At 40.1% G+C, this 126,738-nt stretch overlaps 1 protein-coding gene across 1 annotated transcript; it reads right to left on the bottom strand.

Moving 5' to 3' along the window:
* Positions 1 to 17,450: 17,450 nt before the first annotated feature.
* On the bottom strand, positions 17,451 to 117,181 carry LOC121390745 (cysteine-rich venom protein-like). Its single transcript, XM_041522648.1, has 13 exons — positions 117,015 to 117,181; positions 69,123 to 69,271; positions 65,520 to 65,693; positions 56,359 to 56,449; positions 50,410 to 50,570; positions 48,956 to 49,050; positions 28,441 to 28,520; positions 24,734 to 24,832; positions 23,695 to 23,805; positions 23,220 to 23,327; positions 21,876 to 22,016; positions 19,478 to 19,579; positions 17,451 to 18,967 (listed from the first exon to the last, which is right to left on the bottom strand). The coding sequence occupies exons 1-13, from the start codon at positions 117,121 to 117,123 to the stop codon at positions 18,858 to 18,860; spliced, it is 1,530 nt and encodes a 509-aa protein (XP_041378582.1). The 5' UTR covers positions 117,124 to 117,181; the 3' UTR covers positions 17,451 to 18,857.
* Positions 117,182 to 126,738: the final 9,557 nt, after the last annotated feature.

The raw sequence follows: 126,738 nt of genomic DNA on the forward strand, positions 1-126,738 counted from the left end.
ATATAAAATACTTATCATTCTGTTCCTTTTTCAATGTTTTATGTACACACACACACACACACACACACACACAGGAGGGGAGGGAGGGGGGAGGGAGAGGGGGAGGGAGGGGGAGGGGGAGGGAGAGGGGGAGAGGGAGGTCATACCTATAAAATGCTCCGAATGGTTGACAGTCTTATGAATATAGTGATTTGGACTATCCTTCAGTGAGTTGTATGCTTTCCAACAGTCTGTGATTATTGTTGTACCAGGAAGAACATAACTTTCTATAATAGGAATTAATGTTTCTCTGTTTCTGTTTTCGACAGGGACAAGAAAAACTTGTCTGGTTTCCCTACATATGCCCCCTAATACCCACTATCCTTCAACCAATCTTCCACAATGAAATTTTCTCTTTCCGAATTTAGCTTCATCCACTTCAACTGTGGTTCCTTCTCCTCCGATTTTTTTTACTCCTTCTTTTTCAACAATAAAGGAGCAGACCTCTCTACAATAATTGTAATAGTCTGCTACCGTTCTACTTGATGTCTGTATAACACCATTTACGTGTATCATCGGAACTTTGTGTGTCGCTATTTTCTCCAGATGTTATAGAAGTTTCTCGGATAGCACTACCATAGTCCTGTCTATATATACTACTCAAAAGAATTTAGGGTCAGACGATATTTTCGACATTATTTTCTGAATGTCAATTATATTAGCTAGACCATAATGTCACGCATGGTATTGTTCCATTTTGACGAAAGTGGGTCTAAGCAACCCATAAATGAATTAAAATCCACTGTCATTGACACTGTCGACTAGTTCTAATGGCGAAAACATGCTTACATTTGCACGTAAATTAGGGCGAAAGCGAAAGGTCTGCTAAGTGCCCATAACTTGCTTTTTCACAAAGCGCTTCATTTGTATTCCATGTTCCCAATGCTGAATTTCCGTATAATTGGAGCTTGCGTTCGTGTACGGCGCACACTCCAAATTCGACAATGGTACGACTTCAACTGACTATCGAAGATCGAGGAAGGGCTATTGCTTGGCTTCAGGATGGCAATACGCAAAGAAATGTTGCTCTGAGACTTGGTGTCAGTCAGTGTCGTTGGCCGACTGTGGCAACGGTACCAAGCAACGAATTCTGTTCGAAATCGTCCACGTTCGGGAAGACCCCGAAGCACTACAAATAGAGAGGACCGCTACATCACCAATATGGCTCTACGTCAACGCACAACCACTACACGCCGATTACGTGACAATCTGCGGACTGCGACTGGAACTCGAGTGTCTGATCAAACCATACGCAATCGTCTGAGAGCCAATAATCTACGCTGCCGTCGCCAGGCTGTTCGACCACCACTCCTACCACGTCACAGAACGGCCAGACGTCACTGGTGCACGCTTCATCTGCGGTGGCAACGTGTTCAGTGGGGTCGAGTGATGTTCACCGATGAGTCCAGGTTTAGTCTCCAGTTCAACGACGGTCGAGTTCGTGTCTACAGACGTCCTGGGGAGAGCTTCGCTGACGTTAACGTTAGACAACGTCACCGGTTCGGTGGTGGCAGCGTCATGGTGTGGGGTGGCATCTCTATCCACCACAGGACCCCCTCTATGTGGTGGATGGCAATCTGAATGGAATCCGCTATCTGAATGAGATTATCCGGCCGTTGGTTCTCCCAGGCCTTCAGCAGATTGGCGGCGAGGCAGTTCTGCAGGATGTCAATGCCAGACCCCACCGCGCCAGGGTGGTAACGGACTTTCTCAGACAACAAGGTATCGCCAGGATGGATTGCCCAGCATATTCGCCTGACTTGGCCCCAATAGAGAACGCCTGGGACGAATTAGGCAGGAGAGTTCGGGAAACCATGCCCCTCCGGCCAACCTTCATGATCTGGGTCAACTTCTTATGGCAGAGTGGCAGGCCATTCCCCAAGAGTTCTTCAGACGTCTGATCAACAGCATGAGGCAACGATGTGTCGAGTGTATTCGCGCCAGGGGTGGATTCACACACTATTAAACGAATGTTCTAATGTGTAAAATCCATGTTTGACAACCTTCAACTTTGACAGCATGTCATGTGACTTTCTTGTATACAGTGACGTTTATTTGTGGTTTTTTGTAAATATGGAACAATAAATACAAAATTTGGTGTAGTTTACATCATCAATCTAATACACTCTGAAACTTATTTGGTTATACATTTTTGACCCTTAAATTCTTTTGAGTAGTACAAAACAACACACCAAAAGCAGACTTTTCCTCAGTGACACGTTCGATGAAGCAAACCAAGTGTTTGATCTGATTGAAATTTGATTCCCTTTATTTCTACATTCTCTTTTATTGCATTGAAATTTATAAGTTACTCTTTCACGATATTTACTTTTGACTGTAAATATTTTATCTAATGTTTCTTTGCAGTTTTTACATTGTGATGATTTAGGTAACAAATTAAATTTTTGACAAAATTCTATTGTTTGTTGTTCATCTTCTACAATTTTTAATCTATGAAAATTTAAATATTTCAATACACCTCTTTTTTTTACTACTTTTACTATCCTCATAAGTTTGTAATTTCCTTTTCTCACAACTACTTTCACCTTCCAGCATAATGATCTCAATTGACAAATAATGCATTTTTGTGTTTTATACCTTTATTTCAGCAACATTCATGCACTCGGTGACAAATGCGTGCAATGTATGACATGATAACAAATTGATTTACGAATATCACGATCATATCGATTTTTTTAAACTGACGGTGTCAGTTCGGGCAATCAATGCCTATCAAGATAATATTATATTACTGTGTCCGTAATAATTCGTATAATTTCGTCAATTTTCGTTAATTTCCGTCAACTTCCTGTTTAAGATTCAGGAAGTTCATAAGGATAAAACATTGGTAGTCTTTCAATAATAACTCATTGGTCGAGTGGATACATAGGTAACAAGTGAAGTTGGTCTGAAGGTTATGGGATCTAATCCAGGTAAATGGTAAATGTTTATAAGTTAAATATCATAAATATAATATGTGAATAACAGAGTTGGTTGAAAATAGAAGAAAGGAAGGTAACAGAGGAGTAAGTAGATGTAAGGAAGGTAAAATATATTTAGACGGTGTTTCGTAAAATTGTGCCCTATAAAATTTATTCTACTCTAGATGTCGATCGGGAGACGGTGAAAAAGATAAGTGCGCCCCATAAAATGTATTCCCCTCTTTACATCGATCGAGTGACAGTGCCAAAGGAAAGTCCTTCCAATAGTAAAATACAGTAATGAAATAAATACATAAATAAAAACATACTCATAAATTAAGGTTGTCTGTTCTATGTGTGGTAGCAGTTATCAAGTATTTACAGTTTAATTAACTCTTGAGTTATCGGTGGACAGTAGTTGTGTTAATTTCAGAGTTGATGGTTTATTATAATAATAAGTTTTAATATATTTATCTCTTATAGTATAGTAGAACGGACAAACTAGAACAAAGTGATATTCGTCTTTTAGTACATTCATGTTGAAGAGATTACATATCCTATTGCTTCTATCGATATGATGGTATCTGCCCGTTTCTATGGAGAGAATATGTGCAGAAAGTCTAAATTTATACAAAATACGTTTATATTTCAGGGCGATAGGTTTCTGAAGGTAAGGTTGTAGACAAAAATTATTAACAATGAATTTGTATAGGAGATACTTTAGAGAATTATTAAATACAGCAAACATAGCCTGAATAAATTGATCTGTCATTCTCTGCTTGAATAATGATAAAAATGTTCTGCTATTTTCTACATTTTGATTGTACCATATATGGCCAAAACCATTTGTGAGAAGGAGGTCTCGTACTTGACTAACCCAGTTGATGGTACGTGGTTTTCTTATGCACTCGTCATAGAGTGCGGTATAACACTATTTTAAAATAGTTATCTGTATTCAACAACTTTATCCAATATTTTACAATTCGTATATTCCTACTTATATACAGAGGTGATCGGCCTAATTCATAATACACCATCATATTAGTAGTGCTCCGTTTCACGCCTAAAATACGTTTACAAAATTGCAAATGTAGAATCTCGTGGCTGTTTGCTTTGTTAAAACCCCACACTTCACACCCATAAGTTAAAATACTACTAATATATGTATCAAACAATGATAGTAAGGTTTCTGCATTTAAAAAATAGTTACTAGTTTTAGTAAATAAAGCAGCCATAACTTTTCTACCTTGGTTGCATATTACCTTCTGAGAGGTGTTAAATGTTCCATTATAATGAAGACAGACCCCCAGGTAGTTAAAACTATCGACAATTTCTAAAGTTTATTCGTGATAGGTCCACTTTTCTTCAGGTTTCACATTTCCACCTTTACTGAATACTATGATTTTACTTTTATTAATATTTACTTTTAAATTCCACTCAATTGTGTATATATACAAAGTGTCTAACATACTCTGCAATTCATGTACACTTTCAGAGAACAATACTGTATCATCGGCGTACATTAGAAGACAGAGGTGAAGCATATTTAACTGGTATACAGTCCGTGGTATTTAACAGTTCCATTTCTAAATCATTGACAAATAAAGAAAATAAAAATGGCTAGAGGGCTTCCCTGAATTAGACCAGATTTGTACCAGAACGATTCAGATAGTTTCCCCTGATATTTAACACATGATTTGATCTGACCATACATTGATTTTACAACATTTACAAGCTTGCTATTTAATCCTAATTTATAATTTTTTAGCCATAATGCCTTATGTTCAACAGTATCAAATGCTGTCAAATAACGCACGGAATGCCACGACCACGAGCCAGTGATAGTAACGACATAGAAGTTGAGCATGAAACATTAACACGTGGTTATTTTGAATATGAACAAGACATGGCTGAAATTATAGTGAAAGATAGGCTCAAACAAAGTGTGCAATTTTGGCGTGATATAGGGGCCATTGATTTTGTTGTTGACATTATCGAGAATGGATATAAGATACCTTTTTATTCTACACCACCAAATATGGAGCTTAGGAATAACATATCAAGTAAACAACACAGTGTGTTCGTTATGCAAACAATTACAGATTTACTTAAAAGAGGTCTAGTTGTGGAATGTCTACAAAAACCTGTAGTTAGTTCGTTATCTGATGCTGTTCAGGTTTCTGGTAAACAAAACCCGGCTCAATTTGGATTTGAGTTTGGTTAATAAGTATATTTGGAAATTATCCGTTAAATATGAAGACTGGAGGACTGCTCTTACGTACATACACAAGGGTGATTGGTTAGTTAAGTTTGATATTCACTCTGCTTATCACCATATAGATATTTATGAAAGCCATACTCAATTTCTAGGTTTTGCGTGGGGAGAAAATACTTCGAAAAAGTATTATAAATTTCTTGTTTTGCCTTTTGGTTTGAGCACGGCCCCATATGTGTTTACTAAAGTTACTAGACAGTTGGATAAGTTGTGGAGGTCAAAAGGAATAAAATTGTTACTTATTTGGATGATGGTATTATTTCTGGAGCTTCCGAGAAAGAAACTATCGAGTGTGGTGAGACTGTCAAACAGGATTTGATTCAATCCGGCTTTGTACCAAAAGTAGAAAAATCATTATGGAAGCCTCAACAATGTCTTGAATGGTTAGGGTTTATCATAAATACTTCGGTTATGGAAATGTGTATTCCGAATAGGAAGATAGTCAAATTACAAAGAGCAATTTCAGATATTTTATTAGATCGTGATGTTGTACCGGCTAGATGTTTGGCTTCGGTGGTCAGTCAGGTGATATCAATGAGTATGGTGACAGGGTCAGTTTCTCAGCTTATGACGAGGTATTTATCCACACATCGCTTATATAAAGTTGTGCTCAACTTGTCTTTTGGAAAGATGAGATTCAGAAGTATACTACTAGAATACTTTCAACAGAGTCCGTTGTTCAAAAAGTAGTGTATAGTGATGCCAGCGGTACTGGATTTGGAGGATAATAGTGTTGAGTGTCATGATGTTCAAATTCATGGGTTGTGGACTTCAGAAGAAAGTAGAGAAAGTTCTACTTGGAGAGAGATGGCTGCCGTTAATTTGGTATTGAAGAGTTTGTGTTCTGTTCTTAAGGGTAAACGAGTTAAATGGTTTACTGATAATCAAAATGTGGTAGCTATTATTACGAAAGGAAGTACGAAACCTACGAAAGTTATTGCAATAAAAATATTTAGAGTTTGTCTTCAAAACCAAATACAATTAGAAATGCAATGGATTCCAAGAGATAGTAATGAGCAAGCTGATTATCTGAGTAGGATAGTCGATTATGATGATTGGGGAATAGCTCCTTTTGTGTTTACACATTTAAATAATTTATGGGGTCCTTTTGAGGTTGACAGATTTGCATCTTACTACAATAACAAATTGTCTAGATTTAATTCTAGATTTTGGAATCCAGGTAGTGAAGGTGTAGATTCTTTCACTTTACATTGGGGTATTAGTTATAATTGGATTGTTCCTCCTGTATTTTTGGTTTCACGTTAGACATATAGCAAGATGTAATGCCAAGGGTACTTTGGTGGTTCCCATGTGGTATTCGGCCAGTTTTTGGCCTTTGCTGTGTCCAAGTGGTACTTCCATACCTCAGGTGAAGGATTGGATGTATTAACCTAGGCATAAAGACGCGTATACACCCAGCAGACTTAAAGGTGGTTTATTCGGGGAATATGATTTGCATTTTCATATGTTAGCTGTTAATATACAATTTTGATGAGTTTTGTCATGTTTTCCAGGTATTTTTAATCACGTTTTTCGTGATGACTTAGTGAATCTTCCTGGACATCCGAGGGATATGGCGAGTCGGATTCCAGAGATTTTGTCTTATTCAAGAGCGGAATCTACTACCAGGAAGTATGAACATGGTTTTAAGGTCTGGTCTAAATGGGCGATGGTTAATGAAATTTGTTCTAGTTTACCAATATCACCTTTACATTGTGCGTTGTATTTGTTATCAGTGATTCAAAGTAGTGAATCGATTTCTGCAGTAGATGCTGCCTTTTACAGTATTAGACATTGTCATGTGGTGGTGGAGTTGTCTTCACCTACAGATAATTCTTTAGTTATTAATATACGAGAAGCAGCCAAGAGGAAATTGGCTCGCTTTGTAAATAAGAAAGAACCTGTTACTTTATACATGTTGAATAGTTTGGTTGAATCCAAGTTACCTAATCCCAATTTATATGATTTGAGAACGTTATGTCTGTGTTTGGTAGCTTTTGCTGGTTTTATGCGATCGGCAGAACTTCTTAACATTAGATGCAGTGATGTTATTTTTTCACAAGCTTATATGACTATTTTCATTGAAAAATCTAAAACGGATGTGTATCATGATAGGGCATGGCTAGTTATAGGTAGAACTGGCTCTGTGACGTGTCCAGTTAATTGGTTAGATAAGTATTTTCAGGCAGCTCAACTCAAAGCTTATTCGAATGAATTTGTTTTCAGAAGTCGTAAAACAAATGATGGTTTTGTTTTGAGAGGTAAAAATATCCCACTTTCTTATACCCGAGCAAGGGAGTTGTTTTTTAGAAGCATTTCAGCCTTTTGTTAGTGACACAACCAAGTATGGCTTACATAGTCTGAGATCTGGGGGAGCAACAGCAGCAGCTAATAATGGTATTCCAGACAGGATGTTTAAACGTCATGGGCGTTGGAAGAGTGAGAATGCCAAGGACGGTTATGTTAAAGATAGTATGGAGAGTAGATTGGCAGTATCACTGTCTTTGGGGCTTTAATTTACATGCCCGTTCTTCGAATCTCAGTATGTGCGCCACACAGTATGCCATTTACTTGTCGTTTTGTTTTATGTACAGAGTGGGGTGAAGGAGAAATATTGTTTCTTTCGTTTGAGGAACGAATTAGAAAGTAACTATTTTCTCCTTGGTCGAAGTACATAAAGGTTAGTAATTTGCATAAGTGTTAGGTAGGGGGCGCTGTTAGTGCACTATATAAGGAGGTGGCAATGTGTTTTTTATCATCTCGGTTGTGGTGCACGCAATTTACACTGTTTTGAAAGTATCTCACATTAATTGTGTGTTGTCTTTTTATAGGTTGGCGAACCGTGAGAATACGTTTTGAAGGTGAACAGCCACTGGAGGGGTAATGGCCCATTATAATTCGTTTAGAGGTTTACGTTGTAAGTGTTTTTCAGACTATTGAGGTTTATTATGGAATAAATTGTGGTACGTCCGTATGTGCGCCACACAGTATGCCATTTACTTGTCGTTTTGTTTTATGTACAGAGGGGGGTGAAGGAGAAATACAGACAGACATACCGTCAAAGAGTCAACACATAAGCGGACAGTAATACAGACGCAGACTTACCGTCACAGAGTCCACACATAACCGGACACTAATACAGACAGTCAGACTTACCGTCAAAGAGTCCACACACAACCGGGCAGTAATGCAGACAGACAAACTTACCGTAACAGATTCCAGACACAGTTAAACAAAACAAAATTTAATTCTCCTCTCTCTCTCTCTCTCTCTCTCTCTCTCTCTCTCTCTCTCTCTCTCTCTCTCTCTCTCTCTCTCTCTCTCTCTCTCTCTCTCTCTCTCTCTCTCTCTGTCTGTCTGTCTGTCTCTCTCTCCCTCTCTCTCTCTCTCTCGCTTGCGACTGGTATACCTGCTTAAAGTAAATGGCCATGACACGGAAATGTATAGTGCAAATGGGGTATATGACTGGAAGGTTATATAGTTCATGTTATTCTGTGTTATTCTATCTGTGGGACGGTGCATACAATCGATCCTTTGCTACTAATGGAAACATGTAGCGGATTATATGGCAATATTATCAAATGTTGAACATCGAATAGCCGATGATTCATAAATCAGTGGTGCTCTAGTGGTGTCGGTAAATAAAACTAACTCATAAGCCAACTGGAGATGGCTTTAACTCGGTGTTTATGTCAGAAGATCAAAATTCATTGTGAGAGAAGCCTAGGGGTAGGAGGGGACACTGTCTCTTACAAGAATCATTGTTAGTTCTATGTCTGTAGGAGGATTGCCACTCCCAGGACGATACAACCCACTTATATTCTTAGGATGACTGCCACTCATGTGTCGATACAACAAACTTGTCCTCGTAAGACGACTGACACTCGCTGACGATACAACCCACTTCTGTTTGTAGAACTGACACTAATATGACGATACAACCCACTTCTGTTTGTAGAACTGACACTAATATGACGATACAACCCACTTCTGCTTGTAGAACTGACATCTATATGACAATACAACCCACTTTTGCTCGTAGGACAGACACCTATTTGACGATACAACCCACTTATGCTCGTAGAAGGACAACCACTCCTAAGGCAGATATAACCTATTTCTTTTAGGACAGTCACTGCCAAGAAAATACAACAAACTTCTTTTCCTTGGGGGATTGCCACTTGCCAGGAAAATATAACCTACTTCTGTTCGTAGGACGACTAACTCCAAAGGACGATATACTCTATTTCTGTTAGTAGGAGGACTGCCACTTCCCACGGCGATACAACCTACTCTCGGTAAGATACAACCTCCTGTTTTATGATGCCTGCCTCTTTCCATGACGATACATCCTCTACCAAAGATAACACCAAACGTCTGTAAGATATTAGTATGACTGCCACACTGGGAAATACAATCTACGTCTGTTAATATGATGACTGTACTATATTGGGAAAATACAACCTACTTCTGTTAGTATGATGACTGCCACTCTGGCAAAAATACAACCTACTTCTGTTAGTATGATGACTGCCACTCTATGACGAAAATACAACCTACTTCTGTTAGTATGATGACTGCCACTCTGGCGAAAATACAACCTACTTCTGTTAGTATGATGACTGTACTATATTGGGAAAATACAACCTACTTCTGTTAGTATGATGACTGCCACTGGCAAAAATACAACCTACTTCTGTTAGTATGATGACTGCCACTCTATGACGAAAATACAACCTACTTCTGTTAGTATGACGACTGCCACTCTATGGGGTAAATACAACCTACTTCTGTTAGTATGATGACTGCCACTCTGACGAAAATACAACCTACTTCTGTTAGTATGATGACTGCCACTCTGACGAAAATACAACCTACTTCTGTTAGTATGATGACTGCCACTCTATGACGAAAATACAACCTACTTCTGTTAGTATGATGACTGCCACTCTATGGCGAAAATACAACCTACTTCTGTTAGTATGACGACTGCCACGCTATGGGGTAAATACAACCTACTTCTGTTAGTATGATGACTGCCACTCTATGACGAAAATACAACCTACTTCTGTTAGTATGATGACTGCCACTCTATGGCGAAAATACAACCTACTTCTGTTAGTATGATGACTGCCACTCTATGACGAAAATACAACCTACTTCTGTTAGTATGATGACTGCCACTCTATGACGAAAATACAACCTACTTCTGTTAGTATGATGACTGCCACTGGCGAAAATACAACCTACTTCTGTTAGTATGATGACTGCTACTCTGTGACGAAAATACAACCTACTTATGTTAGTATGATGACTGCCACTCTGGCGAAAATACAACCTACTTCTGTTAGTATGATGACTGCCACTCTGGCGAAAATACAACCTACTTCTGTTAGTATGATGACTGCCACTCTGGCGAAAATACAACCTACTTCTGTTAGTATGATGACTGCCACTGGCAAAAATACAACCTACTTCTGTTAGTATGATGACTGCCACTCTATGGCGAAAATACAACCTACTTCTGTTAGTATGATGACTGCCACTCTATGGCGAAAATACAACCTACTTCTGTTAGTATGATGACTGCCACTCTATGGCGAAAATACAACCTACTTCTGTTAGTATGATGACTGCCACTGGCAAAAATACAACCTACTTCTGTTAGTATGATGACTGCCACTCTATGGGGTAAATACAACCTACTTCTGTTAGTATGACGACTGCCACTCTATGGGGTAAATACAACCTACTTCTGTTAGTATGACGACTGCCACTCTATGGGGTAAATACAACCTACTTCTGTTAGTATGACGACTGCCACTCTATGGGGTAAATACAACCTACTTCTCTTGGTATGATGACTGCCACTCTATGGGGAAAATATAACCTACTTCTGTTAGTAAGATGACTGCCACTCTGTCGAAAATACAACCTACTTCTGTTAGTATGACGACTGCCACTCTATGGGGAAAATACAACCTACTTCTGTTAGTATGACGACTGCCACTCTATGGGGAAAATATAACCTACTTCTCTTGGTATGATGACTGCCACTCTATGGGGAATATACAACCTACTTCTGTTAGTATGATGACTGCCACTATATAGGGAAGATACAACCTACGTATGTTTGAAGGAGGCCAACTTATGCAGTAGGAAGACTGCCACTCAAACATCACGTTATTCCTATAAAGTGACAGACGGCCAAGTGAATGAGAATACATTATCCACATAATGTGAACACACTTTAATTAAATAAACAATGTTCTGTTTAACCCGATATGACCTTTAATACAGAATAAAACTTTTATTAAACAACACATTAAAAATATTTTAATTACTGATATATGGCGTCGGACATATGGATATGGATCACACAAATAATGAAAACAAAAAACCCGCTGCTGGCACCCATCGATTAGTTTTTCTCGTTTCAACCAGTGCACCACAGCAGGTCAAAGGCCGTGGTATATGCTTTCGATTTCCTCTGGTGATTACATATCAAAATAACCAAATGTTTGACCTCCAATAGCCGATGATTAATTAATCAATGTGCTGTAGTGGTGTCGTTAAACAAAGCAAACTTTAACCAGTATTTCCATTGGATGTTTGATATAATATAAAGCATACCACAAGGTGTTCGTGTATATCTGGAAAAACATTGTACATTAGGGACCGAAATTACGAAGCCTGTTTTTCTTAAACGCAGGTGTTTAAGCATTGTAAATATATGTAGTTACATGTATGTGAGATATAAACAGGTGTTTAAGCATTGTAAATGTATGTAGTTACATGTGTGTGAGATATAAACAGGTGTTTAAGCATTGTAAATGTATGTAGTTACATGTATGTTAGATATAAACAGGTGTTTAAGTATTGCAAATGTATGTAGTTACATGTGTGTGAGATATAAACAGGTGTTTAAGCATAATAAATGTATGTAGTTACATCTGTGTGAGATATAAACAGGTGTTTAAGCATTGTAAATGTATGTAGTTACACGCGTGTATGACATAAATAGGTGTTGAAGCATTGTAAATGTATGTAGTTACACGCGTGTATGACAAACAGGTGTTGAAGCATTGTAAATGTATGTAGTTACACGTGTGTAAGACATAAACAGGAGTTTAAGCATTGTAAATGTTCTGTAGTTACACACGTGTAAGACATAAACAGGTGTTTAAGCATTGTAAAATGTATGTAGTTACACGCGCGTAAGACCTAAACAGGCTTTGCAAATTCGACCCTATGCGGTGATTATCAGTGTGGATTGTACAAACTACATATGATGTCTGGTTCCGCCATACCTGTATGTCGTGGTATAAATACTTAGTTAAATAGATAATTTGATGGCCATGTTGTCTCACATCTTTGCTTAAGCTTTGCCACACACTATAGTCCTTCTCACAGGGAATGCCTGTTTTCATACTATGGAATTTACTATAACTTAATTATGTTTAAGCAGATTGTTTTCTGAGTTGCTATTGATATTTCCAAAAACACTTTTACTTTTCTTCTTACGTCAAACCAAACGTAAAATTTATTTTCAATATATATTCTCTGTCCAAAAAGAAACGCATAGGCGAAATATTCATGGAATTATCTCTTTAATACAAAGTGGCAAAATTTCGTTATTTATGATCGTATCACAGTCAAATTTGACATGAGTATGTAACAGTGTTCTTGCTATGGACTGACGGCAGTGGAGACGTTTTCAACACCAAACAGCGTCGTACGAGGGCGCTGAAATCAGTACCTTGTGTGGCTACCAGCAGCAGCAAACATTGCGCGACATCTCCTTGGCATAGACTGACTGAGTCTCTGAATCCGGGCACGTGGAATCCTAGCCCATTCTTCCTGCAGTGCATATGACAGTTGCGGAAGCGTCTGACGCTCCGGATCACGCTGGCGTGCACGTCTGTCCAGTTCGTCCCATAGATGTTAAATAGTGTTGAGATCTGGTGACCTTGATGGCCATGGCAGCACATTACTGTTCTCATTCTGTAGGAAATCCATTGTTACACGTGCCGTATGCGGCCTGGCATTGTCCTGCTGAAAGAGTTCTCTTTGTCGATCCAAAATGGGAAGCATTTGACGGCGAAGAATTTCATCTCGGTAGCCTAGGTTGCCTTGTACGAACACAAGTTCACTTCTGCCGGTGTACGAGAAGGCTCCCAACATCATGACACTCTACCGAATCTGTCAACTTGGGCGACGCAGTTGTTGGCAAAACGTTCATTGCTGTTGTGAAATGAATTGTTTCAATGAGCATGATCCTTTAAAATTAAATTTCAATGTTTCACCGTGGTCAACTACGTCTAAACTTGACGTTTACCTTTTTTATTTCTTCCATGATTTGAAGTAATTAACGTGTAGATGGACGGACCAATGTCCGAGATTAAATGGTATGTCATTATAGTTCAGTAAATACTTAAATGAATATTACTATTGGAGTTATTTCATAAAACACTTGAGTATTTCTCGATAATGTCGTCTGCTTTGCGAGCGGAAATGCATGAGACAAACTATTTCCGGTTTGCTGTAAAGCAATGTTGGTCAATAGACCGGAACCGTGTCGTTATCGCTTAACCTGCGAAAACGATGTTATTGCTTTACTTAATGTTATGAATAATAAATAACATTGATATTAGGAATACATGCTCAGATATTTGTTGATTTGTGTATCCGTTGTTTATTGTAAAACCTTATTGTGTTTTTCTTGAGATTATATTTGACGTCATACTAGAGATTAAAAAAAGACTAAACTTCGCAATTATAATATTTTATTGACTATTTTGTTCTGATCTTGGACAGCACTGAGAGGTAAATGGGCGACTGCCTTTAGCTTCCTTTGTGGTTCTTTGAAATTAATAGGTTATCCAATTAAATTTACTTTAAAGTAAGGTTTTGGGATCCAACTCAATAATTGCACCTTCTTGTTTATTAAATTTAGGATAGATAATTAATTAACTGGTCATTGAGAGCATCTTGAGATAATGGCCGATTGTCTAGTCTCCTGGTGTTGTTAGTCACTGAGAACACTCAATTGATAATGGGCGATTGCCTAGTTGTTTTGGTTGTTTAAATAAATATCTGTAACTGTATCTAACTGAATATAATATTAACTCTAGTTAAATATTGAAGTTCTTGGGTGTATAACTCTTAACTAAATGTTCATTGAGAGCATCTTGAGATAATGGGCGACTGTCTAGTCTTCTGGTGTTGTTAGACGGTCACTGAGACCTTCAGTGGATAATGGGCGATTGCCTAGTCTTTTGGTTGTTTAAATAAATATCCGTAAGGGTACCTAACTATATGTAATATTAACGGTAGTTAAATATTATAGTTCTTTGGTGTATAACTCTTAACTAACTGTTCATTGAGAGCATCTTGAGATAATGGCCGATTGTCTAGTCTCCTGGTGTTGTTAGTCACTGAGAACACTCAATTGATAATGGGCGATTGCCTAGTCTTTTGGTTGTTTAAATAAATATCCGTAAGGGTACCTAACTATATGTAATATAAACGGTAGTTAAATATTATAGTTCTTTGGTGTATAACTCTTAACTAACTGTTCATTGAGAGCATCTTGAGATAATGAGCGATGGTCTAGTCTCCTGGTGTTGTTAGTCAGTCACTGAGAACACTCAATGGATAATGGACGATTGCCTAGTCTTTTGGTTGTTTAAATAAATATTGACTTTTAACTGTGATACTTGTAATTGACATCACTGGATAACTAGCTGTTTTCATATTTTTCATAGTCTAGTGTTAACAGTATTCTTAGTTCATAACTTTGGTTGATATCAGCATAATAGTTCATGTATAAAATTCTGTGGTTTTCAATGCAATAACAACCCGTCTTTAAAGTGACATCTTGTTGTCTTGTTTATTTTAACTATTATTTATGTGGTAATTGCCTTCATGGTCACGCGTGCGTTCGAGCGTGCAGTACGCACCCCTCGTCGCTCACTCATCACGTAGGTCCAGAGTAGTTGCACACGTGCTAGCACGACACTCAGGCAGGCAACGCACGAAATAATACCACGATTGCGGCGTCTGTAAACACGTTATCGTCCATCACGTCGCTGTAGAAGGAAACGTGACTCGTCGCTGAACCTAACTCGCCGCCAGTTTCCCAAGTTCCACCCCTGTGCATTCGTGCACCAGCGAACACGTAAATGCCAATGATGATGTATGGGGCCAACATACGGTCTCCTAGTTCGTAAATCAGCTTCTCGAAGTCGGTTCCGAATGGTTTGTGCAGACATCCTTCTCAAACCAGGTGTGCGTCCAGCAGTGTTCGTTGCTGTGGCAGTTCCGTGACGTAAGTGCAGAACCCGGATGTAGCGATCTTGTGCCGCAGTTGTTATGCGAGGTCTTCCACTTCTGGGCCGGTCTTCTGCTGATACTGATGGACGTTCACGTCGCGTGCGACTGGAGGCGGCCTGTTGCAATGTTTCGATTCGGCAGGCCTAGTCTTGGCATCTTGTAACTCGTCTACGTCGAAATGGAAATGAGGCATCATTGGGAGCATTGCAGTTTTAAATACCCATCACTACCCCAATATTTTACCCGAGTTTCACGTGCATTCGCCAAAATCGTACCATTTCACGCCGATTTCCTGCAACGTGCCACAACGTGCGTTAAATTTGTTTTAGGGTGCATTTGAGCATGCTGTCCCATTTCAGGCACATTAACAAACACGGTCATTCAGCAACATTGTACAAAAAAATATTTTGTAAAATCAAACACTTTCCTACACCTATGCCTTTCTTTTTTGACAGAGTATATATATGCCCTACAACTGGTGTTTGAAGGGTTGTGGTGTGTGCTGTCGGTTTCCACCATGTATTTCTATTGCTCTACCCACAATAATAGTTATGAAAATGTGTAGTGCATATACAAATGTGTAGTGATTCGTTTGCAACCCTATACAGCTGTTTGAAAGTGATGCTAATATGAATAAATATTGTTATCCAGACGCGGGCAGTTTCCTTTAATTCTGGCATACATCAACCTGTCAGTGCCCTCCCTCCACCACCCCCACCCCCCACCCCCAACCCCTCCACACACAAAACTAGGAGCCCGAACGTCCATGCTAGCGCTTGGTAATAATACTAATCTGATGGTTAATTAATCAATGACCTCAAATGATGCGATCGAACAAAAACTTTAATATGAAGGAAAAAAAAAGGAAATGTTTTATATAACGACACACTAAGCATATTTTATTTACGGTTATATGGAAAGAAATGTTTTATTTAATGACGCACTGAACACATTTTATTTACGGTTATATGGCGTCGGACATATAGTTAAGGACCACACAGATATTGAGAGAGGAAACCCGCTGTCGCCACTTCATGGGCTACTCTTTTCGATTAGCAGCATGGGATCTCTTATATGCACCACCCCACAGACAGGATAACACATATCCCGGTCTTTGATATACCAGTCGTGGTGTGCTGACTGAGACGAGAAATAGCCCAATGGGCCGACCGACGGGGATCGATCCCAGACCGACCGCGCATCAAGCGAACGCTGTACCACTGAGCTACGTCCCGCCCCCACTTTGACATGACTGCCATGGATATTTGATACTAAAAAAAAGTAAAGTTTGTTTTATTTAACGACGCCACTAGAGCACATAGATTTTTTATTTGATGTTATGACATGACTCAAGGAAGGAAACCCAGGGCTTTCTAGAAGTACGTGAAAAATATCTGGACTCTCACAAAGAGACTGGAAACGGAAATCGCAAAACATATGCCAGTCGTGGTGCACTGGCTGGAACGATAAATGGACTTCTGGAATAAGGACTCTTAAAATGACGCCGCTAGAAACAAGAAAATCTAAAACATATGCCAAAATGGCTGATGTTTAAAATGTTTATTCTTAAAGATGCTGCGAAAAGTTAAACATTTTAAAACATGATATAATGAGAATGTTGCATGTCAAACATAAACATAAACCACCACGAATAAACTACAATCAGCCCTTATAACACAAGGTCAAACAGTGACCGGAGAATAACGGGATTCTAACCGAAAAATCCATAAGCGTACGACACGGGGTGGGGAAGGCAATGGAGGTGTGGGGGGGGAGGGGGGGGGCTACCCTCCCTAGTGTTTGAGCAAATCCTCAAATTCGGGCAAAAACGATAGAGATTTTTGGGCAAATTGTGCTAACCTGAGACCTTTTTACAGTACATTTTCATCATTCTACCGCAAAATTAGTTGTTATCCGTGTAAAAATGCGTAGTGATTGGTTTGCACCCATATATAACTGTTTGGCAGTAATGCCACGATGAATTATTGTTGTTATCCAGATTCGTGCATATCCGTTTAATTCGGGCGAAAACCAGCGTCTCCCCTCCCCCTTCCCTTACAAAATTGGGAGCCCGTACGCTTATGGAAATATCTGTCATTTGGTAATGCTTTATTGTATACCAATGTACTTGGAATTTTTTTTCTTCTGATAACGCAATACAGTATAAATACGCTATTCATCAAGTGACGTAATAAAATGTTACAACTACCGTTGTCATTCAAAAGTCTGTTATTCTCGGGTCTCAGACAATAAAAGACACATTTAAACACACTTAAAACAATAATTGCATGGTTTATAATTAAGATGAAGTCGTATTTTACGGTCACACAGTGCAGCGTTTGTCAAGCAGCCACTGAAGGAATTATATCTAAAATCGGATCTCTTAAGTCACGTGGCTGCTTAATATAGGTCAATGTTTATTAAGATACTTTAGGACCATCAGCGTAGCCATATGGGGGACGGGGGACGGGGGACGGGGACCAGTGCCGGGTTTATAAGAGGGCAAAGAGAGCAATTGCCCCTGGCTCCCCTGCCAGAGGGGCCCCCCAGACTAAGTACTGCCTTTATTAAAAAAAAATTATAATTATAAAATTAGTTCGACCTGAAGTGCCCTGGGTCCCTGCCCCGCCCCCCCCCCCCCAAGGTCTAAATCCGGCCCCTTCAATCACGCCTCCCACCCCAATACCTTTTTAATAATACTGTTGCCCAATATCACAACTCCTAGACAGTGTGGTTGCCCCTGCCTCTACCCCCAACAAAGTGCGTGCCCCTCAATATAAAATGCTGACTACGCAAATGTTTAGGAGAATGTCAAAGGTTCTTTTAAAATTGTCCGCATTTTAGGAGCGTACAAAGTGAGTCGTTTTAGCACTACCCTCCCTATTCCTTAAAGTTTCCATTGAATAACTTACCATTGTATTTTTTTTTTTTTTTTTTTTTTTTTTTTTTTTTTAAAGTGTATTCTGTATATTAACACCTTATCTGCACTCCCAATTACCCATCTCTAGAGAATACGAAGTGTGCCCCACACCTGCGACCTTTTAAAAATAGCGTAAAAATTTTCTTGTTCAAATGATTTAATATGCTAAACAAAAAACAAACGAAAAATGAGTCCTGTGCATTTCTAAATTTTAAGTTCTCTCCTCTTGGATATTATGTCCTATCTCAGCACGTGAGTTGTCCTACTCCTGCAGAATTGTCCTAGAACCGACGCCTTAGTCCGTCTGCTTCTTGATGACGCGCGTGCACGTGACCCGTGACGTCAGCCGGTGGTTTTTTGGCGCGTTTCAGCAGATTCCACAGAGATAGGGACACAATCCTGGCACGTTGACGTAGTCTCTGCAGTGATTCAGGGAGTACAGTGCACAGTTGTAGGGGTCGGCGGGAGGGCACTCAGCTATGGGGGAAAGAAGAAGACATTTTAAAATATTGAATAGTAATCACAGGATTTTTTTTTGGGTGGGCAACTGAGTAGTTAATAGTCTAAAACTCCTTTTCTTTAAGTTTCTATAATGCTTTCCGAATTTTTTTCGGGGGGAGGGGGGGGGGGGCAACTGCCCCCATGCTAGCTACGGCCCTGGTCTTGGTCAAGAGACAAAGGTCACTATTGCCACACAGATTAAAGTTTGTTTTGTTTAACGACACTACTAGAGCACATTCATTTATTAATCATCAGCAATTGGTATATCAAACGCCGAGGTATGTGCTGTCTTGTCTGTGGGATGGTGAATATAACTGATCCCTTCCTAAAAATGTAGCGTGTTTTCCCTCTAAGACTATTGGTACCACCGGGGGAGGGGGGGGGGTGAATTCTCATAGTGACATCCAATATCCAATAGCCGATGATGAATAAATCATTGTGCTCTGGTGGTGTCGTTAAACAAAACGTTTAACTTTAAAATCTCACCTGTCTCACAGTTGTCTCCTACGTATGGTTTGGTGCACGTGCACGCACACGAGTTCGTGTCAAGATGGCCGCCATTCAGGCACCGCTTACCGTTACACGGAGCTGAAATGTAAACAACGGAAACAATAGACATCTGGAGAGACGGAGAAAATTCATTAAAGTCAAATTGTCACAAACCACTGGCCTATTTAATGGTCTAACAAAGTATTACCTGAACAAAAATAATTTGATTTGTCTCTAAATGTACTTTATTCAACCATCTTTATAACCACCATACTCCATTTATTAATGATATTTTATAAAAATAATGGTCCATAATTCAAAAACTAAAATTGCCGAGAGGGTTGACATGGATTTCACTCCATCATGGTTCAGTTAAGGTGATGCAATAGCTAGATTTGGTTTCCAACAATTAATGTAATTTTTTAGTGTACTATAAAGCATATGAAATGTCTTATGACGTTGTAAACAAAATAAAGTTAAAGTTTGTTTTGTTTAACGACACCACTAGAGCACATTGATTTATTAATCATTGTCTATTAGATGTCAAACGTTTGGTAATTTTGACGTGGTAGCAAGGAATCTTTTATATGCATCAGCCCACAGGCAAGATAGCATCGTAAGCCGAGCGCGGTTCAAGCGAGCCCTTTACCACTGGGCTATGTCCCTTGTAAGAAATAAAAACAGGTTTCAGATATTAAAAGCGCAAGGTTACTGTTTTTAACATTAAAAGACATAAACTTGTTTTGTAAATCGGGTAACACAACATTTTTAAAACGTGATTGTGCATGTTGATACAAACTAAAACAGGAGATCGTAGAATTGTCTAAAGAAGGGGTGCAGTGTTTAAACAGAGCAGCCACGGGGCTTAGTGAGGGCATGCCCATCACACCCGGGCCCCCCTCCTCCTTACCCCCAAACCCCCACTACGTGATCGATGTCTAAGAGCAGCTGATTAAACAATATACGAAGGGACTTTTAAAAAAAAAAAAGAAAAAAAAAAAGTATTTTTATGGAGACTCAGTCTTATGTGATTTCTTAAAAATAAATATTGTTGAAATGTATATGTTACTGGATTGGTAAAATTGATTACTTAGGGCACATAGCTTTGGGTAATTATAAAAATTACCACTAGTTATGATATTAATGTTGTCAGTAACATTTAGGACCAAAGCCGTTTTGATGAATATTCTTTGCTGGGGTGTCGTTAAACATTCATTTGTTTGCTGGGGTGTTTTTTTCTTCTTTTTTCTGTCTTTCTTTCTTTGTTTCGTTCTCTTCCTGCTGCTTTGTATGTGTGATATATTGCGGATCAGAGGCGTACGGACTCTCATTGTTGTTGCGCTTATATTGTGGATTCAGCGACATCGGCTGTTTTCACACGGCCAGTGACATTCAAATGCTGAAATATTATATAAACTAGGGTACGTAGCCTGAGAAATTACCAGTTACTAAAAAAACCTGTCGTCTGTAAGTAGGGATATGGCCATGTTTGATACGGAATAATGGGCGACAACAGTGGATCGTATTTTTATATATGGTAGAAAATATCGATAATAAATAACAACAACAATAACAACAATATAATTACCAGTTTTGCATTATTGTAATCCTAAATGACACACAGAAGAAGCATTTTCTTGTTCACAAAATTATGAATTCCTTCAGAGCAAGATATATTAGGACCTGTTGTCAGAGTAGGTATATAAAGGACAACTCCCGAAGAACCTATATGTTAACAGGCTTACCTCCCTTTATATGCTTAGAAGGAAGGAAACATTTTATTTAGCGATGCACTCAAGACATTTTATATGCTTGAAGGAAATGGGGGTTTTAATGAATGAATGAATGAATGAATAAAATTACAGACAGACAGACTTACAATCACAGTCATTAGGTGCAGTAATACAGACTTATCATTACAGTCCGCACATAACCAGACAGTAATACAGACAGACAGTCAGACTTACCGTCACAGAGTCCACATATAACCGGACAGTAATACAGACAGACAGACTTACCGTCATAGAGTCCACACATAACCGGACAGTAATACAGACAGACAGTCAGAATTACCGTCACAGAGTCCACATATAACCGGACAGTAATACAGACAGACAGACTTACCGTCATAGAGTCCACACATAACCGGACAGTAATACAGACAGACAGTCAGACTTACCGTCACAGAGTCCACACATAACCGGACAGTAATACAGACAGACAGACTTACCGTCACAGAGTCCACACATAACCGGACAGTAATACAGACACACAGTCAGACTTACCGTCACAGAGTCCACACATAACCGGACAGTAATACAGACAGACAGTCAGACTTACCGTCACAGAGTCCACACATAACCGGACAGTAATACAGACAGACAGACAGACTTACCGTCACAGAGTCCACACATAACCGGACAGTAATCTTTCTTGACGTTGTAAAACTGCTCGCAGTCCCCACAGTCCATCTCTCCTCCCAGACTGGCGCAGAACGACAGGTCGTTGCCATGGTCACCGAACGCCTTGCACTCCTCTGTTTTATGATAAAAAGTGAGCCTATCATTAAACATGTAGACGTATTATGGACAACTATGATTTGAGCTCTATTTGAGACCAAAGTCACGCAACAAAACGTTACTTGGCTGTGGCGCGACAAGAAGCAACGCGTGCGGAATGGAATAGAACAAGTTCTATATCGTGTGACACGTAGGGGGTGACTATTGCGGTCAGTTTTACTATTACTAAAAGTATTGCGATAGTTAAAATACTATTGTGATAGTGTTGCAACAGTGATAGTACTATTGTGATAGTATTGCAATACTATTGCGAGTTCTTAAATTGCTTGATAACAATAATATGAATAGATATTTCGCAAAATCTCAGTCTTCAAATGTGTGTGTGTGTGTGTGAGAGAGAGAGAGAGAGAGAGAGAGAGAGAGAGACATAGAGAGAGAGACATAGAGAGAGAGAGAGAGAGAGAGAGAGAGAGAGAGAGAGAGAGAGAGAGAGAGAGAGAGAGAGAGAGATAGATGGAGAGAGAGAGAGAGAGAGAGAGAGAGAGAGAGAGAGAGAGAGAGAGAGAGAGAGAGAGAGAGATGGAGAGAGAGAGAGAGAGAGAGAGAGAGAGAGAGAGAGAGAGAGAGAGACAGGACACATAGATGGAGAGAGAGAGAGAGAGAGAGAGAGAGAGAGAGAGAGAGAGAGAGTGTGCGTGTGTATGTACGTATGTCTGTGTTTGTGCTTAATTATTTGTAATAATATCGCTAGGTAGTGAAATCATGTGCTGGTTGTAGACTATATTATTTGTCTATGCATACTATCGAAACTATTCATAGTCGAGTAAACAATTGCGATAGTCATCGATAATTGAATTACCTATCGATGCATTACTATCGAGGCACTGACTATCGCAACAGATCAATAGCTCGATGTATTGTTACATCACTAGTTACACTTAGTGCTGTTGCAACCAATCAAATCATGGGAACAGGTTCAAGGTCACTAAACGCATAGAATGGCGGTTCTCTCAGGCGAAGATATAGCTAAACAGATTGAGTTGTACCAACATTAACAAAAATTTAAGTCTTTGCAAAAATCACGATTGAGACAAACAAAGTTAGTCGCACATTTATTATTTATACAGATATTCTTATAATATTGTCCACAACCAAAAAACAAATGATATGGACTTCTTTACTTTTATCAAGAGAAATGCCCTCAGCCGAACTTGACTTACCTAACGTTGACCGTTCCCCGCTATACTCGCACCCAAAGTCTGATCGAAACGGCTGCAGCTGTCCCATGACGCTGTTCCAACTAGACGGCTGCACACTGTTTTGCTTTTCTGAATAAAAGTAGAAACCTTACGTCAAGAGAATGTCTATTTTCACGGCAGGCAGCAGCAGAAAATGTTATATTTTAAAACCATAAAGCTACACTTATAGCGTCCATTTTCGCGCGTTGAGACTAGGATGTGCGATTTTAAACGGGCCTTACTGCAGATGCCGCACATAATTGGGCTGAGAGAGAGAGAGAGAGAGAGAGAGAGAGAGAGAGAGAGAGAGAGAGAGAGAGAGAGAGAGGGAGGGAGGGAGGGAGGGAGGGAGGGAGGGGTGGGGGTGGGGGAGGGAGGGACACCCAACAGCCGATGTTTGATAAATCAGTGTGCTCTAGTGGTGTGGTTAAATACAACAGACTCAAGCAGGACTTACTGCAGATGCCGCACATGAACGGGCAGAGAGAGGGCACGTTGGCGTACTTGGTGCAGTCCGGCTTGAGGATGTCTCGTCCACAGTAAAACGGCTCAGCGTTCGGACAGTTCACTAAAACAAGACACATACCTATTAGGAAGAGGATGGTGTTAATGCTGGTGATGATTGCCGTGACTGTGATGTTTGTGATTATGATGGTTATAAACAAGATGATTAGTATGCGTGTGATGGTAATACTGATGACCAGTTTTATGATTGTATTGATGACTATGATGGATATAAAGATGATTATGTAGTGTAGTGTAGTGTAGTGTAGTGTTTTGTAGTGTAGTGTAGTGTAGTGTAGGCCTAGTGTAGTGTAGTGTAGTGTAGTGTAGTGTAGTGTAGTGTAGTGTAGTGTAGTGTAGTGTAGTGTAGTGTAGTGTAGTGTAGTGCAGTGCAGTGCAGCGCAGTGTATTGTGTTGTTGTGTTGTGTTGTTATACCGTGCCTTGTGTCGTGCAGTGACGCAGGCCTAGTATAGTGTAGTGTAGTGTAGCGTAGCGTAGTGTAGTTTTTTTGTAGTGTAGTGTAGTGTAATGTAGGTGTAGTGTAGTGTAGTTTAGTGTAGTGTAATGTAGAGTGTAGTGTAGTGTAGTGTAGTGTAGTGTAGTGTAATGTAGAGTGTAGAGTAGTGTATTGCAGCGTAGCGCAATGTATTGTAGTATGTTGTGTTGTGTTGTGTTATACCGTGCCTTGTCGTGTCATGCAGTGTCGTGCTCTGTTGTGTTGTGCTGTGTTGTTATTCATTAATATATTATTACTATTTGTTTCGGTTCTTGGTAATGGTGTCTTTTAGAAATTGATAAGAAATTCGCGATATTTAAGATATTGGAATTTACAACCTGGGCCCCGTTCCACGAAGCGATCTTAGCACTACGATCACCTTAGTGCATAAGGTAGCTATGCACTTAAGGTGATCTTAGGACTAAGATCGCTTTGTGGAACGGAGCCCAGCAGTCTACCCTGTAGTATAGTCAATACATATTTAATCGTACACACATTCTGCACAGACTGGGCCCTTGTATATCGGTGGACAGATGCACGTGCAGGTTTCTGGGTCGAGAGTTCCACCGTTTAGGCAAAGAGCACCACCGCAATCTGTGAAAACAAAACAATGCCTACTTTGTCATGTAAAACACGTTTATTTATATATCTTAAACTTTGTTTCATAATACACAGCCACACGTGTTAACAGTACGTCGTGTAGAAATACACCTATACATATTCATATATCTTAAACTTTGTTTCATGATACACAGCCACACGTGTTAACAGTACGTCGTGTAGAAATACACCTATACATATTCATATATCTTAAACTTTGTTTCATGATACACAGCCACACGTGTTAACAGTACGTCGTGTAGAAATACACCTATACATATTCATATATCTTAAACTTTGTTTCATGATACACAGCCACACGTGTTAACAGTACGTCGTGTAGAAATACACCTATATATATTTATATATCTTAAACTTTGTTTCATGATACACAGCCACACGTGTTAACAGTACGTCGTGTAGAAATACACCTATACATATTCATATATCTTAAACTTTGTTTCATGATACACAGCCACACGTGTTAACAGTACGTCGTGTAGAAATACACCTATACATATTCATATATCTTAAACTGTGTTTCATGATACATAGCCACACGTGTTAACAGTACGTCGTGTAGAAATACACCTATACATATTCATATAGCTTAAGACTTTATTTCATGATACACAGCCACACGTGTTAACAGTACGTCGTGTAGAAATACACCTATACATATTCATATATCTTAAACTTTGTTTCATGATACACAGCCACACGTGTTAACAGTACGTCGTGTAGAAATACACCTATATATATTTATATATCTTAAACTTTGTTTCATGATACACAGCCACACGTGTTAACAGTACGTCGTGTAGAAATACACCTATACATATTCATATATCTTAAACTTTGTTTCATGATACACAGCCACACGTGTTAACAGTACGTCGTGTAGAAATACACCTATACATATTCATATATCTTAAACTTTGTTTCATGATACACAGCCACACGTGTTAACAGTACGTCGTGTAGAAATACACCTATACATATTCATATATCTTAAACTTTGTTTCATGATACACAGCCACACGTGTTAACAGTACGTCGTGTAGAAATACACCTATACATATTCATATATCTTAAGACTTTATTTCATGATACACAGCCACACGTGTTAAGAGTACGTCGTGTAGAAATACACCTATACATATTCATATATCTTAAGACTTTATTTCATGATACACAGCCATACGTGTTAACAGTACGTCGTGTAGAAATACACCTATATATATTTATATATCTTAAACTTTGTTTCATGATACACAGCCACACGTGTTAACAGTACGTCGTGTAGAAATACACCTATATATATTTATATATCTTAAACTTTGTTTCATGATACACAGCCACACGTGTTAACAGTACGTCGTGTAGAAATACACCTATATATATTTATATATCTTAAACTTTGTTTCATGATACACAGCCATACGTGTTAACAGTACGTCGTGTAGAAATACACCTATATATATTTATATATCTTAAACTTTGTTTCATGATACACAGCCACACGTGTTAACAGTACGTCGTGTAGAAATACACCTATATATATTTATATATCTTAAACTTTGTTTCATGATACACAGCCACACGTGTTAACAGTACGTCGTGTAGAAATACACCTATATATATTTATATATCTTAAGACTTTATTTCATGATACACAGCCATTCGTGTTAACAGTACGTCGTGTAGAAATACACCTATAGATTTTTATATATCTTAAGACTTTATTTCATGATACACAGCCACACGTGTTAACAGTACGTCGTGTAGAAATACACCTATATATATTTATATATCTTAAACTTTGTTTCATGATACACAGCCACACGTGTTAACAGTACGTCGTGTAGAAATACACCTATATATATTTATATATCTTAAACTTTGTTTCATGATACACAGCCACACGTGTTAACAGTACGTCGTGTAGAAATACACCTATATATATTTATATATCTTAAACTTTGTTTCATGATACACAGCCATACGTGTTAACAGTACGTCGTGTAGAAATACACCTATATATATTTATATATCTTAAACTTTGTTTCATGATACACAGCCACACGTGTTAACAGTACGTCGTGTAGAAATACACCTATATATATTTATATATCTTAAACTTTGTTTCATGATACACAGCCACACGTGTTAACAGTACGTCGTGTAGAAATACACCTATATATATTTATATATCTTAAGACTTTATTTCATGATACACAGCCATTCGTGTTAACAGTACGTCGTGTAGAAATACACCTATAGATTTTTATATATCTTAAGACTTTATTTCATGATACACAGCCACACGTGTTAACAGTACGTCGTGTAGAAATACACCTATAGATTGTTTACCACTAAATCTCGTAAAGAAATACCCATTGAACCATTCATAATACACAATGCATTTTCAAAACATAATAATGCAAATTATGTAATGTTTAACCATCCAAGCTTGTAAACTATATGAATACAGTTTGTAAACCACATCTGTATAATATTTAACCATCCATATCGTAAAACACATAGGTACACAAACGAACGCGCGCACACACACACACACAGACAGACACACAACACACACACACACACACACACACACACACACACACACACACACACACACACACACACACACACACACACACATTAACATATTATATTGCCTTGAACAAGTATACATGTTTTAACACACCTTGTAAACAAACGATGTTTGGGTTTAAAAAAAATTTTTTTTTAAATGTATCAATCGATCTTGTAAAATAAACCTATAGATGTTTTAAGGCATTATTGTTTAAAGGAACCAGTAGATGTTTTAACGATTTATCTTTTACAAATACACCAATATAACATTTTAGCAGCTGTATATTTTCACAACATAACAACACATGCTTTTACAATATATAATTATAGCAGTTACTCATCTTTATAGTAAAATATATTAGTACTGTTTTAACATTCTGTCTTGTAAAATATTAAAAAACACAAAGTGTCAATTGACAGGATTCGAACCTACTTTACCAGTTTGCATGACCTATGACATCCCGCGAGCTTAACCGCTCGGGCATTGGGTCTCTCTCCCCCCCCCCCCAATCCCCCCCCCCCCCCCCCCCCCCAAAAAAAAAAACCGGAAGCCCAATTAACCGTAATTAACGAAGTGCGCTGGCAAATACTCGGTTCGAAACCAATGTAACAGTAATGAAAGAAAGGAACAAATGTTTTATTTAATAACGCACTCATCACATTTTATTTATGGTTACATGGCGTAAAACATATGGTTAAGGACCATACAGATAATGAGAGAGGAAACCCGCTGTCGCCACTTCATGGGTTACTCTTTTCGATTAGCAGCAAGGGATCTTTTATATGCACCATCCCACAGACAGAGTAGTACATACCACGGCATTGGATATACCAGTCGTGGTGCACTGGCTGGAACGAGAAATAGTCCAATGGGCCCACCGACGAGGATCGATTCCGGACCGACCGCGCATCAAGCGAGCGCTGTACCACTGGGCTACGTCCCGCCCCGTAACAGTAACGTAACACGCGTACGCGTTTGTTGTATAACACAGGAATCTTACCACAGAGTCCGTCTTTACACGTGTCCAGACAGGCGCCGCACCTCGGACCTTCGGTGTATGGCTCGGCCAAGTTAGTCTGACTGGAATACGAATTGTTAAACAGTTAATATCAAACTCTTTACTGGAATACGAATTGCTAAAACAGTAAATATCAAACTCTTGACTGGAATACGAATTGCTAAAACAGTTAATATCAAACTCTTGACTGGAATACGAATTGTTAAACAATTAATATCAAACTCTTGACTGGAATACGAATTGTTAAACAGTTAACATCAAACGCTTGACTGGAATACGAATTGTTAAACAGTTAACATCAAACTCTTGACTGCAATACGAATTGTTAAACAGTTAATATCAAACTCTTGACTGGAATACGAACTGTTAAACAGTTAATATTAAACTCATGACTGGAATACGAATTGTTAAACAGTTAACATCAAACTCTTGACTGGAATACGAATTGTTAAACATTTAAAATCAAACTCTTGACTGGAATACGAATTGTTAAACAGTTAATATCACTGGAATACGAATTGCTAAACAGTTAATATCAAACTCTTGACTGGAATAGGAATTATTAAACAGTTAATATCAGACTCTTGACTGGAATACGAATTGTTAAACAGTTAATATCAGACTCTTGGCTGGAATAAGAATTGTTAAACAGTTAGTATCAAACTCTTGACTGGAATACAAATTGTTAAACAGTTAGTATCACTGGAATACGAATTGTTAAACAGTTAATATCAAACTCTTGACTGGAATAGGAATTATTAAACAGTTAATATCAGACTCTTGACTGGAATACGAACTGTTAAACAGTTAATATCAGACTCTTGGCTGGAATAAGAATTGTTAAACATTTAGTATCAAACTCTTGACTGGAATACGAATTGTTAAACAGTTAATATCACTGAATACGAATTGTTAAACAGTTAATATCAAACTCTTGACTGGAATACGAATTGCTAAACAGTTATTATACCCCACTTCCGTTCTCGTTGTCATGGTTTCTTTTGTTAAAAGTGTAGGTGTATTACACATCAGAGGAAACCCGCTACATGTTTTTCCTATGGCTGCCACTTCCAGGCTAATTGACTAAATAAAAGCCAGCACTGGACAGGTCTTTGGACTAAACACGCCTGAGGTGACCTGCACTCGTCCATCACTGTGCGAACTGTGGTGATATCAGGTGTTCGTTATTTCTATGCCGTTATTTCATATATATATATATATATATATATATATATATATATATATATATATATATATATATATATATATATATATATATATATATATAATATCTTACATTTTCAGTGCAATCAAAGTATGTGATATTTTTCAGATCACATACTTTAAGAATTTGATAACTTTGCAAATTAGATGTAAATTAGTCGAGGTCTCGGCACTAGGTTTATTGACATTTAAGCAAACGTACTTGGGTGACACTTCAATGGCAATTTGACACTGAAAGCTGTCCAGCGTTCAGAAAACAAAAAAAACAAAAAAACGTTAGGCATAACTTTATTTTGATGTAAGGACATCCAAAATGACGTCATTCGAGTTTGACGTCATTTCCATTCAAAAATACACCGCGCCACATATTCTTACGTCATTTGAATATCTAGTAATGGCGGACTGGAATTAAAGTTGCGTGTACAGTTTACAAAAACACGTTGTATTAAGCTTGAGCTTATATGATAAAGAGATTATTACCCGCGTGTATTTCGGTATCGTCAATATCATATATTAGGAATAAAAATAATGTATTATGCTCGCATAATAAAAAAGTTATTCCTAATATATGATATTGACGATACCGAAAAACACTCTGGTAATAACATATTCTGTGCTCGCCTAACACATCTGAAAATAAACTTGCGATGAACACCCTTTAGTAAATTCCTCCTATATAGTTGGAGAGCTCAATTAGTTCTCGTTTGTTCTGGACTGCGCTTTGTTTGTAACAGATATTGGATCATTGTCCACACCAAGCAAGCCCATTATCCATTAGGTAGCTAATTAAATTCAGGAGCGGATCCAGGTGTGTAAGGGACTTCAAAGTGATGGACGAACTAGTGTGATACTAGGTTACAACTCATCAAAATTACTTTTACAAAGTGATGGTCATCTAGCAAATATTAACCCAACAACCCATCCAGCGACATCATACGCAAACACGTACTCGCACATACACTCACTGTTATATCTGTCCATCTATCTATCTATCTATCTATCTATCTATCTATATATATATATATATATATATATATATACATAGTTAGACATCGTTACAACGACCACGTTTGTCTCCTGTGTCGCTTTTTCGTTATATCGAAATTGTCGTTATATCGAAACTGCCGTTATAAAAAAATGTGTTTTATTTAATGACACCACTAGAGAACATCGATTTTTTTTTTTATTATCGGCTATTGGGTGTCAATAGTAGTAAGGGATATTTTATATGACCATACCACCATACCACATCATGTAATATACCAGTCGTGGTGCACTGGCTGAAATGAGAAATGGCTCGAATGAGAAATAATCCAATGGGCCCAACGACGGGGATGAATCATAGGCCATTATTAAATACTAAGTAAATTATTATTAATCAAGGCACACTGACTGTCAGTCTAGTCGATTGGCACCTACTTCGTTATAAAATTAGTAGACTTGATTGTTTGAAGTTAATCCTTTAACTGAATGAGACTAAAGACTAATTTTTAAAAGCAACAGATTTAGCCCACATCGGTAACTCGGACATCATGTGACACTATCGGCTCGCGACGAAATCAAGGATGACAAACGGTTGTGTGTACTGCCAACGGAATAGGGGTAACTTCGGACTTTGGTAACTTCGGCTTGGTAACTTCGGACCCGAGTAATCTCGGCCCCAGGTAATCTCGGACGCCATCGGCTTAGTTAAGAGGAATTCCGATGACATTTTTCTACTGGTCTCGACGGCACAGTGCCTAAGCAAACGTCGGTCTTACAAGGATGACAGGTACAGGGTTCGCATCCTGGTACCGACTCCAGCCCAGAGTGAGTTCTTAAGGGCACAACGGGTAGATGTAAGGCCACTACACCCTCCTTTTTTCTCATTAATACTCTCAATAACATATATCTACTAACAATTAACCACTGAGGTGTGTGCCATAACAAGTGTGCTTGAACCTTATTTGAATATAAGCACGAAAATAGTTGAAATGAAATATGTTTTTTCATTTTATGGCATATGCAGTTCAAACGTTCATTTCAATACGCATATTTCTCCAAAAGTATGGGACATATACCCAGTTGCACATATATTTTATTTCTAGTAAATAAAACAAGAATTTCAATTTCATACATATCTTTATTTTCTAAACATTTTAAAATATTTTGTTAAGACAGGTTTTACCAGTTGTGTTTAAAATCCAGTTTAATAGTACATACTCTAGATATATCTGATGGACAATTATCACCATTCTTCACGCGTCGTGAATACAAAATATATATTAACCAACTATATATATATATATATATATATATATATATATATATATATATATATATATATATATATATATATACGTATACGTATATGTATATATATGTGTGTGTGGTGTGTGTGTGTATGTATGTATGTATGTATGTATGTATATACATCTATATATATATATATATATATATATATATATATATATATATATATATATATATATATATATATATACACACACATATACACAATGGCTAAATTGGGATTGTTTGATAGGTATTAAAATGCTTATATGCCGAGGATTCAAACATGCTTAATGTGGGCATAACATCTGATTAAAATCAGGAACACCTACCAAATGAAACCATATTAAGAAGGGGACGGGGTATGAGCAGAATAAATGTTTAAAAGTTAATAAACAAAATATAGACAACAAAATGTACAATGAATATATAATAATGTTTAATTAAATAACAAACTCATCTTGAAATAATAATATCAGGTTGTTTCACAACAAACTTTCGTTTGCGTATAACCCAGATATAAGTTGCTTTCATTAATACAGAGGCCGAGATTACCGGTCCGAAATTACCAGGGGCCGAGATTACTCGGGTCCGAAGTTACCAGGCCGAAGTTACCAAAGTCCGAAGTTACCACGTTCCCTGCCAACGTGCTACGGCATCTGTGGTTATGTAATGTCGCAGTAAAGAGGTGTGTTCAGATGTCGGACGCACGTTTGTTCTCGGTTTGCTCTGTCGGTGTCGCAAGGTGTGATTTCCGGTGTAATGAACAGAATAACATTGATATACATATATACCAAAAGGCAAAGTTATTGTAACATGGATTGTTTGGAGTAATAAATTAGTGAATGGATTTATGGATGTAAACCAGAGAAAATGTGCATGAAACAGCTCGCAGAAATGCAACCAAGCAGTTGTTGCAGCGATTGCATGCTTTGTGCACGAAACATGGAATATTCGGGAGAAATCCTGTCCAGGGTTCACCATAAAAGGCCAGACATTCAATTGCAAATCATTGCCACTCTGTGCAGCCTTCAGAAGTCCAGAAGTCAGAAAACCTCCATTAGTGAACTCTTTGGTGCAATTTCGTCATGCCATTTGAAGTTGAATAGTGTAAAACGAATACAAGGCACACTATTGATATCTTTCATATTTAAACAGTTTATTGTATGTACTGGTGGTGAAATTTTCACTTTGATACATGGTTTCTTTTAAAATGGCGCGTCATGCTAAAAAAAAATACAATGTTAGAAAATATAATAAACATTTAAAATGTGTATTAACTGAATAATAATAATAATAATAATAATAATAAACAGGCTGCATACTGTATCTGAATGACAAATCCATTATCCGTTTTCGAAACCATATCTCTGCACAATGCGGAGTCGAATGGACAGTTTGGTAAACTAGTGGTTGATTCCATGAATCTCTGTCTAGTGCCTTGTCTATAGGAGGACAGCCACTCCCGAAGATATCCTCTACTGAACAATGCATACTTTTAACTGCCACAAAGAAGACTGCCTCTCCCAGACTAGTTTACTAAATCAAAACTAGCACATGGCTTCGCTCTTTGGAATAAATACGGCAGTGATTAGATGCACTCATGAACCACAGTCGAAATACTGATGATGACAGTTGAGCATAACCTGCCTCATCGGTGGCATCTGTCAAGTCCGTCACTTCAAACAAAGGGGATCCACATTGTACTCCAGCATACGCGTACGAGACAGGGGGACAACTGACCCGCTAGTGCTCGAACAAAACCTCAAATTCGGGCAAAAATTATAGAGATATTCGAGCGAAATGTGCTAACTAGACATTAGTAGTTGTAATCCATGTACAAATGCATAGTGATTCGTTCGCAACGCTATATAGCTGTTTGGTAGTAAAAGAAAGAAAGAAAGAAATGTTTTATTTAACGATGCACTCAAAATATTTTATTCACGGTTATATGGCTTCAGACAAATGGTGAAGGACCACACAGATATTGAGATAGGAAAACAGCTGTCGCCACTTCATGGGCTACTCATTTCGATTAGCAGCAAGGGATCTTTTATATGCACCATCCCACAGACGGGGTAGTACATACCACGGCCTTTGATATACCAGTCGTGGTGCACTGGATGGAGCCAGAAATAGTGCAATGGGCCCACTGACGGGGATCGATCCCAAACCGACCGCGCATCAAGCGAGCGCTGTACCACTGGGCTGCGCCTCACCCGTTTGGTAGTAATGCTAATAGGAATAAATGTTGTTCTCAAGATTCCGGCATTTTCGTGTAACTCGGGGGAAAAACCAACCTGCCCCCCCCCCCCACTCGGGGAAAAGCCAGCCTCCCCCCCCCCACTCGGGGAAAAAGCCAGCCTGCCCCCCCCCCACTCGGGGAAAAAGCCAGCCTCCCCCCCCTCGGGGAAAAAGCCAGCCTGCCCCCCCCCCCACTCGGGGAAAAAGCCAGCCTGCCCCCCCCACTCGGGGAAAAAGCCAGCCTGCCTCCCCCCACTCGGGGAAAAAGCCAGCCTGCCCCCCCCCCCACTTCCCCTTACAAAAATGGCAGCCCGTACGCCTTGTATTCAAGGATGCATCACCTCACTCCCTTGCCCGACAAACCCCCTTAGAAAATTCAAAGCTACGGACCTGTCTGTTGTGTGCATGGTGTCGTGTTTGTTGTCGAAGATATGCGGATGGTGTGTAAACTAATTAGGGTTGAAACGGTGCGCGGTTCAACACAGCTGTGATTTCGAAAAGAAATCAAAGACGAATCGATGACAGCTGATTAGTGGGATAATGGAACTGACAGGTAAGAAACGCACCAATCTGCACCTCATTAGCAATGTATGAAGACGTAAATATACAGAGGAAAGAAATGTGTGTTTAACATAGCCTGCCCTGACACATGATTTAATCAGTGGCTGTTAGGAAAGACAAGGAATGTTTGATTAATATACCGCAGAAAATTGTTTAATCTGTGCATATTAGGAAAGTGCGGGACCGATTGAAAAATATTTTATTGCATATAATATAATATTATATATATACAAAAGGATCGGGCACTAGATATCCAGCTTACGAGGCCCTCTCTTTGTGGCATTCTGTCCCGGGTCAACGCCTTGGCTATCCAGAGACAAGGCCTGGGATGGACATGCCTGAAACCTGGTATAGGTAGTACTATACCAAATAACTTCCGGCTGGGTCAAAGTTCGAGGTGCACCGAACTTTTGATAGAGAAGTGAACACCACAAGTCCTGTGATTGGTTATAAATGTGAGTGTGTTGGTTGTAAAAAATAATAGTTTCATCTGGGTAAAATAAATGTGCAATTTTATTTCATCTAGTACCAATGTGTCAAGTAGCCTTGTGCTTGAAACATGTATGGGGTACCTGTGAAAAAAAGTACTCGAATTTTGTGCGAAACTAGGGTAGTCATAGACGCTACCCGTTATCTCAGAAACGAGCAGCTTGACCCCCATTTTTTTCTGATTCACTTTAAGTGTAAGGGGTGGTAGTATTTATATCCGTGGCGTTTATGTCGGTTGATACGTTGCAGGTAGGAGTTTTAGCCGCATATGTTACTATTGTCGTCTATGGGATTTGATTTGGTAGTATACACCCTATAGGGGCATGTTAACAAAGTTCAAGTCAAGTCTTTGTGGCGGAACTGGATACAGTACCACTGTGTGGAACCGACACCGGATATTAGGACCTGTCTTAGCTATAATCTTGCTACATATCTTGGCGCCACGATTAAAGAATGGTAATAAACATTGTTGTATCATATAACTTAACGTCATGACTGATAATAAAGCAATTTTATACCTTTATTTAAGACTTTTAATACACAAATGACTCGTCAGTTAAGTATAAGTAATACTAGTCGTAATAGGAGTATAGTAATACTAGTGGTAATAGGAGTATAGTAATACATTTAAACGTTCGTAAACGTAGCAATTCGCCGCACAGTCGCAATTTAATTGTTCAATCAACGAAATGCGTTATTATGCGTAATGTGTTCTGCAATGTTGAAGTTATTTGAACTTATACGAACTTGAATTATAATAGTACCCGACATGCAACAGTACGAAATTAATAAGACAAAATAATTATTTTCTCTACTTGTGCTAACAAGCTTTGTCATTACGACAGTACCAATATCTGTTGTCGGTCCCACACAGTAGGTAGATTTCTTGGGAAGCGATGAAATTTAACTAAAATAACATTCACGGTGTTCCATAGTACACTAATACGTATAAATATATGAGTGCTTAAAGTCACAACGGCGGGGAGGGGGGGGGGGGGGGGGTTGGAGGGGTATATAATGCAATGCAATGTATCGACATTTTGCACAAACCGGTTATTAAACGTTTGTTTTGTTTAACGACATCACTAGAGCACATTGATTTATTAATCATCGGCTATTGGATGTCAAACATATGATCATTATGACACAGTAATAGAGAGTAAACCCGCTACATTGTTCCATTAGTAGCAAGGGATTTTTTTTATATGCAACACCCCACAGACATGATAGCACATACCATGGCTTTGATATACCAGTCGTGGTGCACCTGCTGGAACGAGAAATAGCCCAATGGGCCCACTGACGGATATAAAGATCCTAGACCGACTACGCATCAGTGTCACTTCTAAGGTAGGTAGGTAGGTAGGTAGGTAGGTAGGTAGGTAGGTAAGTAGGTAGATAGGTAAGTACGTACCTAGGTAGGTAGGTAAGTAGGTAGGTAGGTAGGTAGGTAGGTAGGTAAGTAGGTAGGTAGGTAGGTAAGTAGGTAGGTAGGAAAGTAGGTAGGTAAGTAGGTAGGTACGTAGGAAGGTAAGTAGGTAAGTAGGTAGGTAGGTAAGGAGGTAGGTACGTAGGTAGGTAAGTAGGTAAGTAGGTAGGTAGATAGGTAACTAGGTAAGTAGGTAGGTAGGTAAGTAGGTAGGTAGGTAAGTAGGTAAGTAGGTAGGTAGGTAGGTAGGTAGGTAAGTAGGTAGGTAGGTAGGTAGGTAGGTAGGTAGGTAAGTAAGTATGTAAGAAGGTAGTAGGTAAGTAGGTAGGTAGGTAGGTAAGTAGGTAGGTAGGTAAGTAGGTAGGTAGGTAGGTAGGAGGTAGGTAAATAGGTAGGTAGGTAAATAGATAGGTAGGTAGGTAAGTAGGTAGGTAGGTAGGTAGGTAAGTAAGTAGGTAGGTAGGTAGGTAAGTAGGTTAGTAGGTAAGTAGGTAGGTAGGTAGGTAGGTAAGTAGGTAGGTAGGTAAGTAGGTAGGTACGTAGGTAGGTAGGTAAGTAGGTAGGTAGGTAGGTAAGTAGGTCGGTAAGTAGGTAGGTAAGTAGGTAGGTAGGTAAGTAAGTAGGTAGGTATGTAGGTAGGTAGGTAAGTAGGTAGATATGTAAATAAGTAGGTAGGTAGGTAGGTAGGTAAGTAAGTAGGTAGGTAGGGAGATAGGTAGGTAAGTAGGTAGGTACGTAGGTAAGTAGGTAGGTAGGTAAGTAGGTAGGTAGGTAGGTAAGTAGGTCGGTAAGTAGGTAGGTAAGTAGGTAGGTAGGTAAGTAAGTAGGTAGGTATGTAGGTAGGTAGGTAAGTAGGTAGATATGTAAATAAGTAGGTAGGTAGGTAGGTAGGTAAGTAAGTAGGTAGGTAGGTAGATAGGTAGGTAAGTAGGTAGGTAAGTAGGTAGGTAGGTAAGTAGGTAGGTAGGTAGGTAGGTAAGTAGGTCGGTAAATAAGTAGGTCAGTAGGTATGTAGGTAGGTCAGTAGGTCGGTAAGTAGGTAGGTAAGTAGGTATGTAGGTAGGTAGGTAGGTAGGTAAGTAGGTAGGTAGGTAGGTAAGTAAGTAGGTAGGTAGGTAGGTAGGTAGGTAGGTAGGTAGGTAGGTAAGTAGGTAGGTAGGTAGGTAAGTAGGTCGGTAAGTAGGTAGGTCAGTAGGTATGTAGGTAGGTAAGTAGGTAGGTAAGTAGGTAGGTAGGTAGGTAAGTAAGTAGGTAGGTAGGTAAGTAAGTAGGTAGGTAGGTAGGTAAGTAGGTAAGTAGGTAGGTAGGTAGGTAGGTAGGTAAGTAGGTAGGTAGGTAGGTAAGTAGGAAGGTAGGTAAGTAAGAAGGTAGGTAGGTAAGTAAGTAGGTAGGTAAGTGGGTAGGTAAGTAGGTAGGTAGGTAAGTAGGTAGGTAAGTAAGTAGGTAGGTAGGTAAGTAGGTAGGTACGTAGGTAGGTAGGTAAGTAGGTAGGTAGGTAGGTAAGTAGGTCGGTAAGTAGGTAGGTAGATAGGTAGGTAGGTAAGTAGGTAGGTAGGTAAGTAGGTAGGTAGGTAGGTAAGTAGGTAAGTGGGTAGGTAAGTAGGTAGGTAGGTAGGTAGGTAGGTAAGTAGGTAGGTAGGTAAGTAGGTAGGTACGTAGGTAGGTAGGTAAGTAGGTAGGTAGGTAGGTAAGTAGGTAGGTAGGTAGGTAAGTAGGTCGGTAAGTAGGTAGGTAAGTAGGTAGGTAGGTAAGTAAGTAGGTAGGTATGTAGGTAGGTAGGTAAGTAGGTAGATATGTAAATAAGTAGGTAGGTAGGTAGGTAGGTAAGTAGGTAAGTAGGTAAGTAAGTAAGTAGGTAGGTAGGTAGGTAGATAGGTAGGTAAGTAGGTAAGTAGGTAGGTACGTAGGTAAGTAGGTAGGTAGGTAAGTAGGTAGGTAGGTAGGTAGGTAAGTAGGTCGGTAAGTAAGTAGGTCAGTAGGTATGTAGGTAGGTAAGTAGGTAGGTAGGTAAGTAGGTCGGTAAGTAGGTAGGTCAGTAGGTATGTAGGTAGGTAGGTAGGTAAGTAGGTAGGTAGGTAGGTAAGTAAGTAGGTAGGTAGGTAGGTAGGTAGGTAGGTAAGTAGGTTAGTAGGTAAGTAGGTAGGTAGGTAGGTAGGTAAGTAGGTAGGTAAGTAGGTAGGTATGTAGGTAGGTAGGTACGTAGGTAGGTAGGTAGGTAAGTAGGTAAGTAAGTAGGTAGGTAGGTAAGTAGGTAGGTAGGTAGGTAAGTGGGTAGGTACGTAGGTAGGTAGGTAAATAGATAGGTAGGTATGTAAGTAGGTAAGTAGGTAGGTAAGTAGGTAGGTAGGTAGGTAACTAGTTTTACCTGCTCCTATACCACAGGGGTTTCGAACACGCCCTCACTTCTAAAAAGACGCATAATAGAAAACGTAGTTGTTTTTGTTTTTTTAAATGCTATATCAATGAGACCTGCTCAGTAGCGAAATGTAATAATGTTCTTCTTCTTCTATCTTGGCCTTAATATGGGAGGGCGTGTGTCATATAATAATTCTGCAATGAGGTCGAGCACTGCATGCCCCTCACCCCCACCCCGCCCCCTCGGGTTCGCGCCTGCTAATTGCTGAGACGCAGAACGATCAATGATCATGGATGTTTTTAATCATTGCATGTTGGCTGGGTTGGGATCATAACCTGGAACGAAGTTGAACTACTAATATCCACAAACACTCGCTTTAGTGTCGTGCAATTAGGGGTGGGTGTGTATTCACTGACGTAGTTTTAATCAGCGGACAGTCAGAGGTCAGGGGTCAGAAATAGACATACACGCACAACAACAAAAACCAATGGACACTAATCTAACCATTAATTCTAATACAAACAATTGTTTCCATGCCAGATAGTTCAGTCTTTTTACGGTCGTGTTTAATTATCGAAGCATAGTCAGGGGTCGAAATACTACCATCCCGACTGGTTTTGTTCGCACTTCTTTAAGGTAATAAAATAGTAGATTTTCTACCCTTACCAATAGTCACAAACGTGAATGACTTCTGTTTTAACGTACTGAACGTTGACACAACTCCACACCACTTTATTGTGCAGAAGCTGTCATTCCTGTTATTCGTAATACTTCACAAGAATATTTTAGTAAAATTTGTTATTAGTCCAAAAGATATGAATTTAAAAGTATTATTTGAAATGTGGAAACTGGTACAGCAAAGTTTACTGTTCATGGAAACTACCCAGCAAGTGTATCAGTACTGGTAATAGTTAATTATTCACTGTTGTCTAACACATTCCCTTAGGTAACCAGTGAGAAGACAGAGAATGATACATTTCACATTAGCCCGTGTTCGTGTACAGGCTCGCGAACCTTAGCTTATCTTGCATCGATAGTACTTGAACATCTTGCAGTGATCAGACTCCTTCAGCATCACTGTTGCCATATGCTCGCCAGGGTGAACATTTCTGTCAAAGTCTCTGGCTTTAATGTGTGATAGCAATTAGATATGAAACTTTTTAAAACTACTAATTGCAAACGTTGGTGCACATCTCATTAAAATACAGTCTCGGCAGAAGAAGGCAAAGCACATTTTCCTTGGTGATAAAATAATACATTGAGGTTGTTATCCGTCATCTCGTCCATAGAGACACTTGAACAGGTGTCTTTTAGCCAAGAACCATTTCATCACACGAGATTAATGGTAGATTGCCAGTGCTTGCAACTATAGCCTTAAACGCCACATTATTTCCTTACCTTTAGAAAGAAGGAAGGACATGTTTTATTTAGCGACACACTTTATTTACGGTTATATGGCGTCAGACATATGGTTAAGGACCACACAGATATTGAGAGAGGAAACCTGATGTCGCCACTTCATGGGCTACACTTTTCGATTAGCAGCAATGCATCTTTTATATGCATCATCCCACAGACAGAATAACACATACCACGGCGTTTGATATACCAGTCGTGGTGCACTGGCGGCTGGAGAAAGAACTAGCCTAATGGGCCCACCGACGCTGTAGAACCAGATCATAGTATCACACCAGTTAGGATGTATTGAGAAGATATGGCATACTTGTTATTATAACACAATCGGCAGAATATTTGACATTCCATAGCCAATAATAAATCAATGTGTTCCAATGGTGTCGTTAAATAAAACAAAGTATAAGTGAACTGGCTAGCGGCTCGATGTGTAGACATGAGTACCAGCTAGCATCGCAGGACGAGAGAGGGTCTGCATTGTAGAAAGGCCAGCCACTGGTAGTGGTACAACTGGCTAGCGGCTCCATGTGTAGACACGGGTGTCAGCTAGCATCGCAGGGCGAGAGAGGGTCTGCATTGTAGAAAGGCCAGCCACTGGTAGTGGTACAACTGGCTAGCGGCTCGATGTGTAGACACGAGTGTCAGCTAGCATCGCAGGACGAGAGAGGGTCTGCATTGTAGAAAGGCCAGCCACTGGTAGTGGTACAACTGGCTAGCGGCTCGATGTGTAGACATGAGTACCAGCTAGCATCACAGGACGAGAGAGGGCCTGCATTGTAGAAAGGCCAGCCACTGGTAGTGGTACAACTGGCTAGCGGCTCCATGTGTAGACACGGGTGTCAGCTAGCATCGCAGGGCGAGAGAGGGTCTGCATTGTAGAAAGGCCAGCCACTGGTAGTGGTACAACTGGCTAGCGGCTCCATGTGTAGACATGAGTACCAGCTAGCATCACAGGACGAGAGAGGGACTGCATTGTAGAAAGGCCAGCCACTGGTAGTGGTACAACTGGCTAGCGGCTCCATGTGTAGACACGGGTGTCAGCTAGCATCGCAGGACGAGAGGGCCTGCATTGTAGAAAGGCCATCCACTGGTAGTGGTACAACTGGCTAGCGGCTCCATGTGTAGACACGGGTGTCAGCTAGCATCGCAGGGCGAGAGAGGGTCTGCATTGTAGAAAGGCCATCCACTGGTAGTGGTACAACTGGCTAGCGGCTCCATGTGTAGACACGAGTGTCAGCTAGCATCGCAGGGCGAGAGAGGGTCTGCATTGTAGAAAGGCCATCCACTGGTAGTGGTACAACTGGCTAGCGGCTCCATGTGTAGACACGAGTGTCAGCTAGCATCGCAGGGCGAGAGAGGGTCTGCATTGTAGAAAGGCCAGCCACTGGTAGTGGTACAACTGGCTAGCGGCTCCATGTGTAGACACGAGTGTCAGCTAGCATCGCAGGGCGAGAGAGGGTCTGCATTGTAGAAAGGCCAGCCACTGGTAGTGGTACAACTGGCTAGCGGCTCCATGTGTAGACATGAGTGTCAGCTAGCATCGCAGGGCGAGAGAGGGTCTGCATTGTAGAAAGGCCAGCCACTGGTAGTGGTACAACTGGCTAGCGGCTCCATGTGTAGACACGAGTGTCAGCTAGCATCACAGGACGAGAGAGGGTCTGCATTGTAGAAAGGCCAGCCACTGGTAGTGGTACAACTGGCTAGCGGCTCCATGTGTAGACACGGGTGTCAGCTAGCATCGCAGGGCGAGAGAGGGTCTGCATTGTAGAAAGGCCAGCCACTGGTAGTGGTACAACTGGCTAGCGGCTCGATGTGTAGACACGAGTACCAGCTAGCATCACAGGACGAGAGAGGGTCTGCATTGTAGAAAGGCCAGCCACTGGTAGTGGTACAACTGGCTAGCGGCTCCATGTGTAGACACGGGTGTCAGCTAGCATCGCAGGGCGAGAGAGGGTCTGCATTGTAGAAAGGCCAGCCACTGGTAGTGGTACAACTGGCTAGCGGCTCCATGTGTAGACACGGGTGTCAGCTAGCATCGCAGGGCGAGAGAGGGTCTGCATTGTAGAAAGGCCAGCCACTGGTAGTGGTACAACTGGCTAGCGGCTCGATGTGTAGACACGGGTGTCAGCCAGCATCGCAGGGCGAGAGAGGGTCTGCATTGTAGAAAGGCCAGCCACTGGTAGTGGTACAACTGGCTAGCGGCTCCATGTGTAGACACGAGTGTCAGCTAGCATCGCAGGGCGAGAGAGGGTCTGCATTGTAGAAAGGCCAGCCACTGGTAGTGGTACAACTGGCTAGCGGCTCCATGTGTAGACACGAGTGTCAGCTAGCATCGCAGGGCGAGAGAGGGTCTGCATTGTAGAAAGGCCAGCCACTGGTAGTGGTACAACTGGCTAGCGGCTCCATGTGTAGACACGAGTGTCAGCTAGCATCGCAGGGCGAGAGAGGGCCTGCATTGTAGAAAGGCCAGCCACTGGTAGTGGTACAACTGGCTAGCGGCTCCATGTGTAGACACGGGTGTCAGCTAGCATCGCAGGGCGAGAGAGGGTCTGCATTGTAGAAAGGCCAGCCACTGGTAGTGGTACAACTGGCTAGCGGCTCCATGTGTAGACACGGGTGTCAGCTAGCATCGCAGGGCGAGAGAGGGCCTGCATTGTAGAAAGGCCATCCACTGGTAGTGGTACAACTGGCTAGCGGCTCCATGTGTAGACACGGGTGTCAGCTAGCATCGCAGGACGAGAGGGCCTGCATTGTAGAAAGGCCATCCACTGGTAGTGGTACAACTGGCTAGCGGCTCCATGTGTAGACACGGGTGTCAGCTAGCATCGCAGGACGAGAGGGCCTGCATTGTAGAAAGGCCATCCACTGGTAGTGGTACAACTGGCTAGCGGCTCCATGTGTAGACACGGGTGTCAGCTAGCATCGCAGGACGAGAGGGCCTGCATTGTAGAAAGGCCATCCACTGGTAGTGGTACAACTGGCTAGCGGCTCCATGTGTAGACACGGGTGTCAGCTAGCATCGCAGGACGAGAGGGCCTGCATTGTAGAAAGGCCAGCCACTGGTAGTGGTACAACTGGCTAGCGGCTCCATGTGTAGACACGGGTGTCAGCTAGCATCGCGGGGCGAGAGAGGGTCTGCATTGTAGAAAGACCAGCCACTGGTAGTGGTACAACTGGCTAGCGGCTCGATGTGTAGACACGGGTACTAGCTAGCATCTCAGGACGAGAGAGGGTCTGCATTGTAGAAAGGCCAGCCACTGGTAGTGGTACAACTGGCTAGCGGCTCGATGTGTAGACACGAGTGTCAGCTAGCATCGCAGGGCGAGAGAGGGTCTGCATTGTAGAAAGGCCAGCCACTGGTAGTGGTACAACTGGCTAGCGGCTCCATGTGTAGACACGAGTGTCAGCTAGCATCGCAGGGCGAGAGAGGGTCTGCATTGTAGAAAGGCCAGCCACTGGTAGTGGTACAACTGGCTAGCGGCTCCATGTGTAGACACGAGTGTCAGCTAGCATCGCAGGGCGAGAGAGGGTCTGCATTGTAGAAAGGCCAGCCACTGGTAGTGGTACAACTGGCTAGCGGCTCGATGTGTAGACACGGGTGTCAGCTAGCATCGCAGGGCGAGAGGGCCTGCATTGTAGAAAGGCCAGCCACTGGTAGTGGTACAACTGGCTAGCGGCTCGATGTGTAGACACGGGTGTCAGCCAGCATCGCAGGGCGAGAGAGGGTCTGCATTGTAGAAAGGCCAGCCACTGGTAGTGGTACAACTGGCTAGCGGCTCCATGTGTAGACACGAGTGTCAGCTAGCATCGCAGGGCGAGAGAGGGTCTGCATTGTAGAAAGGCCAGCCACTGGTAGTGGTACAACTGGCTAGCGGCTCCATGTGTAGACACGAGTGTCAGCTAGCATCGCAGGGCGAGAGAGGGTCTGCATTGTAGAAAGGCCAGCCACTGGTAGTGGTACAACTGGCTAGCGGCTCCATGTGTAGACACGAGTGTCAGCTAGCATCGCAGGGCGAGAGAGGGTCTGCATTGTAGAAAGGCCATCCACTGGTAGTGGTACAACTGGCTAGCGGCTCCATGTGTAGACACGGGTGTCAGCTAGCATCGCAGGGCGAGAGAGGGTCTGCATTGTAGAAAGGCCAGCCACTGGTAGTGGTACAACTGGCTAGCGGCTCCATGTGTAGACACGGGTGTCAGCTAGCATCGCAGGGCGAGAGAGGGTCTGCATTGTAGAAAGGCCAGCCACTGGTGCAACTGGTTGTTGTCTCCCTGTGCTGATCCTGGTTACCTCTTCCTCCTAGGGCATCTCCTCTTTGGCTGTGGACTGTCTCCATAAACTAAACAAATACTGTGGCTGTGGATTCAGTTTGAATGACACAAAACATCTTATTAAATGAGTATTAACCTCCCTAAGGCCCACATTGTAGTTTAGTTTACTCGAAGAATGAATTCCTCACTTGTATTTTCCTTTTGGATTATGGTTTGATGCCTGCACTCCTGGTTGCGTAAAGTAATATATTTAAAGACAATTGTTTTATTGTGGACATTTAATGTATGTATACTGATTTTGGATTCAGTTTAGGCTGCTGCTGCTGACAATGCTAGACAGGTAGCAGGTTAATAAGGATCAATTATCAATCAAGAATTCTGAGAAATTAAATGTCTACCATAAACTTGTTCAGTATTCAATATCACTGATAGTTGCATTCATAAATTTGTTTCTGAATGTATGTTAAAAAACCCACAAAAAACCCCACCTCATCAATTAATATTTTATTTAATATATTTATTTTTGTCAACATGCACCGAGATGGAATTTTATAGAAACTATAAACCAAGTGTCAATGACGTAGGACTTAGCTAAATGTAAAAGATAAAGTTGTTACCACCGAGGCCGCTGCCGTCGTAAAAGTAACACCTATAGCTCGTATATGTACTTCGTAAAGGCGAGACAAATCATCCAGGGGAAACCAAACAATCAACTAAGACAGGTGGCTGTTGACTATGGATGGCGACATGTGTAGGTTTGACTATACTTCCATTTCGCATTGCATAGCCATTGTTTCTTCTACCAGGTGCTTGAACATTACTTTCTTCTTCGTAGATCCCAGTAGAAGGAGAAGCTAGAATATTAATGCTGGTCAAAAGATCCACACACATTATTATATACTCATACCAATACAGATTTGTGTTTAGTTGAGTAAGGAAGTGATCATTCAGGCGTAGATAATGTCATTTGGTATAGAATTGGTCAACATCATAAATAACAGTTTAACACGGGTAGGTGGGTGTAGATTGACAATGGGCGGGCCACATGGTTGTTCACAATCTTCCTGGTACTTGCATTTCTAACACCTCTATGAATCCATGCATGAAATTTGATGAACTGAAGTTTTGTTTCTTTTCTTTTTAATTTAATTTTCTTGTATATGTCCAATTAATGTTCAAGCACGCTATCCTGAGCAATTACGTCAGTTATCTGGGCTGTCTGTCCAGGTCAGTGGGTTAATGGTTAGTTGTTTGCCGTTATTAAGATAAATTGAATGAGTTACATTAATAAGTGGTTATGTATGGAAGAAAATAATCAAATTTGGGGGGGGGGGGGGGGGGGGGTAGTTGGGGTTTTTGTACAAAAATATTGCATAATATATGTATGACTGCAGCCATACTTTTTGTTTGCAAAGTTTTTGGCAAAGCAAACCACCCAATTCTATCACAAGAAGGCTTATTGAAACAAATAAAACACAAAATAAAAGTGTGTTAGGTGAAGTGAGGTTCAAGCTATTTTTGAGGGCTTTGAGACCTGTGGATCCCGGACTAGCGGGACCGGCAATTGTTTTGCATTTATGGTCGCACGTTAGTTTCAGAAAAAAATATGAATCTACACATCAACATATTTGTAAAACTGATCCCAACACAGACGTATTGACTATAAACCACGACCATTATTAGAACACTGTTTCTTTTAGTTACTTTTAACAAAACACATTAGTTACAATAGGCGATCAGTAGTTACTTCTGGCATTGTTACGAGGCACTTGTAGCCACCTGCAATACTGCCCTACAACCGGCGGTCGTTAGTTAGTGCCGTGGGTCAGACCAGCTTTATTAGCGACAGAGGTCCGGTAGTTTGTTTGTTTTTTATTAAAGGGACATTCCTGAGTTTGCTGCAAATTTTAAGATGTTATCAACTAACAGAGACTTTTTAACGATTGTAATTGCATATCAAAGATATTTTTCTGCATAAAATATTAGTGGCTGTATATTAAATGTGTTTTGGAAGTTAAATTTAATTTTATTTCGTAAAATATATCTTTTTCGTACGTACGAAATTATTTGAAGAAAAAATCCAGTTTGGGCTTCTTACAAATATTAAGACGACCAGAACCACATTGAATATACAGACACTAATATTCTAAACAAGGAAATATATTTAAGATGTAAGTTTAATCGTATAAATATTTTAATAGTCGAAAACATCTTACAATGCAGCAAACTCAGGAATGTCCCTTTAAGGCCGGTAATATTTTTTAGCTTTTTCGGGCCGAATTTCCGACAGGAATTTCAGCCAATTTCGATCCCTGATAGTAATACAGACATGGGTAACAACGTAGTGAGGGAAAGTGCGTTTACTGAACCCAGTTCTGTGAGGAGCAGATTTCTTTTGTCACTGGTGTAGTCAATTACTGTAATTATGTTTAACACTTATTGCTTTCTGATGAAGCTGGGTGTTGGGAAGTAATTAAACACATGCACTTTGGGTTATCATCCACAAACACATGTATTAATGGAGGTATTTGTTCCATAGTAACTGTCGTCTAGTAGCTGAGACTTAACAAAAAAAGAAGACTGAAGACCGTAATGCTAGGCTTAGCATGTCAACTGTCACGACGAAGTTGACCAACTAGACACTTGCGCTGTAATTTTTCAGTTATTAATGGATATATTTATTCCATAGTTGTCTAGCAACTGAGATCTGACAAAGAAAGAAGACTGAAGCATAAGGTGTAAATTTCATTTTTCCATAATGCTCGAACTCAGACTGTCAACTGTCACGACGAAGTTGGCCAACGACGTTTGCGTTGTAATTTCTTCCGATTTACGACGGGTGCGCTCAGATTAACCACTCATAGGTCGAAGGAGTTATATACGACGAGAATCGAGTTGTAAGAGCGCTCAGACTAGCAACTTGACAGTCGTAGAAGTCGCGACAGCAGAATGTTGGCCAACTTTATGCTGGCATTTGGTAGTGTAATCCGTGGGCGTATACGTATACGTAATCTGCAATGTGTGATCTGTAACAATCACTTGCGATGCAGATAGATTGAGTAGATTCCAATTATGTGTCTCCGTACTCGATAAATTAGGTATTATGAATACACAAGTGCATACGATTACGGACAAGTGGAATTTGCGTCTAAATCTTTGGTCCACTAGTTTTAGTTATGAATGTGCTACAATTAAAACACAGTAATGCGCATGTGTCTGCCCACCCCAACCCCCCAACCCCGCCCCACACTCACCCCCTCTTTATCTCTCTCTCTCTCTCTCTCTCTCTCTCTCTCTCTCTCTCTCTCTCTCTCTCTCTCTCTGTCACTCTCTCTCTTTGTCTGTCTGTCTGTCTGTCTGTCTGTCTCTCTCTCTCTCTGTCTGTCTGTCTCTCTCTCTCTCTCTCTCTCTCTCTCTCTCTCTCTCTCTCTCTCTCTCTCTCTCTCTCTCTCTCTCTCTCTCTGTCTCACACTCTCTCTCTCTCACTGTCTGTCTCTGTCTCTCTCTCTCTCTCTCTCTCTGTCTCTCTCTCTCTCTCTCTCTCTCTCTCTCTCTCTCTCTCTCTCTCTCTCTCTCTCTCTCTCTCTCTCTCTCTCTTACTCTCATTTTCTTTTTGACTCTATACATACACGAATGAATGAATGTATGTTTAACGACACCCCAGGACATCGGCTGCTAGGTGACAAACGCAAGGTAAGTACATCAATAGGGAACAATCATGGCTAGCTGTCTTGACAGACCATCTTTGCCTTCTAACGTGGGTGGGTGGTCTGTTACGTCAATCTGTATCCTATCCGGACGCGAGCGAAGCGATCGATTATTTTAGAAATAATTTATTTCAATCGCAGTATCTTAACCGCACGCATACGGTGCGACGGATAAGTCTGCCGCGTCGAACGCGTGCGGTTAGAATACGACAATTGAAATAAATTATTTCTAAAATAATCGCTCGCATAGCTTGCATCGCTCGCGTAAGGTTAGGATACAGCTTTAGGATACAGCTTCAGGGACAGCAAGGGATCTTTTATATGCACCATCACACAGACAGGATAGTACATACCACGGCCTTTGTTACACCAGTTGTGGAGCTCTGGATGGAACGAGAAATAGTCCAATTGGTCCACCGACGGGAATCGATCCTAGACCGATTACGCATCAGGCGAGCGCTGTACCACTGAGCTACGTCCCGCCTATGTTTATTGTGGGGAAAACAAACCACCCAACTATCGACGGTTACTTACGCTGTTGCGTAGTTGCACACGAAATAGTATCCATACTGTGTATTCCTGCATTCAGCATAGCCGCAGCCAACCCGTGACGTCGAATTCTGTATTATCTGCAAGAGATAAAGTTAAAGATTTTTTTTTTTTTTTAACGACACCGCTATAGCACACTGATTTATTAATCATCGGCTGTTGGACGTCAAACATTGGATCATTTTATCATATAGTCTTAAACAGAGGAAACCCGCTACATTTTCCGTTAGTAGCAAGGGATATTTTATATGCACCATCTCACAGACAGGATAGCACATACCACGGTCTTTGATATACCCGTTGTGGTGCACTGGTTGGAACGAGAAATAGCCCTGAAATAGTACTGAAACACAGAATTGTTAGTTTATATTTTAAAGCTGCGGACTCTAGTTTTAACCCGTGGAAATAGATGCTAAGTTTAGTTAATCTACAAACCTGCAACACATCTAAATTAAAGTTATAACAGAGAGAAGCTAAAGTCTTTGATGTTTAAGAGGGGAATAGACTAGAGCTTGCCTCAATAACCATTACTTCTCAGACGTACGTGCGTTTTTTTATAAAACAAAAATGCATTTCTGGGCATTACAAAAACCTGGATGACGAGAACCATTTCAGGTGTATGAAGATTAATATGATATAAATAATAAAATGTATGTACTTCTATTTTAAATTATTAAAAAACGTCTTTAATACTGAAACAAAAATACGTTGTAGTCTTTAAAAACTAGGGTCTGTGACTTTAAAGAAAATAATTACTTACTCTGTGTTACGGAAACTACAATCACTTGTTACGGAAACTACAATCACTTGTTACGGAAACTACAATCACTTGTTACGGAAACTACAATCAGGTGTACAGGAAGGTTTCAAATAAACAAAACCGTTGGTTTATGGAAAGTAACGCAAATAAATTAATTGTTAGAAGACTGTAACAGAATCAAATCAGTTTGTTTAAAGTGAGTTACAGAATTACGAAGACAAATTTATTGGTTTATTTATTGGTTTATTGGTTTATATCATTAGTTTACGAATGGTAACAAAACAAAGCCAATACAGATTCTTTTTAAATTTTTAAGAAAAACTTGAATGTGATTTTTTTCAAATCGTTTTTGTTTGTTTCTTAACACCGCCAGAGAACATTGATTACTTAATCATCGGCTATTGGATGTCAAACATTTGGCAATTCTGACTAGTAGTCATCAGTGGAAACCTGCTACATTTTTTCATTAACAGCAAGGGATCTTTTATATGTACTTTCCCACAGAACGGACAAAACATATCACGGCCTTTGTCACCATATATAAAATAATAATTATTATTATGGGGGTAAAAGATACAGCAAAGCCAACACTAAAAAAAATTAAACTAATTAGTATCGTGCCTTCCGCCCACACCCCCATGCTATCAATTCTGGACCCGTCCTAAGAACAGAAACGTACCTGTGTGTAGTGCCCAATTTTTTTCCAGCCAGTATACCCCAGATATATCTTGGGATCCTCACCATACCGGAACATGCGCACTTCGTTATACCAGGCCTTTAGACACTGGCTCCAAGTTCGGTAACCACCGGCTACGTTCTGGCCGATCTTCAAACCGTACTCTAAAACGAAAGGAATATTTGTTTAATTATGGCTATTTGCTATTTAACATAGTATTATTTTAAAAGATTAAAACGTAAAAAGAAATAAAGAAAAAAAAAAAAAAAAAAAAAAAAAAAAAGGAAGGAAGGAAATGATTTATTTAACGACGCACTCAACACATTTTATTTACGGTTATATGGCGTCTGACATTATGGTTGAGGACCACACAGATATTGAGAGAGGAAACCCGTTGTGGCCACTTCATGGGCTACTCATTTCGATTAGCAGCAAGGGATCTTTTATAGGTACCATCCCATAGACAGGATAGCACATGCCACGGCCTTTGATGTACCAGTCGTGGTATTCTGGCTGGAGCGAGAAATAGCCCAACGGGCCCACCAACGAGGATTGATCCCAAACCGAACGCGCATCAAGCGAGCGCTTTAACATTGGGCTACGTCTCGCCCCAAATAAATAAATAAAAAAGGAATGAAGGAAAGAAACAAAGAAACGAATAAAAAGAAACAAAGAAAAAAAATAACGCCCCAAATAAATTTAAGAAAAAGGAATGAAGAAAGAAACAAAGAAACGAATAAATAGAAACAAAGAAAAACCGAAATAACGAAAGAAAAGACTTATCAGTCTATTGCATGGAACCAATTTCACAAAATATGGTGGGCCGATTTATGACGTCTGTTCTTATCTGAGACGTGTAACTATGTTACATAGACTTTCGACCAGGAGAATTAAGTTTATTATTGACGAAACCAGGAAATAAATCGTACTAAGCTAATTTGTCGTGCTTAAACACCTGCGTTTAAGAAACACGGGCTTCGTAAACTCGGCCTCGTTAGGTTACGATTACGCCTAGCAGTTATATCTGCCGTACTTCTACTTCACGCCAAAAACAATTAACTTACATCATTACAAAATATGACGTATTGTTAGGGCGAAAGAAAATGAACTATGAATACGTCAAACTATGTTAGTTGTACCGTTCGTTATTAGTAATACGAATCGTGGTGGAGCTATAAATTTACGTTTACACGGAAAGAAAGGTTTACAAGACAACAAGACAAGACTTTATTTACTCTCTGGCCGTTGCACAACGGCGTAGGAGGAATATATACATAATATTTCTATAAACACGTGACAAGATGAAAGAGAAATACAAAAGTTAAATTACAATGATTGTGAATTAATTCCTATGAACATTTGCATACAACATAAAGCTGTGAATATTCATAAAAATACAAATATATAAACTGTTTAGCCGGTAGAACTAGTTAAAATTGTTATTGGTAAATTAATGTTCAATATATATGTAAAATGTACTTCTGGGGGTTGGGGATGTGAAATATCAAGGATGTTTAAATGCATTCATAATTACTTTTATAAACTTTGCTAAATTCTTTAGTGTACTGATTCGTTTGTTTTGCATTAGCTCTTTGAATTTATAAGTACTTGGTCTAGTATAGTAATAGGGATGTAAAAATCGAGTCCTAGAATTACTAAAAAAGTGGCAAATGAAAAGATAGTGAAACTCATCACGATGTGTGTTTTTTTAATTGGTTCCTGGTCCATAACAGTGTTAAGCGGCGTCCTCATTATGAGATTAGTCGCACAGATTTGTCGCTTGCGATTTGTCGTAGCGACTCTAACGGTATGTGTTCTTGTATAATGCTAGGTTCAGACTGTCAACTGTTAGGACGAAGTTGGCCAACTCGACGGTTGCGTTGTAATTTCACCAACTACTGACTTACGACCGGTGAGCTCAGATTAACAACTAATGGGTTATACGACGAGAATCGAGTTGTAAGAGCGCTCAGACTAGCAACTGGGCAGTCGTAGAAGTCGTGAGAGCAGACATTAGGCCAACTTTGTTGTGGCAGTTGACAGTCTGACACTAGCATAATCCTCACGTCGTTCCGATTGAGGAGTTCTCACAGTACAATTCGCCCGCATGCGACAAGTCGGTGCGACTAATCACATAATAAGAACACACCTATGGGGATGGGTAGTTCTGTACACATTGCAGTACACTGCCTATGAACATTTGCATCTCCATTGTCGTTGTTGTGGTTGTTTTTCGATTTACGTTTGGTTGTTTAGTACGGTTTGGTAAGGGGCCGTCCATAATTTTTAACATTTTCACGAGTGTACAAACCGTACGCAGGGGGGATGGGGTTAAGGGGCCAGCGTACACTTTGTTTGAAAATGAAAAATGTCGATCAACATTTTTCATTTGGAGATGTACACTTTTAGGGGGGGGGGGGGGGGGGGGGGGTCAAAAGTGTACGGTTTGTACGCTCATGAAAATGTTGAAAAGTATGGACGGCCCCTAAGGTTTTGTTGTTGTTGTTGATGTTGTTGTTGGTGGTGGTGGTGTTGTTTCGATGTGTTTTTTTGTGATATTTAGGGGGGGGGCCTGTTGGGTTTTTTTTGGGGGGGTGTTGTGTTTTTTTTGGTGTGTCTTGCTTTTTTGTGGGGGGGGATGTCTTTCTTCCTGTTTCTTCTTTTTTTAAATTTGCGGATTTTTTTCCGGTTGTTTGCTTCTTGTTTTGTTTTGTTTTTTGTCTGGTGTGTTGGGTGGGGTTTTTTTGTGTTTTTTTGTTGTTTTTTTGTTTGTTTTTTTCGGGGTTTTTTTTTTTTTTTTTTTTTTTTTTTGGTGGGGGAGTGTTCTAATGCATAAAAATATACCTTCAACTACATAGACCTTTAATTACAACTTAGTTTGCTATTACAAATCAATTCTTTATAATAGAAAATATAGATAACCAAAAAGGTTAACGCAAGACGTCACAGGTTTACGCGTACGCGTCACATTTACAACCGCAGGACAATGTCGAGTGACAGGTTAATCCGAATTCAAGTCAGATGGCTTATAAAAGATAATTGAAACATATATTTAATAAAACATTGCATTCATCTCTAGTGCCATTCCCTTACACCCGTATCACAATAAGATCACCTACTTAGACACAGACGTAACCGTTCACCATCAAAGAGTCGGCTATCATTACGAATATCATAAAACAATGCATATCAAACAATCATTAGCAAATGTCAATAGCCTTCTCATGAAATGTAAACCTAATTCGTCGATATCTGCTGGATGCAAAGGCTTAATTTCATCTTGTAGATTTAATCTGACGCGTCGAAAAGCGTTGTATTGACAAAACGACACGGCGCGGACTTTCCGCATCAAGCGATGTATTTATATGGAAATACGGCAACACTTTGAACGTTGGTAAAATCACGCGAATAATCCGCAAGTGCGGGGGTTGTGTGGATTTTGACGGGAAGGATAAAAGAATATATGAATGTATATGCATTAATATATGTGGAGTGTCACCGTTTTCGCCGTGATTGTATTAGCTTATGGTTTAATGGCCTTATGGAAATATTACTTAGACAGCATTGTTTATATATAACAAAATGGTCTATTCTTCTCTAATCTAAACCTTTCTCTTTCCTATTCATGTTGTTTATCTACTCTCTACACTCACTCGCTCCTCGTCGTCTTTCTCTTTTTCTGTCTTTGGCTCTGTTTCTCTGTTTGTATTTCTCTATGTGCGTCTGTCTTTCTTATTTTGTCTCTCTCTGTGCCCGTCTGTCTACCTGTCTGGCTCTGGGGGTTTTTTTGTCTCTGTCTTTCTCCTCCATTATATCTATCTCTGTCTCTTTGTGTGTGTGTGTGTGTGTGTGTGTGTGTGTGTGTGTGTGTGTGTGTGTGTGTGTCTCTCTCTCTCTCTCTCTCTCTCTCTCTCTCTCTCTCTCTCTCTCTCTCTCTCTCTCTCTCTCACACACACACACACTCTCTCTCCTCTATCTCTCCCTCACTCTCTCTGTCTATCTATCCGTATCTTTGTCACTCTCTTTCTGTCTCTCTGTCTTATTCTTTAGCTCTCACAGTTTCTCTCTGTCAGTCCCTCCCATCTCTCTCTCTCTCTCTCTCTCTCTCTCTCTCTCTCTCTCTCTCTCTCTCTCTCTCTCTCTCTCTCTCTCTCTCTCTCTCTCTCTCTCCCTTTATCTCTTTCCCTCCCTCCTTTTTTCACTGTCTATCTTTCTCTATCTTTTTGTCTGTCTGTCTGTCTGACTTTCTGTCTCTCTCTCTCTCTCTCTCTCTCTCTCTCTCTCTCTCTCTCTCTCTCTCTCTCTCTCTCTCTCTCTCTCTCCCTCCCCCTATCTCTCTCCCTCTCTCTCTTTCTTCCTCCCCCGCGTCTTCCCACGCAGTGTGTCGTTAATCTGTCAGTTTACGCACAACGCGTAATACTCGGCCAACCATACCTCAGAACACATATGCAACAAGCGTACCATAATACCTCTAATTAGATTGTAGAGGAATAACCGAATGTCGCGGTACAAATTATTCAATTAAGCGACGTGGTCATCATTTTGCGTGAAGGAGTTGCCCTTCAGTGTGAGAATGGATGAATCAGGAGGCGCACGTGTTTATTAGAACTGAATATTAACAAAGATACTTTGACCGCAAAACTCAAACCTTTTTTTCGAGAATAGTGTCAAAATACGTGTTAATCTCTTTATTAGTAGTGGACGGACGGACGGACAGACAGAGAAATAAAATTATTTATTTAATACAGATAGATAACAAATAGATAGTTAGTTATATAGATAGATCGACAGATAGACAGATGTATAGATAGATAGACAGACAGACAGATATACGAATAGATAGACATATAGATAGACTGATTGATTGACTGATTGATTGATTGATTGATATGTGGACGGACGGATGAAGAGACAGACAGATAGACAGAGACAGACAGACAGAGAGACAGAGAGCCAGGCAGAGAAACAGACAAAGAGGGGCAAACAGACAGAGACAAACAGACCAAGATGGACATACAAACAGGTAGAAATGGACTGACAGACACACAGAGACAGATATACAAAGAAAGACAGACAGACATACATACAGATAGACAGACACACAGACACACACACACACAGCCAGATATACAAAGACAGACAGACAGACTGGCAGACTGACAGACATACAGAGACAGATATACAAAGACAGACAGACAGATTATCTGGAATAGCTCTGTTTGTGCTCTTGTCGTGAGACATACAGACAGACACACAGACAGACTGACTGATTACCTGGAATAGCTCTGTGTGTGCTCTTGTTTTGAGACATCTTACACTGGTCACACAGACAGACAGACACACACACAGACAGACAGACAGACAGACAGATTACCTGGAATAACTCTGTGTGCAGACAGACACACCGACAAACAGACAGACACACAGACAGACATACAGACACACAGACACACAGACAGACAGACACACAGACACACAGACAGACAGATTACCTGGAATAACTCTGTGTGCGCTCTTGTCATGAGACATCTTACACTGGTCACACAGACAGACAGACAGACAGACAGACAGACAGACACACAGACAGACATACAGACAGACAGACACACAGGCAGACAGACATACACACAGACAGACAGACAGACACACAGACACACAGACAGACAGATTACCTGGAATAACTCTGTGTGCGCTCTTGTCATGAGACATCTTACACTGGTCACACAGACAGACAGACACACAGACAGACAGACATACAGACAGACAGACATACATACAGACAGACAGACAGACAGATTACTTGGAATAACTCTGTGTGCGCTCTTGTCATGAGACATCTTACACTGGTCACACAGACAGACAGACAGACACACAGACACACAGACACACAGACAGACAGACAGACAGACACACAGACATACATACAGACAGACAGACATACATACAGATTACCTGGAATAACTCTGTGTGCGCTCTTGTCATGAGACATCTTACACTGGTCTGCCCATTTCTGAGCCACAGCCGCCAGCTTCTTATCCCATTTCTGAGAAAATTTAAAATAAAAACACTTGTCATAAAAATAAAATTCAGCGAAACTTTCAATAAAAATATACAAATCATCTGTAAGAAAAACTAAATTCTATAAAGCACGTCTAATAAAAATTTAAAGGACCACTTGATATAAAAACTAAATTCACAAATTATGTATAGCAAAAAGCAAAATCAGAAATCGTATGTTATATAAAATAAAAAGTAATTTCCATGAACCAATGAACTGAAAACAAATATTTATAGTTTTAAAAAGATGAACAAATAGTGAAATAATTGTAGTGGTGTCGTTAAACAAACTAAACGTTTATCGTTTAGCAAGATAAATGCAATTATACATCCCTTAAAATCGCACACCCTAGATTGAGTTCGTGAATATGAACACTAAATTTGCTTAATCTACAAACCTCTAACATGTAATTTGAATAAAGTTACAATTCAATTAAACAACAGTCTGTCACTTTACAATGGGAAACATACCCTTAAAAAGTGGACTAGGCCTCGCCTCCATAAACGTTACTTCTCAAAGGTACATACGTTATCAAAATTATGAAGAAAAAAAATCTATTTTGTGATATTACAAACACCGGAATGACTAGAAACACTTCGAATGTTTCAAAATGGATAATCTAAACAATAAATTCTATTTAATGTCTGATTTCAATTATCAAAAACGTCTCTAATAGTGAAACATACGCCGTATTGTTTATAAACTAGGGCCTGTCACTTTAAACGTATTGCATGTCGGTCGCTGCACACGTAATGCAATCTCCCTATCGTCCCAAACCAATTTGGCTGCAAACAATGCTGTACAGAGTTAAATCATACCGCTAAAGGCAAACATTACTTTGTTTTGATTTTGTGAAGTGAAGCGACAGGTCGCAATAATATTGGAAGTCTTGTTGTAAACACGGGCTGTATTTAGCGTCCAGGAAACACCGTGTGTATAATCCTGATGAAATTAGTCGTGTCCCGGGATTAAAGGTCGCTGCCCGACATCAACATTTACTCCGGGGGTTGCACAGCATCATATATGTTTCCATTTATTGTAGAGCAACTTTTGTGTTGAAATACATTTTGCTTAAATTATCGGAACTAAAATGAACTGAACTTGACTTACGCTTAGGACGTATACCTTCGACGGAATTTGAGGTTCAACAATTGCAATGAACAGTATTGGACAGTATAATTGTTTACCAAGATGGTAATGATATAAAAACTGATATAAGCACATAAATACATACATATTATATACAGACATACAACATACATACATACATACATCATACATACATACATAGATAGATACAAACATACATACATACATACATACATACATACATACACACACAACCTCGACATACATACAATATATAGATATTCATACATCAATACATACTAGCCAGTGCCAGGTAGATTGTAGGCCCCATGCATATGGTTGAGTTAAAGAGCTTCCTTTTTATGGAAGCTTCGATAGCTCAGAGCGTATTGTGGTTAGTCTTGCAATTTGCGGGCGATTCGGTGCTACAGGTTCGAGTCCCAGCAACGGCATGGGACAATTTGTGAGGCCAGAAAGGATTTAATTATCCCCTGCGCCAGTGCGTTAATATCTATGTATGTAACAGTCAACCTCGACATACATACAATATATAGATATTCATACATCAATACATACTAGCCAGTGCCAGGTCTGCCCACTGTTTCATGCACGTAAGCAGGATCGACCGCGTAGATTGTAGGCCCCATGCATAAGGTTGAGTTAAAGAACTTCCTTTTTATGGAAGCTTCGATAGTTCAGAGCGAATCGTGGTTAGTCTTGCAATTTGCGGGCGATTCGGTGCCACAGGTTCGAGTCCCAGCAACGGCATGGGACAATTTGTGAGGCCAGAAAGGATTTAATTATCCCCTGCGCCAGTGCGTTAATATCTATGTATGTAACAGTCAACCTCGACATACATACAATATATAGATATTCATACATCAATACATACTAGCCAGTGCCAGGTCTGCCCACTGTTTCATGCACGTAAGCGGGATCGACCGCGTAGATTGTAGGCCCCATGCATAAGGTTGAGTTAAAGAACTTCCTTTTTATGGAAGCTTCGATAGCTCAGAGCGAATCGTGGTTAGTCTTGCAATTTGCGGGCGATTCGGTGCCACAGGTTCGAGTCCCAGCAACGGCATGGGACAATTTGTGAGGCCAGAAAGGATTTAATTATCCCCTGCGCCAGTGCGTTAATATCTATGTATGTAACAGTCAACCTCGACATATATACACTATATAGATATTCATACATCAATACATTCATACATACATACTACAGGAAGAAACCCGACAGCACCCCTTTCACGGATGTTCTGGTTAAATACGTAGGTGCAGTTTATGCCTGTGGTGTGTGTATTAATGATTAAGATGTCAGATATTTGTTTAAAGCCGCACACCCTAGTTCCATCCAGCGAAAATAAATTATAATTTGGTTAATCTACAAACCTGTAACACAATTAGATCACGTTTTTATCAAATGGAGTGAAAAAGCAGGTTTTATATCGATAAATACCATGGGAATCCCCATGTTCCAATTGCTTGAAATAATTTTGAAAGTTAGTATTCTGATGTCACCGGTAGATGTCGCTCGAAGCACAACAATGCCTAAGTCACGACAAATTTCACAGAGTGCGCACAGACTTGGGGTGCATTCTTTTCACCTCTCCTGGACATGTTCCAACTGTTCTGTCCTGGTTGTATCCCCTGTCCAGATATCGTAAGACTTAGCAAAATTATTGGTTTTAAGGGTTTGTAACGTTTTGTATTGAGACATTTACTTGTCTGAACTTTATTGTTACTGAAAATGTTCACGAACTGTGAAGAAAAATCTTACAAATGAACAACAACAAATCGGATGTTGATTGCGCGAACCGTGCACAAGAAAACAAACCGAACCAAAATGATAACGGTCACGTGGTATACCAACGTCTGTGACATTGAAATGGAAATATCCCGTCTAAAAATAGATTAGACCTTGTCTGCTCAACGGTTTTTTCTCAAACGTGCGTCCGTTTTTAAGAAATACGAAAAATGCATTTTGTGGTATTACAAAAACCAGGATTACCAGGATTACCAAAAAACACTTCAGGTGAATGGAAATGTATATTCTAAATAATAAACGGTAAGTAAAGTGCAATTTTATTTGTGAAAAAATGGGTTTAATAGCGAAAAACAACGCCGTAATGGTTAACAACTAACCGTAACTAGGGTGTGTCCCTTTAATATCAGTGAACTGGAAAATGATCAATGTACTGGTAGTTAGCATCAGACATAGGGTTAGTGTTGTATCAGAGCGGGGATCTTTGCCTACACGGTGCTACATCTCGTAACTTCCGGTTGGACATCACTGTCTTGTATTAAGTAATTGTTAGCTATAATTTGTTTATATTTTGTGCCAGTTTTGCTAAATACATCTGTGAAAAATTAATAGCCGTTTGTTGACACTTTGATAGTAAAACAGCTGACATCAAAATCTTCCACTGTCAGTGTTTCTGCCAGAGGGTAAAACAGGTATGGCGCCATACCCAAATTATTTTTTGCAAGTTAACATTTAGACAAAATTAATGACTCTTATCATTATTGTATGATTATCTTAACCCTAACCCTAAACCTAACCCATTTTCTTTCTGGGGGAGCCCCACCCCCTGTTGACTGTGTTTGCATTAAATTCCATAGAGCCATACCCAAAAATATCTTTCTGGCAAAAACACTGACTGTGCGTCACATCACACACTGTCCGCACCGTCATCGAAACAGGCTCCCAACTAAACCGAGCGGTTAAAGGGACACACCTGAGTTTGCTGCAATTTTTAAGATGTTATCGACTAACAGAGACATTTCAACGATTGTAATTACATATCAAATATATTTTTCTGCATAAAATATTAGTGGATGTACATTAAACGTGTTTCTGATCGTTGTAATTGTATTTCCTAAAATATATTTTTTCGTACATACAAAATTATTTGAAGACAAAATCTAGTTTGGGTTTCTTACAAATATTAAGATGACCAAAAACCTATTGAATATTATTATAGACACTGATATTCTAAACAAGAAAATATATTTAATATGTAAGTTTAATCGTAGAAATATTTTATTAGTCAGAAACATCTTACATTGCAGCAAACTCAGGAATGTCAGTTTAACAATACAACTTATAAACAGTTGAACAAAACAACACTGTAATAGAATTTACTTAGTTACATTGTGTTACAATTTATTGCCAGTTGGCAGTGGCGGATCCAGAAAATCCATTTAGGGTGGGTGCCAGTGACATGAGGTGGAATGCCAAGGGAACTTTGAGGGAGGTTTGTAGGGGGATCGTAAAGAAATGAAAATTAATATATAATAAAATTATAACTATCGCAAAATTTAAATACGCCTCTTGATGGTTAACTTATTTTTCGCCGTAAAACGTTTGTTACAAGTTTGTTTTGTTTAACGACACCACTGGAGCACATTGATTAATTAATCATCGGTTATTGGATGTTAAAGTAATGCTGATACATAGTCATCAGAGGAAAGCCGCTACATTGTTTCTAATACAGAAAGATATCTTTTATATGCACTTTCTCACAGACAGGAAAGCACATACAATGGCCTTTGACCAGTTGTGGTGCACTGGTAGGAACGAGAAAAAATCAGTTGAATGGATCCACCGAGGTGGTTTCGATCCTGCGACGCAAGCACCTCAAGCGAGCACTCAACCGACTGAGCTAAATCCCGCCCCTTTTCGCCGTAAAGTATTTCAATAAGTATATTAGTTTACTATGTTTAGACTTAAATATGTCTACACCTATTGTATGACTACACATTAATGTGTGACGATCCCAGCTTAACACTACAAGAAAATAGACTCATTTTCAAAGCAGTCCAACATTTCATTGGTGAAAAAGCAAACGCTTAGACTGATAAAACCGTTCACGTTTCTCCTTTATTATTCTTGTTTCTCAGGTTCCAGTGGCGTAGGAAGGTGTCAAAAAAGTGGGGGACACACTTTTATATTTACACACTTTTACACTATTATAAAGCAAATATAAAGCAAAATATCTGAAAAGTGGGGGGCACATGACCCACTTGGCCCCCTCCCGCTTCCTACGCCAGTGGGTTCTAATTTATATACAAATATTTATATTTTGACAGGTTAAAAATTCAATAGTTTTACTTTTCTCAACACTAAGTTCACTTCTTACATTTTTCTCAACTCGTCCATTATTAGTTCAATTGTATAAGGTATGGAAAGGAAAGGTATTTACATAAGCGATGTCCGTTGACCAATCACATCTGTTAATATATAAACAGAAATAAATAACGTTTAAATCAAATACTTTGCTTATAAATAATTCCGCCATTTTTAATACAATGCTATCTTAACTTGTATCGTGAAAAATTAAAGTTTGTTTTGTTTAACGACACCACTAGAGCACATTCATTTAATAATCATAAGCTATTGGATGTCAAACATTTGGTAATTGACATTTTTCCATTAGTAGCAAGGGATATTTTATATGCAGTATCCCACAGACAGGATAGCGCATACCACGGACTTTGATATATCAGTCGTGGTGCACTGGCTGGAACGAAAAATAGGCCAACGGGTCAACCGAGGGGGATCGATCCAAGACCGACCAAGCATCAAGCGAGCGCATTACCAGTGGGCTACGTCTCGCCCTTGACCAGTTATTAATTACTTCAGTTGTATAATGCAGGAAAACGTCTTTATACAGACTATGCCTGTTGACCAATTCCATATGCTAATATATAAACAGAAATAAATAGTGTTTAAACCAAATACTTGGCTTATAAATAATTCCGCCATTTTGAATATGACGTCATCTGAACTCGTATCGTAAAAAGCTTTTCCTTCTCAAGTTCACCAGTAGTAAACACGACTTCCGACGTCATTAGACCGCTATTGACAACAGGAGAAGTACACGGTTTAATGGCAGAATATTTTCCAGTGTATCTCGAACTTCGACATACCAGTATCCATCGGAAAAGCTGTAGGTGAAATGTCATTGTTTCTCTGCGACAATTGAAAATTAACCCAGTTTTCGGAGGAAGTGAAACACTGGGGGTTATGCTCCTAGTTTCAGAGATAACGGAAGGCGTCTTTTACTATCCCATTTCCGCACACAATTTGTCATCCTGTTTGTAGTAGGATCTGACCGCGGTGTATGCTCGTAAATCTGTGTGTAGGAGGATCTGACCGCGGTGTATGCTCGTAAATCCGTGTGGAGGACTGCCACTTTAGAGCGCACACTAGTACATGCGCCGAAAACCTTTTTATAGCGTTCGTATATAAAGGGATATCTGAATGCGTACAATGAAGGTAATGCGTGCAGTTTACAGAAATATTGTACAGATTATTTTGAGTAAATTGCCCTTAGATTACTGAATGTATTTTAAAGAAATATTATGCAGATTATTTTGAATAAATTACCCTTTGATTACTGCGTGCATTTTATAGAAATAGTGCGCAGATTATTTCAGAGTTTGATTGAAAACATATTTTATTGCATATAATCTAGACATGTATATACAAAAGGATTGGGCACAAGTTATCCAACTTACGAGGCTCTCTCCTAATTACAAACATTAAATTGTACAATTTTCAATAAATAAATAAATAAATAAATTAAAGTAAACGTTTGTGAAAAAACGATTGAATAAATTGAAAGGACAGAAAAGAAAAAGAAAGAAATAGAAATAATCGACGGTTGAATGATATTCATTAACATTTTATCTTCTCGGACCAATCTAATTAAAATTAGCTCCACTATTACATGTGGATCTAACAGCATTCCGTTGGAGCTCATGTCCAGTTGGCCTTTCATTCGACCAATCAAAACCTTACTTGCAGTGATTTGAAAAGAATTTGAAAACATTCGCGATTATGCCGAGGGTATACGAAATGATTCGGGTGAGTTACGAAATATGCCGGAAACTAATTGCAATATAAAATTGTATATAAAATTCGTTTCAAGACGAAAAAAACCCGTGATGGATAGCATAACATCTGTTTATACTAGTATACAATCCAGAGTTTATTATTGCATTCCCCCCCCTGTTTTTTCAATGTAGAAATAGACCAACAAGTTCGCCTATTGCATAAACAGTCTCGCCCTGTATTTTTTGAATATGCATGCTCCTGAATAACGCTATAAAAGGCGTAATTGGTCGATATTTAAATTGTTATTTATAGACGAAATGTCACCTGCTGTTAGATTTACTGGTGAGACCAGTAGAGCTAATTTTAATCAGATTGTTCTCAGACAGACCAGCTGGTAAGTAATAAAAATATAATAGTAAAAAGTGACAACAAATAAATAAATAATTCAGCACCATGATATAACGGTTTCTTAGTCAAATCGTCGTGTCTGTTTTATGTATTTGTGAACATGCTCTAATATGTGTTTATTGGTATCATCATTAAACGTGTCTCGACCATTGTGACGGAACATGCTCTTATCTTTTCGCCTGTGGCGATGTTAATTGTTTTAGAGGGCCGTGTGCAGCTTGGATACGTAATACCTCCGCGCGACCGTACCCCCTAATACACACCCAGACCAGGTGTGGAGGCCATGTGGCCAGTAGTTACGTAATAACTCAGGTAGTGCGGTTTTACGACCGTGGTTTCTGGCGAACTAGGCGACAGTAAGTCTGGCCATCTAAGAGAAAATACCGTCTCTGGGAATTGTGGCAATATCACATGACAGGTGAGGTACCGCGTTGTGCCCCCAGGCGATATTCGCCGTCTCTCAGATTTTTGAATAAATAGATAGGATTTTAGATATATCGGGGAGAAACACTGGAATGCTCCCGGGGAACGTATGTCCGTATGGACTGGTAAATATATATTTCTGCTCTGTTGTATAACCTTGATGTGATTGATGTGACTTTAAATATTTTAATACTGTATTATACCAATATTATTTAGACAGTGTTTCCGGTAATCTGACGAAGTAAATTGTAGGCTTCACTGCTCTAAAATATTAAAGCTAGCCGGTCCTCCTAGAGGACCTAGGTACACTGTAGGTTATTGTCTTTATGGTGATATGTACCAGTATTAATTCTGTATTATAAGGTTACTGAATGAGCAGTTAAAGGTTAATTAAAAATTAACCAGTTAGGAATAGAGTTGTAATTCCTTTATTAATTAAGTTCCCCTGGCAGCGTTTCTCAATTATAACACGTGTGGGTGTTGTGTCACGGTGAAGTGATTAGAATATTGTGTAAACTAGACACCTAGAGATTAACTAATTAAGTGTTTAGCTCTGGGTTGTTATTATATTGTTGTTGCTAATTAACTACTGCGGCAAGAACATTTGTCAGCGTAGTGTTAATACAGATTCCAAAGAGTATTGTGTTTTGTTGTGTTTTCTAGTGAACTAAACGTGCTATATATATATATATATATATATATATATATATATATATATATATATATAAGATCTTATCTCTGATATACATAGAGCCGAGCCACTCGGGTATTAGACTGCCCGATACAGAGAGATCTAATAGATATACAGTTAGAAGAGATATTTGGATAATCGTGTTTTATTCAGTTACGGGTATTATAGATCCCCGTGACAACCATTTAATATCAACTGAAGATTAATTGGTTCAAAACTGTTTAGAGATGTTAAGAGAATTGGTCTTTTGCTGGATATAAAATTGACATTCAAAGAAAGCACCGTTGAGTTTACTATAGGTATTTTACAGCAATGTGGCTCAAATTATTGTACGTGCGAAGTACCTATACGGTTAAAGTGTGTTTGGTTCTTATCTGAATGATCAAACCGTATTCCGTGAATAACATTTCTGCACAAAGATGTCAAACATTTTGGTAATTTTTGACAAGCCGTCTTCGAGAAAACTGGCAAAATTTTCATTAATAGCAAGATATCTTTGGTATGCACAATCTCACACAGGACATCACATACCACGACCTTTAATATAACAGGTGAAGCTATTGAATAGCATGGGGTAGGTAGACAATAAATAAGAATGTTACCATGGAAACCATGTCTGCAGCTGGTGGTTTCACGGACGCTCTGAAGTCGTTATGTAGTTTTTCTATGACGTCAGCTGTTGCCTTGTCAACGCCTCGTGCCTCAATGCCCGGATGACTGCCAAGGCACATGGTGTGTCCCGGTATTTCCTGATATTCTGGCGTGCACGTGCTTTTCTGAAATACAAATTAGGTACCGTGCTACAAACGACGTGAAATAAGTTCTGTTTTAACTTCTTAATTGGCCGTTACATACCATGTATCTTAAAAACGAAAGTTAGTTAGATAAGCTTTTCAGATGAGATAAAAGATATTTAACGTTCACGAGAGTATTTCATACATATTACTAATTACCAAGATTAAAGGCGCAGTGCATAGTTTGAACCCGTGCAAACACGACAGGACGTTTGGTTAATCTATAAGGAAGGAAATAAATGTTTTATTTAACGACGCACTCAACACATTTTATTTACGGTTATATGGCGTCAGACATATGGTTAAGGACTATACAGATATTGTGAGAGGAAACCCGCTGTCGCCACTTCGATTAGCAACAATGGATCTTTTACATGCACCATCTCACAGACAGGATAGTACATACCACGGCCTTTGATATACCAGTCGTGGAGTACTGGCTGGAACAAGAAACAACACACTGGATCTGAATAAACATGAAATAGGGTGAAACAAGAGTCCATGATGTTGAAACGGGGGAACATCCTCTCTTAAAAATACACAACCGTTACTTGTCAGACGCACGTGCGTTTTTAGAATTAAACAAAAATGCATTTCTTGGCATTACAAACACCAGGATGACTATAAACACTTCAGTTGTACGGATATGGATTATCTAAACAATGAAATGCAAGTAATGTTTGATATCAATTATCAAAGGCGGCTTTACTAACGAAACATACGCCGAAGTGTTTAAAAACTAGGGTCTGTCACTTTAATAGTGAAAAATACGCCGTAGTGTTTAAAAACTAGCCGGAAAATAAATTGAAACGAAATGAAATTAAACTACCATTAAAAAGGACGGTTTCGGGTTATTCTCCCAAAGTTGTGAAATTCCACGTAATCATATTAAAACGACTGCCCATCGGTGGTTTATCACATTTCACAGCTCTACATTATACACATTGTATATTCAAAATGGCGGCCACCACGTGTTAGGTTTTGTTCTGTGACCCGTTCTTAAATTGACCTGACTGTGCCTTAGAACACCTGTGCCAAATTCCATGCTTTCCTGAAAGAAGTGAACGATTATTCTGCTTCGCCGCTGAGCTATATGGACCACACTCTCGGTAATAAGGTGACAATAGGGGGGGCCTACAGTTGTTTCATGATCAATGTTTTATTTTCACCCCAATTTAACATGATTACTGATCCAAACATTCCAAAAAGTGAACGTAATGAACCAAACATCATGGATATAAAATAAGAGAAAAAAAAGTCATTAAACAACTTTTTTTTCCCCATTGTTCGCGTGCTGGTGTTATGGAGTATATCCTGTAGTTAAAAACTCCTACTTGCCATTTCCATTGAACCACGTAAATGTTGTTTTGTTTACTTTTCCAAATGGAAAATGAATGAGTACGGTCAACGGACCGACAACTCTTGGGTATCATTTTCATAGATCGTTTGACCGGCCTCGTCATATACGGGGGCGGGACGTAGCCCAGTGGTAAAGCGCTCGCTTGATGCGCGGTCGGTTTGGGATCGATCCCCGTCGGTGGGCCCATTGGGCTATTTCTAGTTCCAGTCAGCGCACCACGACTGGTATATCAAAGACCGTTATATGTGCTACCCTGTCTGTGGGATGGTGCATATAAAAGATCCCTTGCTACTAATCGAAAAGAGTAGCCCATGAAGTGGCGACAGCGGGTTTTAACTCCCTCAATATCTGTGTGGTCCTTAACCATATGTCCGACGCCATATAACCGTAAATAAAATGTGTTGAGTGCGTCGTGAAATAAAACATTTCCTTCCTTCCTAGCGGGTTTCCTCTGTATGACGGTGTCATGACCACATGCTTGACATCCAATAGCCGATGATTAATAAATCAATGTGCTCTAGCGGTGTCGTTAAACAAAAACAAACAAAGAAACAATCATCATATGCGACAAAAGATACTGGAAGGCATCTTCATGAATATTAGCATAGCAATTTTCATCTTGCACTCAACAAGTCGAGTAATTCTGAATAAGTGCAGCATAGCTAGTGTGTGTCAACACCGCAAGCAACCTTTATGCTAATTAAAACAAACTGTATCAAATAGAAATGTCAACAAAGCCACCGTTAACTCTGTGACGACTGAAATTTGATGTTCATTCAAAATGGCGATTAAAGTTTATTTTGTTTAACTACACTAGTTACTACTGGAGTACATTGATTATTAATCATCGCCTATTAGATGTCAAACATTTGGTAATTTTGACTTAGTGTTAGAGATAAAACCCGCTACATTATTTTTTCTTAATTAGTAGCATATTTTATATGCTCTACCGCATAGACAGGATAGCACATATCACGGCCTTTGATATACCAATGGAAATGGGGATTAAACAAATATAATTTCAAATGACAATGTTAACTTGCTCAACACATCATTAAGTAGAGATGATTGGTATTGAAAGGAAGGAAATGTTTTATTTAACGACGCACTCGTATTTACGACTATATGGCGTCAGACATATGGTTAAGGACCACACATATTTTGAGAGTGGAAACCCGCTGTCGCCACTTTATGGGCTACTCTTTTCGATTAGCAGCAATGGATCTTTTATATGCACCATCCCACAGACAGGATAGTACATACCACGGCCTTTGTTACACCAGTTGTGGAGCACTGACTTGTACTGAAAGTGTCCTTGTGTTCTTGATTTGCGTAGTTCGTGTTTAATTTCCACTGTCATGATTTTCCAGTTGTTGCGTTGACCGCACATATGAAAATGGATTTGGGGGATTTCATGTTTTTCTCTCTCTTTTTTTACTGGTTTGGACTGGTAATACTAACAATGGGTCCAAGAATATTTTGAAAATTAAAAACATTTTGCAACACTTCTAAATTTCACAGATGCGTGGGTGAAATATCACATCTTTGGGAGAATGACCCTTTCTTTGATTTAGAGGGTCACCCTCCAATAACTACTAATAACTAGCCATTAACCACTGTCCTGGGCAGACAGCCCATATAGCCTGAAGTGTGCGTCCCCCAGGTAGGCGTGCTTGAACCTTATTTTGAATACGATCATGGAAATAAAATTGAAGTGAAATAAACGAATCGTAACATTACATTTGTAACGATGTATGCTAGGTGAAGACTGTCAACTGTCACGACGAAGTTGGTTAGCTCGATGGTTGCGTTGTAATTTCCCCAACTTACGACGGGTGCGCTCGAAATAACAACTAATGGGTTATACGACGAGAATCGATTAGTAAGAGCACTCGGACTAGCAATTGGACAGTCGTAGAAATCGTGACAGCAGAATATTGGCCAGTTCTTTGCTGGCAGTTGGCAGTCTCACGCTGGCATAATATTACACGTTATCAGATGGAATTTACAAAAATGCAAAGAATATTAATTGTGTTTTATTTTGAGCTCACCTCCTCCATTACACCCTGTATCGATGGTTCTCTTTCCAGGGACTGCATGACCGTGGCCAGGGGCAGGTCCACGTTTCGACTCCCCACCGACGGGTCTTTGAATCCGATGCCACCTTGCCTAAGCTGTACCCGGAATGTGTCACGTTGTTCTGCAAGAGACGACAGACACAAAACCTTGAACATTTAATGTGACATTTAGAGGAGAAATATTTCTTCACGTGTGTGTGTGTGTGTGTGTGTGTGTGTGTGTGTGTGTGTGTGTGTGTGTGTGTGTGTGTGAGAGAGAGAGAGAGAGAGAGAGAGAGAGAGAGAGAGAGAGAGAGAGAGAGAAAGAGAGAGAGGGAGGATATAATCATGGTAGAAGTAACCTGTGTGGCAGCATCGAGTTTCTACGCTCTCTGTCTCTCTCTCTCTCTCTCTCTCTCTCTCTCTCTCTCTCTCTCTCTCTCTCTCTCTCTCTCTCTCTCTCTCTCCAATGTGACCTTCCTCTCTCTCTCTCCCTCTCTCTCTCTCTCTCTCTCTCTCTCTCTCTCTCTCTCTCTCTCTCTCTCTTCTGTCTCTCTCTCTCCCCCTCTCTCAATCATACCTATGTATCCCCCTCCTTTCTCTCTCCCCTCTCTCTCTCTCTCTCTTCTCTCTCTCTCTCTCTCTCTCTCTCCATTCTATGTGTTCTTCTTCTCTCTCTCTCTCTCTCCCTCTCTCTCTCTCTCTCTCTCTCTCTCTCTCTCTCTCTCTCTCTCTCTCTCTCTCTCTCTCTCTCTCTCTCTCTCTCTCTCTCTCTGTCTCTCTCTCTCCCCTCTCTCTCCATCTATGTATCCCCCCTCCTTTCTCTCTCCCCCCCCACTCTCTCTCTCTCTCTCTCTCTCTCTCTCTCTCTCTCTCTCTCTCTCTCTCTCTCTCTCTCTCTCTCTCTCTCTCTCTCTCTCTCTCTCTCTCTCTCTGACAGCAATTTGACATGGTGTTAGAATACAGTCAATTAAAAGCTCATTTCCGCACTGGATATTCTAAGACCACACTGAAAGCACATCGGATCTGCCCACAGTAATCTCCTTTAAGAGTACACTAACACCGAGATATTGCCGCTCCCACGAGGACTGCCACCGGCAGATCACCACGAAATGACAAGTGTTCAACAAGCCAGCTAATATCTGCGGTGCGGTACGTCCTGCGATTGATACTTGTCAACGGACACGATTAGGAATAAAAAGAGATTTGTTTAACTACATAGTTAAAAACGCCATATGCGACAGAGAAGTCGGCTTCACACCTACCCACTGAGTTGTGAAACTCGCTCTGGGTAGCAGCCAATGCCAGGAGACGAACCCAGTACCTACCAGCCTTATGTCCAGTGGCTTAACTACCATACCACCACAAATATTTTTACAGTAGATGTGATGCAATAAGCTGATGGGTGGGATGTAGCCCAGTGGTAAAGTGCCCGCCTGATGCGCATTCGGTCTAGGATCGATCCCCGTTGGTAGTTCCATTGAGCAATTGCTCGTTACAGCCAGTGCACCACGACTGGTATATCAAAGGCCGTGGTATGTGCTATGCTGTCTGTGGGATGGTGCATATAAAATACCACTTGCTACTAATGGAAAATGTAGCCGGTTTCATTTCTAAGACTGCGTCAAAATTACCAAATCTTTGATATCCAATAGCCGATTATGAATAAATCAATGTGCTCTAGTGGTGTCGTTAAATAAAACAAAAAAGTTGCAATAAGCTGAATGGAAATAAAGAGGTAAAAGAAAAGAAAAGAAAATCTAATGAATACGATCTTTTACGATATACACATTGGCCTAAAGTTACGAAGCCTGTTTTTCTTAAACGCAGGTGTTTAAGCATTGTAAATGTATGTAGTTACACGCGCGTAAGACATAAACAGGTGTTTAAGCATTGTAAATGTATATAGTTAATGTGCGTGAGATATAAACAGGTGTTTAAGCATTGTAACTGTTCTGTAGTTACACACGTGTGAAACATAAACAGGTGTTTAAGCATAGTAAATGTATGTAGTTACATGTGTGTGAGATATAAACAGGTGTTTAAGCATTGTAAATGGATGTAGTTACATGTGTGTGAGACATAAACATGTGTTTAAGCATAGTAAATGGATGTAGTTACATGTGTGTGAGACATAAACAGGTGTTTAAGCATTGTAAATGGATGTAGTTACATGTGTGTGAGACATAAACAGGTGTTTAAGCATAGTAAATGGATGTAGTTACACGTGTGTGAGACATAAACATGTGTTTAAACATTGTAAATGTGTGTAGTTACACGTGTGTGAGACATAAACAGGTGTTTAAACATTGTAAATGTGTGTAGTTACATGGGTGAGACATAAACAGGTGTTTAAGCATTGTAACTTCTGTAGTTACACACGTGTGAGACATAAACAGGTGTTTAAGCATTGTAAATGTGTGTAGTTACACACGTGTGAGACATAAACAGGTGTTTAAGCATAGTAAATGGATGAAGTTATACGTGTGTAAGTCATAAACAGGTGTTTAAGCATTGTAAATGTATGTAGTTACACGTGTGAGACATAAACAGGTGTTTAAGCATAGTAAATGGATGTAGTTACACGTGTGAGACATAAACAGGTGTTTAAGCATAGTAAATGGATGTAGTTACACGTGTGTGAGACATAAACAGGTGTTTAAGCATTGCAAATGTATGTAGTTACACGTGTGTGAGACATAAACAGGTGTTTAAGCATTGTAAATGGATGTATTTACACGTGTGTGAGACATAAACATGTGTTTAAACATTGTAAATGTGTGTAGTTACACGCGCGTAAGACATAAACAGGTGTTTAAGCATTGTAAATGTATATAGTTAATGTGCGTGAGATATAAACAGGTGTTTAAGCATTGTAACTGTTCTGTAGTTACACACGTGTGAAACATAAACAGGTGTTTAAGCATAGTAAATGTATGTAGTTACATGTGTGTGAGATATAAACAGGTGTTTAAGCATTGTAAATGGATGTAGTTACATGTGTGTGAGACATAAACATGTGTTTAAGCATAGTAAATGGATGTAGTTACATGTGTGTGAGACATAAACAGGTGTTTAAGCATTGTAAATGGATGTAGTTACATGTGTGTGAGACATAAACAGGTGTTTAAGCATAGTAAATGGATGTAGTTACACGTGTGTGAGACATAAACAGGTGTTTAAGCATAGTAAATGGATGTAGTTACACGTGTGTGAGACATAAACATGTGTTTAAACATTGTAAATGTGTGTACTTACACGTGTGTGAGACATAAACAGGTGTTTAAACATTGTAAATGTGTGTAGTTACATGTGTGTGAGACATAAACAGGTGTTTAAGCATTGTAAATGTGTGTAGTTACATGTGTAAGACACAAACAGGTGTTTAAGCATTGTAACTGTTCTGTAGTTACACACGTGTGAGACATAAACAGGTGTTTAAGCATTGTAAATGTGTGTAGTTACACACGTGTGAGACATAAACAGGTGTTTAAGCATAGTAAATGGATGAAGTTACACGTGTGTAAGTCATAAACAGGTGTTTAAGCATTGTAAATGTATGTAGATACACGTGTGAGACATAAACAGGTGTTTAAGCATAGTAAATGGATGTAGTTACACGTGAGACATAAACAGGTGTTTAAGCATAGTAAATGGATGTAGTTACACGTGTGTGAGACATAAACAGGTGTTTAAGCATTGCAAATGTATGTAGTTACACGTGTGTGAGACATAAACAGGTGTTTAAGCATTGTAAATGGATGTATTTACACGTGTGTGAGACAAAACAGGTGTTTAAACATTGTAAATGTGTGTAGTTACATGTGTGTAACATAAACAGGTGTTTAAGCATTGTAACTGTTCTGTAGTTACACACGTGTGAGACATAAACAGGTGTTTAAGCATTGTAACTGTTCTGTAGTTACACACGTGTGAGACATAAACAGGTGATTAAGCATTGTAAATGTATGTAGTTACATGTGTGTGAGACATAAACAGGTGTTTAAGCATTTTAACTGTTCTGTAGTTACATGTGTGTGAGACATAAACAGGTGTTTAAGCATTGTAAATGTATGTAGTTACATGGGTGTGAGACATAAACAGGTGTTTAAGCATTGTAAATGTGTGTAGTTACATGTATGTGAGACATAAACAGGTGTTTAAGCATTGTAACTGTTCTGCAGTTACACACGTGTGAGACATAAACAGGTGATTAAGCATTGTAAATGTATGTAGTTACATGTGTGTGAGACATAAACAGGTGTTTAAGCATTTTAACTGTTCTGTAGTTACATGGGTGTGAGACATAAACAGGTGTTTAAGCATTGTAAATGTGTGTAGTTACACGCGTGTGAGACATAAACAGGTGTTTAAGCATTGTAAATGTGTGTAGTTACACGCGTGTGAGACATAAACAGGTGTTTAAGCATTGTAAATGTGTGTAGTTACACGTGTGTGAGACATAAACAGATGTTTAAGCATTGTAAATGTGTGTAGTTACACGCGTGTGAGACATAAACAGGTGTTTAAGCATTGTAAATGTGTAGTTACACTCGTGTGAGACATAAACAGGTGTTTAAGCATTGTAAATGTGTGTAGTTACACGCGTGTGAGACATAAACAGGTGTTTAAGCATTGTAAATGTGTGTAGTTACATGTGTGTGTGACACAAACAGGTGTTTAAGCATTGTAAATATGTGTAGTTACATGTGTGGGTGAGACATAAACTGGTGTTAAAGCATTGTAAATGTATGTAGTTACATGTGGGTGAGACATAAACAGGTGTTTAAGCATTGTAAATGTATGTAGTTACATGTGGGTGTGAGACATATTCAGGTGTTTAAGCATTGTAAATGTATGAAGTTACATGGGTGTGACATAAACAGGTGTTTAAGCATTGTAAATGTATGTAGTTACATGTGGGTGAGACATAAACAGGTGTTTAAGCATTGTAAATGTATGTAGTTACATGTGGGTGTGAGACATAAACAGGAGTTTAAGCATTGTAAATGTATGAAGTTACATGGGTGTGAGACATAAACAGGTGTTTAAGCATTGTAAATGTATGTAGTTACATGGGTGTCAGACATAAACAGGTGTTTAAGCATTGTAAATGTATGTAGTTACATGGGTGTAAGACATAAATAGGTGTTTAAGCATTGTAAATGTATGTAGTTACATGTGTGTGAGACATAAATAGGTGTTTAAGCATTGTAAATGTATGTAGTTACATGTGTGTGAGACATAAACAGGTGTTTAAGCATTGTAAATGTATGTAGTTACATGTGTGTGAGACATAAATAGGTGTTTAAGCATTGTAAATGTATGTAGTTACATGGGTGTAAGACATAAACAGTCTGTAAATCCGGTCCACAAATACAGTTTTTTCACAAATAAAATCGTTGTCGACACATGACTAAAAACCCATAGTCAGCCATTTTTTCGAACATAGGCGTACGAGCTCCCAATTGTGTACGTGCGGGGGGGGGGGGGGGGGGGGGGGCAGGCTGGTTTTTGCTCGAATTAAGCGAAAATGCCCGAATCTGGATAACAACATTTATTCATATTAGCATTAAACGAATCACTGCGTATTTTTACATGGATTACAACTCATTTTGAGGGTAGAATGATGGAAATACATGATACAAAGGTTTCGGGTTAGTACATTTTCCACGAATATCTCGGTCAGGTTTGCTTAAATTTGAGGTTTTACTCCAGCGCTCCCCACTGAGACAAAAGAGGGTGTAGTAGTCGTTAAAACTCGTTCTGGGTGGGAATCGGTGGGAATCGGTACCGAATCGCGAACTCTGTACCTACCAGCCTCAAGTCCGATGGCTGAACTACGACAGCACGGAGTCCGGTTGTTCGCACATCAAGTATCATGCAGAAACGTACGCGATCCGCTACATGGATGGGTGGGAAATAACCGGACGGCATGTGCATTCCGTATATCGCACGGAACACAGACGCCAGCAAAAACTAGGCCTACAGTGTAAATGTACTGGAGCGATTTTTTGTTACGGATCGCATCAAAACCTGTTATACGTGCTAGTAAACATAGCTCAAAGCATATCAGCTTATAGCATCAGTTCAGAAGACACACTGGATTGAACCACATAGGTGATAATTTTGTCTTCCTTTTTTCTGTTTTTTTTATTTTTATTATTTTTTTTTATTTTTTTTATTATTATTTTTTTTTTTTTTGGAGGGGGAGGACTATTTATTATTATTATTATTATTATTATTATCATTATTATTTTGTTCTTATGTTGTCTTTTTATTTTATTTTATTTTGTTAGGTTTTTTTTTTTTTTGGGGGGGGGGGGTCTTTTTTTTTCTGTTCTTTTTTTTTTCTTTTTCTTTTTTTTTTTTGGGGGGGGGGGGGGGGGTTATTATGTGTACTTTCATTTCGGATATACTGAATAATTTTCAAAATCGGTCCGGTCAGGTCATAGGGCTTAACGTGCACATTCAGAACAAGCTGTTGTATCGGACGCCTGTCATGGACGCAAGCGTCGACTTGTGCCGGCTCCTCCGTCCAGAACAGGAAAGGGTTTGGGGGTAGGGGTGTTAGGAGAGACCGCTAAAATCGTGTGAAACTTGGTATCAATAAACGTCCGGTATGTCGTATGAAAATGTAGTAACCGATTTGTTATAACTTACGCCAATTTGGCCAGAACAAAAATCTTCTATGTGTTTATATATAGTGCCATGCCCCGCCTGTGAACATAAATATAGTCTTCATATAATACGTACATACCTTTCGTATTCCTATAAACTGTATATTTTTAGCAAAATAAATACAATAGTAGATTAAAGCACTACATCACCGTAATTCAATAGCGGGAAAGGTTTTTCTTTCTTTCTTTCTTCTCGTGTTCTACATTTAATGACATGTCGAGTTAACTCCCCTGGGGCGATACACGTTTTCTTGTGTAACGGCTAATGTAAAGTTCACCCACCTGGACAAGACTAACGGAAGATAATTAATAAGCATAGTCTCTGCGTCAAAAGAGAATCGCTGAATTGGCTGGGGTTTTTTACAATGAATACATTAGGTACAAGTAAATTATTAAGCTTTAAAACCAGACCAAATTGCATGAAAAATTTTGAAGAAAGGAAGAAAGGGAATGGTTTATTTAACGACGCACTCAACACATTTTATTTACGGTTATATGGTAAAGGACCGTAGAGATATTGAGGGAGGAAACCCACTGTCGCCAATTTATGGTCTACTCTTTTTGATTAGCATCAAGGGATCTTTTATATGCATCATCCCATAGACAGGATAGCACATACCACTGCCTTTGATGTACCACTCGTGGTGCACTGGCTGAGGGGGAAATTGAAGAAAGGAAATGCTTTATTTAACGACGCACTCAACACATTTTATTTACGGTTATATGGCGTCGGACATATGGTCAAGGACCACACAGATATTGAGGGAGGAAACCCGCTGTCGCCCTTCGTGGGCTACTCTTTTCGATTAGCAGCAAATGATCTGTTATATGCACCATCCCACAGACAGGATATATTATACCACGGCCTTTGTTACACCAATTGTGGAGGGGCTTTTTAAAAATCATGTAAGCGTAAATTTAAAAATTAAGTTTCTTTACAAATTATCATCATATTGCATAGGTACAAGTATTTAACAGCCAGTGTAAAACATTTGCATTCTATTTCATTAATGCCTATTTCCGTCCTTATAGCCAATTAAGGTTCAAGCACGCTGTCATGGGCACACACATCACCTATCTGGTCTGTCTGTCCAGGACAGTGAATCAGTAGTTAGTTGTTAGTGGTTAGTGAGAGAGAGGAAGGTGTAGTGGTCTTACACCTACCCACTGTGTCGTTAAAACTCGCTTTGGATGGGAGCCGGTACCGGGCTGCGGACCCTGTACCTACCAGTGGGTTAGTGGTTAGTTGTTAGTGGTCAGTGTGGGAGAAGAGGGTGTCGTGGTCTTGCACCTCCCCAGTGTGTCGTTAAACCTCACTCTGGGTGGGAGCCGGTACCGGGTTGCGAACACTGTACCTACCAACCTTATGTCCGATGGCTTAACCACGACACAACCGAGGCCAGTCCAGCTGACTCATTTCATTTTCAGTTCAACTTATTTTCGTTTTTATATACAATTAAGGTTGAAGCACGCTGTCCTGGATACAAACCTCAGCTATCTGGACTGTCTGTCCAGGACTGTGGGTTAGCAGTCAGTTAGTAGTGGTTAGTGAGAGAGAAGTCGGTGTAGTGGTCTTACACCTACCCACTGAGTCGTTAAACTCGCTCTGGGTAGGATCCGGCACCGGGATGCGAACCCAGTACCTACCAGCCATAAGTCCAATATGTCTTAAGCACTACATCACCGAGGTGGGTTGCGTCACATCTCGTTGATTGGGGTGGAGTGGGCATGCCCCATTAGTGTCTTGCGCTTTCCATCATGTTCGTTCGTTCCAAGAATTTATTGCCGCCCGCTGCAAAAAATCTAGCTACGGCCTTGTATTTCCAGAATTAATCACCACCCGCAAGATAATATTTTACTAAAGCCAATTATTCATAATATGAAATATGAACTAGAAACACATGTCGGCGCAGATTTCTGACCTTTGGAGTGACTTAGCAAAAGAAAAAGGTAAAGAAAAATCTTTATCTGTTTTCGCCATGTATGGAACTGCAGGAGTCATCTGTGACTTTCGCTTCCTGGTAACATTGTGTCCTGGAATCCAAATTCCTCATTACCGCTCATATTCTCGTGCACTCCCTTTTGTCGTTTTACATTGTGCCGTCTCGATTTCCCGTCTCGTCACTCTAGGTGTAGCCTTGGTAGACAATCGTATGTAGTTCCCAGCCGTGCACATGCTCACCGAGTGAGCGAGAAGTCAGTCACAGATGGCGGATCCAGCGGGGATTTCACGAACAGCGGGGACCAACACCAACACACACTGAGTTCATTCTTCAGTGGCCACCTACATGGTCATTACACAGATTTACTTCTCTGAATCCTCGCTCCACCCTGTTTGTCTGTCTGCCTGTCTCCCCCCCCCCCCCCTCTCTCTCTCTCTCTCTGTCTCTCTCTCTCTCACACACACACACACACACAAAACTCTCACATTCACTCTGTCTGTCTCTCTCTCTCTGGCTCTGTCTGTCTCTCTCTCTCTCTCTCTCTCTCTCTCTCTCTCTCTCTCTCTCTCTCTCTCTCTCTCTCTCTCTCTCTCTCTCTCTCTCTCTCTCACACACACACACACACACACAAAACTCTCACATTCACTCTCTCTGTCTCTCTCTCTGTATGTGTGTCTCTCAATCTCACTGTGTCGTTCTCACACACTCTCTCTCTCTCTCTCTCTCTCTCTCTCTCTCTCTCTCTCTCTCTCTCTCTCTCTCTCTCTCTCTCTCTCTCTCTCTCTCTCTCACTCTCTCTTCTTAGTAAAAGTGCTTGTTACAAAAAAAACTCTTGCCTTTTAAAGTGAAACCAAAACTGGATCGATCCCACACCGACCGCGCATCAAGCGAGCGCTTTAACCCGCCCCAGTTAAAAAGACTTCGGTGTAGTAGCAAGACGTCGGTGTAGTAGGAAGAAGTCGGTGTAGTAGAAAGAAGTCGGAGTAGTAGCAAGACGTCGGTGTAGTAGAAAGAAGTCGGTGTAGTAGCAAGACGTCGGTGTAGTAGGAAGAAGTCGGTGTAGTAGGAAGAAGTCGGTGTAGTAGAAAGAAGTCGGTGTAGTAGAAAGAAGTCGGTGTAGTAGAAAGAAGTCGGTGTAGTAGAAAGAAGTCGGTGTAGTAGAAAGAAGTCGGTGTAGTAGGAAGAAGGAAGGAAATGTTTTATTTAACGACGCACTCATGTAGTAGCAAGAAGTCGGTGTAGTAGGAAGAAGTCGGTGTAGTAGCAAGAAGTCAGTGTAGTAGCAAGACGTCGGTGTAGTAGGAAGAAGTCGGTGTAGTAGGAAGAAGTCGGTGTAGTAGAAAGAAGTTGGTGTAGTAGAAAGAAGTCGGTGTAGTAGGAAGAAGGAAGGAAATGTTTTATTTAACGACGCACTCATGTAGTAGCAAGAAGTCGGTGTAGTAGGAAGACGTCAGTGTAGTAGCAAGACGTCAGTGTAGTAGCAAGACGTCGGTGTAGTAGAAAGAAGTCGGTGTAGTAGGAAGAAGTCGGTGTAGTAGAAAGAAGTCGGAGTAGTAGCAAGACGTCGGTGTAGTAGAAAGAAGTCGGTGTAGTAGGAAGAAGGAAGGAAATGTTTTATTTAACGACGCACTCATGTAGTAGAAAGAAGTCGGTGTAGTAGGAAGAAGTCGGTGTAGTAGAAAGAAGTCGGTGTAGTAGAAAGAAGTCGGTGTAGTAGGAAGAAGTCGGTGTAGTAGCAAGAAGTCGGTGTAGTAGGAAGAAGTCGGTGTAGTAGCAAGAAGTCGGTGTAGTAGGAAGAAGTCGTCAGTGTAGTAGCAAGAAGTCAGTGAAGTAGACGCAAGAAGTCGGTGTAGTAGGAAGAAGTCAGTGTCGTAGTCGGTGTAGTAGCAAGAAGTCGGTGTAGTAGAAGTCGTGTAGAAGAAGAAGGAAATGTTTTATTTAACGACGCACTCATGTAGTAGCAAGACGTCAGTGTAGTAGGAAGACGTCGGTGTAGTAGTAGAGAAGTAGTAGTAGAAGTCGGTGTAGTAGAAAGAAGTCGGTGTAGTAGCAAGAAGGAAGTAGCACTCATGAGTAGTCGTCGGTGTAGTAGGAAGAAGTCGGTGTAGTAGAAAGAAGTCGGAGTAGTAGCAAGACGTCGGTGTAGTAGAAAGAAGTCGGTGTAGTAGCAAGAAGGAAGGAAATGTTTTATTTAACGACGCACTCATGTAGTAGCAAGACGTCGGTGTAGTAGGAAGACGTCGGTGTAGTAGAAAGAAGTCGGTGTAGTAGCAAGAAGTCGGTGTAAGTTTATTTAAGTAGTAGCAAGAGAAGTCGGTGTAGTAGCAAGACGTCAGTGTAGTAGCAAGACGTCGGTGTAGTAGAAAGAAGTCGGTGTAGTAGGAAGAAGTCGGTGTAGTAGAAAGAAGTCGGTGTAGTAGAAAGAAGTCGGAGTAGTAGCAAGACGTCGGTGTAGTAGAAAGAAGTCGGTGTAGTAGGAAGAAGGAAGGAAATGTTTTATTTAACGACGCACTCATGTAGTAGCAAGAAGTCGGTGTAGTAGGAAGAAGTCGGTGTAGTAGAAAGAAGTCGGTGTAGTAGAAAGAAGTCGGTGTAGTAGGAAGAAGTCGGTGTAGTAGAAAGAAGTCGGTGTAGTAGGAAGAAGTCGGTGTAGTAGTAGTAGAAAGAAGTCGGTGTAGTAGAAAGAAGTCGGTGTAGTAACGACGCACTCATGTAGTAGCAAGAAGTCGGTGTAGTAGGAAGAAGTCGGTGTAGTAGAAAGAAGTCGGTGTAGTAGAAAGAAGTCGGTGTAGTAGGAAGAAGGAAGGAAATGTTTTATTTAACGACGCACTCATGTAGTAGCAAGAAGTCGGTGTAGTAGGAAGAAGTCAGTGTAGTAGTCGGTGTAGTAGGAAGAAGGAAGGAAAGTAGAAGACGGTGTAGTAGAAAGAAGTCGGTGTAGTAGAAAGAAGTCGGTGTAGTAGGAAGAAGGAAGGAAATGTTTTATTTAACGACGCACTCATGTAGTAGCAAGAAGTCGGTGTAGTAGGAAGAAGTCGGTGTAGTAGAAAGAAGTCGGTGTAGTAGAAAGAAGTCGGTGTAGTAGGAAGAAGGAAGGAAATGTTTTATTTAACGACGCACTCATGTAGTAGCAAGAAGTCGGTGTAGTAGGAAGAAGTCGGTGTAGTAGAAAGAAGTCGGTGTAGTAGAAAGAAGTCGGTGTAGTAGGAAGAAGGAAGGTGTAGTAGTAGTAGCAAGAAGTCGGTGTAGTAGTGTAGTAGCAAGAAGTCGGTGTAGTAGCAAGACGTCGGTGTAGTAGCAAGAAGTCGGTGTAGTAGGAAGGAAATGTTTTATTTAACGGTGTAGTAGCAAGACGTCGGTCGTCGGTGTAGTAGAAGAGAGTAGCAAGACGTCGGTGTAGTAGAAAGAAGTCGGTGTAGTAGGAAGAAGGAAGGAAATGTTTTATTTAACGACGCACTCATGTAGTAGCAAGACGTCAGTGTAGTAGGAAGACGTCAGTGTAGTAGCAAGACGTCAGTGTAGTAGCAAGACGTCGGTGTAGTAGAAAGAAGTCGGTGTAGTAGGAAGAAGGAAGGAAATGTTTTATTTAACGACGCACTCATGTAGTAGAAAGAAGTCGGTGTAGTAGGAAGAAGTCGGTGTAGTAGCAAGAAGTCGGTGTAGTAGGAAGAAGTCGGTGTAGTAGAAAGAAGGAAGGAAATGTTTTATTTAACGACGCACTCGGTGTAGTAGAAAGAAGTCGGTGTAGTAGAAAGAAGTCGGTGTAGTAGAAAGTAGGAAAGAAATGTTTTATGTAGTAGAAAGAAGTCGGTGTAGTAGGAAGAAGGAAGGAAATGTTTTATTTAACGACGCACTCATGTAGTAGCAAGAAGTCGGTGTAGTAGGAAGAAGTCGGTGTAGTAGAAAGAAGTCGGTGTAGTAGCAAGAAGTCGGTGTAGTAGAAAGAAGTCGGTGTAGTAGGAAGAAGGAAGGAAATGTTTTATTTAACGACGCACTCATGTAGTAGCAAGAAGTCGGTGTAGTAGCAAGAAGTCGGTGTAGTAGGAAGAAGTCGGTGTAGTAGGAAGAAGTCGGTGTAGTAGAAAGAAGTCGGTGTAGTAGAAAGAAGGAAGGAAATGTTTTATTTAACGACGCACTCATGTAGTAGAAAGAAGTCGGTGTAGTAGGAAGACGTCGGTGTAGTAGGAAGAAGTCGGTGTAGTAGAAAGAAGTCGGTGTAGTAGCAAGAAGTCAGTGTAGTAGAAAGAAGTCAGTGTAGTAGAAAGAAGTTGGTGTAGTAGAAAGAAGGAAGGAAATGTTTTATTTAACGACGCACTCATGTAGTAGAAAGAAGTCGGTGTAGTAGGAGAAGTCGGTGTAAGTCGGTGTAGTAGAAAGAAGTCGGTGTAGTAGGAAGAAGGAAGTCGACGTGTAGTAGCAAGAAGAAGTCAGTGTAGTAGAAAGAAGTCGGTCAGTAGTAGTAGAAAGAAGTTGGTGTAGTAGAAAGAAGGAAGGAAATGTTTTATTTAACGACGCACTCATGTAGTAGAAAGAAGTCGGTGTAGTAGCAAGAAGTCGGTGTAGTAGCAAGACGTCGGTGTAGTAGCAAGAAGTCGGTGTAGTAGCAAGACGTCGGTGTAGTAGAAAGACGTCGGTGTAGTAGCAAGAAGTCGGTGTAGTAGGAAGAAGGAAGGAAATGTTTTATTTAACGACGCACTCATGTAGTAGGAAGACGTCAGTGTAGTAGGAAGACGTCAGTGTAGTAGGAAGACGTCAGTGTAGTAGCAAGACGTCAGTGTAGTAGCAAGAAGTCGGTGTAGTAGCAAGAAGTCGGTGTAGTAGGAAGAAGGAAGGAAATGTTTTATTTAACGACGCACTCATGTAGTAGCAAGAAGTCGGTGTAGTAGCAAGAAGTTGGTGTAGTAGAAAGAAGTCGGTGTAGTAGGAAGAAGTCAGTGTAGTAGAAAGAAGTCAGTGTAGTAGAAAGAAGGAAGGAAATGTTTTATTTAACGACGCACTCATGTAGTAGAAAGAAGTCGGTGTAGTAGGAAGAAGTCGGTGTAGTAGGAAGAAGTCTGTGTAGTAGCAAGAAGTCGGTGTAGTAGGAAGAAGTCGGTGTAGTAGGAAGAAGTTGGTGTAGTAGAAAGAAGTCGGTGTAGTAGAAAGAAGGAAGGAAATGTTTTATTGTAGTAGGAAGAAGTCGGTGTAGTAGCAAGAAGTCGGTGTAGTAGAAAGAAGTCGGTGTAGTAGAAAAGAAGTCGGTCATGTAGTAGTAGAGTAGGAAGTCGGTGTAGTAGAAAGAAGTCGGTGTAGTAGAAAGAAGTCGGTGTAGTAGGAAGAAGGAAGGAAATGTTTTATTTAACGACGCACTCATGTAGTAGAAAGAAGTCGGTGTAGTAGGAAGAAGTCGGTGTAGTAGGAAGAAGTCGGTGTAGTAGCAAGAAGTCGGTGTAGTAGCAAGAAGTCGGTGTAGTAGGAAGAAGTTGGTGTAGTAGAAAGAAGTCGGTGTAGTAGAAAGAAGGAAGTCGGTTTTATTTAACGACGCACTCATGTAGTAGAAAGACGTCGGTGTAGTAGCAAGAAGTCGGTGTAGTAGTAGAAGAAGAAGTCGGTGTAGTAGCAAGAAGTCGGTGTAGTAGCAAGAAGTCGGTGTAGTAGGAAGAAGTCGGTGTAGTAGAAAGAAGTTGGTGTAGTAGAAAGAAGTCGGTGTAGTAGGAAGAAGGAAGGAAATGTTTTATTTAACGACGCACTCATGTAGTAGCAAGAAGTCGGTGTAGTAGGAAGAAGTCGGTGTAGTAGAAAGAAGTCGGTGTAGTAGAAAGAAGTCGGTGTAGTAGAAAGAAGGAAGGAAATGTTTTATTTAACGACGCACTCATGTAGTAGAAAGACGTCGGTGTAGTAGCAAGAAGTCGGTGTAGTAGGAAGAAGTCGGTGTAGTAGAAAGAAGTCGGTGTAGTAGGAAGAAGGAAGGAAATGTTTTATTTAACGACGCACTCATGTAGTAGCAAGAAGTCAGTGTAGTAGGAAGACGTCAGCAAGAAGTCGGTGTAGTAGAAGAAGGTGTAGGAAAAGTTTTATTTAACGTAGTAGCAAGAAGTCGGTGTAGTAGAAAGAAGTCGGTGTAGTAGCAAGAAGTCGGTGTAGTAGAAAGAAGTCGGTGTAGTAGGAAGAAGGAAGGAAATGTTTTATTTAACGACGCACTCATGTAGTAGAAAGAAGTCGGTGTAGTAGCAAGAAGTCGGTGTAGTAGCAAGAAGTCGGTGTAGTAGCAAGAAGTCGGTGTAGTAGCAAGACATCGGTGTAGTAGAAAGACGTCGGTGTAGTAGCAAGAAGTCGGTGTAGTAGGAAGAAGGAAGGAAATGTTTTATTTAACGACGCACTCATGTAGTAGGAAGACGTCAGTGTAGTAGGAAGACGTCAGTGTAGTAGCAAGACGTCAGTGTAGTAGCAAGACATCGGTGTAGTAGCAAGAAGTCGGTGTAGTAGCAAGAAGTCGGTGTAGTAGGAAGAAGGAAGGAAATGTTTTATTTAACGACGCACTCATGTAGTAGCAAGAAGTCGGTGTAGTAGCAAGAAGTTGGTGTAGTAGAAAGAAGTCGGTGTAGTAGGAAGAAGTCAGTGTAGTAGAAAGAAGTCAGTGTAGTAGAAAGAAGGAAGGAAATGTTTTATTTAACGACGCACTCATGTAGTAGAAAGAAGTCGGTGTAGTAGGAAGAAGTCGGTGTAGTAGCAAGAAGTCGGTGTAGTAGGAAGAAGTCGGTGTAGTAGGAAGAAGTTGGTGTAGTAGAAAGAAGTCGGTGTAGTAGAAAGAAGGAAGGAAATGTTTTATTTAACGACGCACTCATGTAGTAGAAAGACGTCGGTGTAGTAGCAAGAAGTCGGTGTAGTAGGAAGAAGTCGGTGTAGTAGAAAGAAGTCGGTGTAGTAGCAAGAAGTCAGTGTAGTAGAAAGAAGTCAGTGTAGTAGAAAGAAGTTGGTGTAGTAGAAAGAAGGAAGGAAATGTTTTATTTAACGATGCACTCATGTAGTAGAAAGACGTCGGTGTAGTAGGAAGACGTCGGTGCAGTAGAAAGAAGTCGGTGTAGTAGAAAGAAGTCAGTGTAGTAGAAAGAAGGAAGGAAATGTTTTATTTAACGACGCACTCATGTAGTAGAAAGACGTCGGTGTAGTAGCAAGAAGTCGGTGTAGTAGGAAGAAGTCGGTGTAGTAGGAAGAAGTCGGTGTAGTAGAAAGAAGTCGGTGTAGTAGGAAGAAGGAAGGAAATGTTTTATTTAACGATGCACTCATGTAGTAGCAAGACGTCGGTGTAGTAGCAAGAAGTCGGTGTAGTAGGAAGAAGTCGGTGTAGTAGGAAGAAGGAAGGAAATGTTTTATTTAACGACGCACTCATGTAGTAGAAAGAAGTCGGTGTAGTAGCAAGACATCGGTGTAGTAGAAAGACGTCGGTGTAGTAGCAAGAAGTCGGTGTAGTAGGAAGAAGGAAGGAAATGTTTTATTTAACGATGCACTCATGTAGTAGCAAGACGTCGGTGTAGTAGCAAGAAGTCGGTGTAGTAGGAAGAAGTCGGTGTAGTAGGAAGAAGGAAGGAAATGTTTTATTTAACGACGCACTCATGTAGTAGCAAGAAGTCGGTGTAGTAATAAAGAAGTCGGTGTAGTAGGAAGAAGGCAGGAAATGTTTTATTTAACGAAGCACTCATGTAGTAGAAAGACGTCAGTGTAGTAGCAAGAAGTCGGTGTAGTAGGAAGAAGTCGGTGTAGTAGGAAGAAGGAAGGAAATGTTTTATTTAACGACGCACTCATGTAGTAGAAAGAAGTCGGTGTAGTAGAAAGACGTCAGTGTAGTAGCAAGAAGTCGGTGTAGTAGGAAGAAGTCGGTGTAGTAGGAAGAAGTCGGTGTAGTAGAAAGAAGTCGGTGTAGTAGCAAGAAGTTGGTGTAGTAGAAAGAAGTCGGTGTAGTAGCAAGACGTCAGTGTAGTAGCAAGAAGTCGGTGTAGTAGGAAGAAGTCGGTGTAGTAGGAAGAAGGAAGGAAATGTTTTATTTAACGACGCACTCATGTAGTAGAAAGAAGTCGGTGTAGTAGGAAGAAGTCGGTGTAGTAGCAAGAAGTCGGTGTAGTAGGAAGAAGTCGGTGTAGTAGGAAGAAGTTGGTGTAGTAGAAAGAAGTCGGTGTAGTAGGAAGAAGGAAGGAAATGTTTTATTTAACGACGCACTCATGTAGTAGAAAGAAGTCGGTGTAGTAGAAAGACGTCAGTGTAGTAGCAAGAAGTCGGTGTAGTAGGAAGAAGTCGGTGTAGTAGGAAGAAGTCGGTGTAGTAGAAAGAAGTCGGTGTAGTAGCAAGAAGTCGGTGTAGTAGAAAGAAGTCGGTGTAGTAGCAAGACGTCAGTGTAGTAGCAAGAAGTCGGTGTAGTAGGAAGAAGTCGGTGTAGTAGGAAGAAGGAAGGAAATGTTTTATTTAACGACGCACTCATGTAGTAGAAAGAAGTCGGTGTAGTAGGAAGAAGTCGGTGTAGTAGCAAGAAGTCGGTGTAGTAGGAAGAAGTCGGTGTAGTAGGAAGAAGTCGGTGTAGTAGAAAGAAGTCGGTGTAGTAGGAAGAAGGAAGGAAATGTTTTATTTAACGACGCACTCATGTAGTAGAAAGAAGTCGGTGTAGTAGCAAGACGTCAGTGTAGTAGCAAGAAGTCGGTGTAGTAGGAAGAAGTCGGTGTAGTAGGAAGAAGGAAGGAAATGTTTTATTTAACGACGCACTCATGTAGTAGCAAGAAGTCGGTGTAGTAATAAAGAAGTCGGTGTAGTAGGAAGAAGGCAGGAAATGTTTTATTTAACGAAGCACTCATGTAGTAGAAAGACGTCAGTGTAGTAGCAAGAAGGTGTAGTAGCAAGACGTCGGTGTAGTAGGAAGAAGTCGGTGTAGTAGGAAGAAGGAAGGAAATGTTTTATTTAACGACGCACTCATGTAGTAGAAAGAAGTCGGCATAGTAGAAAGAAGTCGGTGTAGTAGTTTTACCTTTAGACTGAATCATTAAAGTTTGCTCTGGGTGAGAGCCCGTAAACAGGTGGCGAACCCAGTATCTACCAGTTTAAGTCCGACGGTTTAACCACTACATCACCGAGTTTGGTCATTTCAGACAGGTGTCCTAGTCATTGAGTATAGTGAATGTAAGTACGTATGGACACAGTTCGGGATAGGACTCATGGCGTGCAAAAAAAAGCATGCGAATTACAGTTAAAAGTGTGTTCTGTTTAACGACACCACTTGAGCACATTGATTTATTATCATCATAATTTTGACAAACAGTCTTTCAGAGGAAACTCGCTACATGTTTCCCTTGGTGACGAGGGGTCTTTTTATATATGCCTTCCCACATACAGGATAGCACATACCATGGCTTTTGATATACCAGTCATTGTGCACTGGCTGGAAAGAGAAATAGCCTAATGGGCCCACCGACGTGGATCGATCCCAGACCGACCGCGTATTAAGCAAGCGTTTTACCACTGGGTACCGCCCTGCCCTAAGTTTTGTCTAAGAACTCTCAAGGCCACGTAAGTAAATTGATCGCCTGTCCCCAACAAACCTTGTTAGGATTTCTTCCTGCTTTATTCATCTTCACGTGGAACCAACGACATTTGTGATACGGCATCAACAGGCGCAGATACGGCATGGTATCAGTGGCGGATCCGGGGGTAGGGGTGTGTGCAGAGGGATTCTAATTTGAATTACCATTTATAGTTAGGTGGGGGGGGGGGGGGGGGTTGGGTTTTTTTTTTTGTTTTGTTGTTTTTTGTTTTTTTGGGAGGGGGGTTTTACTTTTTAAAATGATATAACGTTAATTGGTCCTGAAAACGCGTTTCTGGGAATCCTTGGTTATAAAATATTCCTGGGTAATACCACCCCCCCCCCCCCGAACACCCCCCCCCCTACCACACCCACACCCCACCCCCACCCAGATCTCCCTCCCTTAGGTAATTCGGCTCAATTGCCTTCGACAAACTCAAACTTACCATTTTCAGAATTTTGTGGAACCCCCACCTTTATAAAATCCTGGCCCCGCCCCTGGATGTGGGTCGTAACATTAAAGTTTGTAAATCGGTATCGTTCAAAAACAACTTCTCAATTTATACAAATGGAAAATTAATTACTTGACCGAAAACAAACGGAAACGATAGGCCCCTTGTGCCCTCAATTAATTGCACAGCTGATCAAGAGGTAAATAAACTTCGAAACGTTAAACCGGCCTCGGTGGTGTAGTAGTTAAGCCACCGGACATAAGACTGATAGAGCCTGAGTTCGCCTCCCAGTACCGACTCCGATCCAGTGCGGGTTTTAACGGCTCAGTGGGTAGGTGTAAGACCACTACGCCCGCTTCTCTCTCACTAACCACCAACAATTTAACCACTAACCCACTGTCTTGGACAGACAGGCCAGGTAGCTGTGCACGACATTAACTGAGAATGAATACAGTGTAAAATGGACGGTTTGACAAAAGAGGTTATTTGGGTTACCAACACCACTAGAACACATTGCTTTATTATTCATCGGCTATTTGGTTTTCCGAGTTCAGGTTGTTTATTGTGTTTTGCAACTTATCAGCATTATAGCAATGAAGACATTAATATAGACAATAGTGCGGAACAATAGCCGAGAGCGACTTACATACATATAAGCAGGATAAGCATACGAGACGGGTAGGGTGGGGGAGGTAAGGAGGGGTTAAAATCCCTTCTAGTACTGGAGCACAACTTCAAATTCGGTCAAAAACAATAGAGATGTTCGGGCATAATGTGCCTTTTTACCATGTATTTCCACCATTCTACCCGCAATCTTAGTTGTGATCCTTGTATAAATGTGTAGAATTCGTTTGCAACCCTAAATAGCTGTTTGGTAGTAATGTTAATAAAAAAAAAATTTGTTATCTAGAATTCGGGCATTTTCATTTAATACGGGCCAGCCTGTCTTACAAAAATGGGAGCCCAATCCCCTATGTACATGTATGCATCCGACAGTCAGATAACTAGCTATATATATATATATATATATATATATATATATATAGAGAGAGAGAGAGAGAGAGAGAGAGAGAGAGAGAGAGAGAGAGAGAGAGAGAGAGAGAGAGAGAGAGAGAGAGAGAGAGAGGGGGGGGGGGGTTGTTATTACCAGAGTGCTTTTCGGTATCGTCAATATCATATATTAGGAATAAAAATTGTATTATGCGAGCCTCTGGCGAGCATAATACATTATTTTTATTCCTAATATATATATGTGTTACAGTCAATGTGTAAAACCAGGCAATCTGTATGACGTCAGGCATTTTGTCACTAGGTGTGTTTACCTTTACAACAATTGCTGTCAATGAATGGTGGATCTTTCATTTCAGGAAATGTGTCTAGAAATTACCTTGAAAAGTCAAGCAATGTGTATATTGCCTGAAATATTTCGGCAATATATAGATTGCCTGAGTGAATCAGTTACTTTACAGATTGCCTGAAATTTTCAGGCATTCTACAGATTGCCTGGTTTTACACATTGACTGTAACATATATATATATAAACGATATATATATATATATATATATATATATATATATATATATATATATATATATATATATATATATATATATATATATATCGTTAAAAAGTGTATGTTTTTCTCTACATGACAGGCTTGTTTCGTGAGAGAGTTGAATTATTGCTCTCACTCATCAGATGTAGATTTAATTACACCGTCAACGGAAAGCTGATGACGTAATGGACTCTGTGACGTCGAGGTTACGTCACTATGCAGGTCTATAATAGGTGATGTGTGGTATGCGCACAGAAGGTATTTGCGTCTGTGTCGACATGCTGATACGAGTTCATTCTTGGAGTTTAGTGTGCTGGTTTCAGGTTTATACATTATGAACAGTTTTTTTCCTTCAGGCAGAGGTTACATCTTTTGCTCGCTGGAGAGTATGATTTTGTTTTGGATAAAATTTTCCACTTAATGGTGTATGGGTGAATCTATCCTTCAGTGTCCAAATGTACTGACTTAGCGCTGTTGCGTTCTTCTGTGTTGCGTTTTGAAAACTGCTCGTGTGCGCAGTATATCTCGTCACCTATTATAGACCTGCATAGTGGCGTAACCTCGACGTCACAGAGTCCATTACGTCATCAGCTTTCCGTTGACGGTGTAATTAAATCTACATCTGATGAGTGAGGGCAATAATTCAACTCTCTCACGAAACAAGCCTGTCATGTAGAGAAATACATACACTTTTTAACGATATATCTGGCTCCCATACGGTTGAGCACTCTATAAAATAGCGTCTTTCAACTCGAAAACGACTACTATATATATATATATATATATATATATATATATATATATATATATATATATATATATATATATATATATATATATATATATATTTAATGTTTGTGCGTTATTTCTTTTACGTTCATCGGGGTATGAACAAAAAAAAATAGATTTTTTTGTTTCATACCCAGATGGACGTAAAAGAAATAACTGAAATAATTAAGTTATATTTATATGTTATATATATATATATATAACTTAATTGTTTCATTAGTTATTTTCATGGAAAACATATTTATTCATATATGTAGACGAAAGAATGTTCTGTTCACAAGTAACATAAGCAATATGAATAACGAAAATAGAAAAAATTATAGAAACACTTCTAAGTTTGTTTGTAGTATTAACACATATCTAATTCTAGTCGCTTCCATCTGACCATTTATCTTAGAGGAAACCCGCTATATATTTTTTCTATTAGCAGCAAGGGATATTTTATATGCACTTGCCACACAGGCGAGCACATGCCACAGCTTTTTGATATGCCAGTCGTGGTGCACTGTTTGGCACGAGTTAAAACAGTCAGAGAATAAGTCTATCGAGGTGGTTCGATCGTACGACCCAAACACTTCAGGCAAGCGATCTACGGACTGAGCTAAATCTTGCCCCTAGCTACAAATCTCGCCTCCCCCCCCCCCCCCCCCCCCCCCCCCCCCCCCCCCCATGTAAATGCAAAACTTTTCTCTTTTTTTTTAAATAGAGAGGCCTGGGTCAAGTCTCGTGTGCAGGAAATTATGAAAGGTGGTCTGGACTGTACCGACCGAAGTTTCTAGGAAGGTCATGTCATGTCTCTCTCTCTCTCTCTCTCTCTCTCTCTCTCCTCTCTCTCTCTCTCTCTCTCTCTCTCTCTCACAAACTCTCTCTCTCTCTCTCTCTCTCTCTCTCTCTCTCTCTCTCTCTCTCTCTCTCTCTCTCACAAACTCTCTCTCTCTCTCTCTCTCTCTCTCTCTCTCTCTCTCTCTCTCACACACACACACACACACACACACACTCTCTCTCTCTCTCTCTCTCTCTCTCTCTCTCTCTCTCTCTCTCTCTCTCTCTCTCTCTCTCTCTCTCTCTCTCACACACACACACACACACACACACACACACATACACACACTATGGCTCGCTCTCTCTCTCTCTCTCTCTCTCTCTCTCTCTCTCTCTCTCTCTCTCTCTCACACACACACACACACACACACACGCACACGCACACACACACACACCTCCGCACATGCTTCTGTGGTCTTTGGCGCCCCCGCCTGAATATTCACGAAGGTTGTTTTTCCGGAAGTGTTCATCCATCGTCGATATGTTGAGCGACGTGTTAAAATCTTCGGTTACGACGTAAATGTCCGCCGCTCGTCTCGAAATCACGAAGCTAGACCGGGTTCAAGTGCTAGTCTAACACAGTTTAATCAGCGGGAAGGTAAAACGCAGTCCACGATGTCGTAAAACCAGGCAACAGTTGCAGGCGTCATTTCGAATAAGGCGTTAAAGAGACTCTCCCATGTTCGCTGTATGTTTACGACTAATAAGAGCTTTTTTAACGAATAAAATTACAATATTGGTTACTAGAACATTAGTGTCTCTTTATCCGATGTGTTTTTGAACGTCGTAAAACCAGACAACAGTTGCAGGAGTCATTTCGAATACGGCGTTAAAGAAACTGCCCCGAGTTTGCTGCAATTGTAACAGGTTTACGACTAATACGAGCTTTTTAACGACTAAAATTACAATGTTCCGGTTTACAACATCAACGTCACTATATCCGGTGTGTTTCTGATCACCCTAAAGGGACTGTCCTAAGTCTGTTTCCATTGTAACAAATTTACGACTAATAAGACCTCTTAACGTTCTCTCGTTCCAACCAGTGCGCCGCAACTGGTCAAAAGCGGTGGTATGTTCTTTCTTGTCTGTGGAAAAGTGCATATAAAAGATCCCATGCTGCATTAGGAAATATGTAGCGGGTTTCCTCTGATGACTACGTGTAAGAATTACCAAATGTTTGACATCCAATAACCGAGGATTAATTAATCAATGTGTTCTAGTAGTGTCGTTACACAAAACAAACTTTCACCTTTTCAACAACGAAAATTACAATTTTCTTGTTTAGAACATCGGTGTCACTATATCCGGTGTATTTTTAAACGCTCTACATGGATTGTCCTGATATGAGTGTTCCCACTGTAACACGTGTACGACCAATAAGACCTTTTTAAGTTAATTAGGTGGGATTTATTACTATTATTATTTAACGACACATTAAGAGAACATTGATTTATTTAACATCGGCTATTGGATCTCAAACACTTGGCATTTGTTGACATATAGTCTTAGAGGGGAAACCCGCTACATTTTTTTTCTCTATTAGTAGCATGTCATACAGGATAGCACATACCACAGTCTTTGATATATCAGTCGTGAATTACCAAATGTTTGACATCCAATAGCCGATGATTAATTAATCAATGTGCTCTAGTGGTGTTTTTCCTTAATTGAACATATTCCGGGGTAATGTTTGCGGAATCCGCCATCGCCACCCCACCCCACCCCGCCCTACAGATCTCGTTTCCTTGGGTAGCTCGACTCAATTGCCTTCGACAAACTCAAAGGTTTTTTTTCAAATTTTGTGGACCCTTCCCTTTATAAAATCCTGGATCCGCCCCTGGATGTACGGCGTAACATTAATGAATTGGTATCGTTCATAAACAACTTCTCTATTTATACAAATGGAAAATTAATTACTTGACCGAAAACAAACGGAGACGATAGGCAATTAATGGCACGGATGGTCAACAGACTTCGAAGCGTTAAGTGGTGTAATGGTTAAGCCAAAGGACTTAAGGCTGATAGGGACTGAGTTCGTCTCCCGGTACCGGCCCCCATCCAGTGTTTAACGACTCCGTGGGTAAGGTGTAAGACCACTACACCGACTGCTCTCTCACTAACCGGCTCCCATGTGGAGTTGTGCTGTTAGTAGTAACATGAAATGTGGTTTTGTCGTAGATTTACGTTCACGCGCGAGACTAATTTATGACCCATTAACCGATGATTATTTAATCAAAATGCTTTAGTGGTGTCGTTAAACAAAACAAACTTTGATTTCATGTTATTTGATTGTTCAATGGGTTATGACCGAGACTTCGAAGCAAAACGGTCACTGAAATTAACACCACCGAAACTGATTGCTTCCTATGACTGAGATATCTGGCGAGTTTATACTTTACGACTATGACAAGACCGTTATTACTGTAGTCGATATATCACTTAACAATGTGATGATATTTATTTAAACATGACGTCACACAGTTGACATAACGTCATACATAACGCCATATACAGTATCGCACATTATCAAAACCTGATGCCTTTTTCAGTGAATGTGACACTAATGTGACAACCGTTTCGTGACAAGATGCCGTTCAGTTCGGCAGTCTCGGTGGAATCCAGGATTGCTATAAAACACCGGCCGTTTCGTGTTACACGGTTCGGTTGCGTAAAGACATATTTTCACGCAATCAGTCTCGATCGACTTGATGAAAGGAAACCAGTATGTTAATTTTACGGCTCACACTTTCTGACCAGCGCGTAACCGCCACACATAAACACCAATAATCTCATGCCAAAGCGTTTCACTTTGACGAAATCCGACGCCGTTTTACTGATGAGACGTGCGATTGTAAATCACATTGGTTGTGCAGCGCGAACATTAATAGACACTCAGTAGACTTGTTTGAAGGCAAATGATTGACTGACTGATTGATGATGATGGTGATGATTATGATCATACTGGTGATAGTAATGATGATTGTGGAAGTGATGGTTTTGTTGATGATGATTGTTTTGATGATGACGATGGTGATGATGATGATGATGGTTTTGTTGATGATGACGATGGTGATGATGATGATGATGATGATGACCATGATAATTATTGCTATGATGATGACGATGGTGGTGATGATGATGATGGTTGTTATGATGATGATGGTGGTGGTGATGATGATGATTGTTATGATGATGACGATGGTGGTGGTGATGATGATGATGATGATGATGACCATGATGATGATTGTGGTGGTAGTGATGGTGTTGATGATGATGGCGACGTCTGTGATGATGGTGTGACAACGATGATGATGGTAATGTAATGGTGATGATAATTATGATGGTTATGATGATGATTGTGACGGTGATAATGATGAAGACGACGACGATAACGATGATGATGATGATGGCTATGATGATTGTGATGATGATGATTTTGATGATGATGATGATGATGGTGGTTATGATGATGGTGGTGATGGTTATTATCATGATTATGATTGTGGTGGTGGTAGTAATGATGATGATGACGATTGTGATGATGATTATTACGATTATGACGACTACGATGATGATGGTAATGATGATGATGATGATGGTGATAAAAATTCAAATCTGGGTCAGCTGGTTAATTTGTCACTCCACTCTAATATTCATGCACGGGACCTCTACTCACAGATACTGTAAGACAAGCGGTGGATTAACCAGTAAGGTTAGGTTTCCTCTATAGAAGTGACCTGGTCGTAGGCGTGTCAGTTGAGAGGCACACGCTATGGGGAGGAGGGGGCGGGGACACAGACACAGTCTTTAAAAACAAATTATATGCATATATAGCAACCGTCACTTCGCAGGTATTTCATTTCGGTGAACAACATCACTGTCGATCTTTCATACCCGGTAATTACATAACTAGGAATAAAAACAATGTCATGTTTTGTACATTTTGCCAAATTTACAAAACCTTTTTTTAGACGTAAACGCTTGTAACTACATATATTTACTAGGTTTAAACACCAGCGTTTAAGAAAAATAGGCTTCGTAAATTCGACCCCATGGAGTTTAAAATATCACCGATCGTTTTCGCAGCCTCGTATTCAAGATCTTTGGCCTACGTTATAGCGGTTCGCGTAAAACGCGGACTAAAATAACTGTTTCATTGTAAACTTGTGCCACATGTGCTGTACATTAGCTAATTTCGTTAATGGATGAAGACAACCATTGGAGCATCACGCACACACAGTAGTATTATCTTGACATATGTGTGTTAAAATCATTTCGAAGAATGCCACAGTAGTTTCGTTCGACACGTCGATCGAATGTTTCGGGATAGTGTTGCGGGTGTGATATTGAGCACACTGGAATAATTCGAGGTGCTTTAAAACAACGAAAGGGACATTCCTGAGTTTGCTGCATTGTAAGATGTTTCCGACTAATAAAATATTTCTACCATTAAACTTACATATTACATATATTTTCTTGTTTAGAATATCAGTGTGTATATTCAATGTGTTTCTGGTCTTCTTAATATTTGCAAGAAGCTAAAACTAGATTTTGTCTTCAAATAATTTCGTACGTACGAAAATAATATATTTCAGGAAATAAAATCAAATTTAACGTAGTACAAATATTAGAACGATCAGCCACTAATATTTTATGCAGAAACATCTTTAAAATAGCAGCAAACTCAGGAATGTCCCTTTAACTTTTCAAACAATCGCATAAATGCAATCATACGTTGTCTTTGACGCACATACTACTGTCTAGGATAATATCGAAATAAGTAAATATTTAGCACCTATGTATGTATGTATGTATGTATGTATGCATGTGTGTGTGTCACACTGTGTGTGTGTGTGTGTGTGTGTGTGTCAGTGTGTGTCACAGTGTGTGTGTGTGTGTGTGTGTGTGTCACACTGTGTGTGCGTGTGTGTGTGTCACAGTGTGTGTTTTTTCGTTCGTTCGTTCGTTTGTTTTTAATATACATTTCTTATCCCCAGCACAGTTTGAGCATGTCAAAAAAGTTACTTTGTTGTGTTTAACGACACCACTAGAGCACTTTGATTTATTAATCATCGGCTATTGGATGTCAACATTTGGTAATTTTGACCTGTAGTCTTTGATAGGAAATACGTTACATTTCTCCATTAGTAGCAAAAGGATCTTTTATATATACTTTCCCACAAACACGACAGCACATACCACGACCTTTGATACGTCAGTCGTTGGACACTAGCTGGAACACAGAATAGCCCTATTGGTCCACCGATGGGGGATCGATCCTAAACCGACCGCGCATCAGGCGGCGAAGCGCTTTTACTGCTGGGTTATGTCCCAACCCCTGATCATACACGTCAAGGAGAGCACCAACGTGGGTTTTTTTATGTAAACTGTTACACCGGGTATTAGCCCAATCTCCATTACGTAAGGTCACGGTAATGGTAGTGACGAGTTGAAAACGACGGTGTGAAGACGTCGTGGCCTCCGTGACGTAACGACTGGACAGTCATGTGTTCCGTAATGACCTCGTTAGGAAGTAAACCCGACCAACGCTAACACAGTGTTAACAAGGCACTGATGACGACATTGTGATAATTATTTCTTACACCCCCATTCGTTATTTTGTATTACACATACTAATTTATTACCCTCCTGGTGAAGATATAGCGGTGTCGTACAAATTTCGTACGCACCACCAGGTGCGTATTACAAACTGTGTTTTGATTTGTCAACAGGGAACAGAGTTAATTTCGATTGGTTGGACAGCGACCTTATTAGCATAACGGGACTATTTTTTTCATTCATAATTAATGTCAAGGTCAGTAACATCCACAACTTTTACTACAAATGTCATTCTTAATATTTTTAAATAAAAAATAAAAATAAAAGAATGAATAGAACAATAATTAAACATATTTATTTTATTTATTATGTGGATTTTTGGTCTACAAATTGTTATTGTCAGTTGTGATTTGTGAATTCATCATTATTAAGGTCTACGACAGTCATTTTTTGGACCCTGGTTTGGCTTCGTACACAATAAATGAAACATATCCAACGTTAATTTTTTTCATATTTGACAAAAGGTATTTTTTTATTTTTTAAAACTTAATTTAATATTTTTTGTAGAATTATGAAAAAGTAAAATATACCGACCTGTAAACAGCGTTGTTTGCTTGTTGTAGAAATTTAACAGGGGTCAAGGTTAATAGACCAGTTTTTATTTTAATGTGGCGATGCATTGTAATAATATAGCTAATTTTGAATTTGAATGACGTCAGAATTCCAATGACATCATTTTGCACCTCCTTACAATAACCACAAACTGGGTACATGACGTTTCCGTTTTAAGAATGCTGGAAAAAATCCAATGCAAAATTCCTATTGATTTTTTTTTTTCGAACATTACTGAAGCACCTGAATGTGTTTGAAGAAAATTCTGTGATTGAAAAATTGTACATTTTACGAAATATGGATTTCAAGTGAAATTACGGTAAGATATGCTATATTTATTGTGTACAAAGAAAACCAAAACAAGGGAGTGAAAAGTGACTGTCGTCGACCTTAAAGTTATCACTTTAGTTTTCCCGTGAACTCAGCTGCTTTTGCAGTCTACACGTTTTTAACTGCAAAAACACTTGTTATTCTCTTATTGGTTGGATTTTTGGTCAACAAATTGTTATTGTCAGTTGTGATTTGTGAATTCATCATCATTAGCATAACCAGTGCCAGTGGGGTAACGGGAACATTTGTTTCTTGGGGGCGTTTTGTTAAAATATGGAATTATGCATTAGTTTTACCCATTTTTCACCCAATATGAAAATAAACATATATTGATGCATGTACCTTACAGCTTTCTTTAAATTAAAAAATGAAACCCGATCGAAATTTATGGGAAAGTAGGCCTACGTCTACACCACTCCCCTGAAAACGTCACTGAGAAGTAGCGGAAGTACAACGAACTATTTCTCAATGCGGCGGTACGTAGTCGTGCACCGGCTAGTTATGCAAATCAACATCCGGTCTTGAAATAGGCTACAAAATTGATTGATTGATTGATTTATTTTTCATAATTTGCGTGATTTAAAAGAGGGTAATAAATAAAATACCACACTCGTTTTCGCTAGATATCATTTTTACGAAACTCGTGAACTTCCCGAACGTATCACTCGTTTCGTAAAAATGATATCTAGCGAAAACTCGTATAGTATTCTATATTTACACAAGTAGGTGTGTTAACAATTTCAAGGCATACGACTGGCTGCTCCTAGGTGATGACCAGGTCACCGATGCCATACGGAAAAAACACCCCAGCACGATCGAATTAGATTATACTGTGACGTATAATTAACCTGACAATCATGTGTCTGTGACGCGTAAAGTGCAACGGGTTGTAAATATCTTTTAGTCGAAAAAGATGTTAAAATTTGCTTAAAAGCTGGTTTTTGAGAATATGTAAGAAATAGAATAATACATTCGTGTCCGTTAGATAACATTTATCTTACAACTCATTGTTTAAAAACGTATCAAACTCGCTTTCGCTTGTTAGATACATTTTAAAACAACTCGTTGTGAGATAAAAGGTATCTAACGACCACTCATGTATAACATCTCTCTCTCTCTCTCTCTCTCTCTCTCTCTCTCTCTCTCTCTCTCTCTCTCTCTCTCTCTCTCTCTCTCTCTCTCTCTCTCTCTCGTACTTGTATAGCTGCCTGTCTCAGTAGAGTAGGTTGGTAGGTCCTGGGTTCTCATCCCGGTACAGGCTCTCACCCATCCAGAGCGAGCTTTAACGACTCAATGGGTAGGTGTCTCGCTAACCAGTAACAACTAACCACCAACCCACTAACCAATAACCATTAACCACTAAGCCACTAACCAATAACCACTAACCCACTAACCAATAACCTACTGTTCTGAACATCCCAGTCCATGTCTCTCCCACAGCGACAGGTGCTTGTCTCTTGTGGCTATCCGTGCCACACACGTGTGGGCGATCACGTGACCTACGTCACGATATATGTCAGCGAGCTTTGTAATTCTTGCATCGGAGTATCCCGAAGTTTAGCAGAATGTGGGTGCTGTTGGATTTGTTCTGTAGAGTGTGCATTAGTGATTAATATGTGGATTTTGTTTTTTGAATCAAGTAACTCGAAAATTATCGATGTAAAGGTATTTGACGTCAAACATGAGATTCTTTGACTACCGTGTGGTGGGCAACGATTGCCCGAAAATTACATAGCTTGGTCTCTGACAGTAGGGCTGAATATCTGTTCAAATGTCCGTCTAGCCCTCTACATTCAGAGTACTTGGGCTAACCCACCCAAGTGCAAAATACAGTCTAAAACACAGGATTCCCCAGTTAGCTTGTCTTTACTCCCCCCCCTCCCCCCCTCCCCCTGTCCGCCTCGTTGTATATGGATGATCTTCAGATCATGCCAATTCACGTGGCAGACCACAGTCTAAAACACAAGATTCCCCAGTTAGCTTGTCTGTACTAACCCACTCACCACCACCCCACTCCTAGTTGTATATGAATGACCTCAGGCCATATCAACCCACGTGGCAAACCACAGTCTAAAACACAAGATTCCCCAGTTAGCTTGTCTGTACTAACCCACTCACCACCACCCCACTCCTAGTTGTATATGAATGACCTCAGGCCATATCAACCCACGTGGCAAACCACAGTCTAAAGCACAGAATTCCCAAGCTAGCTTCTCTGTACTAACCCACTCACCACCACCCTACTCCTAGTTGTATATGAATGACCTCAGGCCATATCAACCCACGTGGCAAACCACAGTCTAAAGCACAGAATTCCCAAGCTAGCTTGTCTGTACTAACCCACTCACCACCACCCCACTCCTAGTTGTATATGAATGACCTCAGGCCATATCAACCCACGTGGCAAACCACAGTCTAAAACACAAGATTCCCCAGTTAGCTTGTCTGTACTAACCCACTCACCACCACCCTACTCCTAGTTGTATATGAATGACCTCAGGCCATATAAACCCACGTGGCAAACCACAGTCTAAAACACAAGATTCCCCAGTTAGCTTGTCTGTACTAACCCACTCACCACCACCCTACTCCTAGTTGTATATGAATGACCTCAGGCCATATCAACCCACGTGGCAAACCAGTCTAAAGCACAGAATTCCCAAGCTAGCTTGTCTGTACTAACCCACTCACCACCACCCTACTCCTAGTTGTATATGAATGACCTCAGGCCATATCAACCCACGTGGCAAACCACAGTCTAAAACACAAGATTCCCCAGTTAGCTTGTCTGTACTAACCCACTCACCACCACCCTACTCCTAGTTGTATATGAATGACCTCAGGCCATATCAACCCACGTGGCAAACCACAGTCTAAAACACAAGATTCCCCAGTTAGCTTGTCTGTACTAACCCACTCACCACCACCCCACTCCTAGTTGTATATGAATGACCTCAGGCCATATAAACCCACGTGGCAAACCACAGTCTAAAGCACAGAATTCCCAAGCTAGCTTGTCTGTACTAACCCACTCACCACCACCCTACTCCTAGTTGTAAATGAATGACCTCAGGCCATATAAACCCACGTGGCAAACCACAGTCTAAAACACAAGATTCCCCAGTTAGCTTGTCTGTACTAACCCACTCACCACCACCCTACTCCTAGTTGTATATGAATGACCTCAGGCCATATAAACCCACGTGGCAAACCACAGTCTAAAACACAAGATTCCCCAGTTAGCTTGTCTGTACTAACCCACTCACCACCACCCTACTCCTAGTTGTATATGAATGACCTCAGGCCATATCAACCCACGTGGCAAACCACAGTCTAAAACACAAGATTCCCCAGTTAGCTTGTCTGTACTAACCCACTCACCACCACCCCACTCCTAGTTGTATATGAATGACCTCAGGCCATATAAACCCACGTGGCAAACCACAGTCTAAAGCACAGAATTCCCAAGCTAGCTTGTCTGTACTAACCCACTCACCACCACCCTACTCCTAGTTGTATATGAATGACCTCAGGCCATATCAACCAACGTGGCAAACCACAGTCTAAAGCACAGAATTCCCAAGCTAGCTTGTCTGTACTAACCCACTCACCACCACCCTACTCCTAGTTGTATATGAATGACCTCAGGCCATATCAACCCACGTGGCAAACCACAGTCTAAAACACAAGATTCCCCAGTTAGCTTGTCTGTACTAACCCACTCACCACCACCCCACTCCTAGTTGTATATGAATGACCTCAGGCCATATCAACCCACGTGGCAAACCACAGTCTAAAGCACAGAATTCCCAAGCTAGCTTGTCTGTACTAACCCACTCACCACCACCCCACTCCTAGTTGTATATGAATGACCTCAGGCCATATAAACCCACGTGGCAAACCACAGTCTAAAACACAAGATTCCCCAGTTAGCTTGTCTGTACTAACCCACTCACCACCACCCTACTCCTAGTTGTATATGAATGACCTCAGGCCATATCAACCCACGTGGCAAACCACAGTCTAAAACACAAGATTCCCCAGTTAGCTTGTCTGTACTAACCCACTCACCACCACCCCACTCCTAGTTGTATATGAATGACCTCAGGCCATATCAACCCACGTGGCAAACCACAGTCTAAAGCACAGAATTCCCAAGCTAGCTTGTCTGTACTAACACACTCACCACCACCCTACTCCTAGTTGTATATGAATGACCTCAGGCCATATAAACCCACGTGGCAAACCACAGTCTAAAGCACAGAATTCCCAAGCTAGCTTGTCTGTACTAACCCACTCACCACCACCCTACTCCTAGTTGTATATGAATGACCTCAGGCCATATCAACCCACGTGGCAAACCACAGTCTAAAACACAAGATTCCCCAGTTAGCTTGTCTGTACTAACCCACTCACCACCACCCTACTCCTAGTTGTATATGAATGACCTCAGGCCATATAAACCCACGTGGCAAACCACAGTCTAAAACACAAGATTCCCCAGTTAGCGTGTCTGTACTAACCCACTCACCACCACCCTACTCCTAGTTGTATATGAATGACCTCAGGCCATATCAACCCACGTGGCAAACCACAGTCTAAAACACAAGATTCCCCAGTTAGCTTGTCTGTACTAACCCACTCACCACCACCCCACTCCTAGTTGTATATGAATGACCTCAGCCCATATCAACCCACGTGGCAAACCAGTCTAAAGCACAGAATTCCCAAGCTAGCTTGTCTGTACTAACCCACTCACCACCACCCTACTCCTAGTTGTATATGAATGACCTCAGGCCATATCAACCCACGTGGCAAACCACAGTCTAAAACACAAGATTCCCCAGTTAGCTTGTCTGTACTAACCCACTCACCACCACCCCACTCCTAGTTGTATATGAATGACCTCAGGCCATATAAACCCACGTGGCAAACCACAGTCTAAAGCACAGAATTCCCAAGCTAGCTTGTCTGTACTAACCCACTCACCACCACCCTACTCCTAGTTGTATATGAATGACCTCAGGCCATATCAACCCACGTGGCAAACCACAGTCTAAAGCACGGAATTCCCAAGCTAGCTTGTCTGTACTAACCCACTCACCACCACCCTACTCCTAGTTGTATATGAATGACCTCAGGCCATATCAACCCACGTGGCAAACCACAGTCTAAAGCACAGAATTCCCAAGCTAGCTTGTCTGTACTAACCCACTCACCACCACCCCACTCCTAGTTTTATATGAATGACCTCAGGCCATATCAACCCACGTGGCAAACCACAGTCTAAAACACAAGATTCCCCAGTTAGCTTGTCTGTACTAACCCACTCACCACCACCCCACTCCTAGTTGTATATGAATGACCTCAGGCCATATAAACCCACGTGGCAAACCACAGTCTAAAACACAAGATTCCCCAGTTAGCTTGTCTGTACTAACCCACTCACCACCACCTTACTCCTAGTTGTATATGAATGACCTCAGGCCATATCAACCCACGTGGCAAACCACAGTCTAAAACACAAGATTCCCCAGTTAGCTTGTCTGTACTAACCCACTCACCACCACCCCACTCCTAGTTGTATATGAATGACCTCAGGCCATATAAACCCACGTGGCAAACCACAGTCTAAAGCACAGAATTCCCCAGTTAGCTTGTCTGTACTAACCCACTCACCACCACCCTACTCCTAGTTGTATATGAATGACCTCAGGCCATATCAACCCACGTGGCAAACCACAGTCTAAAACACAAGATTCCCCAGTTAGCTTGTCTGTACTAACCCACTCACCACCACCCCACTCCTAGTTGTATATGAATGACCTCAGGCCATATAAACCCACGTGGCAAACCACAGTCTAAAGCACAGAATTCCCAAGCTAGCTTGTCTGTACTAACCCACTCACCACCACCCTACTCCTAGTTGTATATGAATGACCTCAGGCCATATCAACCCACGTGGCAAACCACAGTCTAAAGCACGGAATTCCCAAGCTAGCTTGTCTGTACTAACCCACTCACCACCACCCTACTCCTAGTTGTATATGAATGACCTCAGGCCATATCAACCCACGTGGCAAACCACAGTCTAAAGCACAGAATTCCCAAGCTAGCTTGTCTGTACTAACCCACTCACCACCACCCCACTCCTAGTTTTATATGAATGACCTCAGGCCATATCAACCCACGTGGCAAACCACAGTCTAAAACACAAGATTCCCCAGTTAGCTTGTCTGTACTAACCCACTCACCACCACCCCACTCCTAGTTGTATATGAATGACCTCAGGCCATATAAACCCACGTGGCAAACCACAGTCTAAAACACAAGATTCCCCAGTTAGCTTGTCTGTACTAACCCACTCACCACCACCCTACTCCTAGTTGTATATGAATGACCTCAGGCCATATCAACCCACGTGGCAAACCACAGTCTAAAACACAAGATTCCCCAGTTAGCTTGTCTGTACTAACCCACTCACCACCACCCCACTCCTAGTTGTATATGAATGACCTCAGGCCATATAAACCCACGTGGCAAACCACAGTCTAAAGCACAGAATTCCCCAGTTAGCTTGTCTATACTAACCCACTCACCACCACCCTACTCCTAGTTGTATATGAATGACCTCAGGCCATATCAACCCACGTGGCAAACCACAGTCTAAAGCACAGAATTCCCAAGCTAGCTTGTCTGTACTAACCCACTCACCACCACCCTACTCCTAGTTGTATATGAATGACCTCAGGCCATATCAACCCACGTGGCAAACCACAGTCTAAAGCACAGAATTCCCAAGCTAGCTTGTCTGTACTAACCCACTCACCACCACCCCACTCCTAGTTGTATATGAATGACCTCAGGCCATATCAACCCACGTGGCAAACCACAGTCTAAAACACAGAATTCCAAAGCTAGCTTGTCTGTACTAACACACTCACCACCACCCCACTCCTAGTTGTATATGAATGACCTCAGGCCATATCAACCCACGTGGCAAACCACAGTCTAAAGCACAGAATTCCCCAGTTAGCTTGTCTGTACTAACCCACTCACCACCACCCTACTCCTAGTTGTATATGAATGACCTCAGGCCATATCAACCCATGTGGCAAACCACAGTCTAAAGCACAGAATTCCAAAGCTAGCTTGTTTGTATTAACCCCCTAACCCCTACCCTCGTTAATCGTTATATATGAATGACCTGCAGGTTACCAACCCACGTGTCAAACCACAGTCTAAAGCACAGAATTCCCCAGTTAGCTTGTCTGTACTAACCCACTCACCACCACCCTACTCCTAGTTGTATATGAATGACCTCAGGCCATATCAACCCATGTGGCAAACCACAGTCTAAAGCACAGAATTCCAAAGCTAGCTTGTTTGTATTAACCCCCTAACCCCTACCCTCGTTAATCGTTATATATGAATGACCTGCAGGTTACCAACCCACGTGTCAAACCACAGTCTAAAGCACAGAATTCCCGTTAGCTTGTCTGTACTAACCCACTCACCACCACCCCACTCCTAGTTGTATATGAATGACCTCAGGTCATACCAACCCACGTGGAAAACCACAGTCTAAAACACAGGATTCTCTAGCTAGCTTGTTTGTATTAACCCCCTAACCCCTACCCTCGTTAATCGTTATATATGAATGACCTGCAGGTTACCAACCCACGTGTCAAACCACAGTCTAAAGCACAGAATTCCCCAGTTAGCTTGTCTGTACTAACCCACTCACCACCACCCCACTCCTAGTTGTATATGTATGACCTCAGGTCATACCAACCCACGTGGAAAATCACAGTCTAAAACACAGGATTCCCTAGCTAGCTTGTTTGTATTAACCCCCTAACCCCTACCCCCTCCCCCCCCCCCCCCCCTCCTTACTGGTTATATATGAATGACCTTCAGGTCTTACGAACCCACGTGGCAAACCACAGTCTAAAACACAGGATTCCCTAGCTGGCTTGTTTGTACTAACCCCCCCCCCCCACACACACACACACACACACACACACACACACACTCGTTATATATGCCGCCTCCCTGTTGTCCCGTTTATCGCCTATGCTACTTGAGTTGCAATGTTGTAGTGGACAAATTGCTCTGATTGTCGAAAGCACTCTAAACAAATTGCATATGTCGAGCGATTTTCTTTTCGTTTCTTCTGAAATCATTTCTTGCCGGTAAGACGTGTTGGTCCGACACCCCCATCTTTTTCTCTTAATAGGGACTGGACGTGGCTAAGTGGTAAAGCGCTCGTCTGGTACGTGGTCGGTCTAGGATCGATGCCAGTAGGAGGCTCCATTGGGCTATTTCTCGTTCCAGCTAATGATATTTAATTTCATGGTATAAACTCTGTAACTGTTTAGCCATATATGTTATTATTGTCGTCTATGGAATTTGATTTGATGGTATACACCCTGTATCAGTTGTAGCCACACTTGTTATTATTGTCATCTATGGGATTTGATTTGATGGTTTAAACCCTGTAACTATATATTTTAGTGCATAATTATGTTATTATTTTCGTCTGTGGGATTTAATTTGATGGTATACATATTACAGCAGTTTTAACCAAATTTGGTGGTATATGTAAGGTTTAGCCACATATGTTATTAGGGGTAAGATTTTACTGTTTTGTTTAACAACACTACTACACTGATATATTAATCATCGTCTATTGGATGTCAAACATTTGGTAATTCTGTAAGAGAAAACCCGCTACATATTCCTCTTTAGTAGCAAGGGATCTGTTATATGGCAGCACCCCTCAGACAGGATAGCACATACCACGGACTTTGATATACCAGTCATGATGCACTGAAATAGCCCAATGAGTCTTACGGAAGAACAGTAATACCAAATTATCAAACGATTTACTGTCCCTTAATTAATGTTGTTGAAAATACAGACTATCGCACACGAGACGGCCTATACAACACGTCCACAATTTTTGCAAGGCTTCGGAAAACAAAGGAAACACTCGTCGAAAGAGTCGGTGAACACACGAGGGCTTTCAGACATTAGTCACAAAAAGAGAGCGGTGCGAATCGTCGTGGGAGGAAGCATAAGGCAAACATCGTTTAAGGTTACATACCACCATTAATTACTCCATGCAGTTCAATACAATTTCTATGTCAGAATATATTCTGTGAAAAATACAAACTGACGAGAGGGTCATGCGACTACTAATTTTAGGGAGTTCCCTCAACTGACAAGTATCGTATAAAAAAATCAACATACGTCGACAACGAATTTTTGCCTGACCACCACCTCTGTTATACAAGTGGCACCATACCACTTGCACTGTTGTTATCAGTTAGTACTACATATAACAAGTTACTTCAAACCAATGGGTTGTTTAAATACTACAGAGGTCAACCTACGTGTAATCATCAAAGAAAGATTTCAAAAAGCACATCACAATTTTGTAGTATTTTTTATGAGGAACTATTTCCTAAACCGGACTATATTAAGCCGCTACAGTAAGTAACGACCAGAAGCGGTCAGGCCCTTTATAAGGGCCCTATGGGCAACTTAGGGAGACACCACAGCATCGTAGAGGTCTCAAATTAACGAGCTACTCTCGATTCACTAATATCAAAATCTATATTAGCTCGGCCATTTACCTTTCGACCGACCGTTCAAAATTGCGCCAAATTCCCTCAATCAAAATTGCGCACCCTGTTCTCTTTGGCATTTAACTGCTCCATTCAAATTCCATAGCACCACCACCACCACCCCCACCCGCCTGCTACCGATTTGGTCGGGCTGCTGGTGCTCCCTTGCACCTGCCAGTGCATGCGGTCCCTCCTCTCCCCTCCCCTACCTTTCCTGCCAAGGCGTGCGCTACAACAGCTTGTTCTGAACGTGCACGTAAAACCCTATGACATGACATGACCTGAGTAACGACACGACAAATGGTGATGTGCTGCCCTAACTGAAACATAAACTAAGTTGATGAATATGCACCGAGCTCGGTGCTGTCATTAAAGTCACAGAGCCAAGTGTCAGCACGTTAAAGTGGACATTAGCTTTGGTTAATCTATAACACTGTAACACATTAGGATAAAGTTACAATAGTTAAAGTTTGTTTTGTTTTACGATACCATTAAAGCACATTGATTTAGTAATCATCGGCTACTGGATGTCAAAAAGTTACAATAGAGTGAAATAAGAGTTTGTGACGTTGAAATGGGGAAACCGGCCTCGGTGGCGTCGTGGCAGGCCATCGGTCTACAGGCTGGTAGGTACTGGGTTCGGATCCCAGTCGAGGCATGGGATTTTTAATCGAGATACCGACTCCAAACCCTGAGTGAGTGCTCCGCAAGGCTCAATGGGTAGGTGTAAACCACTTGCACCGACCAGTGATCCATAACTGGTTCAACAAAGGCCATGGTTTGTGCTATCCTGCCTGTGGGAAGCGCAAATAAAAGATCCCTTGCTGCCTGTCGTAAAAAGAGTAGCCTATGTGGCCACAGCGGGTTTTCTCTAAAAACAGTGTCAGAATGACCATATGTTTGACGTCCAATAGCCGATGATAAGATAAAAAATCAATGTGCTCTAGCGGCGTCGTTAAATAAAACAAACTTTACTTTACTTTGAAATGGGGAAATACCATCTGACAAATAGACAAGAGCTCGCCTCAATAACGTTACTACTCAGAGGTACATGCGTGGGTTGTTTGTTGTAGTTGTTGGGTTTTTTGTTGTTGTTTTTTGTTGTTGTTGTTTTTGTTGTTTTGTTGGGGGTTTTGTGGGGGTTGTGGGGGGATAATTTTTAAAAATGTATTTCGCGGTATTACAAAAACCAGGATGACTAGAAACACTTCAGATGTAAGGAAATGGATTATTAAAAAATGAAATATACACCCTGATTTGATTTCAGTTATCGAAAAGGTAAAGTAAAGTTTGTTTTATTTAACGACGCCACTAGAGCACATTGAATTTTTTATCTTATCATCGTCTATTGGACGTCAAACAAATGGTCATTCTGACACTGTTTTTAGAGGAAACCCGCTGTCGACACATAGGCTACTCTTTTATGACAGGCAGCAAGGGATCTTTTATTTGCGCTTCCCACAGGCAGGATAGCACAAACCATGGCCTTTGATGAACCAGTTATGGATCACTGGTCGGTGCAAGTGGTTTACACCTACCCATTGAGCCTTGCGGAGCACTCACTCAGGGTTTGGAGTCGGTATCTGGATGAAAAATCCCATGCCTCGACTGGGATCCGAACCCAGTACCTACCAAGCTGTAGACCGATGGCCTAACCACGACGCCACCGAGGCCGGTTTATCGAAAAGGATGCTAATAGTACAAAATACGCGATGGTGTTTAAAAGTTAGGGTCTGTTACTTTAAGAATAGAACAAAACTGGAGCCAATTTTACAAAGAATTGTAAGTTTTTGTACGCGACTAGCAGTTATACCTGTTGTACGTTTACACATGTTTCTTACACACCCGTTGGTGAGAACACCATGCGTTATTTATGGTAACACATACCCTGTTTACACACGTACGTGTGTTAACAATCTCAAGACATACGACTGGCTGCTCCTAGGTGATGACCAGGTCACCAATGCCATAAATCCAATGAAAAACAGCACGATGGAAATCGATTACATTTTGTGACATTTTAGGATATGTAAGAAATAGAATAATATATTCGTGTCCGTTAGATACCATTTATCTCACAACTCGTTGTTTATAAACGTATCAAACTCGCTTTCGCTAGTTAAATACATTTTAAAACAACTTGTTGTGAGATAAATGGTATCTAACGGACACTCATGTATTATTCTCTATTTAGCATCTATTTCACGCAGACAATTATAAAATTACGGAATATCAAAAGGATGAAACATATGAAATATGTATACTTCAAACTATTTACAAACATATACAAGACACTTAGTGTTCTATTAACATTGCTATAAGGTTCATACCACAAAATTAAATCACATAGACCATTGTAGCAAATGTGGCTAAACCTGCTACACGTAGCATTTCAATCAACATATATACACCATGGCTACAAATACCACTACCCCTCACCCTTAAAGTAAATCAGAAACAAAATGTGGGTTAAGCTGTTCTTTTCAGACATAATGCGTTTCTGACCACCCTAGTTCCGCACAAAAACTGTCATGCTACGTTTAGTAGGACCCGCACATGGTTCAAGCACAATAGTAGTTGGTACATTGATATTAGTTCACATTAAATTACAGGAATTTGCTGGCCAGATAAACAAAATCATTTTTATGACAAAAACCCAGTCACAGTAACTTATCACCAATGGCAGGACTAAAATAATTAAGAGTTCTACCACTTCACAGATGGCATAACTGTTAACTGTGGAATGAAAAGTTGGGAGCACTTTGAACATTGACCCGCTAAGATACAATTTGGTGTACTGCGACCCATAGGATACAATTTGGTGTACTGCTACCTATAATATACAATATGGTGTACTGCTACCTATAAGATACAACTTAGTATAGTGCTACCTATAAAATACAACTTAGGGTAGTGCTACCTATAAGACACAACTTAGTGTAGTGCTACCTATAAGATACAACTTAGTGTAGTGCTACCTATTAGATAAAAAAAATGGTGTACTGCAACCTATAGGATACAATTTGGTGTACTGCTACCTATAAGATACAACTTAGTATAGTGCTACCTATAAAATACAACTTAGGGTAGTGCTACCTATAAGATACAACTTAGTGTAGTGCTACCTATAAGATACAACTTAGTGTAGTGCTACCTATTAGATAAAAAAAATGGTGTACTGCAACCTATAGGATACAATTTGGTGTACTACTACCTATAAGATACAACTTGGTGTACTGCTACCTATAAGATACAATTTGGTGTACTTCTTCCTATAAGATGCAATTTGGTGTACTGCTACCTATAAGATACAATTTGGTGTACTGCTACCTATAAGATAAAATTTCTTGTACTGTTACCTATAAGATACAAGTTAGTGTACTGTTACCTATAAGATACAATTTGGTGTATTGCTACCTATAAGATACAATTTGGTGTACTGCTACCTATAAGATACAATTTGGTGTACTGCTACCTATAAGATACAAGTTCGTGTACTGCTACCTATAAGATAAAATTCCGTGTACTGCTACCTATAAGATACAATGTGATGTACTGCTACCTATAAGATACAATTTGGTGTACTGTTACCTATAAGATAGAATTTCGTGTACTGCTACCTATAAGATAAAATTCCGTGTACTGCTACCTATATGTAATTATCAATACACAAAGGTAGTACACCAATAATTTAAAAACTATGTCACCACGCATTTAAATAGGTCTCACGTGGAATTTAACAGATTTAGATATTTTCTTTTTATTTATAACCCTTATTTTTGCGGTACCCTAGAATGGTCTCACCATCTAGAATATACTGCCCAACAACTGTATACTAATGTATTGGGAATAGATAACAAATAGCAAGTGTTTGCACAAATAACGATTGGCAAAAATTACTACCAACAAGTAGTCTGCAGTTGCATTTACTCTGTAAATGTTTGAACTTCGATATTTGACGTTGAACTCTTTGATTTGGTACAATGCAACCTGTTTTTAGATAACCGGTCATACACTCATTAGCTTATGTACAAGCCATATATATATATATATATATATATATATATATATATATATATATATATATATATATATATATATATATATATATATATATATATATATCTCTGTTTATATAAAAACACACACAAGTTTCCCGACAGTGATCAAATTCCCGGAAACGTCAAACGACTCGTCACTAAAGGCATGTTAGCGGTCCAAGCTTCGGCAAACACAGCGAAGGTCAGAAACCTATTGAAAAGCTAAATCACCAAACGATCTAACACGCCAAACTTTGAGAAGACCGCCATACGCCAATAAACCCAATGTATACATTATTGCCACATCAGGAAACAAGTCGTTCAATTAGCAGACGATAATTAAAGTATATCGCCAGAAAGAAGAAGAAGAAACAATTTTTTTTCTTCAGTTTATGGATGTTGGCGTGTGGAAGATATCATCAACCGATGCTTGAAAAAGGAGTTGCTTCATTGGCGCTGGAGAGTTCCATGGACTATTCCTGCTTTCGTATAAACGAAAGAAATGTTTGTTTAACGAGACTAGTAGCGCATTTTTAAAGGTACAATATCACCTTTTTCAGAATCGAATATATTTTATTCAAAAACAATAATATGACAATCAAAGCTGTAGCTTTAGCAAAACTGAAGGTATAGGCTTACGAGCTCCCAATTTTGTAGCCTGGTTTTTCCTGAATTAAACAAAAATGCCCAAATCTGGATAACAACGGGTTTTTTTTTACATAGATTACAACTAATTTTGCGGGCAGAATGATGGAAATACATCGTGAAAAGGCTTCAGGGTTACTACATTTTGTCCGAATATCTCTATTGTTTTTGCCCGAATTTGAGGATTTGCTTCAGCATTGGGAGAGGGGGCAGTTGTCCCCTGTCTCGTACGCTTATGAATGCAGGGGTGAGTGTAGTATTTAAAAGGGAAAGCAGACCTCCCTGCCTAATTTGTTTCGTCAAGTTGCCTGAAAGACTATTTTTAGGCGTTGCTTACCTTTTGATCATCCAGCTACGTAGATGTAAACATTAATATAAATTTTAGATTGCAATAGCATTAGAATATCTTTTCTAATCTTGTTGTTGGTGATCAGTCGTAACACCAAACAGTGAACGGTAAAAGTAAAGTTTGTTTTATTAAACGACGCCTCTAGAGCACATTGATTTTTATCTTATCATCGGCTATTGGACGTCAAACATATGTTCATTCTGACATATTTCTTTAGAGGAAACCCGCTGCCGCCACATAGGCTACTCCTTCCGATAAGCAGCAAGGGGTCTTTCACGTGCACTTTCCCACACAGGACAGCACATACCACGGCCTTTGATGAACCAGTTGTGGACCACTGGTTGGAACGGAAAATAGCCCAAACTGCAAATGGGTCTACTGAGAAGGATCGATCCGACGACCGACCGCTTCTCAGGCGGACACGCTACCGCTTGAGCTACATCCCGCACCCAAACAGTGAACGGTGTCAGAAACGTAAACTGACGAAAGTTAATACACAATATAGAACGTTTCAAGTATCCAATTAAATGTATTTATGTTTTATCTCTTGAACTCTGCAGTTTTATATCAAACGTCACACCATTAAATACAGAATAGTTTTGACCACCACCCCACCCCACCCACCCCACCCCCCTAAAAAGGTACAATAATTAAAAAATAAAAATAAACAAAATAAATAAACAAACAATTTTTTTTTTGTATATATATATCTTTAAATCAAATAGTTGGCAAATACAAATTAGAACAAAGACTTTAAACACGAAAAATAAAAAACAGTTTTTATATACAATTCTGTATAATTATGAAACATCCATATATTATTTACTGGTGTGTTTGCAATATGTTCGTGGCCCCAGTGATCACAGGGAATACCGAACACTGCCAGAGTTCTAATATCGGCAGTTTCCACACCTGACTTAACACAAACAATTAGATCCATATTTTATTGCCGCCAGCAGAAATCTGCGCGCAAGACATTTAATGTATTAATAATTATAATGAACATGTCGTACCAAATCTGGACTACAAAACCGTCATCCGCGACCAAGATCGTATCGCTGCACAATACACAGTGGAATGGACGTTTGGCAAAATAGAGGTTGATTCCATGAATCTCTATCTAGTGCCTTGTCTGTAGGAGAACTGCCACTCTCGAGATCCTATACAAGACAGACAATATATACTTTCTAGGGCGATCAAAGAGGACTGCCACTCTCGAGATCCTATACAAGACAGACAATACATACTTTCTGGGGCGATCAAAGAGGACTGCCACTCTCGAGATCCTATACAAGACAGACAATACATGCTTTCTAGGGCGATCAAAGAGGACTGCCACTCCCAGACTAGTTTACTGAATCAAACCTAGGATAGGGGGCGGGACGTAGCCCAGTGGCAAAGCGCTCGCCTGGTGCGCGGTCAGTCTTGGATCGACCCCCGTCGGTGGGCCCATTGGTTTATTTCTCCTTCCAGCCAGTGCACCACGACTGGTATATCAAAGGCCGTGGTATGTGTTATCCTGTCTATGGGATGGTGCATATAAAAGATCCCTTGCTGATAATCGTAAAGAGTAGCCCGTGAAGTGGCGACAGCGGGTTTCCTCTCTCAATATCTGCGTGGTCCTTAACCATATGTCCGACGCCACATAACCGTAAATAAAATGTGTTGAATGCGTCGTTAAATAAAACATTTCTTTCCTTCCTTCCAAACCTAGCACAAGACAAAGTTCATTGGACTACATACAGCAGTGATTACATGCTCTCATGAATCACTGTCAAATATATCGTATCTGTACATATATAGAACAAGATTGCAGGACGGTGTTTCAAATGTCAGATGAGTAGTAGTGGTGGTGGGGGGGGGGGGCTGTTTGGGTGTCATGGCCTACTTTCCCGTTGCCTTGACCTTGGTATGATAAGAGACAATGGTCTTTGTGTAGGTGCGTGAGTCTGACCTTGGTGTGCAGGTGTGCGACCTTGATGTGAGCCTGACCTTGGTGTGCAGGTGTGTAACAGACTTCAGTCCTGGTTCACCTTGGTATCTATCCTTGGTGTGCAGGTGCACGACCGATTTGAACAACGCCCGCCCGTGTCCCTGACCTAGTGAGAGGGACCGTACTATCCTGTATATACAAGATCCCTTGCTACTACTGAGAAAGTGTAGCCGGTTTCCTCTCTAAAACTGTCAAAATTATGTTTGACATCCAATAGCCGATGATTAATAAATCAATGTGCTCTAGTGATGTCGTTAAAACAAACATTAACTTCTAAGGACTCGGCTGACACCACATAGTGTATTTAATTTTAGCACGCTGAATGTTGAATGGTTAACTGTTTACATCCGGCAAGTGGTGGTATCAAGTTTTGTTGTTGGTCGCTAAATAAAATACTCTTCGGAATTTCTACATTGCCAAAGACGTGTGAGAGAAATAAGAAATGATTTAAATAGGTACAAAGAGGAATTCACGGCCCGCACTGTTAACACCTGCACACCAAGGTCAGGCTCACATCAAGATCGCACACCTGCACACCAAGGTCAGACTCACGCGCCTACACCAAGGTCGTTGTCTCCTATCATACCAAGGTCAAGGTTACGGGAATGTAGATCATGGCACCCAACTGCCCCCCCCCCCCCCCCCACCACTACTCTTGGCGAATGTTTTGACGAAAAAAATAGCAACCCAGGGCTAGCCCTGACTCAGATGATTTGACATTGTAACATATTGTTTCCGGAGCTAAAGACAAATCTACCAGCTAAAGTAATCGCCAAATACTCACTGTCCTGCAATAAAATTCACTAATTATCTATTATTTTTATATTCATACAAGTGATACAGTTATTGATAGAAAAAAGTTAAATTTTGTTTTGTTTAACAACACCACTAGAACACATTGATTTATTAATCAACAGCTATTGGATGTTAAACATTTGGTAATTCTGACGTATAGTGTTAGTGAGGAAACCCACCACGTTTTTCCATTAGTAGAAAGGTCTCTTTTATATGCATCATTCCACAGACAGGCTAGTACATACCACGGTCACGAACACTTACAGTCAGTTTATGTCGTTCATTTAACCTTTAAATTGTTGAAGGGTGCATTTGAAAATCCCTAGCTACCCGTTGTTACGAAATTTCACCAATCAGCATTCCTAATGCTAGTTACCTCGGATCATGGCTGAATAATTGTTTCACACTGACTTATCCAACAATCAATCTGTGCCTTTTATGCGTCCAACGTATGCGGTTTGCACGTGCAAAGTATTGTGAACATACTACACACATTTTACGTTTTACACCAAATTTTGAGTTTTGAGAGGTTGCGTTAATTGCATGAAAAGACCTTCGCTGTGAACCTACAAACCTGCGTAGCCGTGCGGGAATACACCTTAGCATGTCATAGTAATACATTCATAGATATACATTAGATATTTTTGTCAGCGTCACATTAAAACCAAATTGCGTTTTCAAAGTGACTCAGTATATATAGTCTGAACAACAAGAAATGTAATGACATTCGTTAAAGGGACATTCCCGAGTTTGCTGCACTGTAAGATGTTTCCGACTAATAAAATATTTCTTCGATTAAACTTACATATTAAATATATTTTCTTGTTTAGAATATCAGTATATTCAATGTGTTTCTGCTTGTTTTAATATTTGTAAGAAGCCCAAACTGGATTTTGACTTCAAATAATTTCGTACATACGAAAAAAACATTTTTAGGAAATAGAATGAAATTTAACCTAGTACAAATATTAGAACGATTCTAAACACATTTAATATACAGCCATTAAAATTTTATGCAGAAAAATATATATTGATATGTAATTTCAGTCGTTAAAAAGTCTCTGTTAGTCGATAACATCTTAAACATTGCAGCAAACTCAGGAATGTCCCTTTAAAAGGGCAGTATTGGTTACACTGTCCTGAGACGACTACCATGGTAACATGTTTACCACTAACAGATCCTTTCCGATGATAAAATTGACTTATTAAAGATAATTATGATTATGTTCAGAATAGCAGTATCTGTATTTGCAAGGTGTTTGTTCTTGTAGTGTTTGAAGTAGCCCAAACCAGATTTTTACTTTCCAGTAAGTTGGTACGTAGGAACAAATGATATATTTACGAAGAAAATGAACAGTAACTGCTAGAAACATCCACAGACGCCCGCAAACACATCGGATATGCCGACACTGGTATTCTAAACAAAATAATGTATCTATAATGTAAGTTTAGTCGCCAAAACGGCTCATGAAACATCGTAAATGACCGAAAACTGTGGACAGTCGCTTTAGAAACATGACACAATGGCAACAAAGTCCAAGCAGTCTCTTCACAAAGGCTCTACTGCACGATAATATAGTTTGTTTTGTTCAGCGACACCACTAGAGCACATTGATAAATTAATCATTGACTGTTAGATGTCAGACATTTGGTAATTCTGATATATAGTCTTCAGAAGACACTCGCTGGATTTTTGTTTTCATTTTCAGCAATGAATTTTTTATATGCACTTCCCCACAGACAGGATAGCACATATCACGACCTTTGATATGCCAGTCTTCTATTCTTTTACAGATGATTAGCGGCGGTATGTACCCTAGTGGTAAAGCGTTCGCTTGATGCGCGGTCGGTCTAGGATCAATCCCCGTCGGTGGGCCCATTGGGCTATTTGTAGTTCCAGACAGTGCACCGCGACTGGTACATCAAAGGCTGTTGTATATGCTATCCTGTCTGTGGAATGATGCATATAAAAGATCCCTTGTTACTAATGAAAAAAAACACATAGCAGGTTTCCTTTCTTAGAGTATGTCAGAATTACGAAATGTTTGATATCCAATAGCCGATGATTAATAAATATATGTGCCCTAGTGGTGTCGTTAAACAAATCAAAACTTTTAACTTTAAAAATAATTAAAAATGATAACTTACCGCTTGTCACCTGCGAGTTCTTTCTGCGAAGGTTGCCGGTAATCGGTTGCAACAGAAAAACCATCGCACACACATACGTCATCGCACGAGACCTGACAAACAAGCTCATCTCGACTTTCCTCACGACAAGTTGACCGATTCTAAACTCGCTCACTTTCTCTACGTTCTCTTATAGTCAGACGCCTCGAGTGGGCACTATGTATCACGTGACACATAGATCGCCAGTGATCGGAAACATTTGCATACGGAGAAATGCCTCAGCCGTCACGATCGCTGTTACATTTTTGCCGTATATTGTTCCAATGATTTGGGACAAACAGACGGCACGAGTACAACACATTGATTAAATTAATCATCGGGCATTGAATGTCAAATACTTTATTATTTTCGACATATAGTCTTTTAGACAAAATTTGTTTTGTTTAACGACACCACTAGAGCACAAATTGATGAAATTGTCATCGGTTTTGAAAATCCCGACACATGATGTTCGGCATAAATTCGCTACACTGTTGTTTGTTTGATTGTTTGTTTGTTTAAACTTATTTTCTTGCTTATATCCAATTAAGGTTCAAGCACGCTGTCCCGGGCCCAGGCGCATGTGTAAGGGGTGGGGTTCGGGGATCGAACCCCCTCCCCTCTCCAATGCTCAAACATATTTTCTTCTTTTTTTAAAATACATTTTCCGGGGAAGCATAACTCGACCCCCTTTCCTATATATTTCGCTTGACGAAGGCTAGACACCCCCCAATCTGGGTTGGGCGTATGAGGGTAATTTCGCTAATTGGAATTAAACAAAGTTTGTTTTGTTTACCGACACCACCAGAGCGCATTGATTTATTAATAATCGGCTATTGGGTGTCAAACATTTGATAATTTTGACATATAGTTTTAGAGACAAAATACGATAATTGTTTCTGTTAGTAGCAAGGGATATTTTATATGCACCATCCCACAGACAGGATAGCACATACCACGGCCTTTGATATAACAGTTGTGGTGCACTGCAGCTGGCTGGAACGAGAAATAGCCGAATGGGCACACCAACAGCAACCGATCCCAGACCGACCGCGCATCAAACGTAGAAGAATTACGCACTGAAGCAATATTATTGTCCTTACTTGGGACGGCATTTAGTTCAGTTGAGTGCTCGCCTGAGGTGCTTGCGTCGCAGGATCGAACCTCCTCGGTGGATCCATTCCACCGATTTTTATATATTTTTTTTTTTTCTAATTCCAACCAGTGCACCATAACTGGTCAACGGCCGTGGTATGTGCTTTCCTGTTTGTGAGAAAATGCATATAAAATATCCCTTGCTTCATTAGGAAAAATGTAGCGGGTTTCCTCTGTTGAATACGTGTTAGAATTACTATATGTTTAACTTCCAATAGTCGATGATTAATAAATCAATGTGCTCTAGTGGTGTCGTTAAACAAAACAAACTTTGTTTAACATAACCGTACTTAGCCTAAAATAAGAGGAGGATAGGTTGAGGGGAACAAGAGAACCTCGATATATCGAATCTTCTTCAGCTAAGCCTGTACAGAGAGACGGACCCAATGCCTACCAGCCTTAAGGTTATGCCCGACGGCTTAACCACTATACGACCGATGCCGGTGGTTCAATTGGATATACCGGCCTCGGTGGCGTCGTGGTTAGGCCATCGGTCTACAGGCTGGTAGGTACTGGGTTCCGATCCCAGTCGAGGCATGGGATTTTTAATCCAGATACCGACTCCAAACCCTAAGTGAGTGCTCCGCAAGGCTCAATGGGTAGGTGTAAACCACTTGCAGCGACCAGTGATCCATAACTGGTTCAACAAAGGCCATGGTTTGTGCTATCCTGCCTGTGGGAAGCGCAAATAAAAGATCCATTGCTGCTAATCGGAAAGAGTAGCCCATGTAGTGGCGACAGCGGGTTTCCTCTCAAAATCGGTGTGGTTCTTAACCATATGTCTGACGCCATATAACCATAAATAAAAAGTGTTGATTGCGTCGTTAAATAAAACATTTCTTTCTTTCTTTCAATTGGATATTTTATATGCACTTTTCTAGAGACAGGATATCCCAATTTTTTGTTGACTTATTTTGTTACTATATCTATGACACATACAACTTGCCTTGGTGTACATTTCTGTTATAGAGTGTTCTGTTTAACTACACCGCTAGAGCACATTGATGTTTTTAATCATGGGTTATTGGATGTCAAATGTTTGGTAAATATAGAATATTAGGTTTCTACGTTTTGATATCGCGGTTATTTTGGCGAGATTTAGATAATGGTGTAACAGACGAGCTTCAGCGAGCCTATTATACCGTTATCGAACTGAGCCAAATGCCACAATATCAAAACGTAGTAACCTGATAAAAAAAAAAATAATCATGCAACCTCTTTCAAGTTATATTTTTGTAATATGTTTCAGTCAAAAGCGGTATAGAAACTATTAGTTTTATCGTGTAGAAACTACTACCGGAAGTCAATAGCAAGTGCCCGAAAGCATCTTGGGAATGGCATAGCTAGCCTAAAAGTTATGTTTTTCCAAATTTTAAATACAGGACTTTGATTATATTTCAAAGTTTGTTGTGTCACAACATTGCAATTTTTGTACCTTTTTTGTGAAAATAAACTCAAGTGTATGTGTGACCTGAAGAAGATTTACATCACTGGCTGCTAGTGACTGTGACGTCAGACTTTGTTTCAGTGTAAACATTCTTTCCAGGAAGCTACTTGCTATTTTTTTGTTTCAAAATATTCAATTCAAAACGCTGGCTAGTTCCAAATGTGAGCGAATAATGGAGAATTAAACAATAAGAGGTAATATGATGTTACAGGAAATGTAAATGTTATATAAGGATTGTTTCTCATTTTTTAGGAATTTATCGATGTATAAAAGTCACAAATGGTATAAAATAGCGTAGCGTAGCGAAGCGATTTTATACTACATTTGTGACTTTTATACATCGATAAATTCCTAAAAAATGAGAAACAATTCTTATAATTACAAACAGTACAAGAAGTGTACCTTAAGACACACAAAAATAATTTCTTTCGTTCTTACCGTCAGCCATGTTCTGTAAATAAGCGTAGGAATACATGTATACATACTATTGGATGTTTTGGGGTTTTTTTAACAGAATAAAAACAAATAAAAAATATATTATATTATAGGAATTTAATAGGGCGGTGCGCTGCTCCTATCCTAGGGTATGCAACATGGTTCTATACCATACTTGTATGCGCTAGGTTTCTAAATTAAAGTGGTGCCAGCGTCTGATGAATGGCATAACGTTCTGTTTCTCCAGGATTATGGAGAGGCGCCCCTGGACTTGGAATCGCCAGGATACGTTTTTATATTGCCAGACTCACCAGACGCTTAATTTTCCCTATTTAAATACTTTTTTTTTTTAATTTATTTTTATTTATTATTATTATTATTATTTTTGTGTTTTTTTATTATTATTATTATTATTATTATTATTTTTTGTTTTTTCCTTCTCTGGTAGAATCGTTGGCCCTTGGGCCTAATTTTTGATGGGGGCACCGAGACTGGAGGGCACGACGGTTGGGTTGGCCGGCGGGGGTGCTGGGTGGGTGGGGGATACTCCACCGGAAGATGGTTAGGGCGGTAGGCGTAGGCGGTTTTTGGTCGTAAGAGTTGTTAGGTTTGTCCGGGGGACTTGCCCCCCCCCCCCCCCGGAAACCTTCCCCGGTTTCGGCCACACCGAAGTCCCCAATACGATGGGTGCCCCTAAGGATGGGGGCACCGAGACTGGAGGGCACGACGGTTGGGTTGGCCGGGGGGGTGCTGGGTGGGTGGGGGATACTCCACCGGAAGATGGTTAGGGCGGTAGGCGTAGGCGGTTTTTGGCCGTAAGGGGTGTTAGGTTTGTCCGGGGGACTGCCCCCCCCCCCCCCCCCCCGGAGCCTTCCCCGGTTTCGGCCACACCGAAGTCCCCAATACGATGGGTGCCCCTAAGTAAAACATATTTTCCTATTAAAAAAAACCTTTTTGTGGCTGAAGCCTAACCTCTTAGTCACCTGCCACCTCTATTTTGAGGGCTAATTAATATATTTAAAAAATTATTTTAAAATATATTTATATTTAGGACTGCCCGATCTAAATTTGCGTTACAAATTGTTAGTTGTTTGCTGTATATTAAATATTGTTTGGGAAAATAACGCACAAAATTATTTATTGTAAAGTCCTTTTTCCCTGTTTGGTTAAATATCAAAATTGCCCCAGTAATTGTTCTGTCCCAGGTTGGACTACTGGCATCCGGTGGCCGAACCTGGGATAGACATGCTCGAAACCTTCGTGGTATAGGAGCATGTAAATATTTTATTGATTGATATTGTAATTTTGTTTTTTTTATAACATGAATATCTCATCCAGTTTCCCTTATCTTTTTTAATCGAGAAAACAGGTCACTTCCTTGTTCTATTTTTAAAACGATCACCGAACTGGGTCATTGAGCTTCTCGCCCATCCAGCTAAAAATAGTTTCAATCGATCTTGGTCTTCCGTGATGACGTATTTTTATGCGGTTTATGGAAGGATAACGCTTGTTTTTTTTAGTGACGTCAGCCAATCAGAATACAGTAAATCGTATAAATTCGGAAAGTTTGTAATTATATTTATTTAAGCAGTTCAACAATTATTGCTGTAAATGGATGTTTGAAAAATTACAAAACAACCTACCTGAAAATTTAGCAAACATCCGTCATGCGCGTAATTCGTTTCCTAGTGACATGATAACACTTCCTAGTGACATGATAACACTTCGAATTATCAGGTAGGGGTTATCAGGTCAGTAGCAAGCATGGTTGCATGATAATTTTGACATGTAGTCTTAGAGAGGAAATCTACTAAATTGTTACATTAGTAGCAAGGGATCATTTATATGCACACAGACAGGACAGCATTGATGTACCAGTCGTGGTGCACTGACTGGAACGAGAAATAGCCCAATGAAACCACCGGCGGGGATCGACCCTAGAACGGCCACACATCAGGCGAGCGTTTTAACACTGGGCTACGTCCCGACCTACATGTCTGTGTTCAAATGCTATAGTTTTTTATTTCAAGAGTTTTGAAAGCACGTTTTGATTTGTGACGGGAACGGTTGTTCATTTCATTTCAGCTCAGCTATCTGGGCTGTCTGTCCAGGACAGTGGGTTAGTTGATTAGTGAAAGAGAAGAGGGTGTAGTGGCCTTACACACACCCATTGAGCCCTTAAGAACTCGCTCTGGGTTGGAGTCGATACCGGGCTGCGAACCCTGTACCTACCGACCTGTAGTCCGATGGCTTAACCACTGCGACACTGAGGTCGGTGAACGGTTGTTCACAAGTCTGTTATATCATAATGTGCTCATCGGGTTATTTAACACTGTTAAATAATTAAAGCTGGCTAAATCTTTTTGGTAAATTAATTAATTGTAATAATTGTTAGTCAATAATTGGTAGTTAGTGTGGAGAAAAGGAATTATCCGGCTTTATGACCGTTCAGGTCACATATTTCCAGATGTAATTCCAGAAATTCAAAACGTTTTATGGTAATTATTTGGAGGCTAATGCTTGGCGCACACGTACCGATTAAAGGGACATTCCTGAGTTTGCTGCACTTTTTAAGATGTTATCGACTAAAAGAGACTTTTTAACGATTGTAATTACATATCAAATAATATTTTTGTGCATACAGTATTAGTGGTTGTATATTAAACGTGTTTCTGATCCAATCTAATTAAAATTAGCTCCACTATTACATGTAATAGTGGAGCTAATTTTAATTAGATTGTTTCTGATCGTTCTAATATTTGTACTTGGTTAAATTTCATAGTAATTTCCTAAAAAAAAAAAAAATCGTACGTACGAGATTATTTTAAGACAAAATCCAGTTTGGGCTTCTGACAAATATTCAGACGACCAGAAACACATTGACTATACAGACACTGATATTCTAAACAATAAAATAAATTCAATACGTAAGTTTGATCGTAGAAATAGTTTATTAGTCGGCAACATCTTACAAGGCAGCAAATTCAGGAATGTCCCTTTAACGTCGACTCGACTGTCAAGTCGGCAGTAGTCTGAACATGTGCACTGACACTACCCAGTCCACAGGTACCCCCAAACAGAAACCCGTAATACAAATGCTATAGTTTTTTATAAAGAGTATATTATATATTACATAACGTTACTATGATGTATCTGACGTTGTTGTTTGGGGATACCTGTGACCCAGTCTCCCTTGATGTCAAATTAAGAATGATAACTTTTTGGGTTTAAGCTAATAACTGGAAAACACACAAAGTTATCATTCTTGATATATGAATTATTGCTGAATGATTATAAAAATGGAATATGTGATCATAAATGGTTAAAGTTTATTAAATCTGTCTTGTATGACGTTGGATATAGTAATGTATGGACTGCACAGTGTAACCGGCTACCAGATGTAAATCTATTAAAACAAAGAATTGTTTTAAGATTACAGGAACAGTTCTTACAAAACATGGCACAATGACATTGTTAACTCATCTAAAGCATCTTGATACAGACTGTTTAAATCAAATATTGGTTACCATTATTACATTTTCGACTCTCGAATCTCATTATCTTTCCACTGAAAAAGCTAGATGGAAAAAAATAACTTTAACAATAGAACATGCTTTCTGTGTCAAATAACGAAATCGGTGATGAATTTCATTATATAATGTGTTGTCCTTTTTTAAAGATGAAATAAAAAGACTTCTGTCATTCAAGATCAAATGTTTACAAATTTAGAATGCTATTTGACAGTAAAAAAATGGTGTTCTTAGAAAGCTAGCAGTTTTTTGTAAACAAATTATGCATATTCTTAACTCCCATGGCTGAAATCTATGTTTTTACAATTTCATTTTATTTGATTATGCAGTGTATGCCTTCAAATGCAAGTATGAACCCATAGATATACACTTGTTTGTTTGTTGTTTTGTTTTTTGTTGTTTTTTGGGGGGTTGTCTTTTTTAAAATATATATACCTTTGAATATCTTATGTACATTATTATGACGAATGTGCCATCTTGTCATCTATTTATTTATTTAATTATATTTTTACAATGTACCTCATATTCCGTTGAATTACGGCCTGAGTGTAAATAAAGTTCAGTTCATTTCAGTTCATACACCAGCCGACGAGACTGTCTAATTTGGGACAAAGCTGGAGCTTAGACTGTCCCTGAGTTTTTTCCTGCAGACACCTACCAATTAGCACAGACGCGACTGTATAGTCGACGTTAATCGGTAGGTGTGTGCCAAGCATCACCGGGGATAACCGCGGGCGGGTAACTGTAGTTGGCCTCAGACCACAATTAATTTCGCTATATGTTTCTATATAGCCTTAGTGGCTATAACATTTTTTATTAATATCAGCAGGCCCGTGAAGTTTTGTATGTACCTTTGCCTGCATGGGGGACACATACCCTGAAAAGGACAACCCCTGTTGTCCAGCTCTTTCTCCCAGCATATTGGTTTAAACAGACACACCCTCTAAACCAGGCCGGAGTACACCCATTTTACACAAAAAGCACTACTTTTGCATGGGCCGGAATTACCACAAACAAGTCTTCAATGTCAACAAGTTACACATGTTTACAAACTACCATGCTATCCCCCTGTCACTTCAGTCAAACAGTTGCCACTTCATAGCTGTCTGCCATGAAATAATCACAGTCAAACAGCAGACTACTTGCGCGGTCAAACTTCCGGATTTTCGACAACCAAATGGGAAGATAACTGTAATCTGAGGCCTATCAGTCCATTTTTTCCCCCTAAAAACTGGCCCACACTAATGCATTCCAATGATATACATATTAAAGCAATGCTCGGTAAGTATCGGTATGTCCACCTTTAAACTGAGAGTATACAGAGGCTGTGTTAAAAACACCTACCACAGTGCCTTGCCATGGCCAATTTTAGCAATGGAAACTTGAGGGACACCAACTTCAAAATGTAATAACTTTATCAAATTTTGGAATTTCTTCATACAATGAGCAGCTATTTTTTCTTCTACATATGTTCTATCTGCACAGTGTTGTCTTGGAAAGATTTTGAAATATTTAAAGAAAAAAAAATCAATCATTAGATTTTACTTCATTTTTAATTAAATATTAAACTTAAATTTAAATTTTTGAAAAACAAAAAAATCTAAAACTGTAAAATTTTGCATTTTAGATATGATAAGTGGAGGCTTAGTAAAGATATGGTGACTGAATTCATGATACATTATTAGAAATGTGTCAGAGGGATGGTGAAAGTCACAAAAATTGGGGCCATTTGCAACAAATGTTTACACACTAATTTCAGGGAAAATTAGACATGATAGGCCTCATATTCAATTTTGACCTGCTGTATTTACTTAATCTACTTCATTTACTGTATTAGACATGTAGCCACTTTGTAAAAGGCAAAACAGTCCATATAAATGCATATTAATATGAATATGCCCTACAGATATTACATAGGTATACACCATAATATTTTTTTGTGTGACGACAACTTTGAAAAATGAAGATTTTGTTACAAAATGCTGATATAAATCCTACCAAGAGGTACTTGCACCATATTTTTCAGTTTCCAGTGATAACTGTTAACAAGTGTAGTCATGTGCCAGTGTCTGGGATACCTCAGTGTAGTATTTCTTGATTGGAAGGATGTTTGTAGTAATGACCACTGAATATGCATTATGGATTATTCTGCCATATGTATTACAAGCCAAATGTTAACATTTTTGGCACATTTTCTGCAATAAACTTGACAAGTATACCAGCATCTGATTACTGAACACAATAAATACATTCAGACAGCATAGAATATTAGCCTATTAGATTTTCTAAGGATAAAAGACCATTTTTGAAAAATGACTGAAGTGTGTAATTTACATAAATGTAGGTGAAATGTATTATTAGAGTACTTAATCTTGTTAAAAACTGTATACTATTTATTTAAAGTGTTTTAATTACATTTAGTAGTGATATATTCATTATATTTAGATCTTCTGTCCAATTGCAATAATTGAGAAACTCATTAAAATTCAATATGTAAAAATAATTAAAATCTCAATATTGACTAACAAAATCCAACTTTGCTCTTTTTTACCAAATTATTAGCTCAAAACTGTTAAAAAAATATTGCAACAAACTGTAGTGACATCAGAGGTCATTTTATGCTATTTTGGAGGATACTTTTAATTAAGAATTTAGGAAATTAAAGAAATTAGTTTTCCTATTCCTGTGTGGTATGCACAATCAGGCGGTGGTAATTTCACCTCTTCTGGTTATAATACCTTTCATTCAGAATCAAGCATTTTAAACGGTGTAATGTGTGAACTATATCAGGCCCTCAGACCACAATTAATTTTGCTATATGTTTCTAGATAGCCTTAGTGGCTATAACATTTTTTATTAATTATCAGCAGGCCCGTGAAGCTTTGGATGTACCTTTGCCTGCCTGGGGGAAACCATACCATGAAAAGGACAAACCCTGTTGTCCAGCTCTTTCTCCCAGCAATATTGGTTTAAACAGGAACGACACACCTCTAACACCAGGCCGGAGTACAACCCATTTTACACAAAAAAGCACTACTTTTGCTATGGGGCCGGAATTACCACAAACAAGTCTTCAATGTCAACAAGTTACACATGTTTACAAACTACATGCATCCCCCTGTCACTTCAGTTCAAACAG

This window comes from Gigantopelta aegis, chromosome 15, assembly GCF_016097555.1.
Source record: "Gigantopelta aegis isolate Gae_Host chromosome 15, Gae_host_genome, whole genome shotgun sequence".
In the NCBI taxonomy this organism is placed as follows: domain Eukaryota; kingdom Metazoa; phylum Mollusca; class Gastropoda; order Neomphalida; family Peltospiridae; genus Gigantopelta; species Gigantopelta aegis.

Coding starts and splice junctions, on each gene's coding strand:
- LOC121390745 (XM_041522648.1), bottom strand. CDS start 117,123: ATGAGCTTGTTTGTCAGGTCTCGTGCGATGACGTATGTGTGTGCGATG. Junction 65,694..69,122: donor TACAGGGTGTAATGGAGGAG/GTGAGCTCAAAA, acceptor TTTGTATTTCAG/AAAAGCACGTGCACGCCAGA. Junction 18,968..19,477: donor AGGAGACAACTGTGAGACAG/GTGAGATTTTAA, acceptor TTTCCCCCATAG/CTGAGTGCCCTCCCGCCGAC.